The 144,179-nt window shown below is 32.0% G+C and overlaps 1 protein-coding gene and 1 non-coding gene across 4 annotated transcripts; both read right to left on the bottom strand.

The window, feature by feature from the left end:
- Positions 1–16,229: 16,229 nt before the first annotated feature.
- On the bottom strand, positions 16,230–16,351 carry LOC139095618 (U5 spliceosomal RNA). Its single transcript, XR_011544884.1, has one exon. It is a non-coding gene; the product is annotated as a U5 spliceosomal RNA (small nuclear RNA).
- Positions 16,352–24,669: 8,318 nt separating this feature from the next.
- Positions 24,670–98,771, bottom strand: LOC139095611 (zwei Ig domain protein zig-8-like). 3 transcript variants are annotated; one of them, XM_070646998.1, is made up of 10 exons: positions 98,351–98,771; positions 85,806–86,567; positions 48,509–48,675; positions 45,587–45,731; positions 45,343–45,408; positions 37,453–37,526; positions 36,678–36,731; positions 35,785–35,890; positions 35,339–35,401; positions 24,670–31,525 (listed from the first exon to the last, which is right to left on the bottom strand). In XM_070646998.1, the coding sequence occupies exons 2-10, from the start codon at positions 85,882–85,884 to the stop codon at positions 31,368–31,370; spliced, it is 912 nt and encodes a 303-aa protein (XP_070503099.1). In that variant the 5' UTR covers positions 85,885–86,567; positions 98,351–98,771; the 3' UTR covers positions 24,670–31,367. The 3 variants fall into 3 exon arrangements, with proteins under 3 accessions (XP_070503099.1, XP_070503101.1, XP_070503100.1); XM_070647000.1 differs by having other exon boundaries at positions 24,670–31,522; XM_070646999.1 differs by having other exon boundaries at positions 85,806–86,463.
- Between the last annotated feature and the right edge of the window lie 45,408 nt (positions 98,772–144,179).

Here is a 144,179-nt window from a genome sequence, read left to right as displayed (position 1 = left end):
CACAGCGTTACGGTGGCAAGATTGGGGGTTTGAAACTAAAGTTTCCGCAAGCGGTTTTCCAAAAACCGCAAAACAGCACTTTTTAACGCAAAACAGCATTTTTAACCCTAAAATGCGGTTTTTGAAAACCGCGGTTTAAAAAAACCCTATTTAAAACCGCTTCTTTTGGCGTTTTGTAATTTTTGTATGTTCCATCACCAGAATAGTTTACCTTAATTTAATCCTCCCTCCCTCTATTTTATTCATACATCTCATAATATGGACTAATCTACTTTTCCCAAAAATATTCCTTAATTCCTTCCCATTTCAAAACAAATTTCAATATTAATAGACTTAAAATATCACAACAAAATAAAAAATTACGCCTTAATCCCCTCACAAATAACACAAAAGCTTTCTCTAACTTATTAACTAACTCAGTTGTCAAATGACTTACACGCACAAACGACACAGATAGATATTTCTTCATTTTAAATGAAAATTTTCGACATCAAGTTGAGCAAAATAGAATATTGTGTAGTATGGGTAAATTGGATAGGGATGGTAAGTCTAATGAGAAATGACAAAATTGACAAAGTTTTCTTGATCACAATTGAAGAATGAGAGAGAAAATTTAAGGCATCTTAATTTATTATCATTTCAACTTACTTAACTTTGTCTGTTTGAAAATATCTTATATTATATATGTAGACTTGTGTAGACAGCACAAAAGAGAAATCGAGAAATCCCTCAGTTATCGCATTTCATTTAAAATGATTTCATTTTTGAGATTTTTTTCCTTTTTTTCTATTTTTTTGAGGGAAGAAAAAAGGCGGATTTGAAATATTTCCTTTCATTTATGGAATGTTACTGCTTTTTGTTATCGCTCGTGTTATTTTACTTGAATTGTAATTGATGAATTTTTATTTAAAGGAAGAATATAAAAGACTTTAAGTGATTTATGGGCACAAGATTGAAGTGAAATGAGGAATTTTTGAAGGAAATATTTTTTGATACAGTTTTAAACATTTTAATTTGAGTATTTATCAGTTGCTTCAGGGTTAAAGTAATAAATAACATCAAATAGGGATCATTTAATGCAGGATTGTCTAAACTGTGTGCCGCGGTACAATATTTGGGCGCTATATTTTTCAAAATAGCTTTAAACTGCATTCCGTGTGTGTTTTTGGTCGTGGCATGCAACCAAGGAATCGTAAAAAATAAAAGGTTGTCCACCACTGGTTCATCTTCCTCCTGACTCCATCCTAGAGTTGATTTCACTCAATATCTTCAAGCTAAAATTCCTTATGATAACAACATTTCCTAATAAATTAATATTTCATCCAATATAATCTATCTTCAATAAATTCCATACCCAAGAAAGTCAGCAGCATCATGTTACAAATCAGCAGCATGTTGTAAAGCCTAAAATCAATCCTTATAAATATTCATAACATTGAAAAACTTTTCTTTATGATATTATTTTTGCTACAGTCATCAACTTCCTACATAAACTTATCATAAACAACATTTTGAGCAAACAAAGCTCATCCTTGTTGATATCTTTAAGAACTGAAAAACAAATCATTGAACTTTTCAGTTAACTGAACATGTCAGTTTCATTGACTTTCTGCTTTCTTAATGTCTGATATAGTCAGACATGATTTATCAACAATGATGTACCCGAAATGTCTTTTAAAATGGATTTAATATAGAGGAAATTGAAGAAAATCGGAAGGAATTTAAGAAGAGATTTGCTTTCTTGGTATGTTTTATTACTTACAGTCTAATATTTCCTTAAATTATTTTCATTTCAAGTATTTCCTAAAAATCCCATGATACCGTTCAAATTTATTATTAAAAAAGAGAGAATTCTCATGAAGCACCATATGCAGCAGACGTATTTGGAGTGGAAAATTCTGAGAATTTGTGGGAATGTACGGAAATTACGTATCATTTAAGGAAGTGTCCAAAATCTGAACTCGACAATTTTTTGAAAATGAACTGCATTTGGTCTAGACCGTTTCCAATCACAAAGGTACTCTTGCTGAAAAACGTCTGAAAATCACTTTTCTAGGGGAAGAGGACAAACATGAATGGGTCAACGTGGTTCAATGGCTGGATGTTATCGTACTTCGGTACTTAATTATTGTGATATCGAACAACCGGCCGTAAGTTCGATATTCGACAGTGGATTCGAATCATTTGCAATTGAATCGCGATTCACATCCTTCCTTTGTAAGATGATCCTACTTTTACAATAAGCTGACAATAATGTCACCAAAGGAGTAGCAACTGTAGGTTTACTGAGTGCTTAGGTCTGACGCACCCCCACTCGTTAAGCAATCCATTAGCCACGAAAAGCTTTTGCATCAATGTTTTTGCCTTCAATGAACTGAATAGCTTGGTAGGTTTTTTTATGTCGGATGCATCCCATCCGGATGGGAAAAGTAGGGTCTAAAAATGGAGGGTCTCCGTAATTGACGTACATTCCCTATTTCTATAGACTATAATATTTTCTCCATACGCACATTCACTCAAGTGAATAAAAAAAAAAGAAAAAAAAAATTAAATCCTTAAAGTTGATTAAATTTTAATTTATGATAACATAAAAAAGCGAGGAGAAAAAAATGATAACGAAGAAATAGCAACAAAAAAAGAATCGATTTATAGGAAGAAGGAATCAAAAATGTATATGCGAGTACATAAATATTCATATGTGTGTGTGTATGGGTGTACTTAAGATAGCGAAGAACAAAAAAAGTTGCATAAACAGTGAAACCCTCATTTTTTATTTTCCTTATTTAAAATTTTGTTAGTATTAAATTTTGATGTTTGTTAGAATAATAATGTACTTTATGCATAAGTATATGCTGAGTTAAAAGCTAAAACATAGGAATAATCATAATTTTCATGAAAAAATTCTTTTGTTTTTGTCTTGTTAAAATATTTAGATATGAAAAATGTTAAATTGCGCCGCAAATTGTTGAAAATTGTGTGTGTTGGCTGTGCTGGTTATGTAAAATTTTTAATTTTATTTTCTTGATAGAAAATTTATTGCGCGCTTCCGTTTCCACACATAATGAATATGATTGCCCAAATACATCAATTACTGTTCATTTAATAGAAAAAGTATAATTCCGAGTAACGGAATCAAAGTTGGACTCGAATCTGCAATCCTTCGATTTCTGGTCGCACGCTCCTTCCACTCAGCTATCGGAAGTCACTCGACTATATGACAAATTGCCATGTTTAAATTAAACATTTCTGTATCCCACTCCATTTTCAATGACATACCATTCAATGGCCATTCCAGGAATCCCATTCCACCAATTGTTAATAAATTACATTAAAAATTAGCCAGATTGAGTCTTCCTTACAGATTCATTTCCATAATATTATTAGAAAGTCATGGTGATTCAGGAGAAAAATATAAAAATTTTCCACGAATTTATTCTATTTTGAACACGAAAAAAGCCTCATTATGTATCCAAAACAACTTCCTCAAAGGACGAATATTGATTACATCAACATGTTTTCAGAACGTCCTCTTTCTTAATTTTAAAAATATATTCTTACTAGAATGATGACCCACCAAGCATGGTGGTAAAATCCAAATTTAACGATTAGTCGGACTTCTATTGAGATTTCAAATCTCAGGAAGTTTCACAAATACTGCTAGGAAATTTGATGTTCATGAAAAAGAGACGGAGCTTAGAGCGGAATGACAGTCAGAAGGACAAATGACCTAAATTATATTCTTATTTATTAAAAATTGCTCTTTAATTTTTTACGCTTTTTTTAAAATTAATTTAACAAAATTTGGAAGCAAAAGAATTTGAAATTAAAATTTTAATATTTGAACATGCTTAAGTATTCAAAAAGCTAAAGACGAGGATGTTTCCCTTTTTTTAAAAATTCAATTCTATAGGATTTAATTTCACGACTTGATCCGAAAAAAGTCTTATTTGCTTTTATCCACATTAAATATTTGTAATGGAACATGTTTTTGCATTTACTGCAAATTCCCGTTTAGACATGAAATCTATATCCCCTAACTTTTCAATTTTCAAATTCTCTAAAGATCAGTCTTAGAAAAATTAAAGTATAAGAATTCCCTTGTTGAGGATTATTCAGAATTTGAATTGGATAAATGTTGGAAATTTTTGGCAAATTTTTGACAAATTTTACTAAATTTTGAGTTTTAGAGCTGTTTTAGACAAGTTTTAGAGGTTGAAGTCGGTGAAGTTTGTTAATTTTACTCGAGTTGACTTTAAATCGATTCAAAATTTGAACTGTTTTGTTCAGTATTGCCCTTTCTGTACATTGGTGTGCCGTTTAACAAGCTAAGGTGACGATCAAATTTAACAAGATGTAAATCATATAATTTTAGACATATTTCCTTTATTAGTGATTATTTTGATTATTTTTGATACAATCTATCCCTTCGTGAAATAATCCGACACACCCACACGACATCAACTTAATTTTTTAACACAAAATACTTAATATAAAGCTTCTTCAAAAGAATTACAAATTTTCCTTCAGACTGAGCATGAAAACAGTAAAATCCAATTTTAAACTAAACAGCATTAAGAAATTTTCAAAGCACATGATCAAAAATATATCAATTTTAATTGACTTTTTTCCTCGACTTCAAGGATAAGATTATTTAGTGAATTATTCAAGAACTCATATTCAAATTCGAGCATTCAGCTTTCATCGAATACACGATATGAAGGGGGGATTGATAATTGAAAAGGGAGAAAATTAAATTTCAAAGAAATTCACTGAAAGCGATATTGGAAAAATATTTTTAAAGATTTTTTTTTATTAAATTATCGTAAAATCTTTCAGTTCCTTGTTTCATTGAGTAGCAGCTATATATGGGTTTTATAGGATGTATTCAGATCTAGTCATGAATTTTATTACAGCATACATATATTACTAGTTGTATTCAATATAATAAAGGATATATTTAGAAGTAGGAAATGGGGGGTGGGTTAAGGAGTGGTAAAAGCGCATTTTCTGAGTATGAGCATGTCATTTGAGTTGGTAAGATCCAAATGTGATGGCGCCTTTGCTGGAATCATTCCAGATCCTGGTGGAGCTGTTTTTTGGACTTTTATAGACTCAACACACGGTGGTGCTCAATCTTCTATTTTTAGCAGCATTTCCAAGAATTTACGGAGACACCAGACTATGCCGCGACACACAGATTACATAACATTGCTTTACTCAGCAATTCCCATCACAGTCAAAATGCCAACCATCACAACTCAACTTCTCATCACATCCAGCATCCCCAAAACTCCCCATTAAGATGGATAAAAATTATTTGCAAAGAATATCAATTGATTTTCTGTTCCTAATTCAATTATATCGAAATCTGTTTATGTATGCGATATTATTAATTCAATCCCTCCTTTTACAAACATAGTGTAAGCATAAAATGTGCGTCACACTTCCTTTCTTTATATTCACAAATTTTGGAAATTTCATTATAATTCCCCATCATTTTGCTTCAATCATCTAGAACGATTTTCAATGGTGGAGCTTATGTAATGTACTCAAAACTAATTGATTGAGTATGAATAAGAAAATAGGGAATTATTGGGAATGAAATGAAGCTTCTTAAGATCTGAATATGTGGCAAAATATTGTCACAGATCTTCTAAAATGAAAATATTTGTTTTGTCCTTAAATGTCTTGTTTGAGGCTTAATACACATATGGATAAACAAAATGAATCCTTTAGGAATATATTTAATGTATTCATTGGTCCTGTTTTTCTATTGGTTTTGTAATGCGTAATGAGTCTATGACAATTTCGAGATATTTAATACATTTTGATTGTCACTAATGATGCTATTAGTGTCAGAGTCGACAAGAGCTGGGTTATCCCGATTCCAAGTTCATATTCCAAAGATTGGCGCCTTTCACCGATGGATCCTGAAGAGCTTTCTCTAATATCATCGCTCTTTTCAAAAAATTATGGAATTTTTAGTAGATGTAGTCGTATAAAAAGAACTAGTGATATCCTTGCAAGGATCTTCGAGAGAAGACGGTAACCTGCAAAAGGGGTCACATACCGAAAATAACAACCTGCAAAGAGATCATTGGGAGAAGACGTTAATCGGCGGTCTTTTGCCAATTATTTTTATGAAATTCATGTCAATTGTGGTCGATCCTTGAACTTGCTTGACAATTTTAAAAAATATTGAAATACAAAGTAGACAAATATTATTCCAAAATCAATGGTTTAGAGACAAGTAGAAGTTTGTAGTCAAAACTTTCACTCAAGCTTTCAATTTTAAATTTTAATTTGTTTGCAAACAATTTTTGGATATCTCAGTTTTAATTCTGCTTCTTCAGTGTCTATAGAATTGATATTTCATGAACAACTTTGTTGTTTAGTAACAAAAATTACATCAAATGTGACACAAATGATCCAATGTCTAAATTGAGTCAATATGGCTGCCAAACGGAGGCGGCTTTCATTTGGTATTAGTAAAAGAGGTTTAGGGGAGCCCTAAACGCTATGTGACGGAGCCTACTTCATTAGTGCCACTCGGGATATTATTTTCAGATGCATCATGTACTTATTGTTTCAGAAGTATATTTAGTTATAAAAAAACTCTAATTTTGAAGAATACTATAACCCTTAACTAAATAATATGTGTATACTATGCATGATAAGCTCTTTTATTTTGAAAGCTTTTGATTTCTGAATAATTGAAATTTGTGATATCAATAATTCTGATCTAAATTAATTAAGGCTTCATGTCAATAATTAAATACAAAATCCAATATAAATCACAGATTTATATTTCATTGTGAATGCTTTTTGGAAAGTCTTTTGAATACCTATTTGATTTAAATTAATTTCATTTATTTATAATCGTATATTGAATTTGCTTTGAAACTCTTTTATGAATGAGTCTTTATTTAAATTATGTGTGGGACTGTGATAAATTGAATAATCAAGGCTGAAAATTCATAATTAATAATTTGGATGTAGGATGAACAAGCAGCAGATGATGTTTGTAAAAATGCCATGCCGCAGACATTAAATGCTGTAGGACATTAAATATGAGTCAATTTTAGAAATGTTTGTCAACTTAAAGAATAGAAAATGATGACCATAACACGCATTCGAAGGATTATGTCTTATAAGTCTGTTACAAAATCCATTATTTATATTTTATTAGTCTGTTATTTTATTGTCTTGTTGACACACTTTTTGAAGGCCGTCCTACATTTTTGTTCTTGATCTAATTTCAAAAACTTGTTAAATCTTTCTAAAACTCATTATAGAAACTTTTGAGGTATAAATTATATTAATGGAATTTTCATAATTTGTAATAGTTTTGGTATAAAAATGAGAAATTTTCAAGACATTTACAACTGATAACATACTTATTGTTTTGAACAGTTCAAGATATTACATTTCATATTTCCGTCACGATTAAAGAGTATGGGAAGTAATAAGGGAACGTTTGGAAATTACTCGAATAACTCAAGTCAATTAATCGATTCAAAATCCGGCACTAGGTCGACGAAACCATGGTTTGGTCCCGGATTCAAATCAAATTTGGAATCAAGTCAGATTTAGGTTGAAATTGTGTTAAGTAACGCTAGGCTGGCCAGAGGATTTTTGCAAAATATCGGGACACTTTTGAGAAAAATCAGGACATTTCTAAGTTTGGCACTTTTGGGGTTCTTTCGGTCTATTTTAAGTCTTAATATTCAAAGAACTAATTAAATTACGTACGAAACTTGCAAAAAAGTGCTGAAAATAATTGAAATTCCGATAAAAATATTTTCAGCTTTGGGCTTGAGTCCAGACCTTTAAAAGGAAAATGTTCAAAATTTATCAAAAATTCCAATATTTGTATGGAGTTTTCGATTTGTTGAAAAATAGGGACATTTTGAGGGTTTTTCGGGACAAAGGAGCATAATAAAAAAATACTGCAGCGTCCCGGCAAAAATACAGCAGGTGGCCGCCCTACGGTAATGGTATAAATGGCTTCTTAAACGATGCCGCCTCCCATCAACCCCTACGTAATGCTCCATATTAAAATTCTAAGCCCCACTCCCCTCTTAAGCGTATATAGAGACTCATATATACAGCTATAGAATATAAATACATATTGATAAGAAAGGGGGATATTGTCATCATTTTCTAAGGAACATTTGTTAGAATTGTTCAAGATAAAACACAAATATTTGCTAAGAATTGTGCTGAACTGAAGAATTTTGAATCCTAAAGTATTCTTCTAAATTCACAAAGATTTATTGCAAGGTCCTTCATCTTTGAATTACCCAATTTTATATTCTGAATTAACATTTAACCCCTACTATTTTCAGATACTCCATTTATACAAAATATTCTATATTTGCTACTATATGACCAACCGGCTCCCATACATTAATGCTATTTTAAAATTCATTCATTCAATTTTATCCCTCAATGACTCATATTTATTCTTCAGATGGGATTATTTCGGATGAATAAATGCAATGAATTTTCTTTTACTCAAATTTAGCTTACACATTTTTTTTGACATAAAAGGAAATGTAAATATGTTAAAAATAGAATGAATTTAATAATTTATGTAAGTCCCTGTTATTGTCGTTGAAGATGTGAATGTGCGTATGTGATGTTTGTACAAAAGAATACATAAATGAGAATGTTAAATTGGCTTATGCATTGTTAGCATGAATAACTTTGGAAAAACACAAGAAAAGTGAAATAAAGAAGTAATGAGAATAAACATATTAGTGCGATTTTCACGGTTGGAATAATTATGGAAATTTAATTTATGTGTTAAAGAGTCGCAGAGACTATACAAAGAGGGGAGTTGGAGAGGATGTCGATCAGACTCGGTAGTTGACCAAACGTCAAGTGTTTTACCTTCCCGTAGTATTTCCTGTTTTCACTAAGAACACCGCTGGCCACCGAAACTGTTCCAGAATAAGTACTTTAAAGAATAGAAGTATGAGACTATATATTGACCAGAGGTGAAGGTGGGGGGTTCTTTGGTGGTTTTCAATTTTTAAATATGAAATTTTACATTTTTTCTTGAAGAATCCTGGAAAATTCAAAAATAAAAGCTGTATGTGCGGGTAATTTGAATCCATATCCTGTTTATGGCTAGACTCCTAGATTTAGACGTTTGATAAGTGATCAACAGCATGCCAGAAATTACGAAAAGTCTAAAGTTCAACGCCATTTTAAACAAAGCAACTTTAAAAATCTTTTAAAAATTTAAAGAAATTTAAATTTCCTCAAATAAACTTTCTCAGTTTTTAAGTTTACACATAAAATTTTAAACTTTCAAATTTTCCACGCTAACAAAAAGTGAAGAAAAACAAAACAAAATGAAACCAAAAGCAGAGAAAATGAGATCCATTCAAATTGTTAATTAAAGAGATGAAGAAAATTTTTTTCCAGACACTTTAAAATGGCACATAAATAATGAAAAGTTTTTGAGTTAAAGAAGCAGTTTTTGTCGTCAACATATGAACATAATACTACGCAAATATAAATTGTTCAAAAGTGCCAACGAACTTTTCTAACAACAGAAGCTTTTTTGTTGAAAGTGTTGGGCAAGGGTGGGGTAGAGTTGGGTTTATTTTGAGTGGGGAATTGAAGTAGATTGTTAAAATTAAGTTTAAGTGTTGATTAATCAATGAATATACTCTTAAATTGCTGAATTTCTTTAGTCTGTATGGAATTAGACCAGTGATGGGCAACCTGTATGCTGCGGAACCCTAGTGTGCCCCTAAAAATGTTCGGAAACACTATGAACCGTATGCCTTGTGCAATATGGTAGAGGCTAGCCAACAATGTGTCCTGAAAAAAATAACAGGTTGCCCACCACTGAATCAGACCCCATAATTATGTCTGTCCCACCCCTTGTGTCTACAAAAATTCAAATTCAATTACTTTCCTTCTTTTTCTTATATTTTAAGTATTATAAAACAATAAGGAAGTCTCATCTGGCAATTAAATTTAGCAATAAGTAGCTAATGAGTATCTCGTAAAGATCTCACACCCCTTGATTAATTTTTCATCCCCTTCTTATTATAATCTCCATCTGTTTCTTCTTCTTCTTACTTTTTTTTTCATTTCCAAATTGTCACAATCAATTTTAATTATTCTTTCTGAAACAAGTTTTTCATTCTCACTGCTGTATGAATGAAAAGCCTTTTTGTCGAGCAATGTCAGCAACTGGAAAAAAAATGTATAAATCTCGACACATTTTTTTTCATCTCATCTATTTCCACCATCCATCAGTAATAACAAAGAAATTAAAAAAAAAATACTTCCTTTACTGGTGCTGGTGCGTGAAATTATTGATTGATGATGCAAGAAATTGTTTTGTATGAAAATGTTTGCTTCGTGCACGAATTTCCACAAAAGCTGACGTTGGAAATTATTAACAAGAAGTGAGAATTGGCGTTGAAAGGAGAGTTGGGTGGCTTTGGATTGTCTGCAACAGGGGGGAAGCCAGAAATTTCTTAAAGGGTGAGGGGGGAAGGGTTTGAAGTTCTAATGTATGAAGTGCACCACTGGAGGGGTGGGGGGTCTGACTTCCAAACCTGACCCTCTGAATGCGTTCCTGACCTGAAACTCAAAAATGCTGAGATATTCAAAATTGCTATTTATACTAACCCAGATCCAGACATTCTACTCACCCAAAGACACCCAAATCACCAACCCTGCAAAATATATAAACTTTAAGGCATGCACAGAAATGAAAAGCGTGGGTTTAATTGTTCGACGCTGAAAAAAATACGCAATTCATCATTTCATTTTTAGCACCGGCGACGATAACGATTTTAATGAATGTGTATCATTTAAAACTGAATGCGGCTTAGAACAGCTGCGAATTCTTTCTAATTTAGGCTTTCCATTCATTCATCCTTTTAAAAATAAATTTCAATTTTTTTGTCGCATTTGATGTACTTAATGATAATATGATTTAAAAGTCATTAAATTAGGAGTTTTCAAAAAAATCATGGAACCAGGGTAATGACTGAAAAGAAGGTTAAATACGTAAGTAACTGATTGATGCAAAAAGTATTTCCTGGAATTTATAATAAATTGTCAAAAATGATGATTAATTTCATTCACCGAAGGGCATTGACGTGACTATGCTGAAAATAAATAAATGATTTTTCACGTGTAATTTTTTTTTTTTGAACGTTGTTCAGTTCATTTACCTTATTTGACTTTAAAAAGTTATGGAACAGGTAGCTTTTAAGGGGGAAATATGATTGTTATAATCGTGATTAATGGGAGTTGAAAGAGATATTTTTAAGATATTAAAACGGGTACAGAGACATGAACAGAGACACGGACAGGGGTACGTACAGGGAAACGCACTACGACACGCACAAGGGCACGCACAGGGGTATGTGCAGGGACACGGACATGAGTACGTAGAGGGAAACGCACTAGGATACGCACAAAAGCACGCACAGGGACAAATGCAAATGCACGCTCAAGATCACGCGCAGGAACATGCAGAGGGACACGCACAGGGACACGCACATGCAAGGATACGAACAAGGACATGCACAGAGGCACACACAGGGACGCGCACATGAGCACGCACGAGGACACACACAAGGTCGTGTAATATGTAAGTGACTAATTAAGTCACAATTTGGTCTCTTTTGTCACTCGCCTTCTGATTTATCAGAACATCAACCCCCCTACTTCCCTTCCAGTTTGACAGGATATTTATTTGTGGTACTTATTTATATCCTAAATCCCCACAAACATATCTCTAAACAATTTCCTATTCCAATTCCTCCCGAATAAAAAAACTTCTCATTTAAATTTCCTAATTAATGAAATTTTTCAAGATGATTTTCATTAATTAAATTTCAACAGAAACCATCAGTAAACTTCCTCTTAAACTTTTACCACAATCGAAATATTCAACCTCCATCCTTTAATCCTATAATTTATAATTAAAACTTACAAAATTGCTTCCTTAATTTAATTTCCATTCATTTCTTTTGTAATTAACGTTTTCCTTAAGTATTTTCGATAAATTAACATAAAATATTTGCCTCCACAAAACGAACATTTTTATTCATATTGGGGATACATATTTATGCAATGGAAGCTTTGTTGGAATTTATTAAAGGTAAATAACATTTAGTTTAATTAATTTAATTAAACACTTATTATAGATTTATTTTGTGGGGATCGTAGACAGTTGAAAAAGAAGTTTTAAGGTTTCTGAGCTTATTATGATATAATTAGCATGTAGCAGCTCTTGAACATTAAGACTTGGACCCGAGTAACACACATTTACAATGACAGATAAGTTTCTGTCAAGTTGCAGCTGTCAAATGACAATTTTCATGTTAATTCGCACTTGGAGGCAATTTGACCATGAAGAAACTGATGAACATTAAGACTTAGGCCCGAGTGACATATATTCATCATGGCAGATAAGTTGCTGTCAAGTTGCAGCTGTTAAATGACAATTTTCATGTTAATTGGCACTTGGAGGCAATGTGACCGCATGTTCAACTGATGAACATTAAGACTAGAACCCGAGTGACACAAATTCATCATGGCAGATTAGGCAAACGGCCAATGGTCATTCTTATGTTAATTTCCATATAAATTGCCACTTGTAGGCCATGTGACCCCCATCTGACAGCCATGAACAACTTGTACAGTTCGGATAAGTCTCACAAGTTACACATCCAGCCTTAGAAATCATTTACTAATTACTCTTGATAGGTCTTCACCTCTTGATGACATTTTAAACACCAAACATCCCACCACAGCTCAAACACCACATCATGTAAACCACATTCTATTATTAAAGCTACAATATCTCAATTTTTGTTTATAAATCAAGGAGTTGGAGTCTCTGCATGAATAACTAAATAATTTTGAACGTCATGCAACAATAACATTAATTTTAATGATATGCGTTAATGACAATATAAAGGCCAATTTTCGTCTCCCTTCTTATTTTACTGTGAATGAAATTGTTCAGGGAATTTTCGTCACATTTAAGTGAACATTTGGTGAACATCCAGCTCCTTCTACTGTTTATTGTGATTTCCATTGTTTCAATCATTTCATTGACTTTTTTGGTTATTTTGGTTCCTTGTAAGGAATTTAGATTAATTTATGAGGGAACGGTCAGTCATTAAGAAATGCATAAAATGTTGTTATTGAGCTTATTTAGTCCTTAAGTGCCATCTAAGCATCCTCTATACCAGTGAGGGACAACCTTTTATTTTTTACGGTACACCTTGGGGGTAAGCCTAGGGTGGCCAGAGGATTTTCGCAAAATATCGGGACACTTTTGGAAAAAATTCTTTGGAAATTTGTAGGGACACAGCAGCAAGGTAGAAAAGTACAGCAGAGTCCCGACAAAAATACAGCAGATGGCTGCCCTGGGTAAGCCTCGACTAAAACCGTACATGGCATACGGTTCATTGAATTTTCAAACAATTTTAGAGTCACACAAGTGGTACACAGGTTGTTCATTATTGCTTTACTTACTTACTTTTTACTTCCTTGGCTAGGGCGCACGGGGGCCTATTGCCGCGTTTAAAGAACGTCTGTAGACAGCTCTATCTTCCGATAACTTCTGCCAATTAGGGATATTGAGAGCTCTAGCGTCGTTATCCACACAACTAATCAAGGATTATTTCTTTATGTCCTAAATAAGACAAGGATGTGAAAGTGATCATCAAAAACCATCAAAATTGATCTAAATAGATCTAAATATGTTTGATCAGTTCTATGTCTTTAAGGTTCAAATCCTTCATGACCCACCAATGAGCCACAGCTCACAGATTAACTGACTGTCTAAACTGACTGCTCACAGACTGTCTAAAATGCCACAACATCTTAGAACTTTCCAATTCCTAAAAAACTAAACAATTCTTATGACTATTCTGACGCAAATTAAAGTCCATAAAAGATTTCAAAAAAATCAGAATCCTTAAAAATGTTTATAAAGTTCCTTAAACAACCTTCAAGTGCTCCTTTATATCTAACAAAAAAAATTATTCACAAGCATACCCTTCAAAAAGAAACCACACAAAAATATTCTCAAGGGTTCGAAAATTATTTCATAAAACAATGAACTAATGGTGTTAAGTGGAAAGAGAAGAAGACCAATTTCGGCCTACTGTATATAAGCAAAGAAATAAAAGAAGTGGCTGGAGGTTTCTGGCGGCAATAAAAAGCAAACATCTGGGGAGAAATAAAGGGAACCTCACTTTATTATTATTCTAAATATTTGAATTTCTAATCAATCAAAATTATATGTCATTGCTGTCATTCAATTTATCGAGTGATTTTTTTTGGGGGAAGATGGATGATGGTTAGAGTTGGTGTGGCAGTTTGTCTTTTGTGGATGATACAGAAAGATGTTTCAAAGAGAAATTTGAACTTCTTTTTTACTGGTCTTCTTAAAAGAGACAAAATTAAAAGAATATGGACAAGTTTCCTATCGTTCCAGTTGTTCCAGTCACTTCAATCGTTCAAATCGTTCCAGTCGCTCAAATCGTTCCAGTCGCTTGAGTTGTTTAAGTCGTTCCAATATTTCCAGTCGTTTCAGTCGTTTCCAGTAGTCAATATTCGTTTCCAATCATTCTCATAGTTCCTAGTATTTTATGTCTTCTTCTGTCGTTTCCAACTTTCTCTAGCCGTTTTAAATAAATCGCTATCCTTAACAATCGTACTCTGTCATGTCCAATCATTTTCAATAGTTTTTAGTCATTTTCTGACATTTTGCCATTTTTGAACCATTTTACTAGTTGTTCTTGCTAAATCGGAGAACCTTAAAGTTCATCACCTGTTTTCAGTCGTTCTCAATTAATTTTTGTCGTTAACAGACGTTCCAAACCGATCCTAGTCCATAACATTTGTTCCCAGTTATTCTCAGTCGTTCTGAACCGTTTCCATCCGCTCTGAACAATTTCCAGCCATTCTAAACCATACCTAGCCGTTCTATAACTAGTGAACTTTTTTTAAAATATCAGTTTTTTTTTACCCATTCCCGACTTGATGAATTTAAATCAGCTAAGTTTTAAAAAAAATTGGCAAGCGTTAGCCAGCGATAGAGCCAGCTTCAGGAGCCGACTGAGGGAGGCCATGGATCATACTTGATCTGTACGGCCAGCGAAGTAAGTAAGTAAGTTGAAAAATCGACTAATCACTTGATCGAGTTGAATAAAGGCTTGTAGACTCAGAAGTTGAGTTTCTACACAAACTCCATTAAATCTCCCAAAAAATCAGAAAAAGCGCCCTAAATGACTCCAAACTGACCCTCCACAAAACATTCTAACTAATTTATCGCTCTTCTCGATGTAAATTTCGTTCTTTTCCTTTTTTTCCTTTCCATCGTCTATCATTCAATCTTTCGTTATATTTACATTCATGACATTACAGAAGGGGGTGGAGGGGGAAGTAGAAAAAATATAACAAGTTCTTTGAATGATTGAAATAACAATCAAGGAGTGGCCATTTTTGTCACTTTATATAAATCATGAATAATAATATTAAACGTGATAATTTCATTAGCAAAGCAGTAAACAATAAGGAAGTAAATTGTTATAATTGGCACTTGGAAATGAAATTACACAAAAGCCAAAGACTTTTGCAAATAATTCATATTGATGCTTAAGGCTATTGGTAAATGGGAGCGATAATGTTGATTGTAATTTTTGGGGATTTTTATCATTGATGGAAATGAATTTATTTGTAGGATAAAATCATAGTGTGGCTTTCTCAAAAACGACTGTTAATTTTTTTCAAAAAAATTATTTTTGTCGCTAAAATTCAATTTTTTTTGACCGTTACTTATACTTTTCTTCGTAACGTAAATTTTTATTTTAAAATAAGTTGAGTTCGAAATGTTCGATTTCTTCGACAATCAAATGTCGAAGAATTCGAATTTGAGACGGCCACACTCTGGATAAAATGTTGAGTTTTGAAGCAGAGTTGGTCAAGGGCCAAGCTAGACACTCCAAAAGTACAGTACTGTACTTACTGTACTTGTTGAATTTATATGAAAGTACAGTGCTGTATTTAAAATAATTACTGTACTTCAATGGAAAGTATAATAAGTGCATTACAGTACTGTACACTAGAGTGTCTGACCCTTTGAGTTGGCAGTACTTTGGAGTCCGAACTCCTGAAGTTTACAAACTCTGTTTGTACGTAATTATATTTATGTGTATTGATCAGGTTGGCCAACCGAAGTTGACCTATGAAAAAATTTGTTTTAGACTCATTAGAGTTTCTTCATCACACGGTAATCTTTAGTAAAAGGCGAAAGATTAATTCGATAATTGTGATGAAGACAGAGTGATTTGGTAATGATTCCAAAATGCATCTTATATTACCAATTTCTGCTAACTCTTGTGAAGTATGTAATCCTGAAGAAAAATTTCAAATTTTACTTTTTTTGGTCGAATTTGTTGGTAAAAGATTTTTTGTATCCTTTTTTATGAATTTTTATGAATCATGTGATTATCTTAAATAATAAACTTCAAAATATTGACGATTTTATAATTTTCTTGGATTTAAAGAGTACAGACACCGTTTCAAACATCACAGTTCATTACTCCTATCAATTTTCATGTCAATAAATGTGCTGATTCGAAAGTGACACGTAAAGTCCTTTTGTAAAGAAATAATCACCCCCAAAACAGTCATCAGATAACACATTGGACATCCACATATGTGAGCCAGTGACCCGAAAAAATTAATTGTCATTCTGTATCGTTAATACCTACATTTCTATCTTATCTGTTGCTCTACTTTCCACGCAGGTGATTATGTGGATTTCCCATAGCCATTTTTATCCTGTCAGCCATCACAATCGACCTTTTTCGTCATCATCAACCTGATAAACTCAAACAAATCAATCAACAAGGAGTAAAAAAAAGCGCAGCTTATTTGTTCCCTGATGAGATCAAGATAGAAAATTCTATTTTAATGACAAACCATACTTAATGCTTCCTCTTATTTCAGTACCCCAATTTTAATACAAAAATCCGATATTGATTGAGGATGGAACCGTTCCTAACAATTTAGTAATAAAAAGAAAATCTTAAAAGATAACAACAGGCGCCTCATGTGTACATATCCGCATTAAGGACACTCTTGAGAAATTTTTCTTTCGTTCCTTTTATCTACTTCCTATTATTTTCATCCTCTTCTTCTACCCCAGCTCCGGTCTTTTTAAAAAGTAGTACCATGCATTGTACTGGCACATTTTTATAAACATTGACACAAGGATGTTGGAAAGATGCTGAATAGAAATGGGAATACCGTAATTTTTTTTGCTTCAAGTATTTTGAAAGAAAGCACTCGACATAATTATAAGGAAGAGTATCAGTAGAAATCCTCTAGGATATACACAAGAATAAGGAAGAAATTAAATTGAAAACCGCTATTTTACTTCCAATGTTGGTATTTTTTATAGGAATTGTTATGGGAATTGTAGGAAAATTGTTCAATTATACATCATATGATGATTCATATACTCAAGTTGTACAGCCGTTGCTATGCTATTGAATGACTCTACCCGAGCGACGCATTGCTGCGAATCACATTTTTAAAATTGGTAAAAATCAGGCCGTCAGGGCAAGGTCACGCCTTAACGTTAATGCGGCGATATAGCGGTGCCCTAGCAAGTATAATGGTACACTCACAAGCAAAGCAATGCCTAAACTAGCACAGTGTGTAGATCGAACCTTACATCTTCAAATGCAAAATGATTCTGATAGTATTTGCCAAAATCAGATACGCATAGATGCATAGATGCAAAAAACTGTAGGCCTGCGCATCTGGGCGAGCCCTACATTCTGACAAAACAACCCTAATGAATCCGCAGTAGTCTTACTTTAATGCTGAATTTATGTTCATACACAGTATAAAATCATACCCGCTAAATAGATTGTTGTGTTTCCATGCGAATAAATAAAATGAACTAGAATTGAACTAAGAATATAAAACATGGAAAATGGGGGGAGAAGCATTAAGAATGGGGAGAACTATCGACAATAGATACAGTATAATGTGTATAAAATTGTATGTTTCTATAAGCGGAAAGAAAATGTAAAGCATACACACGTCGCGGTTTCACATAATAAAGTACACAAACTTGTATTTCTGCATTTAAAATAAACAATTTTTTTGGATTTTTTTTTCTACAAAATCAGCATGATGAACAAGGTTTTTATGGATAAAATAACAATAGGAAAATGAATGCGTGATTGCGGCACGATATTTTTTTATACAAATTGTTTTCAAAGTAATAACTAAATTTTCATGACTTGAAGGTATGACTATACAAACTTTCATTCTTTAACTTTCAATCTACTAGAGGGGAAAAGTAAGCTGAATTGGAAGCAATTTACACAAATTGAATTGGTTGAGGAAAGTTTTTGCAGTCAGGCTTGAAGGTTTTAAGGCTTTTTCGTGATGTATTGATTAAATTTGAAAATTTAACGGAAATTAAATAACTTTTTCGTAAATTATGATTAGGATTGTATCTAGGGAAGGTGAGTTTCTGAGGCAGAGTTGCAAAACAGGAGCCTGTGACAGGCAAAAACCTTACAAATTCTTGAAAATTTGTATGGTTTTGTCACAGGCACTTGTTTTGCAACTATGCTTCGAGGCACTTCATGCTGTACCGATTATTATGAACATTTTTGTCCAATGTTGCACATCATAAGAGCATCGCTCAAAAATAGGTCAAGTTGATGTTTTATTGGTCATTTTCATGATTCATTTGAGGCTGTTCAGTTATTATGTTAGGTGAAAAATTTACTATGTAACCCCCTCCCCCATTTTTTATAAGAAATTCTGCAATTTTCACTGTTTGAGGCGTAACAAACCCTAGATAGCAAAGAACACACTCTCAGAGGCAGCCTAAGCTGATAGTAACGCCCACGAACATGCTCATTAAGAATATTTAAGGTGAGGAAGCTCTCGAGAGCTTGTTTGGGGAAATTCCATTCCCTCCATAAGAACCATACATAATAAGTCAACGGCACCATTCTCATATAACTCAAATCTGACTCATTTTCCATACAGTCATCCCCAATACCATAACGATCCCACAAGAGCTGTAACAGTTCAGCTCCAAAAATACTTGAATCAATACCAACCCTAAGGGCATACAAATCACCGATGGATTTTCATTATTTGCTGATATTCTATCGTGTTTGTTCTAGTACTAGACCAACAGATATCGATAGCTTTTAACTGTACATCCATATCACAGCCTAGCTATTTTTATCATCCACACGCCAACTTCATAAATAATTCAGTAAGAAAAACAAATGGATTTTATGACAATGAATATTACATAACACTTTTATGCTTCATTCTTTCAATGACTTAATAAATATTTAAGGAAGTTATTAAAGTTGAGAGGGAGAGGCAGACATGCTATAAATATGTGATATATTTGACTGTAGATAATGTGACATGAAAGAGACAAATTGTAATAATTTGAATATCATAAGCAGTAATTACGACATTAATTGTTGGAATCAATTAGGTCTAAAATCAATTAAATTATTTTGATCATAAGCTAAATTACTAATTATTATCTGACCACATAATTATCGATATGAACAGTTTGGATAAGGAATTTTAATAGGCACTTAATTTCAAAAAAGGAATTAGATTAATGACATAAATTATAGAGTCGAGTGATGAATATTTGTTAAATTTTACTCGATTCTTGACTCAGTCATTTTCGAAATTCTTCTCTTCAGACAGAAGAGAAATCTTCAATTTATTGTATGAGATATAGCGAGGATGCAAAAGTGCTGGGAATTAGAAACTGACAGCAGAGTTGTGAAACGGCCTGATTTTATCGCTCGGCCAAAAACAATGGCGATAAAAAACAATGGCCGATAAAATCGATGAACGACCGGCCGATTCTCTCGGTCGCCGACATCGGCCATCACAACTCTGACTAACAGAAGTTATTAAAAGACAGATCCAGCTTTTGACAAACTCTAAATGTGACAATGAGCACTCTTGCGCCATTGCACAAGGAAGTTAGTAAGCTCAACAAGAAAGGCCAAAAAGTTCATGGAGAGAAGCTGTTGATAGAGATGGCATGGCATTTCGTATCGGTAATTGGCAGACGGAAAGCAGTGATAGAGGCAGTTGTAGAAGACATCTAAGGGAAGTCTTGAATTGCAATGGATGTCGTACAGATCCGATGAGGTATAAAAACAAGTATAGCAACCCCCTCACCCACTTGTCCACCCTCAAAGCGTTACGTAATAAACAAAAGACCTCATTTATTTTTTTTTAAATTTCCAGACACATTAGTCAATGCACTAAAAATCCCAGCATGCAACAGTAATTAAAGCACACAAAAAACTACGGGGATCATTTTTATTCAGCATAATTTTTGGTCCCAACAAATTAATATTCATACACAAAACATGAACTCAATGATTGTAATAATAACGAACATATTTTCCACTACTTAATCTTATTTTGGATGTAATTGATGAAATTACATGACATTACAGTGTCTGCATATTTGTAAAATAATTTTGACTATGCATACATTTATGGTCCTGATGTTTATATCCAATTCATTTTGTCAACTGTCAATATCTGATCGATAAGTCAATGTTGATGAAAAATATGTCGGAGTTCATGCTGAATGTCTCCTGTGTGGATTGTATGAGATGTTATGTCAATGTTACTTATTTTTACGGTACACATGAGAGTTTGATATTTGGAGTATTTTAATGATATGTCGTGTTTGCGGAAAATTATTGTTTAAAAAATTTTTATTGCCATTATTTGTGGATTGAAATGGGATTTTTTTTGTCGATTGTTGAATTTCTTTTATTTGCTGAATTATTACATGCCGTAAAATCGACTCATTTATTAGCTTTTATTTGTGTATTACCGCATAGACTTGATTGCAGTTATGTAGGATTTCTGAAAAGTGGAATATCCAAAACGTTTTTAGTCTTCAATTTTAGATTAGCTCTATGATTGTTGTGAGTCGAAGAAACTCGGTGCTGGAATGATTTCGTACTTGGGGATCTAATTATTGTGATACCGATCAAGCAGTTATGAGTCCGAGACTCTCACTCTCACTTGTTAAACAATCACAGCTTTGGAATTCAAATAATTCTCTGGAGCCTTGACCTTGGTCTCTGTCTTGGCTCATAATTCTGTTACTATGTCTTACGGTGGGGACAGAGGAGTCAAAAACGCGAATTTCGTGTTACATGATTTTAGATCGTTCCATTCATACCTTGATGTGTCCTAATTCTAGTAATACAAAACCATAAACCTCCACCAATTCCATAAAATTTGAACATCATTTGTGAATAATTACTTGAAAGGAATTTCTCATTCGAGATGTAAATTTTACTGCATTGAGCTACATAAATCTCATATTAATTAACACACAAAATATCTACATATAAAATATTTCATAAATGCTCAAAATTCATTCAGATTTATTTCATAAATAGTTGCATACATACAATATATTATCATGCATTAACACATGCATTGAAAATAATTAAAAATCACAAAGCACCCACTTTTTACGCAACCAACTGTTCACAGGTATTTTTATGTACATATTTCAGTACACAAAAAAAATTTTGCATGTTATTTAGCTCATTCAATCTGCTTTCAATCTCATCTGAATTATTTATGTACATATTGAATATTATTTTGATTTTAATATTTTTTCTAGAGCAAATTCGCGTTAAAATGGAAAGTTTTGCATAACGACAAAAAATAAAAAAGGCAACGCTGGAATATTTATGAGTTGAATGCAATTTTGTCACCAATGAACCAATGCAGTTGAATTGAAAAATCAACCGAATTTTATGTTTTTTATCATTTTCTTCTCAAAAAACCCATTCAGCCGAGATAAAGTATTTTTAGCATAATTTTTTGCATCCGATGTGGTTGTGCTGAATCGTTTTTGAATCATTGAATAAAATTATTGAAAAATGCGTCATAGACATCATCAAAAAAAATGCCACCCACGTCTCAATTTTGCTGATTTATTTTATTTGCCGCCACTCTTTCGATTCTGATCGTTATATATCCTGTCGCAAACAACAGCTTTTTATTGGCTTCATTGCTTGAGGAATTCTGTTGGTGACACAAATCGAAAATAAATTAAATGACGAAGTGAGTCATAAAGTTTGTCAAAAAAAAGCATTCACTCCTCGGTTCCCATTCAAGCGGAATTCTTTTATGTTTGGGATGTTTGATGTGAAATTAGAAGTTGAGCTTGCCAAGTTTGACGAGAGTTATGTATTCAAATTGGGACAATTTGTAGAAATTTTTGAGAAATTTAGAAGGAATTGCTTGGTTTTGCTATGCTTAAAGGGTACTATAGCCCTAGGGCCGCAACAAAGTCACTAACCTGAAAGTACTGTAGTATGGTCACATCGAACCCAGAGTTGCGATGACAGGTACCTGTCACAGGTAGAGGTGACAGGTTCTGTCAAAAGATGACCTGTCACAGGTCGTTACTTGTTGACAGATAATTTTATTTGGTCTGGCACATGCCTGACCTGTCGCAGGTTTCGTCTGTCACAGGTGATGGTCTGTAGAAAGGCGCGACACAGGTGATGACCTCTCACAGATGGACTGTTTCTGTTGACCTGTCACAGATTCCCACTCTGATCGAACCCCTCATATTAGTGACAGTAGAGTGACATCGAATTCTTATTTGTAATTTTAGTCAAGACGATCTGCAGAACAGCACATAATTTCATTTTTAACTTAAAATGGCCGAAAACATACATCATGTTGCTGTCAGGGAACCCTTGCCGGTAATGCTTCGACATATCACCTCCCTAGCAACCACATTGTGTGGCTCGGGCTTTAAAAAATCACATAATACATTAATTCTTTGATAGTCATTGCAGAAATTTTCTATAAATTGAAACAATTCCACAAGAGAATAAATTTAAATCCAAAAGCAATTATTTGTCTGAAAGTTCCGAAAACTTCCAAGGATGCTATCATTCTATAATGTCACAAAACAAAACTATAAATTAGTTTTCTACACATATTCGTCCAAGTTCATAAGCAACAAAATGACAGTCACATTAAGCATGACTACATACATACATATAGAGAAATAAAACTTATAAACCATTTAGAACTTTGACTTAAAGCTGATGATTCTGACATATTGTGTTGCATTATGAATCGTAATGTTATAAATAGTGTTGTGCAATTTTTCATATATGCATTTAGTCAACAGCAGTTACTGTAAAGGAAATACAATAATTTACATGAATTTCAACTATTTTCCAATGTTGATGCTGTAAACATTCAAGTAGTTGTACGAAATATGGATTTTCTCAAATGTGTATTTTATAATGCATATACAATGTTATGTACCTACACATATGGCAATTGCTAGTGAACGCAAATGTAAAATTGTATTAAAATTTATATCCATAAAAAAAATTATTTCCATCATGGCAAAATGTAGTTTATAAAACTGAAAAGGCGTGCGAAAAAGTTTTGTATGTGAGACGAAAAAAAAAATATATTTATGAGCTTTTGTGGCATGGCATTAAATTGCAATAACATCTGTTGGAATGTCTATTATCAAATTCAGTAGAGATTGTGATAGATTATGGGGTGGAAAGGAAATGCTACATAAATTTAGTTCAACGTCATGACGGTTAAATGAATTTATTAATATAAATGTTTGGGATTGTTGACAAAAGTCTTGATTGTTCAGGCACAGGATATTATGCGACTTAGTTTAAGATGGATTATAAGCCCGAGCGACGCAAATGAAGAAGGCTTCGTCACGGAATTTTAAAGGCCCTGGTGAACCTCTTTTGTCAATACCAAATGGAAGTCGACCAAAGTTGGCAGTCATGTGGACGCCATACTTTGTGGATAGAAAAAGGTCATGTGGACGGCAAAAGAACTCATGGTAAGAAGCTGTCGATCGAGATAGTATTGCATTTGGAATCGGAAATTGGCAAACGGTAGCCAGCGAACTGTGAGAGGTCTTGGACGCAATTGATCTGTACGTCCAGTGAATTATGAAAGCATGGATGCCAAATGGAGTTCCAGAGTTCTTTGTCACATCCTTCTTCATTTGTGTAGCTCAGAAAAATATTGAAATACCTAAATTTCATCGATCATCTTTAACAATTTAACAAAATATGACGCAATATTCTGAAAAAAAAAAAATTAAAAGGTACTTGAGGAGCTTCAATTTGAACGACTTTAAAACTCTCAAGGTTTCGAAACAAAAATGAAGAATTCCCCATCCTCAAATGTCAATTTCTCGCATGGTGAAAAGAATAACATTTTACCAAAAATTTTCGTCTGAGACATTTACATTCTTAAGAAGAAACTGCATTGATTACAGACTGAAATTAGAAAGTTTGCACAGGAAGGGAAGGCTTGGAAGTTGCGTAACGTTAAAAATTGGATTTTTGAACTGTCTTAGCCAAACATTGATGAAAAATCATTAATCTAAATTTGTACTCTGTAATGAAATTGGGGCAAGTACCCTCAAGCGTTACGTAACTTCCAAACCTCCCCCAAAGTAAAAATAAGACTTAAATTTTTTTGTTAAAGAATTTTCTTTATTTTTCAAAATTTACTTTTCAACATTTTCTCATTTTCTGTTTTGTCTCCTTCATATAATTACATCATCCTCATTTTCTTTGTTTGTTCCATTTTTGTGTATCTTTATTATTTAAAATTATGCTTTCATCTTCTTTCTTGAAATATACAAATTTTTATACTTAATTTTCTTTCTTTTTATATTATTTACAATGGTTTCCTTTTTTTATTGTTAATACATCTCAATGTCATTTATGTCGATTTAATTAGATTCTGTCCCGATCGGCATATAACTGAGTGGAATAGGCTGCGATTAGTCGAATCAGAGTGTGGCCGTCTCAAATTCGAGTTTTTCGACTTTAGATTATCGAAAAATTTGAACATTTTGAACTCAACTTATTTTAAAATAAAAGTAACGGTCAAAAAAAATTTAAATTTTAACGACAAAAAATTTTTTTTGAAAAAATTTAACGGTCGTTTTTGAGATAGGCATACTCTGAGTCAAATTTAAATCTACCGCGATTTTAGCTTGACTATTGTGGAATTTGCTATGAAATATTAAGTTCATTACTATACATATTTATAATCGACTAACCGCATCCTATTCTACTCGGGATATTGAAATGTTGTCACCACAACGACGAGGTTGATGCAAAATTTGGATGTTTTCACCTAGTGACTCACTTTAACAGGCAAATAGGATGGTTTAATAGTACAGCAATGCCATTACCCCGAATAGCACAGCGTTGCCGTCACGTCGACGCTACGTCGAAAAAAGTGCGGCGCGACGTGCATTTGACGTAGCGGCGCCATGACGTCTACCTAAAGACGGATTTCGTCTTTTTTGCCACCTTGTGCTATTCGGGTACGGTGCCTAAAAGTGGTGACTTTGCCTTTTAGGGTCACTTATGTTTAAGGATACTACTATCTCGTCGCTGTGGTGGCAAAAAATCAACTTATGCCAATCGGGTATGTTTTTCAAACATTCGATTTTCATTGTCATATCCTATCGAGATCACGTTCATGAGTAAGACCTGTGTGAAGGTAGAATGAGGTTAATCTGATGCTAAGCCAGGATTGTGATTAGCTTGCAATTTAGTTCAACAACACCCCATTTGAATAGTCAGGCTTTCTATCTAAAATTTGTCATGAAATCTTGATAAATTTTCATTCAAGTCTCCTCAATAAACAATATCTTGAGCACTAAAGCGTGAGAGAGAGGCTATAAAGTGAAAATATAATCTGATATCATTTTATTCTGTTCATATCAATTTTCATCATTCATTTAAGACGATACTTCCTCATTCAGTTCTAAGGTGACTTAAGCACAACATCATAAAGTACTTTTTAATATTTTTCAACAACTTTTTAAAGAGTTTCATTGAAAATAAGGAAAAAAAAAATTTAATCCTCTTTTCTTAAAGCTCATTATTAGGTACTTCAGATGTGAGAGAAAATTTTTAAAATTTTAAGGATGAGGAAGACATAAAGGAAATTGATCAGTAAATAAGTTTAGTGTTATTAAAATTATCGATTTTTTGGGATTGAAAATTTGTTTTGAGTTTTGAAAATAATTAGGGTAAATTTGGAAAGACTTATTGGGGTTGTACATTAATGGTGCTATGATGGGTATCTGCTGCATGGCACTTTATAAAAAAATGAGACTTTGAGCAATTTTGGCGACAATTGAGAAGAAGAAGGTGCATAGTCAGAAGAAGATTAGACTTCATAATGTCCAGGATCAGGATCGAGACCCTCTGGACCCTACCAGGACAAATACATGCTCTCGAGAGCTTCCTAATCTCTAATATACTAGATGAGCATGCTAGTGAGCGTTAATCTCAGTTTCCTCTACTCTAGAGAGCATGCTTTTTGCCTATTAAGGGGAAAAAGCCCCATCCCATCCGATTCCCTTCCAGAATCATCAATCGCCATCATTATAATACGACCCCTAAGATGTTTGACTAAAGGAATACAAATTGACCCAATAAGCAAATTTCCCATTTATTTGTACACACTTCAAATCCCAAAACACGCTCCAAATTTAGATCCTCTTGAGTATTTTGATTCCTATTATTTTTCTTCCGCATTCCTCTTTGCAATTTTAATTTCATTAGTCCAAAAAAAAATTCCTTGAGGATTATCAACAGCCTCGTAAATTCCTCCCGGGATTTCAATGTCTATGTACAAAAAAAATTCAGTGCGGTCAATTTAAACAACAAGCGTCTTTCACTTTATCTGCTGACACAAAGAGATTAAAAATTTTTTTTGTGTGTATATACATCAAGCTGCGGTTTTACTCGCTTTTAAGTTAATGACAACACAAAGTTTAATGTCAACAGAGAAATATGTATTTCGGGTGTGTGTGTGACTTAGTACCAAAAATCGTTGATTAAAACTTTTTTTTGCAGTCGGAACGAAAATTGAAAAAAAATCTGCGGGAATTGAAATGAGAATGGAAATGATGTTTGATTTTTGCATGAAAATCTCGATGTTCACGTGCCTTTTTTTATTTTAAAAATTGAAAACGATGAAGAAAGTATTTTAGACACTAAAGGTGTATTTAATGTCATACTTCCATTCTATTAGCACGCTGTTATAAAATTTTTCGTTTTTTCCCCCTGCCATCATCACAACCCTCAAGTGTCTTACATAAGCTTCAGTACTACATGTTCATAAGTATATTGAGATAGATAAATACTTCCCATTTCGCGTTTCGCGATGCTGTAATTTTCTGTACTTTCTTCTTCTTCTTTTTTTTGCTCCTGTATACGATCTAGTAGGGAAAAGAAAAACTTTTCTGTCGTCGTTGTCATTTGCCACAAACATAGTGAATAAGTCTCTCCGTTTAGCTTTTTTTTTTTGTCGCTGCTTATGATGTTTCATAATTTTTTTAGCTTGATTTTTTGGCAAAGTTAGAATTTTTGTTGATCATTTTGTGGTTTTGATTTTATGTGGTTTAGGAACTTTTGAGAGGGTTTCTTTTTGGTAGATTGTGTTTTTGAATTTAAGGTAGGAATTTTATTTTAAGTCTTTAAGGACATTCTGCTATTTAGACAACTTGTGCAAAGAGTTCTTTGACCTAATCAAGTCATTCACCTTTGTTTAGTTTGTTGTTTTAGCTTCTCATTTTAAAAGTTAAGCTTTAGAGTCTGTTTGCAAGTTTGAATCCATTAGATATTATGAGTGATATCCTCAATGGCATCCTCAGGGAACAATATGTTAATAACGAATCCGAGTGGGACTTGGACCTACATTCTACGAATCCACAGTCGCATGTTTCTTACTACTGAGCTATCTTGGGTTGCTCAACTCCAATTGGGAGTTCTCTCTAACCAGGAGTAGGCAAAGTGCCATGTATAAATTATACATCTCCTAGTTTGCATATAGCGTGCTCTCAGAAGCAAAGGAAGGTGAGAGCAACGCTCATCTAGTATATTTTAGGGTTTGCCAAAATTAGATGCACATAGATGCAGAAAACTGCACATCTGGGCGAACCCTAGTATATTTAAAGTGAGTTAGCTCTCGAGAGCATGCTATTTGTCTGTTAGGTCATCTTCTGTATCCCCCTTACTACTGCACTCCCAATGATATACCGTTGAATTGCCATTACAGAAATCTCATTCCAAAAATTGCGAATATTCCCCCAAAAATCACAAATGCGTCACAAGATTTCCTCAATCAATGACTATCCCAACTCATTTTATTTCTGTTCAAATATGAAGTAAGTATATCGGTATATACGTAAAACACAGAATGTTGGAACTTTTTAAAAAAAAATTGTCGTTCTTCGTTTTATACATAGAATCTGATATGTAATTTAACTAAATTGTTTTTATTATGCTTTTGAGATATTTTCCACCAATTTACATTTCGTGTGGCTTTTTTTTCCCTCGCTTTCATTCAGTTCGTTTTATGTCAGGGATCAATTTTTTTTTCATTCTTCCTCTTTCTCTCGCTTTGCCTTCTTCTTGAACATTTTCTCGCGTTTTAAATGCGGATACAGACGAGAGTGTGGAAACTTGTACGATTCAAAAAAATTTGCTGACAACAAAAATTGAGGAAGTTAAAATAATAACACGGAAGAAGAATTTGGTTGGAAGCCTCTGGTGATGTACTTTATTCCGCATTTCAATTCATTTACAAAATTGCGCGGTTTTTTTCGAAAGTTTTTCATACCAAAAATTAATGTAGAGTGAAAATGAATTTATTTGCTGTACTGCTTAGTATTGTGGACTAGGTGGGGACACTCAAGGCTTGCTGTAGTTTAATTCTGAACATTCTTCATGATATTGATTCTAATTTGTTACCCAAAAATCCATACATAAATTATAACCCCCCAAAAAAAGTGTCAAACCTCTTAAAACTAAGATTACTTCTTACTTCTTACCTAAAAATGTGATTCTTCTTGTTAACTGTTCCTCGCTGTGACTTACATTCTCATCATTCACTGATGCTGTATACAACTTCTGTTTTTTTGCGTGTTGATATAACTGCTTTCATTAGTCGCATATGAGGTTTTTCTTAAGTGCTCTAAATCTTGATAAAGTTTAACAACGTCAGCAATTTTAGACGACTTGTACACTGTGAGGAATATTTTGATTAGAATGCTGAAGATGGTATGGACTTGAATGTCAATTCATCAGATTAAAGTTCAAAATTATGAAAAATTTCTCTCAGTGCCTGCCTGACACAAAAATCATTACAATCCCTCTATATCTCTCGTACTCTGTTCTTATGTGTTGATAAGTGGCATAAGCCATGATATTATTAATGTTGTTGTTGTCTTTGTCGGTTTATGTCTCTTTAATTCAATTTGTCAGTCATTCCTTTACTAACGTGGTAGCTGAATTTTAAAGATTTTTATGACTTGTGGGAATTAAAAGTGAAAATTGAATGGGAATTTTGAAGGGATATGAGACATGGGATTATGGGACGAATATTTTTTCGGGTATCAAGCTTTGATATAAAGTTAGGATCAATGTCATGTCACAATATTTCCATTAAATTTATTTCAAGTCATTCCACTCTAAATTGAATTGATTTTGATTTGAAATCAAAGCAGGATCAAATTCAGCTATCATGTTGAAACCTTCAATTGAATTACCATAGTATCAATTGTACAGCAATTTAAATCAACAACTGTATACTGCATCAATTAGCGGTAATATGAACTTTTTGACCTGATTTCTTTCAAGGTTCTTATTTCTCTTAATTTTTTTTACGTAACTTTTTATATTTTTTTATTTCCATTTTCTTCTCAGGTTTTTGTGTTTTATTGATTTTTTTTTTGTTGTAGATGCAACTGAAGATTGCAGATGTTTTTTGAGAATTTACGTAAAATAGGTAGAAAAGTTTTAATTGTTTTTAACCAGTTTTGGGTCATTCACTTAAGATGTCAAGCTGGTATGGGGTTCAAAAACTGACACTTTCGAGAAATGGTTTTGGATTTAAAGTTTTAAGCAGATTTGAATTTTTTATTCTAAATCGACGACATTTGTGAATGAATTTTGTCAATTTTAACTTCTCCAAATCTTTATCATCGACCATAACTGATTATGAAATTTTTATTACTTAATTTCTCGTCATTTTGTCTGAAACAATTACAGCACAAAATCAGATTTTCTCAAAAAATTGACACAAATGATTCTTAAGATGACAATAAGATCTCCAACAGCAGAAAAATCCAACTTATTACTTTAACTGTTTCAGAATCACTTTATTTAATCTTTAGTCTACATTCAGCTACAATATTTTTCATTCATTAAATTAATTTCTATTGTTTTATTTTTTAAAAAAGTCATATTCTATCCTAAATTTTTGTTACTTACTAAGTGTTGTTGAATCTTTTTCATTTTTATGTACACATTGTGCAGAATTTGATTAGTTTTTTCGAATTTAATTTGGAAAAAGTCTTTCGATCTTTATACAAAAATTAAATTTTATCGAATTGATGATGTTTGACAATGGTTGGAGTTGGATGGATATCCCGAACGACACATGTGAAGAGGGCTTCTTTAAAGAGCTTTAAAGGCTCCGTTAAACTCATATGGATGCCAAACAGAGGAAAAGCTCTATGGTGGACCCTTCTTCATGTGTGTTGCTCGGAAAAAAATATCAGCAATATATATTTCATATGGTCTAAATTGTTCAAATTGTTTAATTTTGAAATGTTAAAATTAATTTGATTTTAGGTATATGTATTTATGCTGAATTTTGCAGTTCGTTAAATTTTTGTGGCAATAATTTTGACAATTGAAGCCCATTTACATCCATTTTAATGACAGCATTAAAAAAATACCCTCATAAATATGAAAATTAGGTTAGCAGATGACAAACACATTTTATTATGTCCATCATTGCGATGACAACTGATTTATTCAAATATTCATCACGGCTACAGATATCGGCGATGATGAAACACTCAATAAAGCTCGACACTAATTAGATTCAATGAGAATGGAGGGGGAAGTGTTGATATACTGATGGAATTTATGAATAAAATCCAAATTTTTGAAATCAATAGCTATTTATGGACATCATTTCCATACAATCCCCCTTTAATGTTTAAAATTAAGTGACCAACATGCAAAATGTATCATCAATATCACTCATCAACACATTGTCATTATCATTAATTCAATCATTTATTATTGTTGCTGAATTTATGTCTGTTGTCTTGTCACAATTAGAAAATATTATCTTTTTTATATAATTTCTTTTCTTTTTTTTTATCGTTCTGAATAATTAATTAGCTAAATACAACTATTTAACATTATATAATGTTCATGTCGCCATCGTATGCTGCGACGATAAATGTAACATAATAATGTTATTGATAAAAGCAACAATCGATTATAGCCTAATGATAATGTTGATGCTATGCCATGATGCATTGCAGCGGGATGTTCTCCTGAAACAAAACGAGAGTTGTTCACTAGTAATAAAAGTCAAAGATTCATTATGTGATAAATATCATTCATCCATTAATGCTCAATTCAGTCATTTACAATCTCATTTTTAGGGCGCCCTTTATTGGATGTTGGAAAGGAAGTTTTGTGTCATGAACGCATTTTTTTCTGCAATCTTACATGTTTAACTTCAAGCTTAAAGTGATTTACTTCCGAAATTACTTGGCACATACATCACGACTGACTCAAAATCCTTCAATTTAACTTAAAAATCCTCCCTTTTAGGATATAAGAAAAACTTTTTTCATTGCCGATGACTAAGATGAGATATGCGAAAACATTAATGTCCATTCTCGTCCCATTCTTTCAATCTTCTTTTGCTTCAATTCATTTATAAATAAAATGGGGAAAAGAAGAATAAGAATAATGATAAGAAGATAAGGAAGAGTAAATTTAGCACTAATATCCACCCAATCCATTTTTTTGGATGAATGACTTCTCGTACATTATCTTGGAGATTGTTAAATTTATAATATTTTATTTTCATGTATGGAACAAGGAAGTATATGGAAGTATATACTAACATACATGCAAAGGAGTGGAAGTAGTTGAGATAGAGAAACTTCCGAATATGGGCGTTTTTATGATGTCCTATACATGTATTGGGGTGGTTGAACTATAAAAATGACTTAAAACTTCTATCCTAAGTGACATATTGAGACATATTCGAACTGATAAGGAGCATGCTCATGAGTATGCTCACAAAATTGAACATGTTCATTTATATGGATTGAGTATGCCCATGAGAACGCTTATTTAATGAGTATGCTCATTTTCTGTTACACTATGGGCCCAAAATGGCAAAGGTTGTCAAAAATTCAGGTTATGTGTGGATGTTGTAGTGCCTGAGAAGTAGTGTACGGGAAAAAAAGAAATTTTGTCCAAAACTGTTGTGTGCCTGACTTATGGCCAAAAAACGATTTTTGGTACCTGCCATTATAAAAATTGTTGGCGTGCTTCAATGCATGGACCAATTTTTTTCAAACTTTTTTTATTTATTAGATATACATAGAACCTACAAAATAGCAACCCATTTGCATAATTTAGGTTCCACTGTATATCCAAAAAGTCAAAAATATGTCAAAAAATGCGATTTTTTTTACATTTCATGCTCTCATTTAGCTATAATGCACTATGGGATAAAAAATATATATGCATTTGATAGAACCTATTTATACCTAAAAATCATACATAGATTGTAATTTAATTGGATGCACTACAAAAGCATAAAATAACTTTAAAGCCAAAAAATTTCGGTTTTTTGTGATTTTTTGACCTTTAACCCCATTTTTCCTTATAAATTAAGTTCGTGCTGTTTCAGGTGAACATTGATTATTAAAGGACTAATATTGTACTATAATTATGTGAAAAAAAATTTCAATATGGGACCCCCCTAGCTCATTTTTGGGGGGTCCAAAGGTATACCCCCCCTCAAAAATGGGGGTCTCTCAAAACTCAATGTTACTTTTCTTAACCGAATGTTTAACAAATAATTTAAAAACACTTTTAAACTACATTTAAACAAATTTTAAGTAGTTTCAAACTGTTCTAAACAATCGAAACTACTCATGTTAGCCAGTTCATAGATTTGTAAGCTTTTGAGTTTTAGACATATTTTCACGAGGTTTTTGGACTCAAATGGCAATACATATATAAATTGTTTATTTTTTCATAAAGTACTAACAATATCCTATCCAACAATATATAATAAGTCATACATAAGGTCAATTCAGTCAAAAATTTTGAAAAATGTTCAAAATTTTATGTTTTTTGAAAATTCATCCTTCACATTTATGCTTATAAATGCTGTTAATCTTAAGTATATGAATTGAATTTGGTATTTTTGTAGACATTAGAGTAGTATTAAGGTAATAAAAAGGAAATCAAAGTCCAAAAATAGCTTAATGTAAAAAAGGACAAAGTCCAATTTACCATATTTTGACTTCCTTTACTCAGTGCAGGGAGCATATAAATTTTATTTTTTGAAATATTTACTATAGATATATACTAGAACTAATAAAAAATAAACAAAAAAATTATTTTCCGAGATTAATTCGAACAAATTTGTCCATTGAAAAACCTTAAAAATAGCAATTTTTTGAATAAATTTGTTTATTCGATTTTTACAATTAGCAACAAAAAAGGATTTTTGTGTCCATATTTTATTAGTTCTAGTATATATCTATAGTAAATATTTCAAAAAATAAAATTTGGATGCTCCCTGCACTGAGTAAAGGAAGTCAAAATATGGTAAATTGGACTTTGTCCTTTTTTACATTAAGCTATTTTTGGACTTTGATTTCCTTTTTATTACCTTAATACTACTCTAATGTCTACAAAAATACCAAATTCGATTCATATACTTAAGATTAACAGCATTTATAAGCATAAATGTGAAGGATGAATTTTCAAAAAACATAAAATTTTGAACATTTTTCAAAATTTTTGACTGAATTGACCTTATGTATGACTTATTATATATTGTTGGATAGGATATTGTTAGTACTTTATGAAAAAATAAACAATTTATATATGTATTGCCATTTGAGTCCAAAAAACCTCGTGAAAATATGTCTAAAACTCAAAAACTTACAAATCTATGAACTGGCTAACATGAGTAGTTTTGATTGTTTAGAACAGTTTGAAACTTCTTAAAATTCGTTTAAATGTAGTTTAAAAGTGTTTTTAAATTATTTGTTAAACATTCGGTTAAGAAAAGTAACATTGAGTTTTGAGAGACCCCCATTTTTGAGGGGGGGTATACCTTTGGACCCCCAAAAATGAGCTAGGGGGGTCCCATATTGAAATTTTTTTTCACATAATAATAGTACAATACTAGTCCTATAATAATCAATGTTCACCTGAAACAGCACGAACTTAATTTATAAGGAAAAATGGGGTTAAAGGTCAAAAAATCACAAAAAACCGAAATTTTTTGGCTTTAAAGTTATTTTATGCTTTTGTAGTGCATCCAATTAAATTACAATCTATGTATGATTTTTAGGTATAAATAGGTTCTATCAAATGCATATATATTTTTTATCCCATAGTGCATTATAGCTAAATGAGAGCATGAAATGTAAAAAAAATCGCATTTTTTGACATATTTTTGACTTTTTTGGATATACAGTGGAACCTAAATTATGCAAATGGGTTGCTATTTTGTAGGTTCTATGTATATCTAATAAATAAAAAAAGTTTGAAAAAAATTGGTCCATGCATTGAAGCACGCCAACAATTTTTATAATGGCAGGTACCAAAAATCGTTTTTTGACCATAAGTCAGGCACACAACAGTTTTGGACAAAATTTCTTTTTTTCCCGTACACTACTTCTCAGGCACTACAACATCCACACATAACCTGAATTTTTGACAACCTTTGCCATTTTGGGCCCATAGTGTGTTAGGGATAAACAATTCCAAGGCTTCCAATCGCAAGTCTAGGCCAGTGGTGAGCAATCGTATATTTTTCGCAGTATATCAGGGTAATAAGCCTCGACCTAAACTGTTCATTGCATTTCCATACATTTTGGCGAAACAATCGTGTGCCGCGACTCATAAGTTGCCAAAAATATAAATTATTTATGATTATTCCAAGATTTGTCATCATTCTTAAAATTCACCCAGCTTCCCATCCCTTGAGAACCTTTCCAAAACCCACAACATTATCATCCATTACACACACATATACACATGCATACTCACACATCCAACAACATTATCATGATAAATAATTTTTGGTACATCGCTCTTACCATTTAATATATGAACTCTAATGGACGCTGGATTGGCATTACTGGGTAGGCATTGATACAAGCCTAATGTCGTTGTCATTATCATCATCAACAATCAAGATGGTAGCATGTGCACATTTCCGTTTATCGAATGATTAAAGTTGGCAACAGAACAACAGAAATAAAAGAAATTTTTTTTATTATTTCAATTTTTTAATTTTTTCAAGGTACTTCATAAATTATAATGATATTGCTAACACGCTTATTACAATTCACATTGTGCTTAATAAATTTTTTTATGTGAAAATTATGAGGCTAAAGAAAGGAGAGTATGGTAATAAAAATTTTCTTTTCCCTTTTTTGCCTCTTCTTCCATTCATTTTCGGTATTGTATAATTAAAGGATATAAATTATGAGCGTGAAGCTGATGATATGATATAAAATGCAATGAATAGAGACACACATACCCGAATCACTTGGAATAGCCTTTTGTACTAGAAGTCGACTAGTCGTGAGAACGCCTTTCTCTGTTACCAGTGATATGCCACCACGTGGTGAATCAAAATTAATTGTCTAGAAAAAGGAAGAATAAAGGAACGTAATGAGATAAAAGAGAAATTAAAAATAATTGTAGATTAAATTGAATTTTGCAGTTCTCTTTTCGAGAAGATTTAATTGTGACATGGCACAAAAAAAAAGAGCTGAAAATTTATGAACGAAGAGTTTTATGGACATTTGGATGGAAAAAAAGAAGAAAATGAAAATTTTCATTTAATGAAGCAGTTGATATCCTTCATTATTTAACTAATCTAATATCAGTGTAAATTGAGTTATGCTGTTAGTAATGAGAGAATCAAGTTTGAGTTTAGTTGGATCTTTTTGGAAGTGCAGCTCAAATGATGACATTTTTTGAAGCATGCTGAACTGTGAAATGACTTTAAGATTGAATTTTATGGGGTAATGTCAAATATTAGCATACTTCCATTCAGCATACAATGAAAGAACTGTACTTAAAATATAACAATCAGGAATAAAGCAATTATCATTCCTTTCAAACTTTGTCGAAATTTTCTAAAGTCCTTCCTGAACTATTGTAGCTTAATTGAAGTAATTTCTGCATCAACACGCAATAAAACACTCAAAAAGTTAGAACATCACGCAAGGGTTTTGGCGTTCATACTCAAACTATTTATGTGAGGGAAAATTCATGTTTTGGTGTGGTAAAATGTTGGAAAATAGTTTTTTTGAAATTTTCCGATTCCAACGATCAATTTTATTTATTTCTATAATTTGAAGAGTTTTCAAAAAAATTCTTTTTTAAAACTTTTTTGAAAAATTAAATTTGTAAAATTTTACTTACTTCTCTATTGTGACTCCATGTCATTGACGGGGGCGGTTCTGGGGCGTAGGCAACCTGGAATTGATAGGAAATTAGATAAGTAAATTTGAACTCTTTCCCTAAATCTATTAAAAATTCTTATATTTGAAATGTAAGGCTGTATAAAATTTACAAATATTCAATCAGTTAAAAGAATAATTAGAAGTTTTTTGAATTTATAAGAAGAGTTTTCAAGTAGCACAAGCCAGTTAATCGATCCAAAATCCGATATTAGTATGTCGTGTCATTGGCATTCAAAGCCATATCAAATTTAAGAAATATTGTAATACAGCCTAAAAAGCAAACCTAGCACCAAGTCAGAATCACGACAACTTGGGATCATGGGTCGATTATTCCTTCCGGTGGCTGTTCGAAGCGGTATGACACGGCATAGGAACAACACTGGTTTGAACATTGTACCCTACAATGGTATACCTGGTATTGCAAAGTGGTATTCCAGTACCGCATCACCAATGGTACAGATTTTTGATCGATTAACCAATTTGTGCTTGCTAATACCAGATTATAATTGTTTTAATGAGAGCTTGAATTCCGCTCAAATTTTGTATTGAAATATTAACTCAAGTCTAAGTAGACATTGGGCAAAGCTGTATTCGAATATATTCAAATATTTTTTTCTTGATGTTCGAATATATTCTAATATTTGCTTAACTCTAAGTATACTCGACTTCATATTATATTCGAGTCAACTTCGAGCTATGGACTTAATCAATAGAAATTATTAGTTATAACTTACGATACAAGTCAGATTTATTGTTGATCCTTTGTTAATAAACAGATCAGCTCCTCCAATAATTTCTGTTACTGGTTCTGTAAGAAAATGGGGAAAAAAATTGTTGAATGAAGTATAAATTAAACCTTTTAATGTAAAATGTGATGTAATTAGCTGTGGTAAAACCATATGAAGCATTTTGTGCAGATGAAAGGAAATTTTGATTCTTTTTTAATTTTTCATTTTGTTTGATCTTTTTTTTTTTAATTTTTAATGAATTTTTTCATTCATTTTGGAAGTAAATTTGATTGACAAAGCTAATTCCATGCAGCATATCGTAAGCCTGAATTCTTACATCATTTAAAATCCTTTTAAAAATTATATAATTTTGAAAAATTTATATTAAAAAATGTTTCGCTTTATTTATCCATTTTCAACCTGAATAAAATGTACTTCAAGTTTTGGCAAGCAGAAAAATAGTTTTCGGGAAGAATGGAAAGATTTATTGATTTAAGTTTATTTCCCATGACTTTTTAAAAACTTATTTTTTTAAAAATATATAAAGCACAATAAAAAGAATGAGGAGCCACTCCAGACTGAAATATTTACGATTTCCTGTTAAAATTAACTTTTTCATTCTATTTTGCGTCTCAAGTGCCAATGGTAATTGAAGCTTTATAAGAGAATTTCTTGTGGAAATTGGGGTTATTTTATCGTCATTTTCATTATTTGATATCATTATCTAAATCATCGTCCTTTTGTTTCTGTTCCGTCTTAAGTACTTTTATAACATCATTTGAGCAACTGAATTAGCACAAAATTTTCTTTTTGCCTTTCTTGTGAAATTGTTGATGATTTCTAGAGGGCATCCTTGAGATGCCGTTTTGGTTACGTCTTGGGATCATTTTGTTGTGTTTTTGTTTTAATGTCGCTTGTTATTTTAATATGGAAGAGTTAAGAGCATAAGAAAATGGAACTTATTAAAAGAATTTCAAAGATTAACTCTAATGCAGCGTAATTTTTGCATTATGAAGCAGGGGAGTATTTGAAGAAAAGGGGAGTGGGGTTTGGAAGCTTTTTGAATGGATCGCCAAATTTGAGGTGCAAATTTAAGTAGTTTTTTGAAGTATTTTGGATGGATCGCCAAATTTAAGGGTGAATTTTGAGATTTTTTCATGAAAAGTCTTTGCAAATTACTTTTATTAATATTTAACTTTTAGGAGAAATAGCTCTTAAAATGTTCCTGAACAGCAAAATGTAGTAAATTTCATTTTTTGTCATAAAAATTCACCGATTTCAGCTGCCAAGGCACTTCCATGTTTTTGCTTTTAACGCTGTCACTTAGATTTTGTTAAGGGACTTCATTGTGCTGATCGGAGTTGAATCTTGGTTCAAACTCAAATCTATAATATTGACAACAAATATATCAATTGAGATGCATTGATAAAATTGATAAATAATGCCAATAACTGCTGAATAGGCATAGTTCAAGCATAAAATTTCAATTCAAATGTAGAATAAAAATACAAGAAGTACTTTTTAGACTTTTATGGCAAAACAAAACTTCCGATTTTCTTATAAAAATTATTTTATTGTAATAAATGGAAAATCCATACAAATGTCATTTGGCAACGTTTCATAGATTATGTAATAAATATCATTTCATCATCAAAATAACAGCAAAAAAGAAAACTTTTGCCATAAAAATAAGCAACTTTTTAATTACATCTCTCTGCTGCTCATCTCAAGTTCTACAAACAAATCTAAATAAAGACCGAAAAGATGCATTAGACGACGACCTTGCTCGTCATTTTATGTTCGCAATTTTTCTCATCCATTTGTTTACATTTTCTGTGATGTTTATGTAATGCTGATGACATTTTTGGGTTGGATAAAAATGCATAAAATTGTTTTTGATGAAGGACATTGAATTCTTAATCCTTCGTAAAAATGTGAAATGCTTTTTTGAATAAGTGAGTTGACAAAGGTAAAGGTTTTTTTTGAAATATTTAACATGAAATTTGAGCTGGTAATTTTGAAATTGGTGCTGCAGATTTTTCTTTAGATACAGATTTATTGTATGATTTTTTGTTGGATTGTGTGTTTTGGTCGAATAAAACGATTAGAGTTCTGCAATATGAAAAAAGGTGTCCCTAATACTTTTTCTCGACTAATTCTCGAGACTGAGACCAAGACCGAAACTAACCGGAAAGTCTCAGTATCAATCTCGGCATCGGGAACCCCAATCGGAAATTGGGAATGAGAAAGCATAGAGAAAGAAAGTTTAAGGGAGCATTGTGTCACGGCCTCTAGTATGCCCTATATCTCAGTAGATAAGATCACTTGACATATAATTAAGAGTCCATATCTATGTTGTGGGTCTAGGACCACTTTGAACTTAGATCCAGCAAGATTCCGAACATTTTCAGAAGTGGAAGTCGATTCGGATTTTGTTCGTAAAAGTCAACTTGAGTCGACTCTACTTACTACAAAATATGAGTCAGCTTCAGAGACAACTCCAAGTTCTCACAATTTTAAAGGATTTATTCAGACACAAGATGTAGCATTCAGATAGAAAAACTTCAAAAAAAGTCAAAATTCAAGAGTAATGACTAGAAAACTAGCAATTTTCATATAAATTTTAAAATAACTTTTTCATATCATAATTCATACTTAAATCATGCACACGCTTTCTCCATAAATCACAAAAGTGCTCAATCCACGTCGTTTAACATTTTTCTAGTAACTCACAAATGATGACAGACATTAAAATTATTATTTTTATTTTTCTTTTTGTTCTACGTAAATTTATTGCTATTTCTGGCTGGGATGACATTCATTTGTTTGTTTCGCCTTTTTATCATTCGACATGCCAACAAAACAGAGATTGTTTCACGTTTTCATTAAAATTATGATTTTTTCGTGTATTCGTACTCTTTATTAGCATTAAAAGATCATGTATTGTACATAAAATATATCTCTAGATGCAGTAAAAAGCAGAGTTTCGGGAATTTTTTGTCATTTTAATTTTGCTGTCTTCTTATGCATGAGACAAAAAAATAAAAAGTTGTCAAATGGAAAATATTACTGTTGTTTTCCATTATTTCAAGTTGTTGAAGAATGTGAAGAAGAAAATGCAAAAAATTAGAGATGGAAAGAATGTTGAGTAAAAATTTTTTCAACCATAATTGTGATGAAAATGAGAAATTTTTTGCACTCTCCATTCTTTTTAAGTGCACAGGGATTTTTTTATAGCATATTTTCTTTATTGTTTAGTTTTGTCTGGCAGTTTTTATAGTTTGTTAGTAAACTGTCTGAGCAGAGTGGGATCTGGAATGTAGAGCTTGTGTCGGGTCATGCATACACCCTAACAGACAAAGAGAATGATTTTATGGTACAGAAATACAACTTCGGTACCTAAAATTGGTGTCTTTACCTGTTTAAGATATGAGCGAATCTGTCAGTTCAAGAGTAAGGCTCAGGGTAAGGTCTCTGGGGTCGAGTGATTAGGTAACATTTCAGATATTTGTATCACTCTTTTGTGAGTACATTGGTATGATTTTCACCATAAATCAATCAATCCTGAGCGACACAGAACAGTACATATTCTTTATGAAACTTTTAAGGCTTCGCTAAACCTCTTTTATCAACACTGTGTGTTAGTTACTCCCGTTTGAAGTCCACATGGCTACTAAAAATTGACGGCTTCAATTTGTTGTTAATAAAAGAGCTTTTACGGAGGCATATAAGCTCCGTTGTGAAGTTTATTCATTTGCGTCGCTCAAAATTATGTATTGTAAGCCCTTATGTTGGTTTGAACTCCTGGATACATCCTACACCCCTGCAAGAACCTAATCATATTCAATTCCAATAAAATTATCATAAAATTGAGTCTCATAGCCAAATCTAGCTAAAATCTTGATAGAAATATTCAGAAACAGATTCATTGAGACAAAAGCTCATTTGACCTCAAAATGCGCTCATTCATCATCTCTCCCATGAATAAATTTCCACTTTTATCATTCAGACAATAGAAAAATAACGAGTGGAAAAATAGCTGCTTGCAAATTCCTTTATTCTTTGTTTTTTTATTCTACACACAAATTGCCACTTTTCTACCCTTTTTCTTCTCCATTCTGTACATATTTTATTTTTTCAAATATTGAAATAAATGAAAACAATTCATTGTCTTCCAACAAAGAGCGAACAGCACTTTTGCATATTATTGTACTCATAAATATTTGCATTTTGGCTCGAGTCTCTAACCACATTCATGAAAATTTCTTTTAATTTATTTAATTTTTCTTTATAAAAACTTTATGTAGCCATATGAGAAGCTATTTTTAGAAAAAAAAAAGTTCAGGCAAAGAAAAAAATCCTCTTTGGTTAGTGATTTATGTTCAGATGATATTGTAATGTTGCCATTGAAAGCTTATTTTGTATTGTTTATGGAGACTGCAAATATGAATGTGGATATAAACAAAGAAAAATTGGATAATGACACTTTCAGTGGAAAACAGACATAGACACATTCGACAAACACATTATTTATATTAGACAACAGTTGATAGTGATGGAAATGAATAAACAATTCATATTAATGGATTTTACATCAATATAATGACATATTTTGCAAATATTGAATTTAAGTTGATTCTGTTTGAAAATTTGATGTAATTAAAATGGAATTAATCCAACAACTCTGAAGAGCAAAAGATTCCGTTATTTAGTCCAAAATTTTGAATTTGAATTCATTTTGTGTACGAAAAAATTTACACACACATATGCAATACAAAATTTGCATCTTCACTTTTTCCATCTTTTTCAAAGAAATCAGCCATAATTGTGAACCATAATTAGAATTTTAGTAAACTATTAAATTATTTCTCGCAAATTGAAGGCATTTAAATGCAATATTAACACTATTTATAGCAAAAAAACTTGATTTAATTCTGATTGGTCATTTTTGTAAACATTACTAATACATGCAAACACATACACAACGATAACAAAGATAATTTGGTTTCTATTAATTTTACTATTTTTGCCTTTAGTTTTACCAGTTATTATGTTCTTATAAATTAGAAATACCATTCTTATTAATGTTTGCATGATTCGTAAGTTGATTTATTGCTTAGAAAGCAAGTATTTTTAATATTTTGTTTAAAAAATTTAACGGACTAAATGTACTAAAATAAGGAATAAAAAAATTCCTTATTTCAAATTTTAGAACAAAATAAGGAAAACCGTTACGCCTTCAGAGTTGTTGGGAATTAATTATTTTGATTGATCTAAAAATAGTATTTTAAGCAGAGTTTGGCAGGGCTTTGGAGTTCGGACTCCATGGAGTCCAACTCTAATTTTAAGGTCTCCTCCTCTAACAGCGCAAATCAGCTATTTTGCACAGAATATAAAGCTTTGGACCTTACAATTTTTAACTCAAGACAATAATAAGCCTAAGAAGCTACTCTAGGAAGTCTGCACTTGGCATTGGAGGTTGACAAGTGTAAGCCAGCTGTAGACACATTTTCAGACGACACCTATGGAAGGTGATGGATCACAATTGATCTGTAAGGTCAGCGAAATAAGAAAGCCTGCCCAAGCAACACAATGGACCCAAGGAGCCAAAATCGACGTTTATGTACTATATTTGGAGGAATGCCAACATTCATCAATTACACGTTGATTCCAACTATCGACATATGGTTACGTGGGGAGTCACCATGAAGCCGCTAAGTCGTTGCTTTAACAGCAAAGCTTGAAGGTGCCATAACGGACTCGCTGATTTCGACCATTTTTTACAAATAAAATCAAAGTTTGTGACCATGCTGTTCGGTCTTAAAACTAAAATTCACAAAACAACCAACATAAATAAAACTAATCTCCAATAAACCCTCTCAAAAGTTACAATTTGTTCAACATCCACAAAGAACTTTAAGCCCTCCTGACCCACAAAATAATTACAGACACGATTCATTATCGATTAATTATAATTCCACAAGTTTTTGTCAACTTCTACACCAAATTTATTCATTCCAAAATTCAACATCTAAATAAATAATGAATAATTTGTGAGTTAAAAGAACCAAAACAATTTCAGATGAACTATGTTCTATTTACTTTTATTATTAATAATTAAGGACATTTGTTGTTACATAATGTACACAATGAACCCTTTTTTGCTAGCTTTTAACGCCTACTTTGAATTAAGGCATAATTAAGGCATTGTGGATGTTTGGTACGATGGGATTTGTTGCTTCGTCCTAAGAAATATTGAGTCTATAACTTCAATCCAAAAAATCTAAACTAAATATTTTATTAGATATTGAGTGAAAAGAAGGAAAGGAAAAGCACGGAAAAGAAAATCAAACGGAAATGCCCCGCTCGAAACTTAATTAAGCAAGCGGTCTTGTTTCTTTAATTAATTTCCACAGAACCGTCTTCTTCCTTCAACGTTTCAGTATGAAAATATTTTTTCCCATCGTCTTTAATTTCCTCATGGGCTTTATCAGTCTACGTACATCGTACATAATTTATTTACTGAATTCCATAAATCTTCATACTAAATGTATATCCAAAAACATTCATTTTGCTGCTTTACGCTCTCTTACGGTACAATGCATAAAAAATTTACAAACGGAATGCATGATAAGAGGTTGAAAGTTTTCCACTTGCTGTTTCCATTTATATGCTTTTTATCATATAATCATGAAATTTTAATCAACAAGAATTTATTTGTTTAGTGAATGTAAGTTTTTTGTTGTTGTGGACATAATATGGGAATAGATCAATTTTGTCTGAGGAAACTAATGGCTGGGATTAGATTTTGTTATATTTGGATATTTTTTACTGGAAATTCTGTTGTATAGGTTGAGATGTTAGAGGTATGAATTGTGAGACAGGTATGCACATGTGTCTATTTGGGGGTGTATCCAGAAGGGAAGGGGAAGGGTCTTTATTGAATTGTTAGACAGGTACATACTTATGTCTATATAGGGCGTGTATCCAGAAGGGAAGGGGAAGGACCCATTTGGATTATTAGCCAAGAGTATACTTATGTCTATTTAAGAGCATATCCAGAAGGGAAGAAGGGTGTTGGACAACAAAAATCCCTGATTAACCCCTGTATCAATCTCAGATAAGCTGATTATAGACAGATACTAACAGGTAAAGAACATGCTTTCATGGTACAGAGATGCCACTACCGTGCCTTAATGCGATCTATTCGCTTGCTAAAGAGAATCACGCAGAATTCTATATTTGGTTTAAAATCCGTTACAATGACTTATTCTTAGTGCACCACGTTGTGTCTGTATATATCACAGATACTAAACCTGCCTAACTGTCTAATCTCCTTATAATTATACTAACTTACAATTCTACAAACTGAAGCTTTCATATTCTCTCAAATAAGCCTCAACATCATCCCAATATGCGCTTAAACCTTCCATGCACTGAATTTCACCCTCTACTCTCCATTTCCCTCCTACTTTTTCACTTATATTTATTTCTATAGTCAGTACACTAGTTTTCAATTAAATATTCAAATAAAAGCGTACATTAAAGTGAAATTAATGTTATAGAATCACGGAAACACTTTTTCATCCACTCTTGATTGTTTTTTGTAAAAGTTAAAAACTTTTTATTATTTTTTATCGGAACGTGCATTGTTCTAGGATCTCTCATCCATGTCTGAATTGTTTTAAAACATTCTTTTTTTTGTTCTCAATGAAAGGGCAGAAATTTTGAACATAATTTAGATGTGCTTGCTGGATAGAAAGCTAAGTGAGAATATTTGTTGATGAAAAATATTTTAATTTTTTTTTAACAAAGTAGTTTTCACCTGCTTATGTAATTCATAAAGTTTTGATGTAGCTAGAGTATAAAAGCATGTAGGAATTGTGCATTACTCACCAACAACAGTCAAGTATACAAAATGTCCGATTGGAGGGGTTGTTGAAATTTGGCACTCGTAGATACCTAATGGGGATATAAAACATTAGTTGCTATATATAGTTTCAATTGCAGGTCATTGCTTCATGACATATGAAGTCCTCAACATGACAACGACCCCATAAGAGTACATACATATTTTCAAGAATTTACAACAAAAATTGCAATCTCAAAATCAATGATAATTAAATTTATCAAAACTCACCAGAATCCTTTCGTTGAGCATATCGTATCCTCAATGTCCATTCTTCTGTGTGTGGTGAGTGCATAGCCTCAAAGCGCTGATCGCTTGTATATGTATATCGTCCTACAGTTAACAGGTGAATATCTCTATGACGCACCCAACTCACCTATTAAATGAAAACATTGGAATTGATTAGTGTCAGTAAGAATTGTCATGCAATTAGAGATTGTTTGAATAAGGCAGTAAAACTAGTTGATGAAGCTGAGATTCAATTAGTTGATTAAATTTGCTAACTGTTATTGATCTGTGGTGCCTGAGTAGATTGGCATCTAGAATATCGAAGTGTATAAAGGTAAATCTGCTTCTGCGAGAGTAAGACCTGTGTGGTTGAATGTGGTCAAAATGAAAAACATTCGTAGGATGCTTACAATATTACAGGATCAAAGTGACTAAAAGTTGAGGTTTTGGTAGGAATTTACTATCAATTGGAATGCAACATAATCCAGAAGCCACTAAAGCATCAAATTTTCTCATATTTTGTATCATTTTTGACAACATCCATGGCAGATTTGCAATTAATTCTCAAACAACTTCAAACTTGACTTGCGGTTTCAATTTCATAACCAACAAAGATTCTTAATTAATTTCAATTCCATTACAAGTTTAAATTGACAGAACATTTTAAGCATATGTATGCTTCCTGTGATTCGTTGATTTGCAACATTGTATGCAATACTACATTTATCATACAGTACTTATGTCAACCAACCATCTCAGTCATAAAAAAACTGCAAATAAAATCAGAGATTTGATGTAGTTCCATGTGCTCCAATAACTCTCAACCTTTATTCTCTTCAATCAGAATTATTACCAGATTAAGTTTAAATTCTTTTACCAACAATGTTACTTCATCCCATTTTCATTCCCTCCACCTGCCATGCAATTTTCCTCATACATTCATTTTATGTGGGAAGAAGAATTATGACAGAAGCGAGGATGACACAAAAAACGAGGAATTTCAAAATGATGACAATGACGACATGTATGAAAATGTTGGAATTAAAATTCTAATGTGACAACAATGGATTCATGCATTGTTGAAGGAAGTAAATTTATTTTTTTTCATATACGAGTAAGATTTAAATTTAAATTTACATTCATGCCTATTGCACATGATCCCTTGGGGAATGAAAGGTGTAAGAATATTCTTCAAGTTTATTTTCATTGTTGTCTTGGGAGTAAAGCAGGCTTTAAAGGTTTGAAAAGGAATAAAATGCCACGGCAACAACAGATGTATATTAAAGTACACATTTAATAGCTTCAATAAATTTTGTAAGTCGTTCACAACTTTCTGGACTTATTGGCAAAATCCATGTCACCAAAAAAGGCAACAAAAATCCACATTAATTCCACCCAAGAGATCCACAAAAATCAACATCAATAAGAACACCTATTCAAAAAATGCAAAATGGTTGAAGTTAAAAAGTAAAGTAAATTATGTATGTGGGAAGTAAATTTCAACATTGTGTGTATGTACACATATATTTGTGGCTTTTTCTACACGAGAGATAAGCAAATAAAGACGGGAGCAACAAAAAAAAAAAAACGGGAGTGAAAAAGAAAATTTCGTATATGTGTGTATATTTGCGTATGAGACAAGTTATTCCATCATGAACATCTCGTTCGTTTTTTTTATGCAAAAGGTTGTAGTTGTCAAAAGCAGATTATTGTCACCAAAAGTATGTAAATTGTGTTGTACAATCTATGATCAGGGTTGGGATTGGTGTAAAAAATGGGAACCCTTTTGACGGAATGATTTACGTACATTTGGGACATATACAGCCTCTCCTGCTCCTCGTTATCCTTGTTATGCTGATAGGAATGTTCATGGGATTTAAAGGCTCGTGGGAAGATTTTCCCATAAAATTCCCAGGATGATAGTAACATTGACATTCCTGACACTAGAATCAACATCCAAAATATGAGCCCCCAACCCTGAATCACAGCCCCTTTTCATGCACTCATGTTTTTAGTATAATATTTGCTATAAGCCACCTAAATATGAAAAGAGTCAACTCTCGACTAGAAACATTCCTACGGCAATCACACAATAATATTATGAGCAATAAGAAACAGAGTCAGAGCAAGAAAATGAATTCATGATGCCATAATATGAATGTCTAATGAAATTTTTCATTTTTGTAGACAATATACATGAAAATATGTGCACTTCCCTATCCCCTTCTATGTGTGTATATTTATTTATTCATTTTTTTTTCGAGTGTATCATTATGCTTATTGTTGATGCTGTTAACAATACACATTGATGTTGCTGCTTTTTTGGGTATGTAAATGATGGAAGAAGAAATATATTTATATATTTTTTTTACTGAATGCATACAAATTGTGCTTTGTTGTTGAAGCGTGGGGGAGAGATGAAGGCACAGAAGTGGATAATGACAGAAACAGCACTCGATGAGAAACACGAAAGAAGACTAGCATTTGCTGTTTTTCTTGTATCACAAAAAATGAAAGTCATTGAATTCATTCAAGTATAATGAGAATTTTTCTTCTTGCTTTTCAGACGACAATTGCAGTGATTTTGTTTAGCGAAATTGTGAAAGTATCCCACGTAGCTTAAATATGTCAAAATGCCAAAACTTATTTTTTCATGTCATGTCGAAGGTTTGCAACCATTCTATTGTGAATTGAGTCTTTTCATGCTATTTATTTGATGGACTGGTTTGTGATTTAGTACGTGCTAGAAGGAATCCTCAACAGTTTAGTAAAGCCATGATGCTATGTGGCAAGAATGCGTTATAAACACCAGAACTCATATAAGCATCATCAACTAGTTCCACAATTTAGACGTATGAATTTTTCATAAGCCTTAAGCTATACACAAAAAAGCAGCATAATGTATATAAAAAATCACAAACTCACCGTTCTATTTCCTAAATTTTTTACTTTACAAACTAAATGTACAGTTTTGCCTACTAATCCCGTCACATTTGACGATATTGTTGTGTCAAAATAAGGGCCTGTGCCGGGTGTAGGAGAGTCTTGTAAAAATTCTGTTCTAAACTTTCGTGAATTACCAGCGAAAGCACCTGTAAAGATATCAAGAAAAAAGGAAATGTAAGATTGTGGTTGAATATTTTAAGCATCAAAAAAAAAGGTACAAATGTAATCTTATTATTGTCATAGTCATCATCGTCACTATAATAATCATGATCATCCGAGGTAGACAAAAAAAAGGTGTTCAGGTGCAGGGTCGTCCATTTGTGATCATGAACATAAAAAGGGATTGAATAAACATTTTACATCTCCTCCAATTCGTACAGAATTTTAAAAAATTTGTTCACACAAAACATTCCACATCATTGAATTACAAAAAAAATGGGAAATGACTACTTACATACATGAAATGTATTTGTAGGAGGTTTTTCCTTTCTTTATTCTACTCTCTTGGAAAATTGCTTTCCTTTTTTTTATCTCTCACCTATCATCACATATGTACAACATCAAACGTAATTATATTGCCTTTGCTTAACCAGTAACCACTTTATAAGAGACATAGAGTTGTTAGGGGATATAAAAGTTAAAATCTGGTGCGCTTTATTTTAGGAAGTGTGTTGACTCATTCCATGACAAATTTCTTTTTTTTATAAACGTCCTGAGTTATTTCCGGTTGTGTTTTTGATGGTGGAAGGCACAATATTCGTACATCCGCTTAGGTTTGAAATTCAAAATCTCATTATGTTAATTAATTTTTAGAAAACTCAGATTTTTGCCCAATCACTTCCTCGTGATAAAAAAAATTACGGAACCGGAAGTTCAACCAACTTCATTTTCAGACTCATAAAATGGATATTTTTTATGCCTTTTGCTCACATATTTCGACATCATAGAATCTCTACTAGGAAAAAAAAGTCACCTCTTCCTGCTCTATGTGTCGTGTATGATTATATGTACACATCTCTATCTCCTATCTGTTCACTATGTGTAGAATATGTGAAGGAGAAAAAAAAAAGGTTTTTTCAAGTGAAAAAGGAGAAAAAAAAATTATTATTAGTAGATATTACAGAATAATCTCTTGTTTAACAGCATGAGGAGCTGTGAACGATCTCTGTTTTCTCATAATAATCCCATTTATATTACATATTTATTTATAGATAGGTACATTTTGATTATTCAAGCCCTAAATTGAATTATCCGATTTTTTTTTATTTTCAGTATGGCTTCATGGGTGTAAAATTTGTGATTCAATTAATAAAGTAATATTGAAACTTTTTAGGACATATTTTGCATGATTTTCACGTTTTTCAGTTCTAACAAAAATGTCTTTAACTTTGAAAGTCAGTAAAATCCTTTAATTGCTGCAATTAAATTCAATATAAATTTTTATATTCCGATATTAAAATAAGGCTGACATACAGCAGTAAAGCAGACATTTTTCCATCAAAATCTATCGTAAAAGCTTCAAATTTATTAATGAAAATCAAGTAAAATACAGCAGATGCCTTAATAAAATTAATTATTCAATAACCCAAAAGTTCATTCACCCAACAATAAATATCTCAACTTAGCAATTGTGTACCTCAATTTAAAATTCAGGACAGAAGCTATAAAGATTGTATAAACTATAAAAAAAAAATATCACAAATTCTATGCCATAAATTTCAAAACATATGTCCATTCAAATTTGAAAATCAATTTCACAAACTATCCACTCTTAAAAATTTATCAGAGCATGACGAGAAAGCTTCAGCTTCAATAATTCTATGAAAAATTTTTATGCTTTATCAAAAAAGATATAAAAGAGAAATTTTGTATAGTAAATGGAATTCCATTTTGAGCTACTCAATGTCAAATGAAAAATAGTCTTCAAGTTTAATCAATCAATTTACGATCAAACCTTTCTCAATTTTATGTAATGTTACTTGAAAGACTTTTGTGCTTGTACAACTTTTGTAGCTTGAAAATATTCAAAGGAAAATTTATATTGTCAGGTCTAAGAGAGGATTCCTGAGTAGGAATTGTTAGATTTCATAGGAAATATTAATTCCAGAGTTATGGATATTGTCATGATATTTCAAGCTTATAACTGGACATGAGGTAGATTAGTTGCAGTTGTGGAACAGGATATTGTGCCTATGATTCAAAATTGAAGCGTTATTTCTAAAAATGATCATCCAGAGCTCAGAGTGGACTGTTATTCTGTTATTTTATCGATTTGCTGTCAAAAGGGCATATCTATAACAGGCTCTGACTTTGCATAGGCTTGCCTATACATAGATATTCCTTTAATTAAGGCAAAAGCTACCATGATGCTGTTAGGCACGTTTTTAAAGGCACCTATGTGACATCTCTGGCTATTTTGTATGATAGGGTCAACTCAACTCAAACTCATGTGAAATTCAACTCGACTTCAAGTTCTGAAGTCATCTAGCCTCCATAATATGCTTTCCCGGAAGATTTTCGGGACTTGGACGGGATCTGGATGGTGATCTGGGACCGGGACCGGGAAATCTCGGGAATAAGGAAAAAATATGGACTAAAAAGTCCATATATCCTTTGAATATTACGTCATTTATGAACAACTCCCATGAAAAATTTCCACTCAGTTCATTTTCAAGATCCAGATTGTAAGACTCGATCAAAACATCATTCAATATCCATTAACTGTCTTTATAATTCTGACAAAATCAACCTAATGAACCAAATACCAGATTTTATCATCAATACATGCGTAAATTTATGCAAATGCCTTAGATCTATGATGTCACTCAGTATAAATAAATAACTATACAAGAAAAATTGCTCAATGGTATGAAAAAAAGGAGCTTCTACTTAGCCATCCTATCTATCTCATCCAAAAACCCTTTCATGTGACTCTCCTTTTGTTTCTCTTATCAACAGGCTTCTTCAAAGGAACAGAATCGAAAGGAAATGAGAAACAATTTAAATTTTATGTACATGAATAATGCATGACATATATAGTCTTATTCATTTTCTTTTTTATCATCTTTATTGTGTCGTATGATGTCTGATGTCCGAAAAAAATTGAATGGATGGCATATGGACTAACCTACTGTTAAATATGTTAAGATATCTATCTATTCGTTTATGCTATGTCAAGCAGATGATCAACATTAGATGAATTTATACACTAAATTGAGATTGACGAGATGATTGCGTGTATGGCAGTATTATGTTGAAAAATATGGTAGGAGCTTGTCCATTTTGATGTTGTTTTAAATTCATAATGCTGTTCTATTTGAAATTTTTAGAAATTTCTTAAGAATATGCCATTTTTGGGGGAAGTTTCCCTTAAATTCTCATTTAAATTCAATAGTCTTGTTATTGTATTTCAGAAGTTGAAGCACAATTGATTTATGAGTCCATCAAATGTTAAAAATTATCCCTAGTTGCCCAATTAAATCGTCAGAGTGCTGCAAAATTGTCACTATGACTACCATACATAAGGGTACTTTAATGGCTACGTAAACCCTGATTTTAAGCTTATTTTCTAGCAAAAAATGAAATTTGCAACCTCGTGCAGCTAGGGAAAAATTTGAAGTGGAAAATTTCTAGTCCATTCCACTCCAATTTTCTGCAATAATTTGCAGAACTCAATAAGTCAAGATTACTGCTAATTTAGAAAATCTCTTGAGCTGTATCTTGCAGCTAAGTTGTGGAAATTTGATTCCATGATAAAAATTTCCACGAATTGTAAGGTTAAAAGGAGAAAAGCCCGTAGCAATTACCCTACTTATAATCTGAAGAGGCACCAAAAATGATCCTTAATTCTTATTAATTCCATCACGTTGCTCATTTAGAGAGATAATTTTAAGGATTCATACTTTCTCTCATTTATGCTAATGCTCTTCTAATGCAAAGTAAATCTTCAAATTTCTTGAAGAATCTATCAAATTACACCATTTGCCAATTATGTTTAATACTGTTTTAGAGAGTGCAGAGGTAATCTTAATTTCCAATTATCTAAGCAGGAGTAATAATTTGGAGATGATTCTGAATTTGCACGCTTAAATTGGTAATTTTATAAGGCAGAGTTGTTAAGTTAGCAGCTGGGGTTGAGATTTTGTTGCGCGACAATCAATGGGGTCAAAAAGTCGATTTTTTATTACGTGTTAAGCTTCAGATAATTAAGATGTAGAGCTGAGTTAGGGTTATTTGCGGTTAATAGGCTCTCAGTAGACTTACAGCTTATAGAGGGATCAGAACCACTCCTTTCATGAGATTACTGCCTGTAGCATTCAAAGGGAGGCTGTGAGACGCGTTTCCACTATATATGATTCGAAAAGGACAAGTGAAGGACGAGTGTCGAGTCTCGAGAACTCGCAGGGTCGGTATTGAGATAATTAGGAACCAAAGTACTTAACCATTCCATCACCGACCCACTTTGACTCTTCAACCCCTGTATAAGGTAATTACCTTAGTCACATGAATCACAATAAGTATTCCGTCGTTCTGAAATTATTCGCATTAAATTTTTTTAATGCAGCACATCTTTTTTTCATTTTTTTCTCGTATTCTACCATATACTTTTCAATTTATGTTCACATATACTATACTTTTAATTAAATTTCACACTCTAAATCACAAGACAGAAAACAAAAGCTCTTGTGTATGGTGAAGCAGTAATGAATGTTGCCACAACAGAGTGTGAGGAAGAAAGAATAAAGTTAAGTATAGATGAGGAAATTCTACTTCCCAATCTCATCTCTCTATCCGTGTATTTGTGTAAAGTTTATTTTTTTCAGAGACTATATAGAATGAATAAAGTTTCATGATGATACTCAGCTGGCTCAGAAAAGCTTCGATAATTCAGTTGCAGCATGTATATATATAAATGAGATAACAAACAGAGGGAGGAACGGAAATGATGATAAAACTAGAAGAAATGAAACTTTTTTTTTTGTTTGCTTAATTTTTAAATACTTTTTTTTGGGGATTTTTTTTGCAGTTGGAAAAATAACAGAAAAATTTCACATTTTTGTACTTTGAGGCATGAAAATAAAGTTGAAATGATGGTTCAGATTTAGAGCGCATTTGGTTTGAGTTCGAATATTCTTGAAGCTGCTAGACTCTGGATTCCAGAGCTTGAAATCAACTCGAATATTATACGGATTTGTGGCAACATTTTCATACAAAAAACGAGTCGACTTCAAGCTCTGCTTTGGAGTTTTCATGGAAAAATTGCATTTTGGATGCAAATCGTGATCATTAAATTCAATCAAAGTAACAGGACACTTTTGAGGCTTTATCGGAAATGGTATTGCAAATTGGCAAGTGGAAGTCAGCTTCTGGCGACTAATGTGGGAGGTCATGGATCACAATTGACCTGTACGACCAACAAAGTAAGAAAGTAAGTTCAGACGGGGGATTTGCATGGCGTCGACATAATTTATGCATAAATTATGCACAATTTATGCATAATTTTGCGTGAATTATGCATAATTTATGCATAAATTCTGCATAATTTGTGCATAATAATTCTGCATAATTTTTCAAAAAAATTATGCATAAATTATGCATTAATTTTTTCAAATTCTAATTTTCTAATTTTTTTTTCAAAATTTTTCCAAAAATTATGCATAATTTTTGCATTAATTATGCATATATTTTTTTTTAAATTATGCATTAATTATGCATAATAATTCCACACAAAATATGCATAAATTATGCATAATTCTGCACAAATTATGCATAAATTATGAGAAACGCATGCATAAATTATGCATACCGCATGCAAAAATTATGCAGAACTTTTGCAGAATTTTCAAAATTCATCGAAAAAAAAAGTTCGCCCATGCCAAGGCTTGAACCCAAGACCTCATGCATAGACTTAGTTTTAAAGCTTAGCTATTACCATTGCGCCATCAAGACAAATTAACTCATATTTAAATGGTGGCAATTTCTCATATATAAAGAATTTATTTATTATAATGATTTTAATTATAATCAATTTAAATTTATTTTCACATGATTAAAGAATAGGTTCTCCGTAAATTTTCATTATTATGGCAAAAATGTAAAATTATATACTTCACAAGAGGATTTTAATTCGTAAATTTCGTATGAAGCACCACTAAGTACCAACCCCACCTTCTCGTATCGAGAGGCTTTAATTCAAGCCACATCTATCAATGACGACCAAGGCTAAATGAAAACCAATTAACGATTGTAAACTCAGTAGCTGAAACGTGAGAACGTTATCAGGACCAATAGCGATGTCAGCACTAGTAGATAATTTGTATGGCTTTGTAAGAAAAACCATACAAATTATCGAGAATTTGTACGGTTTTTGTCTGTTTTGCAACTCTGATTCAGAGTCTTCTTCAGTGGCGGAACCAGAGGCAGTTTTGGAACAAGACTCATTGCGAACCCGAAGTGGTTCGTTTAGTTTTAGTAATCTTTCCTTTTAGAAAATATTCCGAATTAAAATCATAAATTCTTTATATATGAGAAATTGCCATCATATATATATGAGTTAATTTGTCTTGATGGCGCAATGGTAATAGCTAAGCTTTAAAACTAAGTCTATGCATGAGGTCTTAGGTTCAAGCCTTGGCATGGGCGAACTTTTTTTTTCGATAAAGTTTGAAAATTCTGCAAAAGTTCTGCATAATTTTTGCATGCGGTTTGCATAATTTATGCATGCGTTTCTCATAATTTATGCATAATTTGTGCAGAATTATACATAATATATGCATATTTTGTGTGGAATTATTATGCACAATTAATGCATAATTTTAAAAAATTATATGCATAATTAATGCATAAATTATGCATAATTTTTGGAAAAATTTTGAAAAAAAATTAGAAAATTAGAATTTGAAAAAATTAATGCATAATTTATGCATAATTTTTTTGAAAAATTATGCAGAATTATTATGCACAAATTATGCAGAATTTATGCATAAATTATGCATAATTCACGCAAAATTATGCATAAATTGTGCATAATTTATGCATAAATTATGTCGACGCCATGCAAGACAATCCACCAAAACCCTCGAAAAATATAAAATAAAAAAAGTTAAATAGAAGAAAAAAATAATTCGAATGAACAAAAATTCGAGAATTGAAATAAACAGCTGCACGAATATTCACAAGAAATTCACGTAATTGAATTGGTAGAGGAGATTTTTTTTAATGAAAAACAATAGAGAGGGATCAGAAGAAAATATAAAAAATATTCTAAAAAGTAGGAAATAAAAAAATAAAATCACGCTTCTTAAATAAAACATAAAAAATAATAAAAAAAATTTGAAATTAAGAAAAGAAGCTAAAATATTTTTCCAAAATATTCTTGTGTAGTACAAGAACAATATGACTTAAAAGCGTGGGGCGAAATTACTATCGTTTTAACACTAACTTCTTCTTTTGAACGCCCCACGCTTTTAAGTCATATTGTTCTTGTACTACACAAGAATATTTTGGAAAAATATTTTAGCTTCTTTTCTTAATTTCAAATTTTTTTTATTATTTTTTATGTTTTATTTAAGAAGCGTGATTTTATTTTTTTATTTCCTACTTTTTAGAACTTTTTTTTTAAGTTTTTTAGTCTTTTTTAAAAGCGTGTTTTTTAAAAAGTTTTTTTTAACGTTTTTTTTTCTTTTAAAGTTTTTTAGTCTTTTTTAAAAGCGTGTTTTTTAAAAAGTTTTTTTTAACGTTTTTTTTTTCTTTTAAAGTTTTTTAGTCTTTTTTAAAAGCGTGTTTTTTAAAAGTTTTTTTTAACGTTTTTTTTTATTTACTACTTTTTAGTCTTGTTAATCCAAGGAAAATTTTTATTAAACTATTTTTCTACAATCAGCAGAAATGTACAGTTTTCTTACGTGTTGGAAAATTTTCACGCCTTCACTCGCTTCGCTCCGTTCAGGCCGCAAAAATTTGTGAGCTTCGCTCAACCAAGTCCGAACTACGTTCGAACTGCTTAAGTTCGAGCTTCGCTCGAACTATTTTTTTACTTACGATAATCCATGTAGTTTTCTTACGTGTTGGAAAATTTTCACGCCTTCACTCGCTTCGCTCCGTTCAGGTCGCAAAAATTTGTGAGCTTCGCTCAACCAAGTCCGAACTACGTTCGAACTGCTTAAGTTCGAGCTTCGCTCGAACTATTTTTTTACTTACGATAATCCATGTAGTTTTCTTACGTGTTGGAAAATTTTCACGCCTTCACTCGCTTCGCTCCGTTCAGGTCGCAAAAATTTGTGAGCTTCGCTCAACCAAGTCCGAACTACGTTCGAACTGCTTAAGTTCGAGCTTCGCTCGAACTATTTTTTTACTTACGATAATCCATGTAGTTTTCTTACGTGTTGGAAAATTTTCACGCCTTCACTCGCTTCGCTCCGTTCAGGTCGCAAAATTTGTGAGCTTCGCTCAACCAAGTCCGAACTACGTTCGAACTGCTTAAGTTCGAGCTTCGCTCGAACTATTTTTTTACTTACGATAATCCATGTAGTTTTCTTACGTGTTGGAAAATTTTCACGCCTTCACTCGCTTCGCTCCGTTCAGGTCGCAAAAATTTGTGAGCTTCGCTCAACCAAGTCCGAACTACGTTCGAACTGCTTAAGTTCGAGCTTCGCTCGAACTATTTTTTTACTTACGATAATCCATGTAGTTTTCTTACGTGTTGGAAAATTTTCACGCCTTCACTCGCTTCGCTCCGTTCAGGTCGCAAAAATTTGTGAGCTTCGCTCAACCAAGTCCGAACTACGTTCGAACTGCTTAAGTTCGAGCTTCGCTCGAACTATTTTTTTACTTACGATAATCCATGTAGTTTTCTTACGTGTTGGAAAATTTTCACGCCTTCACTCGCTTCGCTCCGTTCAGGTCGCAAAAATTTGTGAGCTTCGCTCAACCAAGTCCGAACTACGTTCGAACTGCTTAAGTTCGAGCTTCGCTCGAACTATTTTTTTACTTACGATAATCCATGTAGTTTTCTTACGTGTTGGAAAATTTTCACGCCTTCACTCGCTTCGCTCCGTTCAGGTCTCAAAAATTTGTGAGCTTCGCTCAACCAAGTCCGAACTACGTTTGAACTGCTTAAGTTCGAGCTTCGCCCGACTGTTATTAAGTCACAGTAGTGTCGGACTCCACTTCGCTTCGCTTCGTTCGTCCGACTGTTGTTAGGTCACAGTAGTTTCGGACTCCACTTCGCTTCGCTTCGTTCGTCCGACTGTTGTTAGGTCACAGTAGTGTCGGACTCCACTTCGCTTCGCTTCGTTCGCCCGACTGTTGTTAGGTCACAGTAGTGTCGGACTCCACTTCGCTTCGCTTCGTTCGCCCGACTGTTGTTAGGTCACAGTAGTGTCGGACTCCACTTCGCTTCGCTTCGTTCGCCCGACTGTTGTTAGGTCACAGTAGTGTTGGACTCCACTTCGCTTCGCTTCGTTCGCCCGACTGTTGTTAGGTCACAGTAGTGTCGGACTCCGCTTCACTTCGCTTCGTTCGTCCGACTGTTGTTAGGTCACAGTAGTGTCGGACTCCACTTCGCTTCGCTTCGTTCGTCCGACTGTTGTTAGGTCACAGTAGTGTCGGACTCCACTTCGCTTCGCTTCGTTCGTCCGACTGTTGTTAGGTCACAGTAGGGTCGGACTCCACTTCGCTTCGCTTCGTTCGTCCGACTGTTGTTAGGTCACAGTAGTGTCGGACTCCACTTCGCTTCGCTTCGTTCGCCCGACTGTTGTTAGGTCACAGTAGTGTCGGACTCCAATTCGCTTCGCTTTGTTCGCCCGACTGTTATTAAGTCACAGTAGTGTCGGACTCCACTTCGCTTCGCTTCGTTCGTCCGACTGTTGTTAGGTCACAGTTGTGTCGGACTCCACTTCGCTTCGCTTCGTTCGCCCGACTGTTGTTAGGTCACGGTAGTGTCGGGCTCCACTTCGCTTCGCTTCGTTTCGTTCGCCCGACTATTACAAGATCATAGTTGTATACTTTTTCAGTAACGACAACATATTTTCATATGTGCACAATTCTCGAGTTTTTCATGATGTATATAATGTTAGGATCGGACTGGAATTCCGCTCGAAAGCAATATATAAAACTAAACAACTTACTGCTATGTCTTGTGAAGTATAATTAAATTTGTATTGAAACCATACAACAGCCTATAATATTTCCATACAATTTTAAAGTAATATCAAATTGTTAGTTTTCTAATTGAGAACTGATATTTTACAGTACACTGATATTTTACAGTACAGCATGATTGTGTATTATCCATATCCATAATTATAACGAATAGTAAAATCCAGGACCATATTTATACAGTATATCAAGATCCAGTAAGATCCAGGACCATATTTATACAGTATATCAAGATCCAGTAAGATCCAGGACCATATTTATACAGTATATCAAGATCCATTAAGATCCAGGACCATATTTATACAGTATATCAAGATCCAGTAAGATCCAGGACCATATTTATACAGTATATCAAGATCCAGTAACATCCAGGACCATATTTATACAGTATAACAAGATCCAGTAAGATCCAGGACCATATTTATACAGTATATCAAGATCCAGTAAGATCCAGGACCATATTTATACAGTATAACAAGATCCAGTAACATCCAGGCCCATATTTATACAGTATATCAAGATCCAGTATGATCCAGGACCATATTTATACAGTATAACAAGATCCAGTAAGATCCAGGACCATATTTATACAGTATATCAAGATCCAGTAACATCCAGGACCATATTTATACAGTATATCAAGATCCAGTAAGATCCAGGACCATATTTATACAGTATAACAAGATCCAGTAAGATCCAGGACCATATTTATACAGTATATCAAGATCCAGTAACATCCAGGACCATATTTATACAGTATAACAAGATCCAGTAAGATCCAGGACCATATTTATACAGTATATCAAGATCCAGTAACATCCAGGACCATATTTATACAGTATATCAAGATCCAGTATGATCCAGGACCATATTTATACAGTATAACAAGATCCAGTAAGATCCAGGACCATATTTATACAGTATATCAAGATCCAGTAAGATCCAGGACCATATTTATACAGTATATCAAGATCCAGTAACATCCAGGACCATATTTATACAGTATATCAAGATCCAGTAAGATCCAGGACCATATTTATACAGTATATCAAGATCCAGTAAGATCCAGGACCATATTTATACAGTATATCAAGATCCAGTAAGATCCAGGACCATATTTATATACAGTATAACAAGATCCAGTTACATACATGTTATTGAAATTCAACAAAATTAACGAATTTTTGAAGATTTGAATGTAACGGTTTTTTTGGAATTCAAATTTTTGCTAAGAATATCCGCGAGAAAATCACTAGTTAAATTTTTTGGCTTACTTAAATATCCTGAACAGATTGATATTATAATTTAATTAATAATTTATATTATTAATTGATGTTTAGTTAATCACATGAATTAGTTTCCAGTTCGATAAAAAGACTGGTTAATGTAAATTAGAAATATACATAATTGACAATGGATTTTTGTCAAATTTTTTCCCATATAAAAATTTAAATTAATTAATTAAAATATAAGGAAGCGAGTTAGCGATTTAATGATGGCAAAATATCAAATTGCCCTCCAGAACACTCATGTATAAAAAAAATCAGCATGATTGGACCAGTAGAAGTGGTCGAAAAAAGGGTCACAAATTTTGAACGTGACAGACAGAAAGACAGAAAGACAGAAAGACAGACAGAGCAAGTCAAATAAAAGCGTGTAAAAAAAAAGTAACTAAATGGAAATGTTGGAATAAATAGTTTTTTTTTGGTTTTAATAAAGGCTTTTTATAAAAGTTTGAAATTTTTTTCATTATATTAAATGCATCTAGGCAATGTATGCTGGTTATTGTAAGGAAAAATGCCAGTTTCATTGCATGTACAATTCAATTTGGAATTAGATATGTTGGTTGATCCAAAACAATGATGAATGCTATAGATATGTTTGAATTTCAGGTAGAGATGGATGTGGTTTTGTGGCTTTTGTATTCAATAAAGGCTTTTAAAAATCTCAAATAGCACAAATCGATTAATTGAGGAAAAAGCTGTTCAGGCTCAGAGCTTGAAGTCGAATTGGGTTTTGTATGAACTCTAGTTGACTGTTTCATACAAAATTCTAGTTGACTTCTAGCTCTGCGTTGATTGGAATCGACTTATTCATACAAATTTCGAGTCAACTTCGAGCTTTGTTCTTGCTGGCATGAATCTGACTTTATGTCTGATTCGGTTAAAATTCAGTACCATGCCTGAGTCACATCACTCTGGTGCCTAATTTTGGGTCGATTAACCGACTTGTGCTATTTGAAAAGATCCCTAAAGCTCCAAAAATGCAAAATTTTCACCCATTAGAGACTCTTGAAGAATTGACCAAAATTTATAAAGAAATGATAAAAATAAATGTTTCTGATAGATGCTTAATATTAATGCTTATGCTCATAAATTATTCACAATTGATTAAAATCATAAAGAAATCCCGTACAATAAAAAAAACAAATCCTCATCTCTTCATTATTTAAAAAAAAAATATGAATTAATATTCAAGCTAATGATAATGACAATAAAAAGAGCATTAAAAAGAAGAGAATAAAAATGAAACTAATGGCATCATCGTTCAAAATCTCATTTTTGTGTATTTGATATAAAAAAAGAATATTATTTTCTATTCGACTCATAAATTGTGATTTTTGCTCTGTCACTATCATGTCCAAAACAGAAATGAAATATGATTCCGTACCCGTCATGATAATATTTATTCATTTCTACCCCGAGAGCCAAGAGTAAAACAGAAAGAAATATGTCTAAGAGCAGAAAAGAAAACAACAGAAGGAGATGTAATGGCTGTGGAGGATGAAGAATTGCCTTGGATGAGGATGAGGAGAATGTGTATGAGTCTAAATGACTGTGGAAAGTCATATAAGTAGCTGTTGGTGATGGCTATGTTTCAGTCACTGTGTGCATGCTTATGCGGTATTTCAACTTTGGTTAGAGGTTCAATATTGAAGAATTTTGATTAATTTATGTCGACTTCTTGTCAATTTTGTTGTTTCAGTTTCATGCTTAATAACCATAACTCCTTAAAGTGATGAAATATTCTAATTATTTCCAAAATTATGTTTCGTAGTTGTGTGATGTTTAATGAAGGTGGGCTCGCTAGCCTTCAAGCACAAACTTAACTTGGTTCATTGGTACCACACTGATTGAGCATCTTGGCATAGCCTGGAATGTACCACGAGGAGATGGAAGTAGGTACATGAATAGGATAGCATGAAGGACGTTGAAAACCTTTTTTGCACGTCACTTCCATTGTAAACACTGTCAGAAATTATCGAAATATAGATCTGTCTACAGACGTTCTTTAAATACGACAACGGGCACCCGTACACCCCAGCCAATGAAGTAAGTAAATTAAGTATCTCCAAAATTACAGATTTTATGAAAAAATGTATTTTTAGTAACAATAAAATTAAAGCATTACATTACCAGACTTATTTAGTATGAAAAATATTATTTAGCTGATTAAAAACTTTGTCAATCATTGCCGCACGAGTAATGTCTATATAGAATACCCCAAGTATCTGGATAATAATTTGATTATGATTATCTAAAATTTTCACTTTGTTGATTTTGAAAGTTCACTAAACTTACTTCAGACCATCCAAAATACTTGAATGAAAACTGAAAACACGTGTCATTAACAAAATTCACGTGATTCAGTCAATTGAAGGTTAGGTAAATTTCATGATTTTCAAGTAGTTACAATCCTTTCTAAGTGACTTTGAATAAAAATTATTCATGAACTTTGTGGACTTCCTAGTAAAAGAACAAAGGAAGTAAGTTCACAAAGGATACTCATAGGATTATTAAGAATTTAATAATAAAAATCACAATAGAATGTCAAGTACATGAGTAAAGTTACGACGTAGTAAGGCAATTGTCTGGAACCCCTAGTTACAGCAACAATAAATAAAAAACTGGCAAATATCAAAAGTGAAGAGGAAGAAAAATAAAAGAGCATTAATGTAAGATGATATAAGGTTACAGAGCCAATAGCTTTTGTCAGTAACGGGAGAAAAAAGTAGCACACAACAATAACAGTATGAGGAATGAAAATAAAAATAACAATATTTGGTATAGATAAACATTTTCTATCCATAGATATATACATACGTACATCTACATATTATTATATCATCAAGATGAGAAAGGAAAATATTGAATAAAACATATTTGCCCTTCTATACATCTATGGAGCCGCTTTCCTTCCTCCCATTCTTATATGGAACATACTTAGAGCTTATTTCAACCGGATATCGCCCACCTCTAACTCATACTGAAATGTGAATTCACTGAGTTGTCCCTGACAAGCACCGGAAAAAAATTAAAATCCAAACAATGCTCATTGTTCGTGATTACTTTGTGTGAATGGAAAGATATATATCATATCATCTTGCTGTTCCTTCACTCCCTCTTTTTTTGATTATTTTAACAATATTAGCATGGAATGGGATGGTTCAACATGACATACAGAATAAAAATAAAATCAAGCTACAGAATGAGAATAAAAAAGAATCCTTGATGAACGTCAAAGGTTTATTTTATACAATGACTAAGCCTTTTTCGGTATATCATCATCATATCCATATCCACATGAATTGATTAATCCACTATTTTTCATTTTGATTCCTTTTTTTTTTCATTTCCATTTGTTGTTTATTTCAATGAAGTCAGTCAGAAAGGCAACTACTGTTTTTTTTCTCGAATATTCTTTTGTTATTTTTTGTAATTTTTGGCTTGATTTCTGTTATGTAAGAGAAATGGATGAAATATGGAGAATGGACGAATAAAATTTGATGGTGCATTAATTTTGGAGGATATTTTTGAGTTATTTGCTCTGTATCTGGTGAGAGTTCATGTAGAATATTAAGTATTGGAATTGAATCCGAAATGAACACCTTTGCTGAATGGTCTGGTGAAGTTCTATGTCCATTAGTAATGTGTTAATTGAACTTATAAGCATTTTCCATCATAAGAGCATTTTCCTATCCAAATGAACCGAAATACGTTAGAACAAGGCATCAATGAGCTCAATCTACGTCTTCGACCATGCAAATGAATAAAGCTCCTTTAAAGCTCTTCCATGTGACCGTATGGAGGATTATTCAATTTAGTGTTAGCACAAGAGCTTTAGCGGAGCCTCAAAAGCTCCTTACCGAAGCCTAATTCATTTATGTCGCTCGGTATCAAAGCCACGTGCCATCTCTATGTGCATATTAGCTGCAAAATCTCGGAAAAAGGTCAAAAGCAAGTCAAAAGCCCTCGTGTAGCACTTGCCTAAACACATTTTTTTCAACATAATCTCCAAAGTAACGCAAAAGTTATTTGCGAGTCATTTATATTGATGAACAAAATTTTAGCATCAAGCACCTTCCTCAAATCCACAACTTTTAATTGCTAGACATCCACGAAAACCACACATCATTAATTTTAATTTCAATATTAAAGGGATTAACACGATAAAATATTAAGTCTGGTCAACAAATGAATATTACTTAAAATTACTATAAGCATTTGCAATAAATTGGAACCAACGAGGCAATAAATTTTACGATCTATATTCTCACTAGATGATGGTAAGCAAGAATGTAAGGTAAGAAGTAAATGTATGGAAAAAATATAAAAATTGGATGTGAAAGTTGGAGAGAAATGAATGAAAGGTACTTTCCACATAATATAAAGTAACACAATACGATACTTCATATCCATATCAAAAAATGTGTTTTTTTGCACAATGAATTTTGATAAATATGTATGGGTATGCCTTTTTATAAGACGGAAGCATTCATGACCTGCCAGCGTTTAATAAAGCATAAGTGTTGGTAACTGTAATACCTTCAGTATTTTTTCTTTATTTTCACTTCCTTTTACACATCGACAATGATGTGCTTCTTAAATTGGGTGCTGCTGGCGTGACCGAATGAAGGGAAAGAAAGAAAGTAAGAAGTTGGCAATAGAATGGCCAAACAAAAGAGCTTTTTTCAAGTCTGATTGCCAATCTTTCTTGACGTCCGAACCTATTTTGTGGTGTTTTGTAGTCTACAGCTATGTGCTGCATATCTCATTATCTAGTTTTGAAAGTTGAAGGCTGAATTGTATTTTGGGTACTTTTTTGCAAATTTATTCACAGCATCTCAAGTCACAATAGCAAAATTTATGGACATTTCAGTCATAGAATAACAATCCACACTCATATTTTAATTTTTTTGATAAACTCTCAAGAAATAAATTCATTTTCTTTCTGCATTGTACCTTTCGTATCCTTCTCTCATTCTCAATTGCTGGTCATCATTATAATTCACAGTGATGCCTATCAAGTAACATAAAGAGAACAAGTAGATATCTCATTCAATGAGATGGGTTTACATTTTTTTGTAATGGAATGAAAATAGAAAATGATGCTGAAAATGAAGAAAAATATTTGTGGCCTATCGGGGCAGAAAGGGAAGTTAAGAAAAAAAAGGTAATGGCACCGGTTTCTCTATGGTTTGATTACGTGAATGAAGAAAAAGATAATAATTCATTTCAACAGTAATTCTCGTGTTACAAAAGAAATCTTTGCTGGTTTTTAGCTGTAAGAAGCATTGCCATGGCTGTAATATCTACATACATATTAAGTACATGTAATAAAAGAACACCTGACATAAGAAAATGTTGACAGTGTAATTGAATTACTGAAATTCATCATCTCGTCAACACCGAAGCACTTGACTGCCTCCAAGGTATAGCAAGGACATTCAAAACGACAACTTTGTAGATGAAAGTAAAAGTACGTAAAATGTTGTGGATTTCATCTAAAAAAGAAGCGATAAAATATGAAAAAGTGGAATTTTTTTGCTTCTGTGACATGAATAAAAAAGTACAAAGCTTTTAAGGACAATGGATATAATGTCCATACACAATTGTAATTATTGAAACAATTTTCAGGAAAAGAAATTACTTTGAAAGTTTTTTTTTATCCACTAAAAAGTAATTTAGTGGAAAAAATCTTTTGGGAAATCTTACAAAACTTTTGAATATTTTATGACTAACACCTGTTTAGAAACTTTTGTTTTTTGATGAAATTACCAGAGGGAAAACTCGATGTTCTTGTTACACGTGTTTACAATTCCGGGTGACACAAATGAAGAAAGTTCCGCCGCGGAACTTAAATAGTTCCGCTAAATCACTTTTATTAATACCAAGCCGCCTAATTTTGGCAGCGATATGGACGTTAAAAGCCTTTAGAGTTCCGCGGTGGACCCTTCTCCATTTATGCCGCTCAGGCATTCCTTGTAGCTCGATATCTATCAATTCATTCACAGAATTCACGTGACTGATTCTCAATAATAATCCCAATTCTCAATACCCAGTAACTCATTTCATTCATAGCTTTTTCATATCTTAGGCGTTGAATGCAGACGTAACATCTCAACATTTTGAAGTTGTAGGAGTCACAAATGATGTCAATAAAATACAAAAATTTCCAAATCAGTTCCCATTTGATTCATTATTTTTTTGGTAAGATCCTCCTCCATATAAAATTTGATTATTTGTAGACCATAAATTCCATTACAGACTTTAGCCCACATCAAAATATTTTTTTTTACGATACACAGCACTGAACATTTGATGTATTATTATTATTACAGATGCATAGTCGCGAACATAATTTTATCACATATTCTAAAAATATATAATTTTGTATATATACATATGTATGCACGCATGTGACAATGACGAATTCTTTTTTATTTTTCACTGTTGCGGATGTATGTCTTCCCACAGATGTGACTGTCAGTTTAAAGTAAACAAGCTTAAAGGGAAGAAAAAGAGTAGCTTTAAATTTTTTTAAAGCAACTGAATTTTTAACGAGAATTCTAGGAAATATTTCAAATTTAAAATCATTGTGATGATTTTGATTAATTTCAAGTCTTTACAATCTTGACTTTTTCAAGAGGTTCAAGGATTTCTGAGAATTGCTTTGAATTATTTTGTGAGATTTGAAGTTGAAAAGGCTTTTAGGTTGTGAGATTAATTTGCTAAGCAAAGAACTTATGGAAAGTAGAATTCGAAGTAGACTCAGATTTTGTATGAAAAGGTCAACTCCAGTCGACTCGACAACATTCATGATTCGGGTCGACTTCGAGCTCTGATGGAGAGAAGCTGTCGATACAGATAGTCATGCATTTGGTTTCGATAATTGACAGTCGGAAGTCAGTGATAGAGTCAACATTAGGACACCTCTAAGGTATGAGATGGATTGCAATCGATCTGCACAACTAGTAAAGTAAGTAAATTGATGTATTAAATTTGAATGATGACTAGGGTGGCCAAACGGTTTTCGCAAAATATCGGGAAACTTTTGGAAAAAATCGGGACACTTCTAAGTTTGGTACTCAGTTTGGAACAATTTTCAGTATTAATATTCAAATAACTATTTAAATTTGGATAGAAACCTGCAAAAAATTGCAAAAAATAATTGAAATTCCCATGATGATTATTCTTCAATTATTGGACCCTTAAATATCATAAATCTCCATTTACATAAATATTCCCAAACAAAACAATAATTGACAAATTTTCCTAATTTTCCTCTTGCTGCCCAACTCTGATTTTCATCTCTACGGTCCCTAATTTTCCCCTCAAAAGACCAGCAACAACAGTAGCGTAATGATAATGGAACCATGATAAGAAATATGAGAAAAAAATGCTCATAAATTGTCTATCTGATTGTTAATTTAATTTCATTTATATTCATTTCCTTTTATCACTTCTTTCACTCTCTTCATCATCATCATTGTCATCATTATCATTATTAAAAAAAAGAGAGAAAATGTTCACGGCGTTATTAAATTTTCTCCTTACTTTGGTTTTTTAGAATGATTGCTGCAGTCAAGGTGCTTAGGGATTGAGAGGAAATTTAGCACATTTTATGATATTTCTATATTTAAAAGAGGAAGGAAATGATTTTTCAGTCAAATCGACTCGAGTGTCGAGTCAGAATTTAATGTTAAAAATCAAATTCCTTAAATTATTCAAGAATTTCGCATACAAAAATAAAACAACCAAAAAATGAAGAAATAAACACGTCTAAGTTTAGAAAAAGAGCTATCAACAAGAGAAATGGTTGGAATGAGAAGAAAAAGATGAAAAACTTTAGAAAATAAATACATTGTGAGGATGAAATGTGAAGGAAATAAGGTAAAATTTATATAGATTTTTCATTTCGCTGAAAACTTTTCTTCATTCTCTCCATAGCTTAGGGGTCGTTCACTTGTTATGTTCACGATTGTCTGAACTCTCCAAGGTTTAATGCTGTTAGACAGATTGGAATAATTATTCTGTCTAAGAAAAAGTTTGGAAAAATGAAGAATGGATGAGTAAACAACAATTATCTCTAATTGACAACGAGCATACTCATCTAAATGAGAGTGTTTGCTGTAGGGTATCCCGGAGTCTCGGTATTGGAGACTACCAGATCTTCGAGACTATTCGGGGAGTCATCGGGAATCTTTACTTCAATGAGATACTCAAGAGGATTAGGAGAAGTCGAAATTGACTCTGAAGTTGACCAAAAGTCAAGCGTATACCTAAATACACCCCTGGCATCTGAGCGAAATGTAATGGAACATACTCAAATTTTGTTGGCATACTCAAGAGCATTCTCATTAGCTGGAGTCTGTTTAGCATATTTTGAGTTACAAAACAGCCAAACGACCCCCTTTAAACATTCATTGAGTATTCTTTCCATAAAATAAAGTGCCATTTTAAATGAGACAAACAACAACAATGGCAACAAAAAAAGAAGAAGCTATAAAAAAGGGAAAAATTTACAAAAATTTCCCATGGCGAGGAATGAAAAAAGGAAGGTGGTTGGGGTGGGGATGGAAAGTTCAATTTTTATCGTATTTTTATCGAGATATTTCAGGAGACAATTGTAAGCTTATGATGTTTACTTGCAATTTTTGTTTGTTATAGAATGACAAATAACAATAACTTTATATTATGAGCTGATCTGACTTTGAGGTTATGTTCATTCTTTAAGAACTTAGACTTGATGATTTTATGAACCTAATGATCTGGAGTGTAATAATGATCTGGCAGACTTTTTTGTTTAGTGAGTCATAAAATATTGACGCAATTTTTGTATTTTTGTGAAAGTTTTTTTATGAAGTAATTTAAAGGGTGAGTTTTTTGGTTCAATGACTTGATTTTGTTGACAAAAATGGAGCTTTGCTGAATTAGGATATAGCTGACGATTTTATTATGCCTTGAATTTCTGGAAATTTGGAACAATTCATGTCTAATCATACAAAACCAACCTTGACAATCTACCAAAATTTTGCAGCAACAAATTCCATTTTGCATGCCCCTAATTCTAATTATAATTACAAAATATTCACATTGTTATGTTTTTCATACTTCCGGTCGTCATTCATTCAACATTCTATTATTAAAATAAATTTACATAACTGTACATCATAAAGTTTGTAGGTATAATATTCTATGTGAATTATGTACAAATCAAGTACAAATTTCCTAAAAGTTGTTCATGTGTTGAAATCAATTCTTCGAAATTTTGAGCTCAGATGTGATGTATATTTGGGAATTGTTCCAAATTCTCTCGAATTTGCTGTAATTTCTACCAGATTCTTGTTCAAACTTGTGTTTGTTCCTGCTAAATATTTATAGTACTAATAATCTCAGAAGACAAATTTCGTAGAATATGCGAGACTAGAGTCATGCCAGCCTGGGGCCAGACTGTTGTTAATTTCTGTGCCATGTGCCTTCCTGGAAATTTTATTGTTACTTGTTGCTTTAATCGATTTTTTTTTTACAATATTAAAGATTTTTTTTCGAATTTTCTATTCAAGCTCCAATGAAGTCTTATAATATGAAGCTTGATGAAATTTTTGGCACCGAAAAGTGAAAAAAAGAATGTCTGCTTAACGTGCACACAGGAAATAAGTACAAATTTGAAGGCAAAATTAGCAAAAAAGTCAGATGGAAAGCTTTTTGGCTGGATTCTAAGCTTATGTTGACCAGAGGTGCAATTTTTGCAAATAATCGGGTCACTCTTGAAACAATTCAAGACATTTTGATGCTTTGTCGGCATACAGCAGCATCCTTGCTAAAATACAGCAAATAGCCGCTTTACCTACGCTTCACAAAGGAACAAAGTTACAGTTTGCAAGTATGAACCGGACAGGTTTTGACTGCAACCCTTAACATACAGGACCAATAAGTAATTGAACTCTTCATTACATTGTATTACATCAATAGCTTTACATTGTAAGCAAACAATTGCACTTGAAATTGAATTTCAGATCAAACTCATTTTGTTTTAAAATTTTCCATTAATATTCATAAGTCAAGTCCAAAATTGAAATAACATCCAAATAATAAAAGAAAAACATGCTTCAACCTTCAAACTTCCATTTCATTTCCATCTTAATTTTTTTGTTTCATCGATTTCAATTTTTATGCAAACAACAAAAAAAAAATAAATTCTGATGACTTTTTATCTTGTCTAACAAAAGAAGACTTTCTCAACTCACAATGCTTGAATAAACTTTAAAAAATTGTTATATCTGGTGGAATCAGAGGAGAATAAGAAAAAAAAAATGTTTGCAGATCTCAAAGAATAAAGGAGGGAACACTCAATTGATAAAAATGAATTTGCAGAATTTCTTTTATAAAATGCAATGGAAAAAAGTATTGGAGATGGAAATAAGAATTGCATAACAAAGTTTTTCATCTGCTTTCGACTTCTTTTTCATTTTTTTTTTCAAGATTCCACTCCAACTTTGTACATTCTCATCTTCTTTGTGCTATTTGGAGGGAACACAAAAACCACAAAAGAATTATGGTTGTACAACAATATGCTTGATTGCATAGAAGAAGATGCTCAACGCCACGTGATAGTTTAACGTGATTTTGTTGTGAAGAAAAAGAAATGAAGTACCGACCTGCGTCAATCACTGTCATAAAATTTTTTTTTGTGTGTTACTTTATACCCATGTTGAAACAAAACAAGAATATGAAAAAATACTTTTGGGTCCTTGTCGACTGTGAACGTGGTGGAACTTTCTATTTCTTTCTTAGAAGAGAAGTTCTTTCGAGAATTTTTTTTTTGGTTATGGATCTGAGAAATAAGAAATATTGAAGGAGGAATGAAACCTCATAAGAGCAAAGAAATTGTAATTATGAAGAAAAGGATAAATTGATTTTTTGAATCAAATGTAAATGTCGACATAAATCCATAAATTGGAATAAATGTCGAGCATAATATTTCTGATGAATTTGACTGATTTTGGGTTATCCGTGAATTATTAGAAATTTTTAATGATTAATTCGTGAAAATCAATTGTGAAAATATTTTTGGAAATGAAAATTAAATTTTTAGAATCTGGAAAATTCTATTTGAATTTTGAGGAATTCCAATTTTGCAGAACTTCTGTCGACGCAAAAAGTCACAATCCTGAATAAGTTAAATGCACTAAACTGAACCGAAGACTGCTCTGCCAAAGAACTTTAAAACCTCCGCTAAATCTCGTTTACTAACACCAAATTGGAGCCGTTTAAATTTATGTCGCTCAAGAAGGGATTGCTCAGGAAGGAATTTCTCAGAAATTACGTTTGTTTATCCAAACTAAAGCTTACTTAACTTTTCATATTTTTCCAACAACCAGACGATCTTTCCTGATTGCTACAAGTTTATCAAGTAAGCCATATGACGACCATATGGCATGCAAGTAGCAAATTTCATGTTAGCTGTCATAAAAATTGACAGTTAACTTGAAAATAGCCACTTGGACGGCAAATGCCACCCTACTGGTTTCTATGAATTATTTGTGCATATCGAGTTTCTTATTTAGTTTTCTATTTCTAATAATATATAGAACAGCAACCTTATATCGATAAAAAAAATATTTTTCTTGTCTGAAACAGAAGCTTTTTGACAAAGATCCAAAAATTATAAACCTAGAATTGTTTTGGCTTTGAGAACTTTTTGTTTCAATTTTTGTTATGTATTGCTGTTGTGCAATCAATCAGTATGGCCAGAGTTTGAAGTTGTTTTGGCTTTTGAATGGAAAGTCAACTTGATTTCTTTTAAAAATCTAGAAAATTTACAAAGTCTATTCAAGTCGACTTTTTCATACAAAATTTAATTTTACCTAGTTCTGAGTCTGTGGATGGCAAGAGATCGCGAGGAAGACCGAAGAATTCCTGGATTGCAAAGGGATTAATATCCCAAACTGGCAGAAGGTTTCGAAGGATAGAGCTGTCTTCAGACATTATCTACGCGCGGAAATGGGCCCTCGTGCGCCCCAGCCAAGGAATCAAGCAAGCATAGTTCTGAGTTTGACTGACCAAACAATTTCAACTCTTAGTCTGAATCTTAATGTAGTTTCCACAAAAGTATTACGTCCTTAATTTATTTCAGCATTTCTAAATTCTGAGTATATGCATTTGATTGCGTTTTACCAAAATTGTACCCTACATACTCCTATTGTCTAAAATATTTATAAGGAAAAACACAAAATATTATCTCAAAAGTTTCCAAAAAAAAAAGCTAACCAACGAAAACTTTTCCAACTCCTATTTTATCGTCCCAGTGTTTCATCCAATTCAGCATCTCCCAATTCAATTTAACTCAAGAAAAATAAGCAAAAATATGTTTTGACAATGATGTGAAACACCACAAACATTTATAAATAATAAAATAAATATACGAAAACTACACATAATAATAAAAAAAGACACAACAAAAGTGGAAGTACTATATATATTTTTTTTTCTGTGGTTAGATATAAACTCATTCATTCATTCATAAATATATGATGAGAAGACATGACATAATACACTCAAAAAAAACTTTATTGCTGCTTGGGTTTTTAAACATTTTGATGACATCTATTAAACTTTATATGAGATGCTGCTGCTTTTGCTTCTGACTTTTTTTTACCACTGCATAAATGACATTTGGCTAGAAACTAATTACTTTAACTATGAAAAGCATTTTACAGAATGAAAAGCAAACTGTTTTTGTCTGAATCTTTCTTTCCATCCAATGGTGGAGATGAAAATGCACAAAAAAATAAAAATGAAGAAAATTTTTTGTTTATTTTTGATGATGATTACTTTTATTACTTTGATGCTCATTTACTGAGTTCTTTGGGTGCAATTTATGAACTTTGAGATTTTCGAAAAGTTTTTCAAACGATTTATTTTCAAAAGGGCATTTAGGGGTGATTCAGGTATTGTCTGAATCTATCCCGAGCGACTAAAATGAAGAAGACTCTGCGATGGAGCCTTATAGGTTCCAATAAACTTCTTTTATTAATGCTAAATAGAGGCCGAATCCGTTTGACATCCGTATGGCTGCTAAAAATAGTCTTCTTACTAGCGGATCCTTCGCCTGTCACGTGGAAAACCCAGAATGCCAAGACTATTTTTGGCAGTCATATGGACGCAGGACGCCTAACGGAAGCGGTTTCTATTTAACATTAAAAAAGAAGTTTATCGGAACATAAAAACCTCCATGGCAGAACCTTCATCCTTTATGCCACTCGGGATAGATTGACGTAATGCCTAAATCATCCAAAAAAGAATTTTAAAAGCTCCATGGCTGATCCTTCATCATTTTTATAGCTCGGGTATGCAGAAAAAGCTAAAATTTCTCTTATGTAAGTCATACTTTTTTTAATTGAAATTGTTCCATAAAAAGACCTAAAACGACTAGATTAAGAATTACGAAGTAAACAATCGATCTTCTTATGAAACGAATGCAAAATATTTCGCAACAATTTCCTCTTGTTTATCATGAAATACCAACAAAATTTCGATACACCCCGAAAACCCAAATTTTTGCATAAATTTCTCAGTAAATCAACAAAAAAGTACGGTCTGTTGTTGTCAAAATAAACAACGTTTTAGACTCCAAAAAGTATTCTATTTCAATCCCAATTCTTGATAAATTCTTTCAATCTCAGTACCTAAATAGCTCCTTGTAAAATCTTCTCAATGTCATGAAGACAAAAAATGTCTTTGAAAGAATGAGAATCCACGAAATTAATTAAAAATTCATGGTTCCGCGGGCGAAAAATTACAAAATTTTTTCTATCATCATTCAAAAATTCATAATTAAATTAGGCTTCAGTAATTTTTTTCTATTATTTGGATCAGCAAATATGAATATTGATCAAAGAATGACAACCTACGTCTATGGATAGAGTAGAAGATTGATTTGGCAGAAGCACAAATGTTGTCTTTAACTTTTGGTTGCTTTTAAACATCAAAAAATCTTGTTCAAAATTTAAAGTTTAAAGCAGTACTGAAATTCTTTATAAAATTGCTAGTCAGATTGATATTCGTAATTAGCAAAGGGTATCCAACGAAAGGGCCAGTTTTAGATGCTAACTGAGACTGTCCATGGATCACAAATGGACTGTCCGGCCAGCTAAGTAAGTAAGTAAATGTCAGAATCGCACAAATCAATTAATCGATCAAAGATTAGATCCCAGGTCGGTATGACTGAGATTTGATGACAAATTCGATTGATATCCATCACCATGCAAGAGTTATGCTGGTCTGGTGCCAGATTTTAAATCGATTAACCACCTTGTGGCATTTATGAGAGTGCAGTACAAACCACACACCCTTAAATTATTCATCATAAGCTAATTTAAATTGCTTCTATGATTTTGACTCTCTTACAAGTACTCGTACACGTGGAACAAATACGAGCAATTTCTAAATAAATCCTCAAGCAAAAAAGCTTCAACAACCACAAAAGTTTTTATTTTAATTTTTTTGTTCTTATTTAAAACATTTGTTTCCAAATTGAAATTGCTTGTTGAAAAAGTTGGAAAAATTTATTTTTTTATAAAAAGAAAAGTTTGATTTACCTTTCTTCTAAATTTAGCTTACAGAGGGTCTGCAACGCTTATCAAAAATTCCATGAGCTTCTTGTTAATGTTAGACCCTTTGAAAAAATTATGGAAGTCTTAAGTTGAGGACTATATATGTAGATGAATAGGGAGTATGACTTACAAATGGTTCTGTATTTCTGGAAGTTAAGTTGGATCAGAGATATATTTAGGTGGAGTTTTGAGTTGGTCATCGATTCTAGTCCAGTTCCTTTCTTTTGGAATTGAAAATAGTCGGTTGTAAACTTTTCCACCTAGTTTGATTTTGGGGCTCTCGCCCTACAGACTAAGTGGTTTGGATATTCTTCTAATCTTTTTATCAGCGTACTTATCATGGCACATTGCTTGGACGCCAGCGGTGTATTTAGAGAGACCTTTTGGAGACCACGAGACATTCTGTTAGATTTCCCAATCTCCAAAAGAGGGAGTTTTGGGGATCAACTAAAATTATAATTTACCAAACACTCAAGGTATTGTACAACATACAAATGAAAAGTCCCACACTTAACAGACACTCTTTACTCGCAGTATCAAAACCTCATCTCAAGCAAAAAAAAAATGGTCAGTTCTAGAGAAACCCTTGAAAAGTGAAAAGAATGTTTTGCGGGTGAAAATTCTTCAACTAAATTTAACATCAACATGAACAACCCGTAAAAGAAGGAACGAAAAGTATTTTTCTACTTTTTTTTTATCATCACTTGATTTGAGTATTAAACAGAATAAAAACGAATAGAAAAGTAAAGTGGTAAGTTGATGAAGGAGTAAAAGCTGGCAAAAAGGGATGCACAGAGTTAAAGAAAGGAAGAAAAATTCTTTGAAAATAGTTTTCATCCACAGTATAAATTCCATTTTTTTTCCATTTCTATAGTTTTCTGAGTTGGATAATACTTTATAGTAAATATTAAGCATGTATGTCCATCTTCAATTTATGTCCAACTATTTTTCTACGTTATCCTTTTGAACATCATCATCATGCATGCATGAATGGAATTAATTTCATACTTTGCTTCATCTCCATTAACATGTAGATTTACATATGTAGGTTTCAAGGATGTTATGCTTCTGATCATGCTTTCTTTGTTAATTCAAAATTGTTTTTAGGGGTTTAATTGGTTTATGGATGCTCGTTTATCATTTTTTGTTCATTTTCTTACTCTAAATCAATGGTAGGTAACTTGTGTACCGTCAAATTTTGTGAAAATGCCATGAACAGCATGTCATGTGAGATTTGAGTCGTGTCTTACCTCCAAGGTGTGTCTTGCCACTAAACAGGTTCCCTACCACTATCCTTAACAATTGCAGGCTAATAAATCAATTTTTAAAGCTTATCAACTAATCACAAACTTCCTGAAACTCCACATCCACTTGTTGATTTCGTCCCCTCTTGAAAATTCCCAAAAACCACATAATCAGCCAAACATTTTCATCCCTAATGAAAAAGAATTTTTATCTCATAATTAAATTTACCTTCTTAGAAACTTTTTCGCTTTCGTTCCTTAATAAACTCGATGAGAGCGTGATTTTCTCACACGTAGAACCCCTACACTACAATACCAGAATAGAAACGGATATAACAGAAAAATTCCATCTTTCCTATCCCTATCTTAAAGTGAAAACAATGCATGTAAAAGGAAAGACATGTATAATGATGTAGTCATTACTGCTGATAACGAATGAAACGTGATAGAATGTCAAGCATACGCGTATTTATCACAAAAAATATATAAGAGTAGGAAAGAAGACAAAAAAATACAGCATAGAAATTAAAGGAGGAACATTTTCGTTTCCTTTACTCGTTTTACATGTAAAATGTGATGTGATGATGTAAATGAAATAAAATATATTTGTTTGGTTGATGTACGTAAAAAAAGAGAGAGATTGGATGCTTGGGAACAATAAATGAGTGTTGGAAGAAGAAAATAAGATACGAATTTTGTGGAAAGGTTTGAATAAATTTTATATTTTTTGTTACTTCTTATTCTTCTTTCGAGAAAAATGTGACAATTTTTCGGACCATTTGGGGTATACGAAGACATTTTTGAATAAGAATATTCATAGAATTTGGAGCATTAAAATTATGTAGCAATTTATCAATATTTAATACTTTAAATTCTGTTTATTAGATAATTTAAATTTACAGATATTTAAAAGAGCTCAAAAATGAACGAAATTTGATTCTAGTTCTAACATACAAAGAGCATACTCATTAATCAGAATACTCAAAACATGCTTTTTTCATACAAATGAGCATGCTCGCAAAAGTAAGTAGAATCCGTTTCAAATTTTGTATCGAAGAGTCGACTCAAGTCGACTTGACTCCACATAAAATTCAAGCCGACTTCTAGCTCTGATTTTCTGCAAATAAAATATTTTCAAGTAATTTACTCCATCAAAAGAGTATAAGTAACTTAGAAACGGCTCAAGAAAATTCACAATACTTCTTATTCTTCATTTAATTGCCTTCATTTGGACGAACACGCGTACGACGTTTAAGGTTCAACGTAATAGAAAATTGAAATGATTTTGGAATTCACTCGAATGTCACAAATCGGTTAATCAATCGAAAATCCGGCTTCAAGTCGACGTGACTCTAACTTGTTACCGAATTCGTTTTAAAATATGGAATCATGCCAGAGTCACGATTGCGAGGTGCCCGATTTTGGATCAATTAATCGACTTATAATTTTCGAGTTATTTCATTGTCTTGATTGAGTCTTGCTTGAGCTTCTAATCATAATAAACCAACTTTCTAGTTTGAGATTTCAAAACCTGCTAATCTGTGTCCATATGGCTCTATAATTGAATAAATTTGCTATTCAGATCGCTAATAAAAATGTTTCTTTCAGATCAGACATCAGATATCGCATTTCATTCCTAATTAAATCCCGAGTACATTCTAAATGCCTGGAACAACAGACATGAAAATCATACTATCTTGAAAATGTCAAAAAAATTCGTCCTGAGGCTGGAATTTGGTCCCAGCCCTTAACAAGCAAAGAGTATGCTTTCATAATGCAGAAAGAGCATTACGGTACCTAAAAGCGAACTTTTTGCTTATTTGAGAGGCGTTTTTACCATCTTAGCGCTAGATTTATGCCATTCAACATAATGTGCCTTCCGGAAAGTATGCCCGTAACTCTACAAATAATCAACTTTACATATGCATAAAGCCAATATGAAACAGAAGGAAAATTTCACATATAATTTCATTTTTGACTTATCTCCATAGCTATTCCTGTTCCGAGAACAGTACACGAATAAAGTCTAATGAAATTCACCTGAGAGAACTACAGACTGTTTTAATGAACTGAAATATTAGAGCCCCTCTCATTAAATAATCAAGCAATTCTGCAAATTGGCTTTCCCGTACATGCACGAAAAACATGAAAGATAGAGCCATGCAAAATTAATATTCTTCAATTACCAAGAAATTGATCTGACTAAACCTTGGCCTAAATTACATTTCTCATTTGTAGAAATATTCCATCCATTTTGCCTCGCATATACATATATTTTTTTTTGTGTCGGAAGCATTTTGCGATGAGAAAACCATGTTGCGTAGGGCGTTCTCATTTATTCATTTATGAATCCATTGAGACTGACTGAAAATGTATATTAAAGAAAAGCGAGCGGAAAAGAAAAGCAAAATATATTCAGCCTTTTAGCGAGTAGTGAGAATGAAATATCAAGACACACAAGCGGAATGAAGTGAAATTCTTCAGACAGATGAAAATGTTACTGGGCAAGACGCACAGTGGCAACAAACATTGAATAAAAAACGTAATTTTTTTTGTTCATTCATTCATTTCGACTGTTTTGTGGTAGGCGACTATGAATCTTTATGTGCATTAATTTTAAACGGAGATTCTTGGTACGAGATTAGACTGAATTACAGTTTTGTCTACTCGTCTGATTTTTGCATGTAGATGAAAGTCTAATCAATTTTAAATCTCTCATCGGTGCCTTGTTTGTTTTCATTATTGCTTCCATTTTCATCAAGTTCTCATTTTTTTTGTCCATGTCTGACTATGTGCCGATTCATTTATCTTTTGATCTACCTAAACAAATATCTATTTATCTTGTCTGTCCATCTATCCAAACCTGCCATGTTAAAATGTTGAGACTTTCATTAATGTTATTTTATCGTTTTGTCTATCCAGTGACCTTGGACTGTAAAATTATATTCATGTCATTCAATTGCATGACATTTGTTGGAAGGATTAATGGATATACTTAAATCTGTTAGTGAGGTATGACGAGGATATCCTTGAACTAAATTTTTCCTTCTAGACTACTCAAATCTAAAATTTTTGTGACTTCTTATTCTTTTTATATGAAAAATGACTCCACTCTTCCTATTCTGCATGCATGAAAAATTTCATCATCTTCCAGTACATTAATTTTTGATATCACAAAATGCATGCTTCCGCTTGTTATAAATGCGCTCCCCACATTTTTCCCGCCAAAAAAAAGTCTTTCACACCAATTTTTTAGCAGTCGTAGCCGTCAATGTCGTACATTATAGAACTGTATATACACAAATATAGATATGACCGTAGGGCGGAAGACAAAAATTTTCCTGTCTTCGACTTTACTTTTTCTTCTCGTTTTGTTCACAAATATATATTCAGCACAAAATTTATACGCATTTGATGCGAAACGATGGAAGAAGGCAAAAGAATGAGAAAAATCGATAAGACTTTATTCTGTTTCTGTCTTTCTTATTCTTTTGTTTGTTGAGCTGATCCTAAATGCAAATTTAGTATGCTGCTGCTTTTTTTCCTTCACCGGCAAAAGAAGAAGAATTGAATGTAGTGTGAGCATCAAGACACCTCTGAGAGAAAATATATATATAACATTCATTTGTAATAAGGATTCATGTTTATTCAGCTGCTAAAGATTTCCTTTTTTTTTATTCTATTCATTCCATTTCTCAGACCCAAAAAGAAAATCTGAATGAATGGGGATGAAAAAAGCAAAAAAAATTCCAATTTTCAAGTCCTCGTGTGTTTGACAAATTCTTCTGTATGATGCCAATAATTGGATTAGAGAAGGGAAACGAATATCTCAAAACAGTAATTGAATTGAGACTCATAAGGTGTCCTCGTCATCCAATTTTGGTGGCTTAAAATTTACATATTTTCTCTTTTTGCACAGCATGTAAATCCATGAATTGACACAACAGACAATTTTAAGGCTCGAGGAAGTTTTTTGAGCAATGCAAAAAGTTTTTTTTTTCCTTTAGCCGAGTTTTTAATGAAATCTGAAATACTTTTTCATTAATTCTTCTTGATTTTCATTGTTTTAATTATGACATTTCTTTCTTATTTGATTGAAATATTTGCGTACAATTTGAGTTTTTGTTGGAATTCTTTGGACATTTTTGCGAAAGAAAATTTTATAAAAGTTTTCAGAATTTTTTGAGATTTTTGACAGGATGATTGATGGCTTTTAAGGATGACAGTTATTGGTATTTTGTGAGAAAGTGTCGATTGAAATATTGAAAATATTTTAAATAATCTGGTATTTAATTTTTGGAAGCTGGTGTTTTTACTTCCGGAGGAAAGTTTAGACACTCCCTCGCCTCCCCTACCTTGCAGTAATAAAAGCTCAACAAATTCCCTCTAAAAGCGTTCCGTAATAAGTAAATGACTTTCTATCTTGAAATGAATACAAAAATGCAATTTAATGTTTAAAGTGAAAAGCTTTTGAACTGAGAATGATACCCGAACAATCCAGCATGTTATGTAGAGTCACACAGTAATCCCATGAGCTCTTTGGCCTACCTGGAGATCTCCTTCCATCCAGAAAGTCACCAGTTGTCAATTCTAATATTGAGGTTTCATCTGGTCTTCTTTTGACAAGACTAACCCAATTTAACCTATTTTAGGGTACAAGTATGTCGTCATATTATCGTTATGGCATAGAGCTCTTTCGAAGGGTGACCAGAAGATTTTCGCAAAAAATCGGGACACTACTAAGTTTGGCACTATTGGGTTCTTTTGGACTGCTTTGAGTCTTAATATTCAAAAAAATTGTTACATTTGGATAGAAACTTCCAAAAAAGTGCAAAAAATAATGGAAATTCCGGAAAAAATATTTTCAGTCCTGGGCTTGCACCCGGATCTTCAAAAGAAAAATGTTAAAAATTTGTCAAAAATTCCAATATGTGTATGGATGGCCGCCCTAATTATACGGCTATGTGACGGCTAGTTACATTTTTCCTGGAAAACTGTGGAGAATTGACACGAATGTGTCTTGTGCCACCCGGGTTAAAAACAAAAAACTATTGTAAGCATCTGTCAACCTCATTTCCAACTACTCCAACATTATAAAACTCCAAACAAATTCAAATATTGATAAAGGATTGCTTAAGATTGATTGATTAGAAAGAAAAGAACTTTTCCATTAATTCGCTCTCTGATGCAATCAGCACACCAACTTCAAAGTTCCTGAACAAAATAGAAACATTAATTTTCCTATCTCAAAAGCAAAAAAGAATTAAATCTCTGAAGAATTTAAGCCAATTTTTATACTGAATGTAAAAAAACCGATCTGCCGCATTTTATACTTTTTTGCTTTCCATCCCGCACCAATGTACCCTTTTCAAAAAAATTCACTGGATGAATGTGAACTCCCTCTGCGATTCAACGGATTCTGTCGATATAATAAAACAAAAAAAAAAAAAGTCGGAAAAAAATGAAAAATGATTTTGGCAATTTACGGCTTAATATTATACAAAATTACACAGATAAATGGAAGAAAATTGCACACCTTTTGTGTTATAATAATATCACCCTTAAATTTCGTCGAGAGAAGCCATCAATGGCACATTAAAAACCAATAAAATACAAATTGATTTCCTTCTTTCGTCTCTTACTGCTGCTCTTTATGTTCAATTTTATTTGTCATTTTTTTTTCTTGCCTGCTTCTCATCTTTTTACACTGGATTATTGCAAAATGAGATGTCTAAATGGCATGAAAGATAAGTAAATGATGGGTAATGGCGCATATTTTTACCTTTTTTTGAAGGAAAATTGGAAAGGAAATCATGAAAGGCAGCTGACTTGGGATATTCTATTCAATTTGGTGATTTTATGATAAGAAAATTGAATGTTTGATTGCACATTTTGAGGTGGGTGTTCTATTGCCAATTCATCTGGAGCCCTTAAATCCATGCTGGGTCTTTGAATTTTCATATTTTCAAATCTGTGAATTTAAATCTTGAATTAAACTTTGGATTTACTGTGGGAATATTCGGAAATTTTGTAAAGCTTAAAATAGCGATTTTAGGTGCCCTCTCCTTGCCGTGACAATTTGTAACAAAATCATGAGCCAATATGGCACTTCGGAACCAAATTTCAACCCCTCTCTACTCCCCACTAGCCGTACCTATAGCCACAATCCACCCCATGATAACCAGACAGTAAAATTCCTCGTATTTCCTCATAGCAGTCATCAAAATGGATAATAATCGTTTTGCAAACCCAAACATATTATTCCTTCGAATATTAATATATCAATAATACAATTTTTTGCTGCTGAAAAGTTATTATAATAATGGAGAGATTTATGAATGAATGAATGCCGCTTTCTATCAAACCTAAAGATGAATAACAGACATTTTATTTAGCCTGACGGATAATCCCTTTTCTCATTTTAGGAAATAAAAAAGGTTTGTAAATGACATTGTACTAACCTAGACAACAGTCGATTTGTTCAGGTTTAAAATTGATAGGGTTTGTCTGAAACTGTCTAAGGCGTGAAGCCTTAGACAAAATATAAGACACAGTTAAAAATTGCAGGCTTGCAGCCTTGGACGAAAAATAAGATGAAGCCAACAATTCCATTTTATGGTTCATGAACTGCAGTCATGTGGGATTGTCAGCCTTGGAAAGGTACTTAGCTGTATCATGGTAGCTTTTGTCTTTGACTAGACATTACCTTTAGGAAAGAAAGAAATGTGGTTCCTTGTAGGCTTGCTTTTCAAAAGGGAATACCAAGGCAAGCTTACAATACGGCAAATTTCTTTGACTTTCTGCAGGCAATGTATGTGATAGAGTTTTGCACTTTGAAAGAAAATTGATATGTGACAACTTTGGTTCTGGACTTCTAAAACGCAGGAAATGCAAGTCTTCGGTACCTAACCGAACCATAAATATTAATAAATTTGATATTTTGACTTGTCTTTCTCCTTGATTCTTATTTCAATTGAGCAGACAGCTAAAAATGATCAATAATAAATATTAAAGGCGAGGTTCCTTCTTATGTTATTTCATGAATTTTGTTTTGATATACTTCACAGACGAGATTGTTCTACAGGTTATTTTTGGAATTCATTGAGAAAATACTTTAATTCCGCTCCATTGATGCTGTTTTTTTAGGTACTTATTTATTTATATTTTGTATCACTAAATATTATTTTTGGAATCCGATAAGGTCAAATAATAAAGGTATCATATTTATGGTATAAAAATATTGATTATTTGACATTTAAATATTTACTGTGTTTAATTTAATATAGATTGCGTTATGTTAAATTTCAGATTGTGGTTTACAGCAAACCCGATGTAATTGCGATGTCATAATTAATGGAGTGCATATTAATTGGATGCTTTTAATTATGTAAGCAGCAAACTGTTAATAAGTGGAGAGTTTTAATTTGAAGCTACAGATTTACAAAAATTCATAAATCTTATGCATAAGTTAATATTCAAGAATATCAAAAAGTAATTTCCTATTTTGGTAATCCACATAATAATTCCAGTACATCAAGCATCACACGTGTGTCTTATAAGGTATATACCAAAACTACCCACATATGCAGCATGACCAGAAATAACAGAAATCAGAATTTCCAACTCAATTTCCTTCAGACAAAACCACTTTGCTATTTAAATTCATGAATAAATAACTAAAAAATTTAAATTTTCTGTCTGTCCTGTCTTAAAACTATTTAAATTTTCCATTGCAATAAGGAAAAACTTTAAAAATAATTTTTATATGAAATAATCTAACAGATTTATTGTGTTATCCCAACAGTAAAATTATTACAACTGCTCACTTTATTTATGGAACTTTTTTTTGTTTCAAAACGATAAATAATGCTGCATTGATAAAGTTTTTAATAAGAGAATTTTTTTAATTTAATAATAATAATTTTAAAAAGTTTATTTGCAATAAAAAAATCATAAATTCGATGAGAAAAATCTTTTAAAAAAGTTTATTGTGGTAGCTTTCATATATTTTGGAAATTAAAAAAGTTTTAACCATTAAATTAATATAATTTACTGAATTAATATGAAACAAATTATGTGGTTAATCATGGCGGCATTCTATATGAGTTGGATTAATTTTTGTTCAAACATTGCAAAATTAAATTCTTGTTGAGGTTTAAGTTTAAAATTTGAAAATTTTAGGGTTTAGTGCAGGGGTGTAGTTTATTGTGTTATCCCAACAGTAAAATTATTACAACTGCTCACTTTATTTATGGAACTTTTTTTTGTTTCAAAACGATAAATAATGCTGCATTGATAAAGTTTTTAATAAGAGAATTTTTTTAATTTAATAATAATAATTTTAAAAAGTTTATTTGCAATAAAAAAATCATAAATTCGATGAGAAAAATCTTTTAAAAAAAGTTTATTGTGGTAGCTTTCATATATTTTGGAAATTAAAAAAGTTTTAACCATTAAATTAATATAATTTACTGAATTAATATGAAACAAATTATGTGGTTAATCATGGCGGCATTCTATATGAGTTGGATTAATTTTTGTTCAAACATTGCAAAATTAAATTCTTGTTGAGGTTTAAGTTTAAAATTTGAAAATTTTAGGGTTTAGTGCAGGGGTGTAGGCAGGCAATTTTACTAGGGGGAATCGATCGTTTTACGTTTTTTCAAAAACTTTACAAAATAATTGAAATTTTGAAAATTATTTTAAATTCTCGGATGGGGTTCTGTGCTTCTAATGACTCCCTACCCCCTGGCTACGCCCCTGGGTGTTGCCGTACTTTTTTCAGGGGTGTTTGAAATTTTTATAATGAAAAACGAAGGGTTTTTGGGGTTTTTATCACAAAAAAACTATATGAAATTAGAAAATTTTGATCCCAAAACACCCCTTGCCTGGATACACCCCTGATTCAATGGTGCAGCAATGAATTTTGTGTACCATAACGGCTCACAAGTAATTTTGTAGCAATCCCATGTGGAGCACACTGCGACTAGTCAACTATTTACATGTCTAGTTTTCAATTCAATATTTCATGTCAAGTTCCACATGCATATGTCAAATTTATAACTAGACATACATAAGGTCGAATAATTGCAGCCTGTTACACTCGAGAATATTTGCATGAAAAGTTTCTACTAAAACTCATTTGAAATTCATGTAAAATTCAAGCTTTGATGTGGTTTATTCCTAAAATTTATGTCAAATTCTCAATTATCTAATTCAGATCTTAGTCCCCCTATCCTTCCTATCCTCTTCATTAAGAATATTTTAAATGAAAATTGGTATTTAAATATTTTAATTAAATTATCTCAATTTAAATTAAAAGGATTAAAAAGAGGAAATTTTTTGAAAAGGATTTCTAAGAATCCATTAAAATATTTCAAATTCTGGATTATAAAAGGATGAAGAGTTAGGTACATAAAGCATATTAAATGAACTATAAATTCCAATCAAATTTTACTAGCTCTAAATTTTTTTTAAAATTTAATCTCTAAAAGGGTAAAATTTTACCTTCGTTGAATCCATTTACTTAAATGGACTTACTTAAATATTTCACAATAATCATCAAAATCAAAAAGAATTTAATTAAAAATCCCCAACTACAATAAAATTCCCATTGACTGCCCTGTATAAATTAAGCATTAGACTAGTCCACAATGTAAGTTACAAGCATCATCAATTTTCACCATTGCTGTCTTGATGTAACAAATATTTTGATTAAGTAATACATTGGATCTAATTATCCATGAAAAATGTTCTAGTCAAACATTATCAACCTGCATATCAAGTTTAATGATACAGAACCCAACCTTACGTAATGCTTGTCTTTTTTTTATGCAAGCACACCTTGTTCGCTTACATATCATTTAATAAATGGCACAAAAAAGTGACGATGAAGACCGAAAAATTTTGACATGTACAAAAGTATATATTAAAATGTTCAGTTTAATGGAAAAATATGTAAAGTATCAGTATCACTTACCTGAATTTAATATCAGGAAAAATAATATGATTAAACATGTCGGCATGTTGCTGAATTTTCTCAAAATATTCTGTAGCATATGTTTAAATCACACTTGTTTCTTGCCTTCTTATATGTATATGTACACCTTCCTTTATTATCGTATCAAAAACAGTTGGTGTAGCTGACGGAATGGAATTGTCTACACGATGGATAAATTGATGTCTGCGATGAATTTGTATGACTGATAAACCTTCACGTAGAAACTTTTTTTTTTCTTTTGCTCTCTCAATATTCTTTATGGCTTCACGTATTCGGCTGAAAATGTGATCATATAGAAGGATTTTAGCAGCAGCTTGTTGTACGATTATCGATATATTCATGTAACATGTTCATGACGAATTAATTTATTCCAGATGTGAACACATCTATTCACTTATTTATATTCCACACATATTTATATTTATCAAATACATTAAATCATCAACACATTATGGGATATGATTGATGTACTTTATGCATATTGAGAACTTCATATTCTTCAACTGTCATAAATTGTTCAATGATTGAGTCTTTTTCGCATGTTTTTCTTCAATTTCACATAAATTTTATTTTCATTTATTTTTCAAGATGATTTAATTCCCCATGACACTTAATTAATTGGGTTAAAGCTCTTCTTCTAATGTAAATTAATATACAGTTCATTTCACTAAATTTCTCATTATGCTTTACACATGTTTATGGCAATTTTCTCTAATTCAGCTTAATGATATAGTTGAATGCCTTTTGGGGGAATAAACAAAAAATTTGAAGGTTAGAAAGTCATGTCAGGCTAGTTCTTACGACTAATTCAATTTATGAATGTACAATGCAGCGACACACAATTGAGCAGAGCTTGAAGTCGACTCAAATCTTACATGAAGTCGAATCAACTTTTCCATACAAAATCCGAGTCAACAGCAACCTCTGGCACCGCAATATCAAACATGTCACACACTTCTATGTCGTCTACTGAAAAGCTTAAGAACCACTGCACTATGGGCCAGAATTAAAAATTCTTTCAAAAATTATTTCTGTTGCTTTTATGATAGTCCCTATATTACTCTATATAATGGTTGTCAAAATAGTTTCCAACTCGACAGCATGTAGGAGAAATAGCACTTTGAAGTTAGTATGTCGCCCATTTTCAAGTATCATTTAAATTGATCTCGCCGATTACTGTATTGATGAATCTTTTCGAAACTTTTTTTGTTTATTAGCTTAATATAGATACTTAATTTTGAGATATAAAAAAATTTCCCAGATATCGGAAAATTATGTGAAAAACTTAATTTTTCTTGAAAACCACGTGGTCACAACACTTCCGTTTGTCTAGCTCATTCCTAGTAGAATTTTATATTCTTAATTGTTCTTTATATTAAAGATATTATAATAATCTACAACTTTTGTGAACATATTGTATAGTTTTGTCTAAGTTCTGATAGTGAAAAAATAGCTTTTTCCCAAAAAAACTTCAATTTTTCGACAAAAATCGCTCTAGCGCTTCAGGGCTATATATGGTAGTGGAATTTTATTTCAGATTTTGAAAGCTCTCTGTTATTACTATCAAACAAAGCAATAAAATAAGAGTGCGTTCTCTTGGCAAAAGGCACTTTTTTGGCTCTGAAAGTCCCATGTCACGCACTCCTCATATAGAAAAATATTCATAAAAATTTTGAATTCAAATTAAATTTATTAGTTATAGTCTAGATTGATAGACCTATTCAAGACGCATATTTTGAGTATAAATATGTCATGTTTTGGTCCAGTTTTATGGGCAAAATTTCAAAATTTCGATTTTTACTAAAATTTTTGAGAAAAAAATAACTTTTTTTTTCGAACTCAATGAAACTTGTTCAAATTTTTTTAAAAGTTGTATTTTTATGTGTATAACAACTTTTGTTCAGCAAGTTCTCATAAATATTTGATTTTCGGCCTGAAATTTTGAAAAAACTTAAAAAAATCCTAATTTTTGGGTATTTTTTGAACAAATGTTAAGAAATCTTATCAAATGTCAATTTTTAACATGACATTATTGACTAACTTTATGTTTTCGAGGATGATCTTTCATTTTCCGATGAGAAACATATAGGTTTTCATATAAAAATGTTCTAAAAAATGACTTTATGTAGTTCGAGCAAGGAGATCAAAATATTCAAATTCACTTTTTCATAGCTAAAACTATTCAGATGACATTAAAACTTTCTGAATTCATTTATTATTGTAATATTAACTAATTTATTGCTGGTTTTGGTATGCAATATTAAAAAAATTATTTGTTGAATTTCAATTGCTAAAATTACTAAAATCTGATCAAATAGCTGTTATTACTACCACAACTAGCCATAAATTAGTCAATATTACAATAATAAATGAATTCAGAAAGTTTTAATGTCATCTGAATAGTTTTAGCTATGAAAAAGTGAATTTGAATATTTTGATCTCCTTGCTCGAACTACATAAAGTCATTTTTTAGAACATTTTTATATGAAAACCTATATGTTTCTCATCGGAAAATGAAAGATCATCCTCGAAAACATAAAGTTAGTCAATAATGTCATGTTAAAAATTGACATTTGATAAGATTTCTTAACATTTGTTCAAAAATACCCAAAAATTAGGATTTTTTTAAGTTTTTTCAAAATTTCAGGCCGAAAATCAAATATTTATGAGAACTTGCTGAACAAAAGTTGTTATACACATAAAAATACAACTTTTAAAAAATTTGAACAAGTTTCATTGAGTTCGAAAAAAAAGTTATTTTTTCTCAAAAATTTTAGTAAAAATCGAAATTTTGAAATTTTGCCCATAAAACTGGACCAAAACATGACATATTTATACTCAAAATATGCGTCTTGAATAGGTCTATCAATCTAGACTATAACTAATAAATTTAATTTGAATTCAAAATTTTTATGAATATTTTTCTATATGAGGAGTGCGTGACATGGGACTTTCAGAGCCAAAAAAGTGCCTTTTGCCAAGAGAACGCACTCTTATTTTATTGCTTTGTTTGATAGTAATAACAGAGAGCTTTCAAAATCTGAAATAAAATTCCACTACCATATATAGCCCTGAAGCGCTAGAGCGATTTTTGTCGAAAATTGAAGTTTTTTGGGAAAAAGCTATTTTTTCACTATCAGAACTTAGACAAAACTATACAATATGTTCACAAAAGTTGTAGATTATTATAATATCTTTAATATAAAGAACAATTAAGAATATAAAATTCTACTAGGAATGAGCTAGACAAACGGAAGTGTTGTGACCACGTGGTTTTCAAGAAAAATTAAGTTTTTCACATAATTTTCCGATATCTGGGAAATTTTTTATATCTCAAAATTAAGTATCTATATTAAGCTAATAAACAAAAAAAGTTTCGAAAAGATTCATCAATACAGTAATCGGCGAGATCAATTTAAATGATACTTGAAAATGGGCGACATACTAACTTCAAAGTGCTATTTCTCCTACATGCTGTCGAGTTGGAAACTATTTTGACAACCATTATATAGAGTAATATAGGGACTATCATAAAAGCAACAGAAATAATTTTTGAAAGAATTTTTAATTCTGGCCCATAGTGCACTGATCTAATGACATCATTAAAAGCAAGAAATGTACTAATCAATTGACATGACAACATTAATTCTCATTAGAGACGAGCAATTATGCGTGCTTATGTGCTGTCATGAAAAAAAAATCTATGAATAACAAAATTAATTAGGAAATAAATCAACACGAGCGTATAAGTATGGCTTCAGGCGCTTGAGAAAATTTCTAATGATTCCTGGAATTTTTTATGCAATTAGACATAGAATAGGAAATGAATTCTTATTTTTGGATATTTTCATATTATTTCTAATTCTGTTTAATAATTATTGGAATTTTTTGGATTGCCCAACAAGCAGCCATAGCAGCATAAATGAACTTATTTGAGTGGAGGTAAAAGCGGGTTTGAAGCACTTTCAAGGATGGGGAGGCTTGAGGATCAAACTCCCCTTTTTGGAACAAACATTAGAGTTCGACAATTGCCCGCAAATATTCGCATACTTCCATGCAACTGTCACACCTTAAAAAAATTTTAAATTTGCATGAATTTCCCCATAAAACCTTGAAAGTTCCACATGAAGTAACAAAGAAATAATTCTAAATTTTCTATTTGAAATAGTTTCTAAAATTAACTTTCATGATTGCTTTTATAAGTTAGAATTCAAGTGTATTAACTTGTCGAGATGCTTCATGTAATTAAATTGAAGTAAATGCTGAGTACACCATCAAGTCACATATCATCAAGTGCTTCAGAAATAAATATTAATTAATATATTCTTGGAAAACTAAATCAACAAATTTAGTAAATTACAAAACTTAGCATTTAACAAGTCGGAAAAATGTTTCAATGTCGATTCAAAATAGATCTTTATCTTGACTTCTTTATTACGTCAAAATTACAAAATTTAATGAATGCTTTCAAAAAGCTGCTTTTGGTAACTAAATGCATACAATTTATGACTTGCAATGAATGTGTGTATTAAACAAGGCGTTAAATGATTTTGAAGCTATAATTTAAAATGTTCACTGTTTAAGGCACTGATTGGTAACTTTTTAGTTTTTCGCGGTATAACTTGGCATATCAGGCAAACTTTGGCATACCTTGGAATACCTAATATACCTAAGAATACCTTCGAATACCTGGCATACCTTTGAATACCTGGCATACCTAGACATATCTGACATACCTTGGAATACCTGACATACCTAAGAATACCTTGGAATACCTGACATACCTAGGCATACCTTGAAATACCTGACATACCTAGGCATACCTTGGAATACCTGACATACCTAGGCATACCTTGGAATACCTGGCATACCTAGGCATACCTTGGAATACCTGGCATACTTTGGCAAACCTTGGTGTATAACCTCAAATGAAATTGCACTTGATATACGATTTATGGCATTTTCAAGCATTTCTGGTGCACTATTTTTTAAGGAGATCAACAATCCACTCAAACTCGTCCTAATCTCATTGACATGGCAAATTTGCACAAACTAAAAAACTCTTCAAACATCTAAAAATGTATCAAATTTAATTAAGCAATTTCGCGTGACTAGATCAAATAATTTCATTGATGCTCAACTAAGCAAATTTATTTCATTACAGCTAAATATTGACTTTATAAACATAGACGGAAAAAGCATTTGCAATTTCCTCAATTTTATTCAAAATTGTTTATATTTTGCCAGCAAACATATCATCAATTTTGTTGTCGTCTCTCTCACAAAACTCTTTATTTTTTTGTTTTATGTAAATAAATTTCATCATGCTCTATCCATAAGTGTAGGATGAGCAGGAAAAAAGTTTAAAAATATAAAAACATTAAAGGTGAAAAATGAATTTTAAGTGGGATAAAATTTCATTTTAAAAATAGTTATGTCTAGTGACATAATACATCCTAGCTATTACGTAAAACTCCTGTTTTTTTATTTCTCTGTCGTCTAGAATGTTAATTAAATTTTACGTCTACATTTTTTGCCATTTGGATGTCTGTGTATCCAATTAGCTAATGCTCTTTTATGTTATAGAGGAAAAAAATTGTTTTAAGAGTTTTGAGTTGAGAGGGGATTATGTCCGATCCGGCTGAACATAGAAATTTAGGATTTTGCAAATTTACAATGAAATTCAATCAGTTTAGAGACATAAAACATCGAATTAATTAAATTTTCAGCTCAATTTACTATATATACCTCTCATACAACTTTGTCACTGTTATGCAAAGCATTCTGTACATTTGAATGCATTAATTTCTTTGTATGACGCATAGATATCCAATTATGTGATAAAATGTACCCCGAGATGCACACGTCGTTGATAAAGCTCAGCATTTGGTACTACACTAACTTAACCCTTAATTCAGATCAAATTCCATGAAATCCAGCAACCGGCTAGAATCAAGCCGGAATGAAACCGGATTTGATGTCATTTCTACGTCGTGTGCTTTCCGGGTATTGCTGGATTCCAATTCCGGATATACTTTTATAAATTCAATTGAAAAATTTCACAAAGGAATCCTTTGTTGATGTTTTATGAAATTCAATGGGAAATTCTCAGAAAATCAACCTTTCTATTGAATATCAAATTGAAAAGTCCTGTTCCTGTATATGTTCGGAACTAAAAATATTCAATAATTTTTTCTCCACCATATTTCTATGCTTTAATTTTAGCATTTAATATTGACCCTTTTTCCTACCAAAAAAAAAAAAAATCGATCCAATATCGATAAAAGCTGTGAAAATTGTACACAAAAGTCCATTGCCTGTTAACAGCATATGGTACTTGTAAAAGCCGATATTATTCAAGCAAGAGAACTTTTTTTTTTCATCATAGCATATTTTCCTATATATCTAAAAATAAGAAATTATAGGCCATATGAAAAATCGATGACAACCAAACATTTTTCTTCATCTTTTTTTTATACTGAAACGTATATCCGATGGTATGAAGAGGCACACACATATACAATTTCAAGGGGGATAATTTTTATCAATTTTGTTAATTTGCTTTATTGTTGTTATAAATTGCAGATTCTTCTTTTATATAAATTGCGGATGATTCTGACTAATTCTCAAATGTCTCATTGCAGCAAATTGTTACTTTATGGCTTTTTTGGAACGTCGCTTAAGAATTCAGAGCTGGATGTCGACTGAGCAGGGGAAACAAATTCATTAAGTTGCTGGATTTGGGTAGGAATCGCGTTATACCCAAAAGGACATCATCAAGTTGACTGACTTCATATAAAATTCAATTCAACTTTTTATCTCAACTCAGAATTACCTGATTAATCTTTTATTTCAAAAACTTTGAAGCAATCTTCATTAAAAAAAGGTTATCTCTCTTTTTATTATTAAAAAGACATCTTAACTTTCCATCAAGCTTCTATCCCCTGTCTATGTCAGTGTAGAAGTGAAAATAAATAGAAGAAATCAATTGCCTTTTCAACTTTCTGATCCTACAATTGAAAACATTGAGACTGAAGTGAAGGAAAACGAATTTTTTATGTTGAATTGGATGATAAATTGAGACAAGGGTTGGGCACTTTTTAGGGTAATTGGGGGGTTTTGATTAAATTAAAATTTAAATTCATGTTTAGGTCTACTTTTAGGACTAATTATTTAGCGAATTAATGGTAATCTGGGTATTTGTTGCTTTAGTTGATGATGCTGGATTTAATTCAGAATTTAGAAGTTTGTCAGCTTTATAGCCTGAGATCTGGATTGATAATTACATAATATTCGAATCAGTCGTGCATTATTGAGATTTTTCCTGACTTTAGCAATTCCACGTGTGGTATCGGAAATTGGAAAGTGAAATTCAGCGATAGAGCCAGCTTCAGGCGACTCCTGTGGGAGGTCATGGATCACAACTGATCTGTATGACCAGCGAAGTAAGTAAGTAAAGTTAGCAATTCCACAATCTCAGACACGCACTTAAATCTTGTCAAATTCCCAAAAATTCTTATCCCCATTTTCCAAAATCCCAACTACTTACATGTCATTATCAATTGCCTTATCTAAGAAAAGTTATATGAAAAATAGATTTGTCACGTCTGACAAGAACAAAAAAAAAAAAAGTCGTGATGAAAAACAAATGGAAATTTTTTATTATTATTTCTCCTATCTCAAGTTGAATTTCTTAAAGGATAAAGACATATATGCAACCACGTTTTTATGACAATTGAAGAAAGTGTAATGAGCTTGCTTCATTGTCATGAATGTGAAAAAGAGTATAAGGAGAAAATATCAATTGAATGGTTTCACGTTATCAAATTTGATCCTTTTACTTTCTTATATCTTCTTTCGCTTTTCTCGCTTAAAGTTTTAACAACCTTGAAAGTTTTTTTTTTTCTTTCATTCAAGCGAATCTAATCTGATGTTTCTTTTACTTCTCCTTCAACGTTACTGATGTTTTGATAAATAAATGACTTTTATTCTTTCAGGTTGTTTGCTTGAAGACTTTTCTTGAAATGTTCTTCTATTGAAATTGTTTCTGTACTTTTTATACTGCCTGCTGTGATGATTAAATGAGAGTAATTTGAAATTATTTCAATTTTGCTTGAGTATTTTCAGATTAAGTTGTTGAAATTATTGACATTTTGAGTTGAGTCTAGTTTAAAATGGTTAATAAGATAGTAATTGATCCAAAATTCGGCATCAGGCTGGCGTGACTCTGTCATGTTGTGTGATTTAAATTGGATTCGGCATCAAATCAGAGTCACGATGATTTTGGGTCTGTTTCTGATTATTTGTCATTATTTACCATTATGTACCATATCTATACCTATCTTTACACCTATCCCTACACTTCTATTTGATGCATTCCTTACGTAAGGTGGCCAGAGGATTTTAAATATCAGGACACTTTTGAAAAAAATCGGGATTTCTAATTTTGGCACTATTGGTGTTCTTTTGGACTATTTTATGTCTTAATATTCAAATAACTATTTAAATTAGGTTAAAAACTTGCAGCGTCCCGGCAAAAATACAGCAGATTGCCACCTTAACCTTACGGTATACCTTTGGATAGTTGGTACACCTAGTATGATACCAACTACCTTGACTAGAGGTAGGTATTAGTATTTACTGAGAAATCAGCTGTTGCCCCTGTAGTTTTGATCGATTAACCAATTTGTGCTTTTTAGAATTGTTTAGAATAATGTTAAAAATTAATGGATTAAGCTAGAGTTTCAGTACACATCGTGCTAATTTTATTGCAGATCGTAATTCTAAAAGTTATATCGGTGGCATATTCTGGAATGGATCAAAACTTCTCATTTTTGGACTAAATGTATCAAGTAGCTTTGGTTTTTTGTGGAAGAAAATCCCAAATCCTCCCTTAAAATTGTAAGAAATTTTCAAATCCTTTCCGTCCATAACTAATTTTTGGCTACACCCCTGAATTTCATACAACCCAAAACATCCCACCTTGAACGAATTATCGTCTTTAAAGTAACACATTTATTCGAGTTTTATAAACCATTCATCCATTGACTGAAAACAATGATCCCTGTTATAAATATTGACATCTCATTTCAAAATCATTCAACAAATTTCCGCAAAAAAGATAACATTTCCATTGTATATCTGTTAATAAATTATTTATAAACTTTTCAGTTGTCATGTTACAGTCGTTCAAAGATAAATATTTTGCATTATTTTGATATCGATATAAAAAAAATGTTCCTTTCAAAAAATTGTGCGAAATTTGATAACAAGCAGGCAGAGCAGAATGAGAGAGGAAATGGAACATCAGTTGTCAATAGCTAGCGGCATATTATTGCCTGTTTGAATAAGAATTCTTTTATTGTTTTTTTGTGAATGGGAGAAAAAAAAGAAAGTTTTAAAATAACAGACAGAAGTTTGTGTAAAAAAGTTTCTACAATGTGGCACATTATATGTAAATTTATCCGAGAAAATTTCTAACCATTGTTATTGAAAACAATAAAATATTAAATTGATTGTTTATTTTCTAGGAAAATTATATTACATAATTGTGGGTATTATATGAATGTTCAATATTTGGAAGGAAATTCTTCATAATAGAAAGAGTAAAATTTTGTAAACATTTTGATTTCTAAGGCTGCTTTTTAACAAAATATATGCATTGTTTGTGGATACTCTTGTTGAATTTGATTAAATAATATCATGAATTAATATTTTGAGAATGACGAACTCCACTAAAAATTGCAAGTCTATTTAGGCTTGAGTGTGGTGACATGGCAAACCCAAATTAAATAATCCTTCATTAGCCCTGAGACTGCTAGGAATTAGAAACTGGAAGAAGTTATCCAAAGACAGATTCAGCTTTCGACGAATTCTGAATGCGGCAATGGGCCCCCGTGCGCCTTCGCCAAGGAAGTAAGTAAGTAGCCCTGAGAAGCATACGAAAAAAAAGCTCTGGATCTTCAAGATTCGAATAGCTAAAGTTTATTTTTTTTTTCATTGTCCTGAAAAATACTCCATGTACAAAATTTGGGAATAAGTGTCTAGAGGCCAGCGTGAATTTGATTTGCATTAGATTCGGCAAAATCCAGCCCCACACTGGAGTCAAGCTGGCCTAGTGATTCTACCTTCCGTTTTTTACATGACGTGGGAATTTCGGGCATGTATGTAGAATTTAGTTATTAAAATCCTGCTAAATTTCTAAAAATATTTAATGAAAGAGAAGCGTCAACCTTAAGCTTTCATCAAAGTTTTGAATTAATGTTAAATTTGCATTAATTTCAAGAAAATGCTCTACGAGTAGGAAGAGCTTTTAAACAAGGAAATAGTATTAAATATACATTATTTTAATAATAGAGGAATTTCTATTTAAATTATATATTTCTATTCCATTCTTATTCGTTGAAGCAAAAAGCACACCGTATCCACTAGGACACCGCTATATATCCGTATTAATGGTAAAATGCGAAGTTGCCCTGGTGGATCGTAACGGCTGATATGGACCTTTTTCCTGCAAAATATACGGTTTTTCGTATTGTGCTATTTATGGCTTGTAAAGGAAACAACCTGAGTGAACTAAAATACAATAGAACTAAACATCAACTGTCCAATCACGCTACAACTGCATTATTAAGTCCAAAAATTATAGTTTGTTGATGTAGCATCTAAAATTTCATCAATTTTAATCCATAATGCAAATTTATGGATTTTTATGCATTTTATCCATAATAAATTTCAACCCTCATAAATTTATCTCGACATCATTCAATGATTTATTCAGCAACTCTTGCACAAAAAAAAGAGAGAGTACACTAATCTTCCAAATTGAAACTGATCTCATCTCAATATATCATGTGAAACTGTATAAAAAAAGTACATCTAATTTTTCATATAAATTCAATGAAACTTTTACATTTCAACTTTTTCCATTAAAAAGGAGACAAAAAAAAAATTGTGAATAAAAAACCTTTTTCCACACCCCAGCATCTATAACTTCATACATTATTAACACACTCATATAAGTTTACATTCACATCACATCTATTAACTCTCCAATTTCATTTCATTTATTATTAAAAAAAAATGTTGAATGAAAAGGAAAAAACTTTATTTAACTCAAATTGAACAGACGAAAACTTTATTTGATGAATTCCATTTTTTTCGTCACATTTACACGCCACAATGTGAGAAACAGAGGATTTATTAACTTACAGCAGGCAAAAAAGAGAAGCGACGATGAGAAGACACATAAAAAACTGTCATTAATCAATTTAATGAAAATCATTTCATTTGTAAATAATCCTGCGTCTTTTGTGGCCAATGATTTCATTTTGGGGATATCAACTTTTTTTTGTTCTTCGTGCGATGATTTTAACGAGTTTTTTTAGCAGGAAAAATGAGAAAATGTTTTGTGTTGGTGGGAATTAGATGGAAGCTTAAGAGGTTGATGACACCTAAGAGGTGAGAGGTTTTGGATTTCAGATGGAGTTATGGACTAGATTCATGATAATCAGTCAAAACAGAGGATTTGTGGAAGCATTGTGATGTATCTAGCAATAGAACCAGATGGAAAACGTTTTGTAATAATCTAGGCTTCTAGTTGGATGTATGGTTCCAGTAAGTAAGTAAGAGTCATAATACCCAGGCACTTAGTAGGTCTTATTATGGACTTTATTTTACGTATCCTTATCTAAATACTACTGAAGATACCCCAAGTGGGTAAAAATACGTTGTACCTAGTTTATGACTTGCCAATATCCAGTTAATGCCTAGTTCTAACTTATTTTTGTAAACTTAGGAACTGAGAATTTATGGCTGATTTATAGCTTCTCAATATCCAGTTAATGTCTAGTTCTAACTTCGTTACTAGTTCGGGAGCAATGACGCTGAGTGTTTTTTTTTTTGAAAAAGTCAAAAATTGCAAAATATTATTCAAATATATTATCAAGTTCAATGAAATTTCAGGTGAATTCCAGCAAATATCAAAAAATGTCAAGATTTAAATAATTTGAAGGATTTCATGTAGGAAGAAAATATTAATTCTTGTTAATTTCAAGTTAAGTAGATGCTTGTAATTTAATAAAAAATTTTAATTTCCCAAAAAATTTCAAGAATTTAACAAAAAATTATTAAAGTCCTCGTGTTATTGATTGAGGGACTTAAGCGTATTTTGGGCTCAGGATTCAGAATTTGATTAACAAATTCATAAATATTAAGTTGATGATTGAGGAACTTTAGCATATTTTTGACTCAGCAATCAGAACTTGATTAGCAAATTTAAACATAATAAGTTTAAAAAATTCCACTAAAATTAAAAAAAAAATCTAAATAAATCGCGCTAAAATAATTCCATAAATCAGTAGACTTTTCTCAATTTTTTATTGTCGCTTCGCCGGTTTCGCACATATACACGCACATACGTAGAGATTTATATTGTGACAAGACAAATAAAAAAGAGCCAGTCGGAGTTAATGAACATCACTCGAGAGTGAGGAACAGCCAAAAAAAAAAAATTCACGACATACCACAAATCCAGCAGTACAAAAACAAAATATTTATCTTCCTTTTTGTGTTAATCTCTTTTATGTGATTTTGTCCACTGAAATGTACTTCTTTTTTTGTGAATATTAATTTAATTAGACATTTAGGGAGGTTGAGTTTGACACTTCACTTGATATTCATTTATCCCACTCAAATAATATTTTGATCCTTTTTTCTTCGACCACACATTGTAGCCGGATATTTTAAATTTAAACCACTGAATTGCATTTTAAAATTTTAATCACACTCGAAACAGATTTACGTTCTGCTCGTCAGCAGAAGTCAAATTTAATTTTCATTTTTCATTTTTTTTTTGCTTTTGAATTTTTAATTTCAATTCCTTTTTTTTTGCAATTATTCACAATTCATTTTATTTTTCAGCACCAAAACTTTTTCAATTTCCTTTTTTCAAGCTTTTTCAATTTTTTCCACAATTTTTTTCTTTCATTCACATTTAAAATTATTTTTTTTTTCATCAATCGACGATGACTGAAATGAATATATCCGCTCGATTCTAATGTTTCTCAACAACTAAATGAGATTCTCGAAAATGTGCATCACGATACTCCTTTCTTCCTTTTCACATGCTATCGAATTCATAATATTCACATGCGCAGTCGGAACTGTTGCGAATGTTACGAAAAATTCTTTTCGAAGTTTACAGCCCCGCTGAATGGATGGACCAAAAAGCAAAAAAAAACAGACGGATTTTATTTTTGTTGGATTCCTCTCGCATGATGAATAAAATTGTGATGGGAAAATAATAAGAATAATAAGAAAATATGTTTACAATGTAGTTGAAAAAAATTCTTTCAATTTTATGCATTACTATGTAACATTTTATGCTAGATAGGTCAGTAATGCAGTTGTGAAAATGAATATGTTTCAGGTGAAGTAAGACAGATGTAAAAATTTTCGCATTTGTTTGGAAAATAATCAGACTGTTCTGGTTTATTTTAAATTTATAATTTTTTTGTTGAGGTTTTTGCGGGTGTAAAATACTGAAAAGTTCTTGGAAATATTCATGCTATTGTTGGGAATGCTTGAATTCAATTATATTTTTTGAGGGTATTTTTCAAGCATTTTTCATTATTCTGTAATTGAAAATTTCTTATGTAAAAGCTTAAATACCTGTAAATATTTTCTTTTGAAATATTCATCATATTTACATGTTGGTTAAATCCTCTGTCATAATGAACTATTCAATGATTTACAAGAAAAATTTGATAAATTTTTCATTGGACTTTTTTTTAAATTTTAAAAATTTCAGTGGAATTTTGTGCTTTCAAATGTTTCTGCAGGCAAAAACGCACCCTAACAAGCAAAGAGCATGCTTTTATGGTACAGAAAGACCACTATAGTACCTAAAAGAGGCATCTTTGTTAGTTAAATGCAGGCAAGCAGGTTAAGACGACTTAGAACCCGAGTAGTCAAGAATGCATTAGAACTATTCATTAACTGAACATTAAATTGTCTTCGACTAGTTATGATGTATTTTTGGGGTGTTGGTAAACGACACAACGGGAAACACGCGGAATTCCCGCGGGAATCTACTGGAATAAAAACCTGCGGGATTTTGCAGAAATCTGCGGATTCTTGCAGGATGTTCCCGCTGGTTTCCCGTCGTGTCAGTGACTAACAATCGTATTTTTGTCCGCTTGGGTAAATAGAATAAAAGACAAAATAAAGATTAGGGTCCATCGATGACGAAAGGGCACTGTAATCTACGATCTGCAACATATATCTCCGCTTGGGTAACATACAGCTGAAAATTTCAGGCTTGGAGATTTAAAATGCATAAAAAGGAGACCTGCGATTCTTAGACGAGCATCAAAAAAATTAGAATCGATTCCAATTCGATTATTTTTCATTAAATTATTAAGAAAAATCAGCAAAAAATTTAGATAAACATTTTCAATTTATTTATTTCCTCCCTAATTATTTTTCGTTATCAAATATTTAAGTAATTAGCAAAAAGATGAAGGTCTGAAAAAAAAGTTCTTCTTTCGTTAAATTTTCTGGTTCAGTTGTTCATTATAAAATTTCAAAAAATATGTGTGAATTGAGTAATAAAATTAAACTCGTGCCATAATGACAGAGATTTTTCTTCTTCCTCATAAAGCAGAATTATGGCACGTGTAGTAAGGGAAATTTTCGATTCATAAATTAATTTATGTACAGTGAAGTAAAATTCCATTAATGGTAAATGTTTTTACAGACGAGTGAAGATTTTTGAAAAAGGTTTTAATCAGTAATGAGTAAGGGGGTTTAAAGGAAATAAATTATTGAAAATATTAAGCATTTTTCAAGATAAAATTGTTTTTAACAATCTGTATATTTATGAAAATTATTTAAATAAGTCTATTTTTCAGTAATATTTTCTACACATGCTAATAAATCCTTTAAGTGCCATTAAATAATCTTTTTTAAAACTTTTTTCAGAAAAATTATGTCTCATGTAAAAATAATTCAGGAGTGCTTTGAAAATTACAAGAGCTCGAAGTCGACTCGGATTCTTTATGGAAAAATCGACTCAATTCTACTACTCTACTTCATAAAAATTGTGAATCGACCACAAGCTCTGAAAATTACTTACTTGCAAAGTTTTAATAGACACCACTGGGACACTACTTGTGCTAAACTTATCGATTTCTAATTCATAGTACTTAGGTGTTCTTACGTTTCAAGGTGAACGAGTTTATTAAAGTTAATATAATTCAATTTTTGACTATTGCTTTTAAAATCAGTTTGATACTTGGATATCGTACTTTAAATAGTATGAGAATCTCTCAAAGATTTAATAATAAATCTGGTTCACAAACATTTCAATCTCAATCCAAATTCAATTCAATTCAAAACTGAGAATTTGTACAAGCTTTGTGATACAGCTAGCAACAGAGTCAAATAGAAAGCATTTTGTAGCAACCTAGGCTTCAAGTCAGAGTATGGTTCCAGTAAGTAAGTAAGTCACCAAATCAAACTTGTGCTATCCGGAGTAATTTTGATTAAATTCTTCAACAAAACATTGAATGTTTTAAATACTTTAAGAAGATTAAAACTTGCATAGTGGAACATTTCTTTTAATGCTAAAATTGAGCTTTTACATGCAGTTGAAAAGTATTCATAATTTTTAAAATTTATTTTCTGATAAGTTAAATATTTAAAAGTTATTTTTGAGAACTTAAGCTCTCTTTTCAGTCTTTTATTCTCAAAATTTCATGGATGAAAACTTAAATTGCCTTAAATTTTCCCAATAATCTGTAAATATATATTAAATAAGTTTTTGCATTTACCTTTCGTTAAGTAAAACTAACTTTTATGACTTTAAAACATAAATTTCATCAGATTCATTCATTCATAAAAATTGAATTGCAAACTAAACTTCATTCACATACACATGCACATGCCTTCATGCACAACCCATGATAAACTTTTTACTATTCCCATCCTTTATTAACCAAATTTTGTTTTATGTTCTCCTAAGTATAAACTTTTTAATTCAATAAAATACAACATACAGTTTTATAAATTTACTAAATGAAATGTTATGCAAGCCAAAAATTAATAAATTCGTTTCACACTTCACTCATTAAGCCATTCTATTCCTATACATTCATTCATATGAACATTAGAATTTTCATGAAAATCAATTTTAAAGTCAGAAAATGGAATTCTTTTTTTTTTTGTTGCTTGCACAAAATACCACACAAATATTCATCAGTGTGTATATGAAGTGAGTGTATATGAGCGCATTATATGAGGTAGGGTTGAATAGCAAGTTGGAAAATCTCAGAGAAACTGTATTTAGAAAGGCATAGGCCGTTATGGCAGTATATTGAACTGAATCTGGATTTTGAATAAACAGAAGCTCTCGTTTTGAACTTCTGTTGGCTTCAAATTGTAGTGACGTGATACTATCAGCTCTGTATTGACAATATTCTTCTAGCCTGTAAATCGAACACTTTTAAGTACCATAGTAGTCTTTCTATACCATTAAACCATGCATTTTGCGTATTCGAGTTCCAGTCTTAAGGTAATCTTGTAGCCTTGTCCCTATTTCTCTCGTTACTCATAAAATTCCAGACTCCATTTTTAATCCAAAGTTGCTCAGAGACCCAATCATGGCTTGACATCGTACATTAAGCAGACGAAGTATTTAAACTTCCGAAAAAAGACAAAATTGGATATTGCTGAATTAGAAACCATTAATTTTGGTAGTTTTTACCTAAATATATCCTTAGTATGTTGATCAGTTAGCCAAAAATGAGATAGTTGAGAGTTCTACGTTGAGTGCATCTCCTGACCAGGTCCCGTACTCCCATTTGCCCCCCTAATGACGCTTTTTCTACTGACCCTTACTGACATGACAACTATTTCATTTTCAATGTACAGTTCAACTTCTTTCAGGACAAAATGCCTTAATACATCCCCTAACTTCCTCAAAACCCCAAAAAATAACACAATATAATATGAAGTGAACTGAATTGTAGCATAAATGTGAGTATATTTCGTGATGAATAGACCCAATTTTTCTTTAATACAAAAAGCAACGCGATGAGCAGCACATAAATTTATTTATATGTATATGCTTTGCATAAGTATGTATACCGTATGTATACATATACACATATTTTTTATTTTCACTCCGTATCCCTCTCATGGGAATGCTTTTTCCATGATTCTGTTATATTGTTATATTGTCATTGTTGTTGTTATTGCGCTTGATTGCTTCACCTATAAACAGTTTAATATTTAATGTCTTTTTTGTATTGCTGTGAATGCGAGAGAAGAAAAACGCGCATTTTCTCACTCTTTTTTTGTTTTTTTGGGTTATGTTTTTATGGGAATGTGTACATATATGAGACAATCGAGGAGAGGAAATAGCAAAGGCTGATAAAAGTTGTTATCATTGCGTATCATGTTTGTGTAATTTAATTTAACGACTTTACGGTGAGGATGAACAAAAGAAGAAGCAAAGGTTAGGAAGCTTCAAGGATTACAAGGGCTTTATGGGATATTTTAGAGAATTTAGCACATTTGATAGTCATCTGAGATTTGACGGATGTTATGAATCGTCGCACAGCCTCACTATTTTTGTCGTATTTCCAACAAATTGACAATAATATTGACACTGCCAAATTTATTCGGTTTAATCTGAAAAGTATTTTTTTGTGAAATATTTACAAATTCATAAACAACAATCGCATCCAAATTCATCAATGTTTGCATGCATACACAAATATGTTTAACTTAAAAATCATCACAAATGATTTTTTTTCCTTTATTTCAAAGATTTTAGATATATTTTGTTATTTATTCAGTACAATTTCATATAATATCCATACAACATTTTTTTTGTTCTTCCGCATATCCCCCAAATGCCCCATAACTCTATAAAGCAAATACAATTCTCATGACATCGAAAAACAACATTTATTCACAATACTCAAATGCAAAATGTTGTTCCTGCTTTTTATACAGATATATTCTCTTTAGTGTGTATGTTATTGATGTCCTACCTCCATACCTATGTTGAGCATAACATGTCGAACATGTATATATTTATGTATATGATGTGATATGGCTCCATAATAATGTACATTCTCTTTTATTTTTTTGTGTGTATGTGTGCCTGAATGTCAGTATTGAAAATGCAAATTTTTAGCATATTTTTGGGGACATTGCATCCGCTGGTTGACAATGGATCTTTAAGATAATGATTAAGGTAGCTGTTAGGAATTTACAGTTATTAAATTCCTTAAATTTCATCCGAAAATGCGTCATTAGTACCCAATATCCCCAAAAACATTCAATCAATTCTTATTGTTTTTCGTACGGAAATGTTTGCTTGTAATGCTTGAATTATTCGATCGTAAATATTTTTTTCATTTTTAAAAGCATTTCTCCACTGGAAATCGAGAATGAATAAAGGAAATAAATTTTCTTCTGTTATTTTCTATTCCTATTTTCTTAGTAATTTTTGAATCTTCTAGGAATAGATTAAGAAGAAGACACAAAATTATGCAAAAACAGATCGTAAATTTCCGGATGAGATTGCAGCGCATTTCAACAGTAAAATGAACAGAAATTGATAGTTTATTTGTGTGGAAGTGAAATTCAAATTGCGAATTAAAATGAAAATTTATCAATTTTTTTTTTGTTCAGTGGAATTCCAAAAATATCAAACATAAAATTCAACTCTCATATTTCCCGGAAAAGAATTCTTTTCGTACACAACAAAACAAAAAGAACAAAATCGATTAGTGATATAGCAAAAAAATATTATCATCCCATATGAACGCTTTTATAAGTAGACATAAGAAAATGAGAAGAAAAGTTTTTCATATTCACACGGATTCTTACTTGTAAAAAGCTTTCAGTTAAGTTCAGCTATAGTTGTCAGTGCTTAAGCCATGTGATTTGAGACTTAGTTACTGCAGTACTGAAGCAGCTATTATTAATTTTAATGGATTTGAAACAAAGTTCATTGTATTTTTTGTTGACTTTCGATTTAAGGACCATCAATTAGTAGCTAGGAACTCACTAAAAGTTAGTTCAATGTAAAAAGTGCATTGGTTTGACAAACAGGTTAACAGGCTTTGTAGGTTAGGACATGTTGTTAGGAGTCATGTTGGACCTGGAGACCTGTGGAAGATCAATTAATCAGGGTATTTAAGTTGAATTTTATTGATGACAAATAAGTTCGAGGGTGGTCCAAGAACTCATGAAGACAAGCTGTCGATAGAAATAGTATTGCATCAGTAATTGTCAGACGGAAGCCAGCAATAGATCCAGCTTTGGAAGCCATTGCAAGCAAATAGCATGCTTTTAAAAGCTTGATCTACTTAAATGCACTTGTTGAGCATGCTTGCGATTGTGCTCTCAACTTACTCTGCTTTTAAGAGCTCTTTATTTGCTCGAAGGTCACGGTTTGCAAATGCTCCTCATTACGAGCAGCGAAGTAAATCTGTAATGTCTGTAAAACGTCCAGCTACACCAGGTTTTTCACTTTAAAGTCTACGCAATTCAATAATTCTACCCAATTCATCCAACAAATTGCTCTTACTAAGCTACAACATCAATTCATGTGAAATATACTAAGAACAGTGTGAATATAATTCAAACTCACAATACCCGCCTACAATGCTTTGATAATAATTATTAACCGAAAGAAAAAAAAATAACAACAGAAATTCCATTGGGATATGCTAAGCTACAGAAGCACACAAAACAAATAATTCACAATGAAATAAGCAAAAAAGTAATAAAATTTTGTTTATTAGATCATTATTGTTTAGTTTTGTGTATACACTATGTTATCAAGAAAGTTATAATCAATATACACATGGAAGATTAATTCTTCTTATAGTCTCTGTCAAGGGGTGAGAGCTCCACTCTACTCATTGCAATTTATTGCACTTGACCGTAATTTCACTGCACTTTATTGCAAATTCAGCACTTTTCTCTACTTTAGCGAAATTTATTGCACTTTATTGCACTTTGTTGCACTTTTCACTACTTTGTTACACTTTATTGCACATTTCTCTACTTTTCTCTACTTTGTTGCACTTTTCTCAACTTTGTTGTACTTTGCTTTACTTTGTTGCACTTTATTCTACTTTATTGCATTTTATTGCACTTCGTCCCTGGCAGAGAAACCAAGCGGTATCGGCGGTATTTGGCGGTATTGTATTTTCTAAGATTTTTTCTTTCTATAATTGGGAAACCAAGGTGGGAAATAGCGTTTTTCGGTAGTTTTTCTTTCTGGTGAAAGGAAAGCTATACGAAAATAGTCATTTTCGAGGGTTTTCACCCCATTATAGAAAAATTGAGGCTTAATTTGGCTTTTCCAAATGTTTGTCACCCTAACATAGAAAAATTGAGACAAAATTAGAATTTTCTTAAGGTTTTTCACCATAATATAGGAAAATTATGGCGAAATTTGGCTTTTTCGGTGATTTTTCAACATGATATAGGAGAAATTTGGTTTTTTTAAAGGTTTTTTACTCTAGTATTGCAAAATTTAGGCCAAGTACAGGTTTTCCGAGATTTTTTTACCCAAAAATAAGAAATATGAGGAAAATTTTAACTTTTTCGAAGGTTATTCAAATATAAAGCATGTACAGTGCAGTAAAATATCGTAAAGTGCAGTAAAATATAACAAAATGCAGTTAAATGCAATAAAATATAATAAAGTGCAATAAAGTACAGTAAAGTGCAGTAAAGTGCAATAAAGTGCAGTAAAGTGCAACAAAGTAAAATAAAGTGCAATAAAGAGCAGCAAAGTGCAGTAAAGTGCAGTAAAGTGCAATAAAGTGCAGTAAAGTGCAACAAAGTACAGTAAAGTGCAGCAAAGTGCAGTAAAGTGCAATCAAGTGCAGTAAAGTGCAATAAAGTACAGGAAGTGCAATCAAGTGCAGTTTAACTTCTGTAAAGTGCTCTAAGTGCAGATGTTTTAAAATGATGTAAAATTTTTCTGAAGCATAATTTTTAAATTTGTACAAAATTTTTATTTTTGTGACATATACTATGAATATTTGAGTGTAAAAAAATGTTTTATAGCATTTCAAAATTATAAAAATAAGTTTAAATTTGGTTGCACTTTAGTCTAAAACATCTGCACTTCCTGCACTTCAATGCACTTTAGTTGCACTTGATGCACTTTTTTGCATTTTACTGCACTTTATTGCACTTAGTGCACTTTACTGCACTTTGTTGCACTTTGTTGCACTTCATTGCACTTTGTTGCACTTCATTGCACTTTTCTCTACTTTGTTGCACTTTACTGCACTTTGTTGCACTTTACTGCACTTTATTGCACTTCGTTGCACTTTATTGTACTTTATTGCACTTTGTTGCACTTTGTTGCACTTTGCTGCAAATTTTTGTACTTTTTGAGGAGCTCTCACCCCTTGGTCTCTGTTGTTGCTGATGCTGTTAAGTTCATGACCCACATGATTCCCTCTCAAATACGCAAAGCTTTTTTGCATGCTCTTTTCAATTCTTCTTGTACAAAGTAAGCACCGACAGAATTGAAAGAATATCGATCGATTGGCGTCGGAAGTAATTAATTATTTTTATGGATTTGCGATATACGAGAAACTTTCTCGTCCACGCTTACAGATTTTTTGGGTAATGTTTGTTGGAAATTTCGTACATTGACATTGAAATGACATTTTACTTAGTTTGGATGAAAATTTAATTAAAGGAATTACTTAAGCGAACATGGGAATACACACAGAGAGGAAGTCTAGCTCCCTTGGGGATATTTTGTGAGAGTTTCATGGTAATTTGAGTAGATTCTTACTTGCTTAGCTTGATTCATGGTTTAAAAAGGTTTATTAAGTGGCAAAAATTCCTAATTGAGTCATTTAACTATATATAGTTATTTTGGATTCCTAAAAGTGATGAGCATGCAATATATGTGACTTTACATCACTCTTAGCTATAACTCCATCATGTACTTACTTTGCTGGCTGTACATGTTGCTGGCTATCATTTGCCAGTTCCGATTCGAAAAGCAATACTATCTCGATCGACAGCTTCTTTCCATGAGACAACTCCATCATGTACCAACCTCAAATCTTGCGGAGATCGTCAATCAGCCAAAGAGTAGGGCGAAGTCAAACGAGGCTCTGATTAATAGAATGTGAGTTGGCCTAGCTCTCTTAGCTTGTGTTTATGGATAGCGGCTTGTTAGGTCAACGAATCCTAAATTAGCCAGAGCTTCGTTCGAATCCACCCCACTATGTGGCTTGAAAGGTCTTCATCGCGAGAAGGTGAGGCTGGTATATAGTCGAGTTAAGCTAAGAACGACATAAAGCCACAGCATTTAAGACTTGCTAAGAAAACTGAGGCCATGGTTCGCAATTGATCTGAACAGCCATCCAAATAAGTAATTAAGTTACCATCACTATCCAACACTCCTAGATTCAAATCAATGAATCAGAAGATAAAAACCAGCACATTGATTGACACATCGACCCATAATTAACAAAAAAAAATAATAATAAACCCAAATGAATTCATTTCAAAGGTTGAAAATAATCGCTAATTGGAGGGTCTTCCTAATACTCTTCCTTTTCATTATTAATTTGATGTAAAAAGCTTCTAATTTATTTTCTTCTGCTTTGAGAAACGAATAAACGACACAAATCTTCTTATTACTTTTATATTTTTGGTAAGTAAATTAAAATAAATAAGGGGAAACAAATTTTATATCATGCCGAAGGGTTTTTTCATGTATCTTTCAATCTTCTTTCTCGTAAAATTTGAAGGCTTTTGTTAACAAAATAACAAGTTGTTGTAGTCAATTAAGTAACAAGAAAGGTATTGAGAACTTAATAAATATGGGCATTGATGTTGTGTTGTGTTGGAGGAGCTGAAATTTTTTTTTGAGGATGATAAACTAAGTTGTCATTATGATGCTTAATTAAAGTGGGAAGATTCAAGCTGCTGTGTTGTTAAATTCTAGTTAGACGCTCTATGTCTAGTTGGATTAATCTAAACCAGTGTTGTAAGAGATGTGCCTGTGGATAGCTGAATTTGGCTTGGCCTAGACAATGGATTTAAGGCAGTCTGTGTCTTTGCTTAAGCAGTTACCTATTACAAGGCAGTTGCTTATGCCTAGTCAGTTGCTTATGTCTAGGCAGTTGCTTATGCCTAGTCAGTTGCTTATGCCTAGGCAGTTGCTTATGCCTAGACAGCTGCTTATGCCTAGACAGTTGCTTATGCCTAGGCAGATGCTTATGCCTCGACAATTGCTAATGCCTAGGCAGTAGCTTATTTCTAGGCAGTTGCTTATGTCTAGTCAGTTGCTTATGCCTAGACATTTGCTTATACCTAGGCAGTTACTTATACTTAAGCAGTTGCTTATGTCTATGCAGTTGCTTATGCCTCGACAATTGCTAATGCCTAGGCAGTAGCTTATTTTAATGTCATGCAAAACTTGTTGCCTAGGCAAGGCAAAGTCATGGTCTGTGATTGATTGTCAAACCTTACAAATTGGTCACCTATTACCAACTCTGACCAAAACTTTTATAAAATATATCCTAAAATTAAATAGGATATGACAATATGAAATCATCCATTTCGATTCTTAATTTAATTAAATCAAACTGAAAAGCTGGATCAGTAGCTGAAAATCTCAGCATTCAAATCCTTTTTTTCCTTCTCCCTTTCAAAAAATCACATCTCATCACATTCTGCTCGCAGCAATAGCACACAAAAAAAAAAGTTTAAAGAAAAAAAAATGTACAGTTCATTTAATGTATGATATACAGCAAAAGGATGAATAAAATAGCAATTTTGTATTCAGCCACAACCACATATTCCTTTTTTGTGTCGTTCTTCTTTCAATTCCATAGCCTATTTTTGGGTAGAAAAAAAGTAAGCGCCATTGTTGGCTATGTACATGTAGCAACATAGCAAGGAGATAAATGCCATGATCATTTTGTATCGTATCTTCCAGTAGTAAAAGCAAAAATACTACGGTCATGGGAATATATATTCTGTTATATTATGAGATGGTCCTGTCATGTTATGACAGAAAGTAAATTTTGTGTGTGTGACTATATATATTCGTGTGTATATTTTTAAACGAGGCAAAGAGACGAATAAGAAGACAACAGGAAGTTAAGGGAATTAATTTGGTCAAGACGAACATGAAAAGCTTTTAGGAACTGGTAGGCTTTAGTTATCAGTGGGAAAGCCACTCAAATTTCCAAAACTTGATCAATCATGTAGTCTGCAGGCTTAGATCTATAGATGAATACTTTGGAGTTTTACAGGAGTTTCATCCGATCGGCACATATTGAAATGTTGCCACTACAGCAACGAGGTGGCAGTATACTTAGAGCCAAGTGACAGCCACTTGGCAAATCTGGTTGTTGTCGCCGTGGTGATAACATTTCAATATGTGCCAATCGGGTCATCTTCATCAAATATTTTGAATGCAGCAGTTTGGACAAATTACAACACGTTATCTGGTAAAATATACAGTCCTAACTCTAGATTGACAACTACACATCAACTGATCCACAATTAACCCTAAATTAGACTGTTTACTTTAGAATAGACAGAATTCTAATGTATTGGTTGCATGTCTAGTTCTAGGGACGCATCTAGACGATATTAGAGGACATTAGATGCACTTCTAAAAATGCATCTAGACGATATTAGTCGTCCTTAGAACTAGCCAGTTCTAACAGTACACCTTGACGGTTGTATGTAGTTCTAGGAATGCGATATGACGACATTAGTCGTCCTTAAAATGTACTTAGAGCTAACTATAAACCTAGACAAATGAAAACCTGTCCAGTCAGGTTTGATTGTTCTTAATTCACTCGCCATTAACTCAGAAAGTCTTTTAATGAGGAAGCCTTCATAAGAAAATGCCTACAATCAACTGGACAAGCCAACAAACCGACACACAAACAGCATATCAAATATTTCCCAACAAACAGCTTCAAAAAGACGAGAAAAATATTATTGTACAAGTAATGTAATATAATCCTTATTTTCCTCAATGTATCATCTATACAGCACATGCATACAGAAAGTTAACATCGACTGAATTGGACAAGGAAATTGAAATAATTTAAGTTAAGTGAAAGTATAATGCTTCTTGGAAAAATTTTTTATTGTCCTCTTCTTCCTTATTGTTGTGCCTTTTCTCTTTGTTTAATTTGTTGTTTCTCTTTATTTTTTATGAAGTCATAAAATGAAAATCCTGAAACAATTGTATTATTTTGTATTAAGTAACTTCGAAGTAGACAAATAAAATGCAATGTTTTATATTGTTTGCATTGGATCATACTGGGGAGAGAATGACTTTTGTGTAATTTTGAAAGTTATTGTTCTTGTTTCATATCTTTTAAGGATTATTCACAATATATGTTCAATGTTTGCATGAACCTACAATATTGACAATGAGGAAGGCAGTCAAGACATTCATATTCAAGACATCACTTACAGATGACCCCCATCATGCTCTTTTCTTTTTGTTATGTGATATGAAGACATTCTTGAAATTTCAAATAAGGCAATTTCAAACTCTGTAAAAATTTCATTTCATTGTTTTTTATCCATGGTTTATTGTTGAAGATAAACCCAATGCTTATTAGATGTGGGAATTCGAGCCTCTGTCATTTCATGAATTTTTCATTGTTTCCACGAATTTGAACAATACTTACAAACACTTTTGTTTCGCTTCTGAATTCTAAATTGCTTTATATTGTTGCTACTTATGAGGAGCATGAATAAGGCTCCTTATTGTATTATATATTTGATTTTTTTTACTGAACTGCTGCACAACAATTTGAGTTTCGAGATGTTTTTAAGATTATTGACTAGAAAAGGATTGGAAAAGCTTTTTTGAGATTTTATTAGATTGGAGATTTTTTAACAGATTTGGCTGCATAAGGGCAATAGTTTATCATAAGTAAATGAGCGATGCACATTCCTGCTTGAGCGACACAACATGATGATTACGATGACATCCGTCATGAAGTCTTGACGACTTCAAATGATCATCAAATCACAAAAAAATCCTTAAATTTAGCGTCGTCAAGATGTCGTGATGAATGTATCAAGAATGCATTTACAATGTTTAGTCACGATGTATCGCACGTGTAAATCTCAAAGCGAAAGGCGTGGTAAAATCCCAAGAAAATTTAATTAAAATTCTGTTTCAAAATTTATAAATCAACAAGTTTTTCAATATTAATTTTCAAAAACTATGTCTCAAAATGCATTAAATCCTCAATTTTGAACTATTTCACTTAATCTCTCCCTCGTTCATCCCCACTTGTGATGTTTTTCAGGAAATTTTCTCTCTAATTAATAATTACTTTTAAAACTCCAATAAGTATTCTTTACAATAACACACTTTTACGTAAGTATTTACACGGCACCAAGAATATACAAGAAAGAGACGGGAAAAAAAGTTTTTTGCTCTACTTTTCTTTTTTGGAAGAAGGTTAAAGTGTTGGATGAATTAACTTAAAACGCTTTTTGAAGGATTTTTCTCAGAATTTTCATACAATTTTTCAGCAAATTATGTTACTATTACAGAATAAAATCCAGTTCTGAAGTCAAAAAATGCAAGTCTGCACTCTTTGAACGAAGTATGATATACAGCCAAAAACTTCATGCCTGGGCATCTAAAACTCAGAAAATGTACGCCTGCAGCTCTTGGACGAACCCTAAAAAGTACTTAAAAAATTCCAAAAAATAGGTAAAATTGTCATATAAGCTTACTAAACACAATAGACCAATAAAGTCACAATAAAGACAATTTGACCTACCAAACCCAAGTTACATCCCCTAAAAGTTTGCACCAAAAACTTTTCATTTCCATTCATTTCGAACAATAATAAGTAAGAAGTACAAGAAGAAGAATAAAGTGATGTAACAACTCTTGTAAGTAACTTTATGTTATGTCATCTGAAAATATTTTACTGCATAGCTTTATTTATACATTCTATTTTCAACTGCCATGCCTTCCTTCCATTTATGTTTCTTATTACAAAATAACTTTAACGAAATAGAATGAAATATTAATTTAATTGTACAATTATTTCACACATGTATATTTAATGGAAAAGGTGTTCTAATACTATAAGCATTGCGTGAGGTGAGCTATTGCTGTCATTAGTACAGAAAATGGGATTTTCATAGAAATGTCTGGATTGATTTTTGGGGAAGCAATGTAATTTATGTAGCTTGCATTTATCTTGTAAGCTGATTGATTGGGTAAGAGGGGGGGAGGGGTTCAATTAGATAATGCTTTGATAGTTAGACCCCCTCTACCTAGCGTTATACTTCTTGACCTAAAATGTGCATCCCATAAAATTGTAACCCCCCTCTCCCAGACCCTAAGCATTACGTAATTTCCGTTAACACATAACATTTAGGGGAAAGATTCGATTAATGACGCATTGTTCAAATCAGTATTAATTGAATACCCCCTCCTGTCTCATGTCAGGTCCACCAATTATACAAGTGAGAAATGTTTATGAATTTATGTGTAAAGCAATTTTTTTATTCCTGATCAAAGCTAATTGGGTCAATGAATTCAATTACGTTAATTAAATTTCTCACTTTCCTTTCATAAATTCATTCGGTTGTGTCTGTAGTCATTGAGGATGAAGGGAATCTGAATATAATTTAATTGCCAGGAGACATAAATAATGAAAAAAGGGATTTTTCAATAAAATTTATTGATTTTTTTCTGGTTGTTGATTCTTAAAGCTTTGGATGTCCTAAGAATTTGCATAAAATGTCACCCGGAAGTGCAGAAACCTCGAAAATTATTCATAAAAAAAAAGTCATTTCCTTAAACAACTCCTCTAACACAGAAATAACTCTTAAAATTGTGCATTTTCATAAGTAATTTAAACTCATCCATCTGCATAGCATAAGTTTTTAATGTAAATGCATGAACAGCATAGGTTCAGATTGTGAATGCAACATCCAACACCTTCCATGCATTCTTCATCAATCTATTTGAATAATCTAAAATTATAATACTCAGAGTCTGAGATATCACTTTTTCAATTTACATAGAATTTTCCATGTGATGCTTGTGTATACACCATTCACTAGTGATATGTAGTGCGGAAGACTTCCATTATAATACAGTATATGATATATTCATGGATGTGTCGCAAGGAATGTTAATACTTTGTACTTTAATTTTTTGTTTCAACAATGTAAGTTGTGCTTTAATGTTTAATCCTTGGATACGGGATTTATGTGAACATTTTATTATCGTGTCACTCAAAAAGGGGTGTAGCTTAATTTCCCCTTGACGCCATAAAAGAACGATTCCTGAACCTCATTTTCACATAAAATTAAAAAAGCAATTATTTCTATTTTTTTGATAAAAAATTCACAAAGCAAAATTTTTTCTAAAAACTTATTTCACATGAGCAAATAGTTTTCTCGTTTATGTAAATAGTTATGCTTTAATGGCTCACATAGTCATACAAATTTTTTAACATAACATGCAAGTGCTTCAGGAAAATTACATGTTAATGTTTATTTTTACAATTATCAACTGCAAATATGCATTTTTCTCCTCATTTTCAACTTTTACTTATGAATTCTAAAGCTTTTTATGCTTTTTTTTTCCTTTTATTAAAAACCTTTTCATTCTGCAGTTGTGACTAGTGACAAATAAACAACTTTAATAGTTGTTTAAGGAACAACATAAAAACTCAAATTGAAAAGAGTATGAAGGAAATTAAAAAAAAAGAAGGAGTTAGAAAACACTTAAGTCTGTTAGTTCTTATTTTTCAATTACAGAGTGGAATTTAAAATTGAGCAATAAAATAAATTGAAAATGAACAAAAAATAAAAATTTCTTTTATAAAATTCTGAATTTGTTAATTAATATAAAAGTAAATGTCTCAGATTCATGCTTAATTGATTACAATTTTGTTTTCAAGCTTCTAAATGTTTTCGAAGTAAGTTCAAAAGATCAATTAAAATTACAAAAATAAGAAAATTCGAATCCAATATGGTAGTTCTTACTGTTGAAAACCCCATAAGCTTAAGCTTCCCTAGCGACACAAATGAGCAAGGCTCCACGAACCTCTTTTATTAACCCAAAAACCCTAACAGACAAAGAGCATACTCTGAGTATACTCATTAATGTGAGCATGCTCTTTGTATGTTAGGGAAAGCCACTTAAATTGAGCGTCCATATGGCTACTATTGGATATAAAGGGGTTATGCAGAGTCTTTCGTAATATACGTAGTTGATGGCATGTCAATGCCCAGTTGATGACTAGTTCTGACGTATTTGTGTCCACTCGGGTTTAGAGTTCCGCCTCGGAGTCTTTTCAATTGTATTTCTTCATTTATGTCCTTCGGGCTTTGATCCTCAAAAGTTCACAAATTTGAACAATATTTTCAATTTTTCCCAGGTTTTAAAATTTCAAGTTAAATTATATTATTTTTATCACAAGAAAATGTAATAATTGAAATATGAAACTTTAATGTCCAACAAGATACAGAAATGATTCATTTTGTCAAGTTTGTTAAGCACAATTCGTCCTCTTTTCATTAGTCAAAGTTACATAACTGATTGTGTACATGATACACATCCATCAAAACTGGTTTAATAAATAAAAGTAGAAATTTCATGTTGCTAGGAGAAATGTTAATGCGGAATGAATTTCCAACTGGGGATTGTTCTTAAGTAATGTTCTTCACAAGATAAAATTTTAAAATGACTTCTTCTTCCACCAGCAGAGCTTAAAGTCGACTAAAATATCATGTGCAACCATGTTCCTATGTGGAGCTTAGGTTACAGCAGAAGGCTTTACATCTGACTCTGTTGCTGGCTCTGTAGCCTGGTTTGTACAAATTCTCTGTCCGCACATCGAGCTGACATTCTTTCATTATTGTTCTGTGACAAGTAGCTTTTGGAACTCCTGGAGCTTTTGGATATGACTAAAATATCATATGAAGTCCAATCGATCCGAGTCGAATTTTCGATGCAAAATTCGAGTCGACTTCAAGCTCCATCTTTATATCAATCTTTTTGGGACAGACAGGAAGCATACTCAAAATACTCACAAAACTGAGCATGATCAATTAAATTGATTAATATACTCATTAGGGCGCTCATCTAGGTGATTATGCTCATTGTCTGTTAAAGCTTACAACAGAAATATTATCATAATTTCTCGTACCTTTGGAGCCAAATCAGGATGTCATTTGCAAACGAACCCCTTAAAAAATTTCATAAATTTTCCGTCTGTAAAAGCACTTAAGCTACTCATTCCAGAACCACAAAACAACGAACAATAATAACTAATTAAAATTGACAGAAATGAGTATGCCAGTTGATTCCATAAGACAGTTGCAATGAATTAATGTAAAAGCATTCTGTAATTTTATATTTAGCTGCTAATTTTCTGGATGAAAATAAAAACATCTCAACATCCATCGTCGTTGTTTTCCATTTCTATCCAGCTGTTGGAATTTATTTTTTGCCATAGCTCATCTCTATAGCTAATGGTTGCTCGGGTGATTATAACTTTTTGAACATCGCAATTTGTAGCAAAAAAAAACACACACAAAATATATGTGCAGATATATACAAAATGAACAATTTCATTAAAACTTAACTTGTTGTCGCAATAAATTTTATAAGCTCAACTTTAATGTTCATTGAGAAAATCGAGATAGAAGCGAGAAAAAAAGAATGTTCTTATCGTAAAAAAAAAATGCTCAACGTTGTAGACATGCTCGAATAGTTTCATTAGAATGTCACATTCAACTAGCATCAAAATGATAAAGAACTCTCACTGCTATTAAAGAGACCGCATATCGATCGATCGCTATTGAAGGAACATTAGCTGTCGAATGTAGGATATATTGCTGTGGGTTCTATTAAGCTTTTTTTTTTTTTTTTTTTATTTGATTCAGTTTCATATTTTAGTTTATTCAAACTGTTTAATACTTTGCTTATTAACTAATTTAATTTAATTTATAAAGTGTAAGCGAATAGTTTATGACGTATCGTACCACAGTTGCTGTATGTATAGGTATTCTCTATATCTTGTTTTAAAAATGTTCAAACTGGAAAATCTCTTTATTTCAATTGGAATATCATTAAAAGCACTGAACGCCCTCACGAAGAAATTGTGTGCACCAAGTTGAGTAGCTGTTCTAGGGATCAAAATGTTTCTTGCATTTCTGGTAGCATGATTGTGTCTTTGATTAATGTATTGTATAGGAAAATTAATTTTTGCTGTATTGTTCAACATTTTAAAAGTGAGTAATGCGGATGACAATTGGCATTGTGCTGACACTGGTAGAATTTTCTTTATATTAAGAGCTTGAATTTTATATGAAGTATGAACGAAAAGTATAAGGATGTGCAATATATGATAGCGATAGGGTATAAAATGGTGATTATTCATTGATTTTATAATTTATTATTCAATGATGAATTAACCTGAAAAGCACAAGTCAACTGATTGATTCAAAAGAAGGCACTAAAGCAGCTTTACCGAATTTGTACAAACTTTGTGATAAGGCCAGCAACAGAGTCAGATGGAAGTCCTTTTGTAGAAACCTAGGCTCCACATCGGAGCATGGTTCCAGTAAGTAAAGCAGCTTTACCCTTGCATTCATGGATTTGAACCGAATTTGGCACTAAGTCGTAGTCACGCCACCCTGGGAACGGATTTTTGATCGATTGACTGATTTGTGATATTTGGGTAAGCACGGAAGAACAGAATGGAAATATTCAAACGATAAATGTTTCCATGGATGCTAAGAATCATTGGTAAGCACTTGTCCATCTTAACACATCTTAAATATAAGGCATCATGTGTTTATGGCACTTATAATTAAGAACATTTCAATGTTACGTAAATCTACTTTCAGATACTCTAGCAACTACTCAATAAATTACAAAATACGCAAACACACATTCTCTGTGCCAATTTGCCAGCCAGAAACATAATTCTTAGCAGTCACATCCGCACAACCTAGAAAATTATCGCATCTTTTTTTCCATTCATTTTGTTTCAATTTTAATTTATTTGTGCTACTTTTTTTCTCATCTCCATCTCCACTTTCGATCCCTTTTTTTAAATGACGATAAAATCGTAAACCTATAAAACTGAAATAAAAAACGATTCGGGATCAATAAAAATCCCATTATCAGACTCTTGATGGTAAATGGTTAAGATGATTTTCACATAACTAAATAACTTTTTTTTTCCTTTCAATTTAATTTTTGTTACAGTTTTAATATTTGTTTGAAATTAGGTTAAAAAATTTAATTCAATTTATTTTCTCTGGAAATTGATAATTTTGGGGGATTTTTTTTTATATGAGCATTTTAAGTTCCTTAAATTGTCTCAGAAAAGGCCTTGTGAGATGAAAATTTTATAGTACGGAAACAACATAATGTTTTTTTCAGAAATTTTTGTGCTGCTTGTGCTTGTTCTTCATATTATTATGGTGGAAGAAAATAAAGTGATTTTTCGGTGAGTCTTGGAGAAGAACAGGAGCTTAACAGTGGAACAGTTGTGCAGTGGTGTGACAAGTTATTAAATTTGATATTCCTAACATGTGAAGTTAAGTTCTTAAAGATGAAAACTAAAGGGGTTAGTCGAAAACTGCAGATATATAGAAGAAATAGTTTTCGGAAGGTCTGCAGTTTTTGATACAGTATAAGTTATAGAAAATACAGGCTTCTAAAACGCACTAAATACAGGTTTGGCTTTTTTGAAAATTATGTTTCGTTTTTAAATTATTTTCTGATTTTTGCATACACACATGCAGGTTTGTGCACCTAAAATGCAAGATTTACGGGTCTGCTATTAGAAAATTACGTTTGATTTTAAAATATTTTATGATTTTCACTCGAAATTCGGATTTTCGCTCATTCGTCTCTATCTGTGCTCTGATATTTGAGTTTACTTACTCAGCGAAGTACGCTGGTCGTACACATCAAGTGTGATCCAAGACCTCCCTCAGTCGGCTCCTTTAGCTGGCTCGATTGCTGGCTACCGCTTGCCAATTATCAATTCCAAGTGTGACACTATCTCTATCGACAGCTTCTTTCCATGAGTTCTTTGGCCTACCGCGTGATCTCTTGCCATATAAAAAGTCGGATTAAATAGTTATTTGAATTTGAATCTTTTCAATCTACGGATTCTTCTCTGGTTTTGATTAAGGTTCGGCAAAAAATGCGGGCCTGTATATTATGCATTTTAGATGCGTATGGCCACAGTTTTTAGTTGACCTTTCAGTTTGCTTAAGTTTACAGACCTGCAATTTCAGGCAAACCTTAGTTTCGTTCCAAAATCTCTTATTTTCCCCCCAAAACTTGATTCTTCTAACATTCACAACAACATTGTTTGCTCCAAAAATAAAATCACATACAAAACTTAGTGGAGGGTGTATTCGAAGCGTCACAAACTGAAAAATTCGGCACCAAATGCTCATCAACTTATTTTTAAAAAATTTTTAACGCTGGTCGGACAAACACAGCAAGTTTGAAAGTTTTTGGTATTAAAAAGCTCTTTATAATACTCACTTGCTATTAAAAGAAACTTTTTGATAAAAAAAAAGAAGTAGAAAATTGTTTAGTGATCTGTTCACTTTAAACTTTCCTCCTTTATACCAAGATATAATAAAAGGCGAACAAATTTTCATGAAAAAACAGCGAGAGTTTTTCCAAAATGCGAGAGGAAGTTTTCAAAGAGCAATTTGTAGTTTATGATTGTTTTGTAATTCAATTAAAAATGCTTCAATTTTGATCACTGGAGCTGTAATTAATTGCTTAGTAGAGAGAATAGTTTGAATTAAGCGCGTGTCATTTAACAATGAGCTCTAGGTTGAAAAATGAATGCAGATGACTAAAGTCTGTGAAATTACAAAATCCTTGAGGCTTTATATATTGTTGTTGCTGGGGAATGTTTATTGCTTCCATGTAGGACGCTTTTACGGATGCTTATAGTTGTGTATAAATGTTGCGGTTTTCCTCAGTTTCAATTGATTTACATATCTAAATTATCAATTGACAAACACCTTTAAGCATTCAAATTTCAGTAGAATTAACCCGGTCGGCACATATTGGAATGTTGCCACCACGGCGACGAGGTGGTAGTATACTTAAAGCCAAGTGGGTGACTCTTGGTGAAAACAATCGGATTTGCCAAGTAGCAGTCACTTGGCTTTAAGTATAATGCCACCTCGTCGCCGTGGTGGCAACATTTCAATATGTGCTGATCGGGTAAGGTTTTATGATTTTAATAACATTTTCATTCATCCAAATCGGATGAATTGGAATATATTAATGACTATTAATAGCTATTTTAATTAATGCTATTGTCTGCTATGGCTTCCAGACGTAACAACATCCCAACAAATCAAATTGAATATTTATTCACAAACCCCTCAGGATGAATCCTAACTCGAGATCTTTATCGCCTAAAAATAATTTCTCTGAGATTATTTCGATATGCTATAAACAATTTTCATTTGACCTTTTTCATTTGACTCACACTTAAAAGTTTAAAAAGGGATTTTATAGTCAATAATTTTCACAGCAAATGGCAAGAAATTTTTAATTTGGTGATAAAATCATAAAATCAATTTTAATAGGATGAAAAATTAAACTTTTACATTTGATTGAACTCCTTTTTGAGGACTTTGAACTTCTCCCACTCGTGTATTTATTTTTAGGAAATAGCTAGCAGTTGTGCTTTAAGGCATTTCATCTCAAAAATTTGAATTTTTTGCTGATATGATGTGAAAAGTTGAGCAGCAGCATCATTAATAATTTCATGGAATTTCAAATCTTATTAATGGATCAAGATTTTTTATGTGATGCGATCAGGTTTATGTGATTGGATTTATTTTGATCTGTCAATTGATAAATACTTGGAATTAATTTATTGAATGTAACAGATGAGATATGAATTTCGTCAAAAATATGATTAAATGGAAAATGTTTTTTTTGTATGACAATCAAAGAAATTTTGTAGATTTTTCAAAATGTCATTCTTATTGGTTGCCATACTTTCATTTGTGAACTACAGATACGTCATTTCAGTTTTTAGGAACTTGGTAGGAAGAAAGCATTGATACAACTTTTCATCCAGAATTAGATACTTTTGTAGAATTTCTGAAATTTTAAGTTGTTTCTTCAATTTTTATTCAAGTTAAAAATCGAAATTTTAAAACTAGACTTTTCACGATTTTTTATTTGGAAAATATTGAAACTTTTGCGATTATATCAGACAGAAATATAATAATATATCACTTCCCGTACCAAGTATTCCAAAAAATTCAGTCCTCACTTTAAAATATATCTCAAAATTTTCTTTTTGAAGTATTAAGATTATTATATTTTCATAAAAATCCTCTTTATATTCAGATTATCTGAGCTTAAAAAGCATCTGAGCTTGATCTGAGCTATTCATACGCCCTCTCGTTCTTCATGGATTTCAATTAAATTTATATCATAATTCCGAAAGGCACACGACATTAAAAATTCGTTAAATTGTGTTTCTAGGCTGGTGTGACTTTGGTTTCGAGTCAGATTCAATTTAGTTGCAGCTTCACGGAAGGGTTCTTGATACAGAGGCTAATACTATTCGGTTTTAGTCTAGAGACTTGTGTATTGAGCAGGAGAATTCCTTGTAGTCTCGGTCTCAGTCTAGGTCACAAATGTTTATCGAAACCAAAACTTAAAGAAACCTTAATTTAACCTAAGTTTTATGCTGAAGTCACTTACTTACCTACTTCGATGGCCGCAGAGATCAACTGTGATCCATAGCCTCCCTAAGATTGGTTCTATCGCCTGCTGAAGTCACGTTGGCTTGAATCCACACTTTTTCAACATTTTTACGCCGTGTGCCTTTCGAAAATGTAATGCAAATCTCAGCTGATGCTTGCTAATCCTCCTCCATGAGCATTTTTGGACCATAGCTCTCAATTTACATCTTATTTATACTTACACGTGCCATCATCATCCATCAATAAAAGAAAAAGGCAGAAATAAATACTAAAGGCACTTCCATCTGTACCTTTTTCGTCAATAATTGAAGAAATTTCTAAGAATTATCTTGTAATTATTCCTCAAACAAGACACAAATGCAAATGATTATATCGAAATTTAAATCCCATAAATATTTAATTGAAATGTTTTTCCAACTGACATAGAAATGCATAAAAGTTGTAAATCAAGTGAATTTAAATATTCAATCAAATGAAAATGCATCCATGACTTCCTCAACATAACATGTTTGTATTTCTCTCATAAAAAATGTATCACAAGTCAATATTTCTAGTAACATAAATCCATGCTATGTACATTTCATGTAAACACTTATCGTATTTATAGACTGCATGTACCAACTTCAATGAATGAAAAGCATCAAGATGCAATGTGATTTTTCAATTTGAAAATGTTTGCTATTTTTTTGCGTCTCGTTGAACGAACAAATTTGTCAAAAGTGAATTGCTTTTAATGCACATATTTACCTGATATAGCTTTTCAACTCCTTTTTTTTCTATTCCTTCGGTTTTATGCATTTCTGTCGTCAGTCAGCTTGAGTTTTTTTTTTTGCAATTTTCTTTGCTTCTTTTTTCATCCGATTTATTTACTCAATCAACTCAATTTAAAATGTTTTTTAAGCCTTTCAACCACAAACACACACATACTGCGTATGAAAATATGTAGCAATATCATCAGCAGTTGAACATAAGATGAATAATGAGGTATTAGCACAAGCGACAGATCTCTATTTGCCATTGCAATTTCTGCTACATGAAAACCACAAATGTTGGCAAAAAAGCTTAGCAATCGTTTTCAGATTATAAAGACATCATTGCTCATGGATGGGAAAAAATTTGTGGAACGAGGCAGAATATTATGAGTGCATTTTGTATGCAGCAACTCTCTTGCACATGCAGGATTTTTATGTAACATGCTGAGGTTGATGGCTGGTATGGAAAGTCATTGTAAATTGCTGAAAGGCTTAATGCTCCCCAAAAAATATACTTTTAATCATAGAATTTGAATTTTTTTTAAATGACAGTCATTTTGTGAAAAATCTCAGCTTCCTCAGATGAGGCTTTCCCAGAACAAATGTGAAAACTTTTTTTTTTTTTTATTTAACCACAATATTTTAATTTTGTAATTTGCATGACTTTCATTTGAGACAGAATTTCTCAATGCTGAATTGAAATTTTATATCGGTTAGTAACCGATGTTCGTTTTACAATAATTCTTGTTCTCATTCTGCCTGATATTTTTAACCGCAGCACACATACAGATGTAAGCAGAAAGTGGAGAAAAAAATTTTTCCTGTTGGGATTTTTCGATGGAAATAGCCTGAGGGATTTAAGTTTAAAATTAAGAGATGAAGCCACAAATGCAGTCAGAATTTGATGGAAGTTTTTAGTTTTATTGACTGAATTTTGTGAGGTAAGTTCTAGTGAAGTTAAATAAAGTCTGCTGTTTTCGAGTGTAATATACCAGTGGCGGTACCAGAATTGTTTTAAGAATGGTTTGAGACTTTTTGAAATTTTTCTTATGAATCGCAAAATTTTTGGGATTTTTTGGATTTCACGGATAATTATAGAAAACTGAAGAATATTCTCACAAAAAAACAAGTATAAGAAGTCAGGGAAGTCAGGGGAGTCATGGGGAGTCATGAAAAGTCATGGAGAATCATAGGAAATCATAGGAGTGAGTAATGGGGAGTCATGAGGAGTCACGAGGAGTCATGAGGAATCATAGGAAGTAATGGGGAGTCATGAGGAGTCATGGGGAGTCATAGGGAGTCATGGGCATGAGAAATCATGAAGTCTCCCCTGGTTTTCTTGTAAGTCGTTAATCTTTAGGGTATTTTGGATTTTTCCTCAAAAAATCCTAGAAAATTGAAGTTTTTTCTCCAAAAAGGACATCAGAGGGGATGGTTGAGGGAGTCAACTAGGCTTGGGAAATCAAAAGAGTCAGAAGGGTCAGGGAGGAGGTCATTAGATCAAGGGGTCTCACCACCCATCTCTGAATACACCTCTGTAATACACAATTCTCATTTCCCAACAGTTCTATACTTAAACATTTGGAAACTTCACAGAAAAATTCATTACAGAGCTACTTATCTATTTTTGATGAATTCTCGTGAATCGTCTGACGAAATGTTCATCTTTTTGCATCTAGGCAACAGCAAAACTTTCAATTTAGATTGAGTTGTCTTCACAAAATAAAGCGTCCCATTTTTGCAGTTGCTTTTCCATCAGACGATAATGACGAAAAAGAAGAATGAGAGAAACTTTTAAATGCGAAGAAAAAAAGAAAAAAAAATGAGATTTAATTAAACTTTTTCAACCTTCGAAATACGAAAAAAGAACTTTCTTTTGCGTATCTTGTTTGTCTGCTTGTATATGCATTATAAATTCCTTCAAACAGACTATAGACAAAATGTATAAAGGAAGAAGGAGTGAACAGAAAATATCTGATTATAAAATCATCGAAGCGATTAATTTTAAAGAGTTTAACACAAATGAAAAGGAAAAGAAGACGGCACAAGAAATTCATCAAAATAAAATTTTTAAACTGCTGCCTTTTCTCTTTGATGTTGGTTTTAATCGCTTCTTGCTGACGCACGTAGTAAAATTAAATTAAATTATATTACAAGCACAAACAAGAAAGAGAAAGAGTAATGATTGTATTAAGGGGGGTAAGGTGCATTGATGATTACTCAAGTGATGACTTTCATAGTATTAATCAGAGACTGAAGACGACTTGAATTTGCTAAATACTTCTTACTTCTTACTTTCTTGGCTGGAGCGCACGGGGATCCATTCCCACGTTTTGAGAACGTCTGGTGACAGCTTTTTCTTTCGATAACTTCTACCAATTCGGGATATTCTAGCGTTCTTATCAACACAAGTGTTTGCTAAAAGTCGATTAAAATTTATGTGAATTTTACTGCTTTCTCTTGTGAAGTATAACAATTCATACAATTTTCAATCTGTTCTTATCGAAAAGTCTGTTAGATGTTAAAACAGAGAATGTATACAAGCTTTATGATGTGGCCAGTATCAGAGTCAGATGGATTTTGTAATAACCTATGCTCCAAGTCGGAGCATGGATCCAGTAAGTAAGTAAGTTATCGAAAAGTGGCCAATTCAATTTAACTTCGATGTCTGGTATTAATTATAGACAACTTTGCTCATAAGAGGAAAATTAATGCTAAAATTATGTATGCTGTTAAATGATAGATAGACGTGCTAACATTATGATATTTCCCAAGAATCTAGAAAATCATAGGCATCGTCTTAATGATGTTTAGGATTAAAATACATTATATTTTAAACTTTTATGAAGCAAATGACGCATTTTAGTCTCAGTTAGATATATTTTTAACAAAAATTTGCTTTGTTTCTCCTGTTAGATCCATATAGCATGGAATATTATGGAATATCGTGAATCCTACCTTAACATACAAAGAGTATGCTCACATAAATGAACATACTCAAAGCATGCTTTTTTCATACAACTGAGCATGCTCACAAAAGTGATTGTACTCAGAGTATGCTCTTTCTCTGTTATGGCTATTTATCATGACAACACTCTATCCAAAGATCGACATCTGATGAGAACCCAAATTACCTCACTCTCGTAAATATACTAGATAAGCAAGCTCCTAAGCATTACTCTGCTCTTGAGAACATGAACTTTACCTACAAGGGTATGACTAGAAATCAACGTTACGCTGGCAAAGCTAAATTCATCAAAGAGATCCGAATCCTTTAAATGACATTCAGGGATGGTACAGCAGATCGTAGATCGCAGTGCCTTTTCGTCATCGACGGACCCTAATCTTTATGCTATCTATCTTTGACACATAAAGATACTGTTAGTGATACCTATTGTTTACATGCATAAATCAAGAAAGATGCAACTATTGCTTCTCTAGGATCTATAGATTTATTATTTTAATTTTCATGTGGGTGTCTGAGCCATGACTATATCTTATAAACTATCTCCAACTTATTCAATTGTCATCAATTCTCCACCCACCATGTCAGTCTTCCTCTTATACATTAAAATCTATTAAAATCTTATTTATTCATGTTACTCTATCATCTACATCCACCTGAACATCCAATATGAACAATATAAACCCATTTTCTATGAAACATAATGAAAGGAAACTCTTCAATAATCTTAAACCTATGAAAAGGAGCATCTTCTGTCTGTTAGTCTTTAGAAAAAAAAATATACTTTTCATCATGATTGACGTAATTTCCTTTTTCCAATTTCTATTGCTTAAAAACTTGAAAAATAATCTACTAACAGAAAAGTTAAACACTCAACGGAATTCCACTTCTTTGCACTCTTGAAAAAAAGGATAGAATAAGAAATTTCTTTTATTTGCTCTTATGGAAAAAGAAATAAAAAATTGAAATATTTCAATTAAGCAATTTATAAGGGTTTTAATGATGAGGGATTTTAGTTATTTTGTTGATTGCCATTGTTTGGTCTACCTCGAATATTGCAAACAATAGAAGTCAGTAAATTAATATAATTTTAATTTTTCTAGAGCTAAAAAGAAGTTTTTTGGGTATTAAGTAGTGAAAATTGTTGAGGAATAAGAATTTTAAGGCTATTTGCTTTAAACCTGAGCGACACCAATTAAGAAGGCTCAACAATTGAACATTTAAGGTTAAACTTAACTTCCACGTGGATATGGGATAGACGGTTTCCATCTGGAGTCAATAAAAAAGCTTTATCGGAGCCTTATTCATTTGAGTCACTCGGAAATGTCACGAAAATCAACGTCATAACAATTCAGAACTAACAATTTTTATTACAAAAATTCCAAGCCATTTTGTGCTTCTGAGACATCACATCATTCCATAAAAAAAATACTTATTCTATTCACTATCTGAATCTGCCCAGCACGTCGCATTTATGCAAATCATTTAATCATTCTGCATTTGACATTTTTCATCCTCGTTAAAATATTTTTCCAGCTATGAAAAAAAAAATACAATGCAATGAATTCATCATTGTTAAAGATAAATATTACAAGCATTTTACACGATTTGTGACAGAAATTCTTCATAGACTACTTTATCATTTTATTACTGTAAATAGAGACATCAGTTATAGTGAAAAATGATTTTTTGCACATTTATTGCAATTGAAATGTCAGTTAGTTCATATTATTCTGTTTACTATGACAACATCAGTGGAATTGGAATGTATAAGCATTGTTGAAATTTTTTATGATGTCATCAGCCAGTTCTTTTGATGTCACCGTTTAATTTGTGATTTTTAAAAATGAAAAACAATAGTGACAGGTTGTGATTTTGCATGATTACCTTTGATCAGTCATTTATAAAAATAGTATTTAGTATCCATCAAGAAGTGGAGGATTGAAGAAGCCAAATTCTGACTCTAAAGCTGACCCCGAGTAGGCAAAAGGACGTTAGAGTTGGACATTGACTGGACATTAATTTGCCATCAATTACTCCTACTACTACTGAAACCATGCTCCGACTTGAAGCCTAGGATGCTACAAAATGCTTTCCATCTGACTCTGTTGCTGGCTGTATCACAAAGCTTGTACAAATTCTCAACTACTTGCCATCAACTACTTTCAACGTATTTTTGTCCACTCATTGACCAAATGTCAAGTTCATACATTTTCGTGGTATTCCCTGATATTGCTGAATACACCGCTGGCAACCGAACTATGATTGCCGTAATTATGCATTGTTGGCTAGAGTAAAGCATATCCAAAGCACATTGTCTCAAAATCAGGCTAGGGATATTAAGACCTATTACTAAGCATTTCCAAAATCAGCTTGTGCAAAGAAAGCAACTTAAGGATCCCAGGGTCGTAGCCAAGAGGGTTATTACGGATACAACCTTTCACCCCCTCAAAATATGCTCTTTAATCCATCTTTAACTTCGTATATCATATTTTCAGTAATATTAGTCATATTTATATAGCATTTAAATAAATAGCATTGAACAGCATGCAGTATCACATATCAAAGGCAATAACGTCGTCAACTGTCATAAACAACAGCCAATTCATAAATCTTATAGCACATAATACATTAAAAAATCCAAATGAATACAAAATCACAACATCCTTCCTTATAAAGCTATTTAAAACTTCAAAATCTTTTTCAAAACTTTTTCCACATCCAACTAAACTCAATAAAAATTTCAAAAACATATGATTCAATCATGCATTCTCATATCATAAAAGAACTATCAATATCACATTTTATTGATTCACTCCATATCATGAAAAACTATAAAAAGACATTTTTCATCACAGAACTTTTTATTCTTCTTCTTCTTACCGAAGTGAAAACTGAACATTTTCCTTCATTCTCGCACATATGCTGTCTGAATCATGAAATTTTTAATAGTTCACATCAATTTTCAACCTGTTGTTGATGATGGAATGAGAAGCTATGGTGGAAAAAAGAACTTGCAGCGACAGGGACTCTGTTTTTTTCATACATAAATATTGTTTACATTTCAATGTCTCTATTTTTTATTTCTCATATAACAAATGACTCTCATGTCGGTGCAAGTTTATGACTTAATATGAACTTTCTTCATTTTTCTTTCAAATGCTGTTGAAAAAAGTTTTCTTGTTTTGTTGATCCATGGAAATAATTTATATGATTTTAGATATGTAAACGAGGAAGTTCAGGCGTGTTTTATGATACAGCATCAAGAAAGAAAATTCTTTAAATGATAAAGATGGATGGGTTAACTAAGTTGTTTTGATGCCATCGAGGAAAATTACGCTAGACTAATATATTAAAACTTGTAAAGTGAAATTTAAACTTAGTACTCGATTAGTGCAAGTTACATGATTTTTTTATATCCTAGGAACCATACCAATGGTATGCGTTTTGTTCTCAAAATTAACAAAAACTAGTGTATCGAGGAAAAACCCAAGGCTGAAATTTACACCCTACCATAAAAAGTCTCGCGGTAGTCTGAGGTTTGCTTGAAAATATAGAAATTGTAGAAATTATTCTAGGCAAAACGGTTTTGCCCCATATAAAATTCCCAGCAAAAAGGTTTTGCTCCATATGGTGCTTAAGCTCCAGTGGATAGGCCAAGCTTCGTTCGAACAAAACTCAAAATGGAAGTCGCATATGTCATACACACACGGAAGTTAAGTTTAATTGCACATGTTACCGTGACGGCACCTTCTTCATTTGTGTCGCTCGGGACAATCCTATGAATAATTTCTGGAATCACCAATTTTCCCCATAATTTGTCTCACTAAATTTTCAGGGACAAAATTTTCATTTATTTTATAAGGAAAACAGACTTCAGCAATTTTTCTCACCCATTCAAGAGCTTTTCGATGAAAAATGAATTAAGAGACGGGAAAGAAGAAGAAGAAGAAGAAGCGGATATCATATGACAAATTACGATGAGATTTTTATTTTATCTTGTTTCTTCTTCATGACAATTTATGAGAACATCCATTGTTAAATGAAAAATAATTTCATATTTAACTTGTGTTATTACAAAGATTACAATTAAGGTTATGAGCATGCTATACTTTTAACATTGAGAAGCATTAAATTTTTTATATAGTGTCCAATGATTTATTGCAATTTTTAAAGTGGTTTTGTTAACATTCTTATGAAGATGATTTACAGATGTTGCATTTGAGAAGTTGAATTCCACGGGAATTAGGTCAAGGACAGCTCAAACTTAATCTACAAGAATTAATAAAAATCCTGAAATTCTTAAAACTATTTTGGCACAGCCAAAACATTACATAATCGGAAATATACGAAAGTAACCAGAACAGCACTAACCATTTACTTACAGATAAGCATTAAACATTTCCTTAAGTCTTTAAACTTTACTGTAAGAATCTCCTTCCGTGTAAATTTCTTCATGTTATTCTAGAAAGTTTTAAAAAATTTGTAAATTTATTTTTAATCGATATTTTGCTGGTCAGAAAAATCCACTAAGTTTTGGATATTTTCATGTTTCCGTTAATTCTCATTTAGTGGATTTAAGCATGTATGTTTTGAGCAGCACCGTTTGGTTTTCATAGCAGATAAATTTCATAAGCAAGCCATAAACCATTATGCAATATCCAAATGAAAAATGTAATGGATGCAAGTCATTGGTCAAAAAATTGTAATGGTCTATTTCAAAAATTGTGAAACTGTAAAATTCATGATGCGGTCTTGAATGCAATGAGAAACCAATTCGTGCTAATGATGGATGACATTTGGAAAGCATTAATGGGTAAATTTTGGTTTTATGTTGATGCTGTTAAAACTGGTTATTTCTAGATATTTTTGGAAGCCAAAACTATTAGGCATTTTCAATCATCATTTCTGTGCCTGTAAAATCTCAACAGAAGTGAAAATCTCAGAATTCCAAATAACTCATAAATGCTTAAAACAGCTAACTCGACTGCAAATCTATGAAACCACTTAAAATTGTCAGAATTTCAATTTCAAAATTCCTCTTAAGTATTTGAACATTTGCATCATGTCCATGAGCCGCAAAACTTAACATCGAATAAGCATGTGATAGGTATTCACATGCAAATGATGAAGGCTGAAACGGAAATTGAGAAAATTAGCCGGAAGTATGATTGTTGAATTTGATAACCTGCTGAACTAACGACAGGTGAATTTGCGGGGAAAAAATTGTTAGCTGATATTTTTGGACATTAGATAGGGGATGAAGCACACATTTTTAGGTGGAAGAATTGCACGCATCAAGTGCAATATCGACCGAGCGATCATTGGTTCGAGGCTCGATTGGAGAAAATTTTCAGATTCCACTAATTGAGTCATATTAAGTGGAAAAGCGGTTCAAATCATAGACTAAAGACAATGTCATCAATGGAGTGGTATAGATTTTACTATAAACTGTGTGTAGAGGTCTAAAGCATCTTCCATACTTACTTCACTGACCATACAGATCAATTGTGATCCATGGCCTCCCTCAGATCTCGCCTGAAACTGATCCTATCGCAGGCTTCCACTTGCCAATTTCTAAAACCAAATTTCCGACGCACCCTAACTCATTAAGCCATTATCAGCCACGAATAACCATAGCATGGCATTGGATCTCAAAGATCTGCGTACCTAAATGTTGCTCTACAGAAAATTGTCAACAATATTATTTATTATCATACCACAAACATTAGTCGCTGTGCCTTAAAGTCTCTAAATAAGCTTCCTCATTATTCACCTCCATATCAATTTGAAAAAGGCAGTCATACGAAAATATTTGTCATTGTTTTTGCCTCTAAAACTACACACAATTCAGTGTATAGTCGGTTGATAGCTACGTGTCGTCATTTTAAATACGTTTTATACCAACTATCATGCTAGAATGTGTTAAGTTTTAGATTGAAAAAATATACAATGAAAATGTTCGTGTAGATAGAATTTTAAATGTTGGCGACGATAACATGAAATGAAATTAAAAGAAGATACAAGTCCTTTTCTATTTGTTTGTGAGATGGAAAGGGGTATGTGGGGTTGGGTATGAAAGGTGAAAATTGTGTATAGATATAAAATAGCTTGTGAGTCAAATGGAAATATATAAATTTCAGATTTTCAAGCACAGTTGCAAAACATGCACCTGAGACAAAAACCATACAAATTCTTAATAATTTGTATGGTTTTTCTTACAAATCCTAACAAATCATCTAGAATTTGTACGGTTTTTGCCTATATTTATTTAGCAACTCTGTTTTCAAGTTAAAGAATTCAATCAAAAGTTATCATCCCTTGCCTGCATTCAACTTTTTACCATTCATGAAACAATATCCCGCAGGATGTGAATTATAATTTTCTACGTGACCTGTCCAATGTTGTCTAGCATCAACTGAAAGTTGTTGTATAGTGGATCAAATGAAGCATAATATAATGAATTTCTTTCCGTTTGCTCCTGTGGTTTGTTTACTGGAAGTATCAATATATTGAAGATTGCCATGGCTTTATATCTAATATATATAAATTCATTAAATATTTGATTTGATATAAGAATCTCATGTGTTGAATAACCTCAATCCATACAAAAGTATCATGACTTGTTTTCTTCCTTACCTTAATCTTTTAGTCCTTTTAAAGAGAATCTTCTTGAACAAGCACACCATAACATGTTATAGCAATGAATACAAATCGTAAGGCAATCAGAAGCAATGCCATAAAATTATTTTTATGATTTTTTAAGCATTCAATATGTGTGTATACACATACTATTATGGTACTACCTACATGCCTGCAATCACGGTAAACTATCGTTTTGTGTCATGTTCAAGTTTTAAGGCTGTTGACTAGAAGGTAAGATTGGGGTGCACACATGTCCATTCAACGTATATGAATTGTGTCTATGATTACTATTACATATCATTACAAGAATGCTGATGCTGAAGTGTAATTCAGGACAATGACTGCTGTTCTTGCTTCACTGATGTCTGCCTTTATTTGACTTTATTGTGAACTTTTAGATTCACGCCGTATATGACGGAATTGGGGTTTTTTGAAAATATTAAAGTAAATTGACAGATTGATGAAATTTATTCAGGGCAACTATAGGAACTTTATTGGTACAGCAAGCCAAAAGAAGACAACGACTATATCTGCAATGTACGAATATATTCACATCACTTTGCGTACCTTTACCTCACATTTTTTCTCGGTTGGAGTGTTCAGTTTTCTGCCGATTTTGCAGAACGTGTTTGGAATTAATTAATGGACCATGGTAAGTATACAGAGAAGGACGAGAAAGAAATTGATGATTGTTGTAATGTGCTTAAGTTTACAGGTAAGTGGAAAAATCAATATTTATAGCTGCAAACATACACCGTATATGAAAAATGAATTTAAATGACATGAAGAAAACTACGATCCTGCAGAAAAAAGTATTTTTATGTAAATGGATGAAATTAAATGCGAAAATATTCATTTCTGTGTGTGTGTGCATGAATTTCGGAATTAATTTTTGATGTCAGATCATAAATTATAATCCATTGCATGTGCATTAATTTATGTTGTTAAAAAGTCGAATAATAAAACTGATAATTCTGAAATGTTCGTGATAAATATTTTTAATGAATTACTTCCTTCCTCAAGAGATTAAATGCTATTTTTTTTGTATTTAAAATTTCAAGAGAAGCTTTTGTGGTTTTTGGCGTGTAATTGAGAAACAATGATCGAATTATAATCAATCGTGTGGCTTTTTGCTGTGTTAATTTAGGATAGACTATTGTGGATGATACTAAATTTAGTGCAATATGCTTGAAAATTTATAGAGCTTTTAAAGCTTATTTTTAACACCAAAGTTTTTTCGTTAATTTTCCAGATCAAGAAGAAGACCGAATGTGTCCTGGATTGGTTGTGTTGATAACGACGCTAGTGCTTCTTAATATCCCTAATTGGCAGAAGTTATCGAAAGATATAGCTGTCTACAGACGTTTTTCAAACGCGGCAATGAGCCCCCCTGCCCCTCAGCCAAGAAACTGAACTGAACTCGTGGATTTTCCACACTGAGTCCACATGGCTTCAGTATAGAAGCGTCTGGAACCACAAAAATGTCATCCACAGATGAGGCTTTTATTTAATGTCACCAAAAAATCTTTGTGGCGCTCGATACCCAAACATTAAAAACAAAACTCGAGCCACACCTCTTCATGGGCTTTAATTCCTTTTAAAGCTCATCTCACAACATAGATACATCCTGTTGAATTTTGATTAAATTATATAATTTGATTAATATTTAATAAGTTTGACTACACATCATAAATTAAATTTTTCCTTTAATATTAAATGAAGGAGAAATCCCTGAAGCATAAAGTTACCGAAGGTCATGGTTTGATACATTGTTGTTGTATTGTTGAAAATCTTTGCATTTTATGTTTCATTAATTTATAGCAGCACGAAGTTTGCAATGACAGGATTTATGTTGGGTCTAATGGAATTTCTAAGACGTGAGATGCTGTATATAATCAAGAAGCCATGCATTTTACATTGTTTTATTGCAACACGTTGACATTGTTGATGTGTGATGGAAAGTTTTTTTTTTTCTCTGCTTTTATCTGGTTTCAATTAAGTATTAAAGTTTGTTCATTTAAAGTTCAGAATTGAATTTCAAATGTTTCTGGATTGTCTGATGTATTTCTCATTAAAATACAATTGTGATGGATTTTTTGTTATTTTAAGTGTCATGATAGTGTCATAACAGTGTCATATACGAAGAACTAATGAACATTGATGCAAAAGTGATCAAAGCTACAGTTTAAGCTTTTTCGAACATAAAAGAGCTTGATCGTGAAGATCATTTTCGAAGATCAAAGCTCAATGTCGAAGAAAGCTTTTTGAAAGTGATTTTTTGAATTTTGTCCGTTAAAGTAAAATGTCAACACATTTCAGTTCAATGACTGGTTCTGCGTCAACATTTGTGAGTTCATTATAAGTTTCATAAATCATATTCAAACCATTTTGGACTTGCTGCTTTAGAAATGCGTAACCATTCCAAATACTCGTTAGCCAAAAGCTCATGCTTGGAAATATCAATAAATCATCGAAATTTCAGAAACATTTTAAAAAATCAAGTAACATTCTACTTACTTACTAGGGAGGTCGTACAGATCAATTATGATCCATGACCTTCCACAGGAGTCGCCTGAAGCTTAGCTTTTACTTGCTAATTTCCTTAAATGAAACTTTTCTTCCTACATTTTTGTTCTTCTTGAACATTCCTTTTAAAAGACAAAAAAACTTTCCTATTCAGTTCTCACACAAAAAAAATTATAATGTAAGCCTTTTCATTCTTTATTGATTTTCTTTTTCTTCTCATTTCATCTAAATCTGTAAAGAACAAAAAAAGTTTTCCTTTCTTCTTCTTTGTTACTTTTGAGTGTGTCATTAATTTCTTCTTTTCTTCTGTTACTGTTTCAAGTACATAATGTATTTTGCCATTCTTCTTTCCTAATGTTTAACATCATTAATTTTTTTTCACTCATAATAAACGCGTTAGGGTTAGGGGTAAAGCTCTTTTGGTACTAGAGATTGGGATGCGTTAAGGACTGAGACATTCCCAAGTGAACAAATATACGTCATAACTAGTTAAAAGCAAGTCAATGTCTAGTTAATGACTAGTTATTACGGTTTTTGGTCCTTTCAGTAAAATGAAAGCTAACTCTGGTATGATCAAGATTGGATAACATCTGGTTCCTGATCGTACTAGCACTTCCCTGTTGCCGGATTTTCCATGAAACTTCGTGATGTAGCCATCTTCATTTTTGTCGCTCGGGATATCATCCTAGTCATCCTAGTCATCCTAATTTATACTTCTTCCTTAGCAGACAATGAGTATACACTCCTAAATGAGCGTCCTCATGAGTTTACTCAATCAATAGATGTAATTAAGTATGCTCCTTGTTTGCCCGGGGTCATAGGCAGAATAAGCATTGTCGTTTGCTTGGGTCTTCATTGTTAGTCCAGTCTTGTTAATCGTAAGTTGCTTCTTTCTACAATTTGATTCCGAAAATGATCGGTTATAAGCCATACCATCTCTAGCCTAACTGTGGGGCTGCCACTTTTCAGACAAGGTGAGTTAAGACAGACAAGCAATCCAAACTATATTAACAAACATTATTGATATCACCACTTACCTCTGAACACTTCGATTGACTAGAAAGTATGTCAAAGTGATAAAAATTCTTTAACGCAATTTATGTCATTTAAAGACGAACACACTTTATCAATTTTCCTCATTTTCTGGTTTTTTTTCGCATGCCACTTTTTGCTTACATCCTTATTCACTCACTTTGTTCATACATAAATAAAGCCATCATTCAATGATTGATGAATTAATCTTTAAACAGTCACACACAGCACGCACTCAGAATCTTATTGAGGGATATAAGAATCACATTTGATATTTCAATCTTAATGTCTCGCGAGCTGTCTTTTTGATGATACGTCAGTGAGAAAAAGAGAGCGACATAATGTTGTGGGAGATGAAAAGGCAGCTTCTTAATGATGCTATAAATTTTGTATTTTTATTGCGACTATAAATTTTCTTGTTCGTTGTGTAATTTGTTAAAATTAAGTAATTAATGGAAAAAATTTACTCCAATATCCATTCATATTGGTTGATATTTTGTAGTTTTGGTACGGTAATTAAAGGATATTAAGGAGAGTAAAAGATAATACTGAAATCCGTTTGACTTTCGTTTTTTATATTCACACCGTTTTCACGTGTGAATGTATTGAATTTGTTCAGATTGAAAAATCAGTTTTTTGGATTTTTCAGCAAAACTAAGCACAATTGCAAGTTTTGTTATATCGCAAAAAGTTTGTGCCTGGAATTCCTCACCATAATCAAAAAACAAATTTGAAATTGGTTGAGGCATTGCCGAGAAAATCGAAAAATTCGTTTTCTGTAAGCAAGCAAACAAACAAACAAACAAGCAAGCAAACAAACAAACAAACAAGTTAATCAGCAAGAAATCTCAATAACGAGACATCGTAGAGACTTCTAGTTTTTTGCTATCGATCCGTGCTGATCTATAGAAGAGCTGATTAGATTTTGGGCATGCCAGGAACAGCCGTTGCTTCTAAAAAAGCAAAAAACTTTCGTTTTCATACAAAATTTCAAAATCAATGTTTTCTATGATTTTTGAAACATTGAACATTGTATGAAAATTGACTCTTCAAACATTTGCCAAGCGAAGCTTGGCCTACCCGCTGGAGCCTGATTCCTCAAACATTTGCCAAGCGAAGCTTGGCCTACCCGCTGGAGCCTGATTCGAGACTTTTTATGGACGGTGTGAATATATCCGCATTGGGTTTCTACCCGATACACTAGTTGTTAATGATATTTACTAACGAACAAATAAATCCTTTCCGTATAACCCAAAAATAGGATTATTGAATGGGAAAAAAAAGCTTTTTTTCTTCTTAAGGAGATAAAAACTGCAATAAGAAGCTCAAGAATCCCTTCATGCAAAATAAATTATTCAAAATGATATACAAAGATGAATACGAAAGTGTAATGTGTTGTGTTATTACAGATCTGGATTAATATTATATAAATTAGGAATTTGAGATTGAGGACTGTTTCTTATACTTTGGATGGTGGATTGTGGAAGGGAATTGATGAGCTTTTAGCAGCTTTAAGTATAGCAGGAAAAAATAAGGCAATGCATTGCAATGGTCATTTTCTTCCGAATAATCATGTTTGATTCTGAAAGATAAGTTGAATTTTCCTGAATTTACAAGTGACTCCAGGCCGGCATGACTCTGACGTAACATCATACTCGGGGAAATCCAGCCTCTTTTCGGAGTTACGCTGGCGAAGTGACTCAAAATTTCTAAGTCATTTGTCTTTCGAGCTAATTTCCATCAAGAATTTTGTCTCTTTTGTAAATTAATCACAATATATTGATGACTTGATTACCGAAGGACACAAGTTAATCGATAAAATGTCCAGCAACACACTTGTGTGATTCATAAGATACTGAATTTAAACCGAATAAAATACCAAGTAAGACTCAAGCCGGCTAAAGATAGAATTTTTGATCCATTGATTTATTAGGTTCTACAGATTCACATCCGTATGATATTCAGTTTTAAAAAATTATGTAATGCCATGTTGACATGTCTATTTTTATTGCAAATTTTGTCAAAAACAAAATCTAAATCTTGAATTTTTAAACTTTAACATTTAAAATTCTACAAAAAAATCTTATTTAAAATAAAACTCAAAAGTTTTATTTTACAAATTCATAAAAAATTCCAAGAATTTTTACCTTAAAGCAATCTCATCTTTAATTTTACATTGTATCCTAGGACACGATTTATTTGACATTTCCAGATAAAAGTTTCATTAAAATTCTGAGAAAACAAATTTTAGAAACCTCCGAATATTCATTACTTTTAAAATTTCCGCCATAAATTCTACGAAAATTCATTATTGTAAATTTTCGGCAATATGTTCCATTTCAATATTCAATTCTACGAATTTGTTATTCTGCCATCAATATATTTGCCATTGAATGAAAGATAGATGATATCAATAATGTCATCTCCAAATGTTTATTATCTGTCACATTTACAAATCCCTGAATACCTATTGAACTCAAAAAAGACATCGAACATAAATTTTTATTGAACTTTAACCTTTAAATGTTATGAAAAGAATGCGTAATTTGTGAGGAAATGGTAGAATTGTGAAAATTCTCGCTTATATGCGTAAGCATCATAAATGATTTCCTTTTTTTTGAGGAAACTTTGAATAGCGAGATTAAAATGAATTGAATCCGTGGATTTATCCTGATATTTCATAATATTCCCTGTCAAACTCTGTATAATAAAGCATTTTTGTAGTCCAAAACTGATTAATAAAGCCAAATGTCATTAAATTTCTGACAAACTTAATATAATCAATCCATAATCCACTTAGAAACCACCCAAAAACTGATGCAACTGATTTTATTTTTATTATTTCTCATTTTTGATTCTCTTTTCAAGGTTAAGAACTTTTTTTATTATTTTGTACTTCTTTCATGTCATGTCAATCGTGATTGGGATTTTATAAAATGAAATTTATTTACTCAAGTCTGATGAATCTATAAAATTGAATGAATGAAGAAAATAAAAAAGAAATAAGAAAGATGACTGAATGTTGTCATTTCAAAATGTTATTGAGGATGGTGTATTAAAGGAGATGGTGTAACGCGTTTACATCATTGGAAAGTTACCTCATCGGAGAATCTTGGCAGGTGGTCTTTGAGATTTTGAGATTGAGTAGTTTAAAGTTCTAAAAGATTGTTTTTTGTTAGATTTTGAGAAATTTAGTTTCTGGATGTTTTGTGGCTGCAAAGAATTTCAAAGATGACGCATAAAATTAGCTCTGTCTCTATCGATTGCTTTCTTGAATGAATTATTTGGACACCAACATGATCTTGTGTCATCAGTTAAGTCAGACTGTATCTTTCTAGATAGATCGGAGCTCGAAGTCGACTCGAATTTGGAAAAGTCGACTTAAGTTGACTCAACTTTATATTAAAATTGAGTCGACTTCGAGCTTACGGACCTCGATTAGAATCAGGAAGTCTCGGTCGCGGTCTGATCTTGAGAATTTATCGAGACCGAGACTTAAAGAGACCTTACTTCGAGCTCTGCTTCAAATTGAAAATGTTATTTAATGCTAAAAATATCACAAAAATTTGATCATTTGGTAAATTTGAAATACAATTTTTATTTGACAAAACATGCATTAATTACATTCTAAGCCAAAATTGAATAACTCATTCATCATCATCAATGTCCATCAATATATTTAACGACAAATAAAATACAAATCCAATTTGCATATTTCCGCTCAATAAATCAAAATAATTTGTTTATATTAAAATCCAATAATTTCTATAAAAGCCACACGTACGGTCGATATATTTACCTAAATTACATTGCTTCCATGAAATCTAACCCAGTTTATCATAAGTTGTCTCAATATCAAAGTTTTATTCCAAACAAAACACTGAATATAATAAATTTATGCGACACGAGTCTTCTACTTTTAATGATTTAAGCAAAATGAGACATCATGTTGGAAGCGAGAAAATATTGACTTTATCCAATATTTCTCTTCTTTCCAAGAATGTGAAAAATGTACTAATAATCTCAAATTCACCGTCTATAGATTAAGAAAGATTGATCTAAAAATATTGGAGATTTTTTGTTGGCAACTGTCTTGTTGGCTCACTTACATTAAATTTTTTTAAGAAAATAAATCCTCAATTTGTATTAAGACGATTACTTATGTAAAAAGGAATTGAATTTTTGCCAGATTGGATGGATAAGTGGAGGTGACTTTTGGGTGAAATTGAAAATTTTTCAAACTTTAATTCTAATTTTTATTTAAAAATCAATTATTAAATTTTGAAATTTCTCAAAATTTCTAAAACCTTAAAAATCCATGTTATCCGCCCTTGATGTCAAGATTAAATTCGTAGATATATTTCATTCCAAACAGAAATTGAAGTTTAATCAGCAAGAAGAAAAATCGATTTTCAAACAATCTTTAATTCGAATCGTAATGTAAGACTAAGATTAAAGCTGCTCACCTATTTGTCATTTAACAAAAGTAGACTAAGTAACAAAAAAAGAAATCATTTTACTGCTTAATGGACTAGTCCATTCGTTCTAGAGTTCAATAACGACACTATAACATACATGACTTTTATTGAGCTGATTTATTATGTAAGCATTTCGCACGTGAAGATATAATAAAAGATATTTCAGATCAACTGAATGTGTGGAGCATGATGATCTGATATCGAAAAAGGACCGTGCGAGTATAAACGAACTTTTTTGGTTGTTAGCGAGAAAATGCTTGAGACAAAGACAACAAGTTAGGATTGTCATTGGTTATGAGAGTATTAAGCGATTTTAATGATCTTGTAGTGCAAAAAGTATGACTCCGAAGCTAACCAAACGTCAAGTGCAAGTCAAGTGTATACCTTCTCGTGGTATTCCCTGATATCGCTAAATACACCGCTGGCAACCGAGCTAAGTGCCGGGATATGTACATTAAAGGATAGAGTAAAAGCCTATTCAAACCACCTTGTCTGAGGGGTGGCAGCCGCACAATCAGACTAGGGATGGCAAGGCTTACAACCGACCACTCCCGAAATCAACATGTACAAAGAAAGCAACAAAAGGTAGTGTAACTTAGTGAATGAATCGTGATGCGGGGATCCAAAGATTTCAATGGAACTGGAAAGACTGATTTTTATCGGATTCTGTCTTGAATTTAGTCTCGATCTTAATTTATCAAATTTAAATGATATTATTTTGCAAATCTAATCCAAAACTCCAACAACCGTCTAAATGCATCACATCTGTGCAACCCAAACTTCAAATTAATCCATCCCAATTAACCCTGCAAAAAAATAATCTAAAAGCACGCTGAATATCAAATTAGTTAAGTAACCGCGCCGTGATTTTTTTGTATTTATTCTGTTCTGTTCTGTTCGACAAAAAAATACAGCAAATGAGAAAAGAAATATCTCGAGACAGAATGGAACCATTTCATTTACACTACATGTATGCTGCTTGTTCATTCATTTGTTCTTTCATCTCTTCTTTATTCCTTGTCTATCGTTTCCGGAGATCGCAAAAAAAAGATATCAAGAGACAAATAAATGTTTTTTTATAAGTCTTGTGGTTGAAAATTGAATATAATTAGTATTCGCTTTAATTACCTTTATTCAGGAGGGAGGCAAAAAAAACAGCACAGAATTAAAAGTTTTGTGAATTGAAAAGGAATGACGTCGAGATGTCTAAGTCGTTCAAAAATTAAAATTCAATGTTTTTTTTTTGCTGATTCGATGACTTTTTGTGCTTGTAACGCTAACGTGATCAACATCAGAACACGTTTTAGGTTGGATTCTGAGAACATTTTGAGATTAATGATTTAAAAGTTGTTTGTTGAATGATTTGTGTTGGATTGGTTCGGTGTTTCTAAGTTGGATAATATAGACTTAATCTTAATAATTTTAAAAACTAAAGTTTTAATTTAAAATTTAAATTTTCAACTTTATTTTAATAAAATTAAATTTATAGCATGATTTAACATTATACAGTCATAATTACATGATGTGTTAATTCCATCGAATAATTAAAATTTGATTTACAATCGATTGAATTTGATAGCTTTTCAAATTCATCCAGATGTATTAAAAAATTGATGAAATTATTTTTTTTCGTGGAAAATCAATTCTCTATTGACGTCAATTTTTTGCATTAAAAAAAATCCATAATTTTATTATTCATAAAAAAATATAAAACAGCATTGTTCATTAATTTATTTACTCTATTTTTCAATTTTTGCATTAAAAAATGTTTTAAAGTTAAATTGTAATGGAAAAATTAATAGACAAAAATTGAATTTTGATGGTAGATGCGCATTTATTTTACAGCTTGCATGTTCAACCTGATCCAGTCAGTCACAGCACCTTTTAGAAGTCAATTTTCATCACAATGTATTTTTTCAAGCATTCAACAGCTATTATGATATTTGAGATCACAAACATGCATGCACATCTGTTATATGAAATGGAAATTCAATTAAAGCTTCCCATACTCACGCTATTAAGTGCAACTTCTCCTACAATCCTCACACCAAATGCACAAATTTATACATTTATATTTATCGAAATCTAATTAATTCAATAACTTTTTTTTATGCCTCTCTCATTTACCATTCACGTATGTTATGTGCTCTGTTTTTGGTTCTTCGAACATTTCCGAATGCCGCCCACAAATTTCCTCTGTTAAATGAAATTCAGATCATATTGCATAAATATGTACAATTCGATACGTTTTTTTATTTTTTTGTATTTAAAAACAAAAAACGACACTGGTTGATTTAATATTTTGTTGGTGTTTTTTTAAATTTTTATATGCTTGAAAGCATGCAATATAAAAAAGATTTGTTTATTTTCATCCAGGTGGTATCCACTTGCTTTTAAATTTTATTTATCACTTTTAATCTTTTTTTTTTGCGTTTGCTTGTTTGCGATTTTTTTCGAGTGTAAGTTTTGATGCAGAAAGTGATGAATTTTGACAATTTGTCTGACTATGCTCTTTAGAATTGTTAGAAGCTACTTAAGGTGATTCTCATTAAGTTCCTTTGAGTATTACGTACTCCTGAAAGAGTATATACTTGATTTATGCAAGCATGTTCCTGTGACGAGCTGAAGATTCAACAAAATACTTTGCAAAACAAACAAAAAGATGGCTTTAAGAACCGTAGACGTATTTTTGTATCATAAAAGCATGTTCTTTCCCTGTTAGGGCTTCTGTCTGATTCGCTTGCTAGCTCTGTCATCTAGTTTGTACAAACTCTCTGTCTGCACCTTGAGCTGACATTTTTCATCACTGTTTAAGCCAAAACCATCGAAAAAGGCAGCATTAGGCGTCATCTGAGGGAGGCAATGGACACAGTTGGTATGTATGGCTAGCGTAGTAAGTAAGTAAATTATATGAAAAGGAATGTATGTAAATTTCAGTTATCATTTACTCGAACATATAATTGACATGCTCATGAGTATGTTCACAAAATTGAGCATGCTCAATTATAGTGATTTAATATGCTCATAAAGATGCTCATTTAACTGAATATCTTCACTGTCAGTTACCATTTATATGTAAAACTCTGAGTTCCATGGGCCTTAGTGCGCTCAATATACAATATCACCCAAAAAGGTCCACTCTTACTTCCTTTACATATTTTTCATTCAGTAATCGTAAATGAATAAGACAATACTTCCTCTACCGATGCTGAATAAAATTAATCTTTTTTATACATACCTCTCTCTTCCTTCTTTCGTTCATTTGCAAACAATATATGCACTCTGTAATTATTATTGTGCTCTTAAATTCATTTTTGTTTAAATGCGTGCATCCAAAAATCAACATTGAATTTTGAAAAATATTGAGTTTCGGAGGATATTCGAGATTTTGGTGATTTTTAGGGTCAAATTCGAATTTTGCAATAGTTTTGTTTGGAAATATTGGAATAATTTAATAATTAATACAGATTATTGCAATTAAATATTGTAAGTCTGTCATTTGTATTACTAATTACTACAATATCATTGCTCTACATTGAATATCTAAATAGTAACAGCTACACCTCTCATTTATCTAACACTAAATTCTATACAAATCAATATATTTCCCAGGTATTCAATTCAACAAACAATAAAGTCAATTCCAATTAAATCATCACAAGATTTTTGTCGTCAGAATTTCGTTTCCTTTAATTAATAATTTATTCATCAATGAATGTAAATTGAGTTTTGTGTTATAAAGGAGAAATAACGTGAATTAAATATGACAATGAGAAAATCAATGAATTGACTCGAGTTGAGAATTTAATGATTTCTATCTAGACATCATGAAAGTGAAGTTTTTTTCTAAGGCTTGCCATAAATCATTCACTGATGTCACAGCAAATTGATCAAGGTAGCAACAAATCAACACTTTGTAGCTGAAACAACAATTTAATTTGAATTTTCATCGTCAAACTTTGATCAAGGTACTCAAAAGGAGACAGTACGGTCATTAAAACTTACAAAATGACTTTCAAATATAATCAAAATTTTGCCCTGTTAGATCACCCACCATGTTAAATTTTGTTCTATAGCCACTCGAATGACTCCTCGATCTTTGTTATTATTACTTTAAGACAAGACTTTTATTGACTAT

This window comes from Chironomus tepperi, unplaced genomic scaffold, assembly GCF_022539635.2.
Source record: "Chironomus tepperi strain 1889 unplaced genomic scaffold, CSIRO-AGI_Ctep_v1 contig_367, whole genome shotgun sequence".
Lineage (NCBI taxonomy): Eukaryota > Metazoa > Arthropoda > Insecta > Diptera > Chironomidae > Chironomus > Chironomus tepperi.
This window is presented reverse-complemented; position numbering and strand designations above follow the sequence as displayed.

What these genes read in the sequence shown, in the direction of transcription:
- LOC139095611 (XM_070646998.1), bottom strand. Translation starts at nt 85,884, where the DNA reads ATGCTACAGAATATTTTGAGAAAATTCAGCAACATGCCGACATGTTTA. An exon ending in TGTATACTTGACTGTTGTTG is followed by an intron (nt 37,527 to 45,342) that starts GTGAGTAATGCA and finishes ATTTTCTTACAG; the next exon opens with AACCAGTAACAGAAATTATT. An exon ending in CATGGAGTCACAATAGAGAA is followed by an intron (nt 35,891 to 36,677) that starts GTAAGTAAAATT and finishes TCCTTTTTCTAG; the next exon opens with ACAATTAATTTTGATTCACC.